Source organism: Cupressus sempervirens, chromosome 11 (assembly GCF_028749045.1).
Source record: "Cupressus sempervirens isolate cs-2001-9-10 chromosome 11, ASM2874904v1, whole genome shotgun sequence".
Lineage (NCBI taxonomy): Eukaryota > Viridiplantae > Streptophyta > Pinopsida > Cupressales > Cupressaceae > Cupressus > Cupressus sempervirens.
The window spans coordinates 59,620,614-59,764,792 of record NC_143128.1 but is presented as its reverse complement, the minus strand read 5'-3'; the positions used below and the strand labels follow the sequence as shown (position 1 = coordinate 59,764,792).

The 144,179-nt window shown below is 35.8% G+C and overlaps 2 protein-coding genes across 4 annotated transcripts; one reads left to right on the top strand and one right to left on the bottom strand.

The window, feature by feature from the left end:
• Positions 1 to 32,807: 32,807 nt before the first annotated feature.
• Positions 32,808 to 115,256, top strand: LOC149528236 (FAD/NAD(P)-binding oxidoreductase family protein). Of its 2 annotated transcripts, XM_089808687.1 has the most exons (10): positions 32,808 to 33,003; positions 33,038 to 33,067; positions 33,829 to 33,928; positions 36,474 to 36,651; positions 36,878 to 36,950; positions 37,034 to 37,213; positions 113,798 to 113,895; positions 114,088 to 114,179; positions 114,377 to 114,550; positions 114,748 to 115,256. In XM_089808687.1, exons 2-10 carry the CDS (start codon positions 33,040 to 33,042, stop codon positions 114,917 to 114,919), a joined length of 1,095 nt encoding a protein of 364 aa, XP_089664813.1. In that variant the 5' UTR covers positions 32,808 to 33,003; positions 33,038 to 33,039; the 3' UTR covers positions 114,920 to 115,256. The 2 variants fall into 2 exon arrangements, with proteins under 2 accessions (XP_089664813.1, XP_089664814.1); XM_089808688.1 differs by lacking the exons at positions 32,808 to 33,003; positions 33,038 to 33,067 and adding an exon at positions 33,252 to 33,718.
• On the bottom strand, positions 83,589 to 85,166 carry LOC149528237 (uncharacterized). 2 transcript variants are annotated; one of them, XM_089808690.1, is made up of 4 exons: positions 85,081 to 85,166; positions 84,760 to 84,983; positions 84,462 to 84,648; positions 83,589 to 84,366 (listed from the first exon to the last, which is right to left on the bottom strand). In XM_089808690.1, the coding sequence occupies exons 3-4, from the start codon at positions 84,610 to 84,612 to the stop codon at positions 83,753 to 83,755; spliced, it is 765 nt and encodes a 254-aa protein (XP_089664816.1). In that variant the 5' UTR covers positions 84,613 to 84,648; positions 84,760 to 84,983; positions 85,081 to 85,166; the 3' UTR covers positions 83,589 to 83,752. The 2 variants fall into 2 exon arrangements, with proteins under 2 accessions (XP_089664816.1, XP_089664815.1); XM_089808689.1 differs by having other exon boundaries at positions 84,462 to 84,983.
• Positions 115,257 to 144,179: the final 28,923 nt, after the last annotated feature.

Sequence of the window (144,179 nt, the reverse complement as noted above, 5' to 3'; positions counted from 1 at the left end):
GTGAATGGTTAAAATGCTAAATTACAGAAAAGTTTTATAAGTTACTGATTCACCCCTCCCCTCTCAGTAACCTATCTTATCCTGAATATTTCCAACAATTGGTATCAGAGCTTTGTGGTTCTCAGGATAAAGTTTGACAGCTTGAGCAAACATCAAGGACAATGGAGATATTCAGACTTGTCAAATCTATTGAAAATGAAAAGCTAGATCTGGAAATGGCCATGGCTCAACTCAAAGAAGCAAAGGAGCATCTTTCTCGATCTTTAAAAAGAAGGAAGGAACTTGCAAGACAAATGAATGATCATCAGTATGTTGAAGAAAAGATTGAAGACCTTTTACCATCAAGCAATTCAAATGAAGCTAATTAAGCAATCAAGGAACTCCTAGCAAAGAATGGTTCTTTGCAGGAAGAAGTAAGGAAGCTTAAAAGAGAACAAGAAATCCAATCAATCAGGCTATGTGAAGTTTTGAAACAGAGAAACAAGGCAAATGAAGACTTAGAGGTAAGTAATAATCAATTCCTTCAACATGAAAATCTTGTAGGTCAACTATCTAATGCAAATGAAGAAATTATGATTCTAAGATCTGAGAATGAAAGTTTGAGAAATGATTTAATCACTGAAAGACAAATCAATGCAAGCTTACAAAGTGATCTGAGATCTAAAAGACAAATCAATGAAAGTTTGGAAAATGACTTGATCACTGAAAGGAAAGTCAATGAGAGAATGATGAAATCTCAAGCAGACATGACTCAATTAAATCAACAAAGTGAGCAAAACTTTCATAGACAAAAAGGTAAAACCGGTCTTCGATACAAGGAAGAAGGTGAAACCTCCAAACAAGGTGCCCAAAGGAATCAAAGACCTACTTGCAATCACTATGGTAAGTTAGGTCATACATCAAACAAGTGTTGGAGCAATGGAAAAGGCAAATTCAATGGCAAATGTTACAACTGCAGTCAACATGGTCATAAAGCTAATGAATGCAAGGACAAGCCAAAGTTTGAAAGAAATTGTCACAAATGCAAGAAGCATGGTCACAAGGCATTCCAATGCAGCTCCAAAGCATTCAATCCAGCTGAATAACTTTTTTAAAGCAATCTTTGGATGGGACTAAAATACCGGGTGCAGATGTCATTATTGTGGAGAACATGGACATATTGGCAAAGACTGTTCAAGGCATCATTTGAGGAAAAGAGATACAACTGTAAGATGTTACACATGTACTGAACTTGGTCATATAGCCAAGAATTACATGAATATTGGAAGAGTTGAAGATGAAAATAAAGCTAAAGTTGATAACATTCAGAAGCAGATGAGACAACAATGGATTCCTAAATCTATTGAGCAAGATAGTTCAAATGATGGTCATGTCACTCAAGAAGTGAGTGACTCCAACATTTCCAATTAGATTTAAGAAGAATCAGGAATAGCATCTTGAAGCCATATCTTAAGCAGTTCCAGAATGAAAGAGTACATATGATCAAATCAGTATTTCAGATACAAGGATCAAAGAATAGTTATTATTCACCGTGTTGCATCTACCGAGCAAGGTTGACTGAAGACCTTACTGAGCTAGGTCGGGAGTATCAAAGATTTTGTTTGGCCACCGAGTTGCAAGGGTTTATCGAGAAAATCAATGACAGACTGGCAAGCACTATGACATCTCATCTACCTTCGTACCGAGCATTAATGATAGTATTTTCATAAAAAGGGCAGAATTCTATTTCATTCTTCACCACGACTTGAGAATACTTAAGAGCTAAGAAATTTCCAGTTGCACGCTAGTGATTCCAAGCGATTTGAAGCAAATTTCCTGCGAAGAATTTGTTTGAAGAATTTATCATTCATCGAGCAGCAATGGCATCTGCAAGCACCAGCAGCAGCAAGGCGAAGAAGGGTTCTAAAATGCTCATGAAAGGAGTCGAATGGATAGCCCCAAAATTCCAACTAGTGCCTGCAATTGCTGAATCACTTGATCCTCACGGAGCTCAAACGCAAATTCCACATAAGGTACTTCTTATTAATGATATTCACGCTCATTTCAAATGCACTGTTCAAGAAATTGGTACATTAGATATGGACAATGCCCTAGGACAACTATGTGTTGATGGAGCCCTAAAACCTGAGCATAAGCACTTAGAAGAAAAAGGCTTGACCCACATTTCGCACCTACCAAGGAATTTCCAAGTTAAATGGGTGATATATGTTCTGAGCCATGTACACAATGGTCAGCTATGGTTGGAGCAACCCGTATTGATAACCAAGAAGATGATTCATAAAATCACGGGTTTGCCTATGCTCAACAAAGCCAAAACAACAAAAACCCTAGGTCGGGATGAGTTGCAAAAGAAAACCCTAGCAAAATGGGATGGAAGAGGACTAAGGCTGAACAATGTATCTGACATGGAACTTAGGTTTGGCATTTAATTGCATATAAATTATACAGTTCCAGCAGATTGAATAGTGTACCATGTGAGGCTATGGATTTAGCATTTAAGGTAGTAAAGAAAAATATGGAATATGACTTGGTAGACTTACTGTTGAAACAATTGAACAAAAATATGGATAGTATAAGGACTTCCAAGAATAACCCTTGTAAATTTTGCTCATTATTAATCTGCTTGTTCTTTTATGTACAAAATTTTTTCCCATCAAAAGGATCAATAGTATGGAGAAAAGATGTTCCAATTCTATATCAGATTAATGAATTTATAGTAGAAATGGGTGAAAATTTTGACAAAGTCATGGACAACTATTTTGAAGACTTCAAGGAAAGGATGAAAAACAAGTTCAAAATTCCTTCGAAGCTTGTTGAGGCATATAAAGATGATATATGTTTCATGGTTGACTGTGATAAGGTGTACATCCAGGCAGTCAGACCCCGAGTTGCATGGGTAAAACCTCTTCCCTATGAGGTAAATATTGATGAAGTCAAAGACATAATAGAAGCACTGGTAAATGAGCCAGTAGACCCAAGGCAACCAATTTTTGGAACCTATGATGAAGCAAAGGCCAGAATTGAACTTGAGATCAAGCTTCCTCAGGCTATCACCAAGGGCAAGAGGAAGATAGCAAAATTGAAAATTGTATCTGGACCTCTTATGCTTACCGAGGGAAAAGGTGAAGATGAAGAAGGTGATGAAGAAGAAGGAGGAGAAGAAGAAAAAGAAGATCAAGAATCTGAAGAAGAACCATCAAAGAAGAAAGGTAAGGTAATCATTACTAAACCTAAGAAGAAGACCACTGCAGTATTCTCCAAAAGAACAAGAAAAGGTAAGCAGGAACCTATACTAGTCAGGCCTGCACCCACATTTGAGGAAAGACTCAAACAATTGGAAGAAGGAGCAGGCATCACAAATTTCAAGGCATTGAAATTTGAAACTAGAGCAGATGTTGAGAAAATGTAGATAGAGGAACTGGTACTCAGCAAAATGGGTAAATGTAAATACTCCCCAGACTAGCTTGCCTCCCAAATCTCAAAAGAACTATTGGAGAGATTGCAACCAAGATGGGAGTCAGCAACCCAAACGATAAAAGACATCTATGAGCAATCTCTAAAGAATCTTCGACCAAGTTTCACTGGAGCAGAAGTAAAGACTGAAATGAAAAACCATGAAAGTAAAATGATGATCAGATTTCACACATGTTTAATTTTGATCAAAGACATTGAGCATGTTGTAAATGATGCTACAAACATGTGGAAAAACATCTATCATCTGCATAAGCCCAGTGAAGACCCAGTGGAAATCATGATGACAGCAGTGACAGTGATAATATTGATGGCACTCCATCCATCACAGTCTCACTAGGAGAGCTTCATGCATTAATGGGAGAAGACAACAAGGAAGAAGGAATGGAGGAAGAAGCTGAAGAGGAAGATAAGGAGGAAGATGATCCAGTAAAAATTGCAGCAGCAGTTATTGCATCCCTTCCTCACTCTCCACCTAAAACTATCACATCATCTAGGTTGGAGTCAGCTTCAGCAGGTTTGATAGCTTCTACAAGTGAGATTGTGAGCACAATTTTTACATCAATTGCTCAATCTTCATCGGTCTCCTCCCAACTCCAGGTATCTAAAATAGATGTGCCAAGCACTTCATCTACCGAGCTAATTGTTACTTCTTCAGCTACTGAGCCAGCCTCCTCAACCCCATCATCTTCAGTCGGTATAACAGTAAGTTCTACAATTTTGATTCCAGCTTGTTCTACAATTTTTTCAGCATTATCTGCATCTACTTCAAATCCAGTTAGTTCAAATACTACATTACTGAGTGTATCATCATTTGTGGGAAGTATTCCAGTTTTTGATCTAGTAAATACTCCTATTGGCACTCAATCCTCAAGTCCTATCCCAGTTTTCACTGCTATTCCTTCCATCTCCACATTTGTGTCTATTCCTAAGGTCAAACCAGTTATCATAGAAGTCAAACAAAAGCAACCATTAAGACTTCTAATCACTGGAAAAAAAAATCCCTGAAGATATTGACTTAGACACAGAGATAGTGATTCCAAAGATTGACTATGAAAATGCTACCATTGAAGAAATGAGGTATGCTAGTCAACTAATAGAGATGAAGGCTACATAGAAGTAGTTAAGGTCAAAAAGGGATAAGTAGTATAGAATAATTGAGAATGCCAGGAAGATAATTATAGAAGCTATAGGTGTTGAAGTAGATTCTACTCAACACATTTTGATTCAGTTAGAAGAGGCTGTAAATAAATTCAATGAGGACACCTCTGGTCAAGAAAAATTGATTGAGAAGGCTGAAAGGAAATTTGATAATAAGGTGCTTGAGCACATTGCTCAGCATATTGCAATAAAACAGGTAGAATTGTCCACAATTTTGGTCAATCTTGAAAATTCTTATAATAATGTAACTTCACTTTTTGCCAAACTTTGTGATGTTACCGAGTATATCAAGGAGATCAAAGAAAAATTAAATAAAATTGATGAGGATATGAAGGTCAATGCCCAAATGCTGCAACTTGACCCCAATTCAAGTTCATCCCATCATCTCTAAATCATATTTTTGTCAGAAAAGCAGGTAGAATTGTTGAGAGAGGAAGCAAGGATCAGATCTACCTTGATTGACATTCATAATATGATCCTTCCTATCATGGACACAATGCAGAAACACATTGTATACTCCAAAACATTGATCCATGACAACAATTTTTCAGTTGCAGATCATATGATTGAACTTTCAGCTGAAGTTCAAATAGCACTCTCCACCTGCACAATTTTGCAAGAAAATTGGGATAAGACTTTGGCTCTTAATCTCAAGGTACATTCTGAGTTTATCTCTCATTTTGGCATTTCTATGTAAATACATACTGTTTACTTTGGCATTATTGTCAAAAAGGGGGAGAGAAAGTACCAAAGAAGAGATAGAGATAGAGATATATGTAAATAAGAAAGCCATGTGTAAAAATAAAAATATTTGTAAATACTAGGTGCATATTGTATGGGGGAGATATATGTAGATCAGTACGTCAAATTTTGCACATAAGTTTTGGCTCATAAGCGTTTTTGTCACTAATGCCAAAGGGGAAGATTGTTGGAATTATGATATTTTTTCATTAGTGCAAACACTTATTCAATTCTAAATGCTTACGGAGCTCATCACTTAGTCTACAGTGTATACCGAGCATTCAGTGGTTACCTTATAAGTTCAGCAAGTAAACAGTTCTCACCAAGCATTCCAGAGGATACCGAGTGAATGGGCAGTTCAGTAGTGTTTACCGAGTGAAGAAGGTAAACAAAGGACTCAGTGTTTACCGAGTGAAGAAGGTAAACAAAGGACTCAATGTTTATCGAGTGAAGAAGGTAATGAAGAACTCAGTGTTCACCGAGAAAAGCAAGGTAAACGAAGAAGTTAATGTTTACCGAATGATACTACATCTACCGAGTCACCTATAGTTACTGAGTGATGGAAGCGCAATGTTTACCGAGTGCAGTGTTTACCGAGTGATACTAAATCTACCAAGTCACTTATGGTTACCGAGTTCAGAACTACATCTAGTGATTAGTATGGACTGAGCCTTCACTTCTATTGAGTGCATGACAATGTCGAGTAATGTAGTGGATGTCGAGTATCAGAAGGTCACCGAGTTAGTTCAGTGAACCTAAGTTATTTACTATTGGGTCGATTCAGTAATGTTTTGTTCACTTGTGTTTTGGCCGACCTTGTAATTGTAAATATTGGAATGGCATATATGTAATGTATTATATCATTTACAATATATGTGAGATATGATTGAATATATAAAGAGAGACATGTAATGTTTTGCGAATCAGTAGAAGAGCAGAGTATTCAACAAGGTCTACAAGAAGCAGTAAAAGATTCATCAGTCACAAGAGGTGATCTATACTTCAAGGATCTAATCAGCAAATCAAGTTTGTAAGTAGATCCACTATTTCATCCTAATAGGTGAATCAATTTTGTAAATCCTTTAACAGGGTAGACTTAATAGTCTTTGTATAAATCTCCTAACAGAGTACATACTTCAGTGTATGTTTGTAAATCCTCTAACAAGGTGGACCTAGCAATCCTTTGTGCTCCTAACAGGGTAGATCATCAGAAGTGATCAATGTAAGCCTTAACCGGCCAACTTCATACTGCAGTAACAAAGTTTTGTGGGTATCATCCCCACCCTAGTTTTACTTTCTATTTGGAAGGTTTCTGGGTCACCAAATCTCTGTGTTCATGTGCAATAAATGTTTGATCTTTCATTTATGCAGTAGATTAGATGAATGAGTGGTGAATGGTTAAAATGTTGAATTACAAAAAAGTTTTATAAGTTACTGATTCACCCCTCCCCTCTCAGTAACCTATCTTATCCTGAATATTTTTATAACATGCTCTTAGTGTTTGTTTCAGTCCATACAATGCCTTGTTCAATTTTTCAAACCATATTCTTCTAATTAGGTTCAATGAATCCTTAAGGTTGTTTAATGTAGACTTCTTCTTCTTCAAGTATTCCATTTAGAAATATAGATTTTAAATTCATTTGATTGATGTGGTGCAAGGCAGGAGAATCCCCAAAGGAGATGTCCTAGCCCCAACAAATAACCACACAATAGAAACACAACACAAGATATAAGATCTGATACCAAATACAACTCTTTATTTATAAATAATTGATTACATGCAAAGTGTCAGGTTGTAAGGCCTTCCCGATTATGACCAAATACAAAGAAAGTAATAGTTTTGCAAGATCCCTCAAGATCCAAACCAAACCCCAGCTAGTCTAGATCTATAGCACTACAACACTTTGGTAGAAACCTCCAAGAAAGATCTAAAGTTGTGCTTGAAAGCCACCAAACAATCTCCTTGTTTCTCAAACAACAACTACTAGATCTTCTCAAACTTCTCTCCACTTCCACATCTTCTTCTCCAAGTTGGATGATTAGTACTTAACACTCCACAAGACCCCTTACTTATACCAAATTAAGCCATAAGTCATCCTAGCAAGTTGCAAATTAAATAAACCCTTATACTAAGTACATGTTGAGCCACAAGTTGGCCTACTACAAATATTGAATACCAAATCCCTTAAAAGACTTATAATATTCATTAAATACACCTAGAATAAATAACCAAGACCCAAATAGGTCCACATAAACTCCCACAATCACTCCACATCATGATCTCACACCACACACATTAAATTCTCCAAGTCGATTGATCAAATCTACAAGAGCTTTGTTTGACAAGCCTAAACTACCGAGCAACATATACAAGCTTAATAATATAGTGTTGATGTAGAGAAATCCTTTAGCAACCAAGTTTCTTCACTGACCAATCCCTTTCAGTGAGCAAGCACCTCAGCCAACACTACACCAAGTAATGAGTGAGCACCACTCCTTTGGTGACTGAGTCCTCAACTCCAAAGCCAAAATTCCTCCAACATGTAGGATTACAAACTACCCTAGGATTCTACTACATTAGACACCCTAGGTGCAAAAAGATGTTCTCAGTAGCTAGAAGAACATCCTCTGGGATTCAACACATAAATCTCAAACTGGTTATTCACATACATTTCCTCCAAGTCTTCAAATTGCACACTCTTTTCCTTGTTCCACTTTTGCCAATCCTTGCCAGCAACAAACAACTATTTGCTCTACTTCACATCCATCCTCAACATACCATACATTTTGTTTCCACACTGATATCTAACCCTCTCAGAATCCTTCAACTCAACTTAGCTGCCAACACTTAGGTTCCTCCTACTAAGTTCTTCATTATACAAAGGAATCAAGGAGTGCTTTTTGCCACCTTTCTTAATAGTAAGCACATTCTTGACTCAATCATGATGCCAAGGTCTACCGAGCAATATGTGACAACTACTCATGTCCACAATATCACACAACACTTGATCCTTATATTGGCCAATCTAAAAATTGATAATCCACTGCTCCCTCACTTCCAAAGCATGTTCATCTTGTAAAAACCAAATCCTATATGGACAAGGATGTCTCATTCTCTTCAAAGAAAGTTTTTGAACCATGTCCTCAACAATAAGGTTATTAGTACTACCACTACCCACAATCACATTGTAGATTTTACCACTAGACTTACAACAAGTCCTGAAAAAATTATTCCTTTACCAAGGTTTCAATGTCCTATTAGCAAATAATACCTAGTCGAGCCAACAAACTCTCCCTTCTCTAGTTCACTAATATGGTATTTAGCCTCATTCACAACAATAGTTCTCTTGTAACCAGCCTTAGGACATTCATAAGCTCGGTGTCCTTCTTCACCACATCTATAGCAAGTACCGTCAAATGCACATCTACCTATCATGTTCCTCAACTTAATAGGTTTTGTTTCATCTTTTTCAATCTATTTATCCTTTACCAAGTGATCTTGCTTCTCTTTTCCTCAAGAGCTACCTTGATTTCTCCTTTTCAACTTATCTTATGTATTTAGGGCATACTGATAAGTATCTTCAACCATATAAATCTTCAACATACTAACCTCATCATGAATATTGAATCTCAAACCATTAATGTACTAAGCTACCTTCTCCTTACATAATTCTCGATGTCCAACCGAATAATCTGCTTGTAGACTCCTTGGTATAATATTTCACAGACATATCCTTCTACTTTAGATTATGAAAGCTCTTAAACAACTCAATATCATAATAAGAAGGAATGAAATTAGCTTTCATTTTTGTCACCATCAATCTCCAACAAGTGATCTTCATTTCACCTTCCTCTTCTCTATCTCTTTGCAGTTCTTTCCACCAAAGAGCAGCATGCCCTTTTAGCTTAGTTTGTGCCAACCTCACTCTAAGTGGATCCTCAATATCCTCTAACTCAAAGTAGTCTTCCAATTCACCAATGCAATCAATCAAGTCTACAAGATTCAAACTGCCTGAAAAATTAGAAACTTCCATCTTATGCTTCATCTTCAGCTAAGATCCAAATCTATTAAACTAACTAGCCCTATTTCCCATAGTTCTTTGAACTCGATCGGTTCTACCTTCATCACTCAATTCAAAAACCTCAAAGTCTTCAACAACTTCCTCATAACCATATTTGGTACCCATATGATGAGGCACACCACCTATAATTCTTATGACCTTAGTGATCATATCACTCTTCATCAACGCCATCTCAAATATGAATTTTGCTTTAATCTTCTCTGAGATCTTTGCTTCCACATCACATAGATCTTCAATTGTCTTAGGGTCCAATTGTCTCAGAGGAATCTTCTAAAATTTTTGCAAACCCTCTATTAAAATCACCAATTAGATCTAGATCTTCTTAGATCAACTTCTCCCAACCCAAGGTCCTAGTTCAAACTACCTCAACTTCAATGATCTGTCGACATGCTTAGGAACAACTATGCTCTGATTCCACCTGATGTAGTGCAGGGTAAGAGAATCCCCATATGAGATGTATCATCCCCCAACAAGTAACCACACAATGAAAACACAATACAAGATATAAGATTTGATACCAAACACAACTCTTTATTCATAAACAAGTGATTACATGCAATGTGTCGAGCTCTAAGGCCTTTTGGTTATGACCAAATAGATAGCAAGTAATAGTTTTGCAAGATCCCTTGACATCCAAAACAAACCATAGATAGTCCAAATTTGTAGCACCATAACACTCTGGTAGAGACCTGCAAGCAAGATCTAAATTCGTGCTTGCAAGCCACCAAGTAATCTCCTTGTTTCCCAAGCTGCAACTACTAGCTCTTCTCAAACCTCACTCCTCTTCCACATCCTCTTCTCCAAGCTTGATGATTATTATTTAAGACTCCATAAGACCCCTTACTTATACCCAACAAAGCCACAAGTTAGCTTAACAAGTTACAAATTAAATAAACCGTTACATTAAATACATGTTGAGCCACAAGTCGACCGACAATAAATATTAAATACCAAATGCCTTAAAAGGCTTAGAACATTCATTTAATACACCTATAACAAATAAACAAGACCCAAATAGGTCTACACAAATTCTCACAATCACTCCACATCACGATCTCATGCCATAAGCATTAAATGCTCCATTTTGATTGATCAAATCTGCAAGAACTCTATTCTACTAGCCCAAACTGTCGAGCAACATAGTACAAGCCGAGAAACATAGTGTTGATGTTAAGAAATCCTTTAGCAATGAGATCCTTCAGTGACTAAGTTCCTTAAGTGATTGAGCACTTCGACCAACACTACACCCAATAGTGACCAAGCACAGCTCCTTTGGTGACCGAGTCCTCAACTACAAATCCCTCCAACATGTAGGATTACAAACTATCTTAGGATGCTCTTGCATCATTGATAAACCTTGAATTTCTTGTAGGTAGCATATTCCAACAATGTTCTTTCACCTTCTAATCTTTCCACAGGTGCAATAGTCTCACCATAATCTATAACTTCTTCTTGAGCATAACCTTTGCAAACTAGTCTTGCCTTATTTCTGACAACTTCTCCATTCTCATTCAACTTATTTCTTAAAATATACTTTGTTCCTATCACATTTTTATTAGCAAGTCTTGGTACTAATATCCATGTGTTGTTCTTCTCTATCTGATCAATTTCTTCATTCATAGCATTTGTCTAATTCTCATTTTCCAATGCAACCGTAACTGTTCCTAATTCAAAATTAGCTATCAAACATGTATTTTCTCTTAACTTACTTCTTGCCAACACTCCAATACTTCTATCTCCAAGGATTCCTTATCACATATTTGGTTAATACAAGTTCAACTCTCTGATTCTCTAAATTTTCTTCACTTGGTAGGGGCTCAGCTTCCTGCTTGAGTTGTACTATCTAGTGCCCAGGTAAGACAAAATGTGACTCAACTAATACTATTTAATTCTCAATAGCTCTTGGTTGTAATTAGAGTAGTGTATCTAGAATATCTTCATACACATACACAAACATGTTGTAATCTTCAGGTTCTTTCTTACTTTCCACATTATTTTTTCTACAAACTCATCAATCCTCACATTTGCACTTCAATTATTTTTTTAGTAGCTTTATTTAACTACTTATAAGCTTTGCTCTTAGATAAATAACCAAGGAATGTACCTTCATCTCCTTTTGAATAAAATTTACCATTCCTTGCATCATTATAACACCCACTTCCAAGGATTTTGAAATAACTTACATTAGGTGTATGACAATACTAGAGTTTACAGGGTGTTTTGTTTATTCCCTTCTTCAACTAAACTTGGTTGAGAGTATAAACAACAATACTAACAACTTCTCTCCAGAACATATGAGCAACATCATTTTCAATCATTAATAATCTTGCACAATCCATAATTGATCTATTTCTCCTCTCACAAATACAATTTTGTTGTGGTGTCCTTGGTGTAGACAATTGTCTCTTAAAACCATTCTCACTACAAAAGTTAGTGAATTCAACATACATAAACTCACCATCTCTATCTGATCTTAAACATTTCAATGTTTTACTAGTTTCTTTCTCAACTATAGCCTTATACCATTTGAACATATCAAAAATATGTGATTTCAATTTCATGAACATGGTTGTCATCATTCTAGAATAGTCATCAAAAAACAAGATGAAATATATGTCACCATAATAACATTTTGTACCAATAGGTCCATAGAAGTCAATATGCACAAGTCCAAAAATATCATTAGAAGTGTGTGTATTGCTTGAAAATTTTGACTTTGTCACCTTACTAAGCTGGCATTCTTTACACATAGCATTCTTAGGTTTTTGCATATTCGATAAGCCTCTAACTCTTTTCTTTCTATTAACCTTCCTCATGTTTTCAAAATTTACATGATGTGAAATTTGATGCAACAACCACACATCCTCAACTTTAGCAAATAAACATGTCTCAACAGTAGGATCAAGATAAAATAAGTTACAATTTGTTTGTATCCCAGTTTCAAACAATATTCCTTCATCATCATAGATCTTGATTTTTTTATTTTGAAATTTCAACTTATGGTTTGAATTATTGAACTGAGCAACACTCAAAAGATTATACTTTAGTCCTTGTACCTAATAAGCATCATCACATATGATCTTATCATTCAACATTAGTGATCCTTTACTTTTCACTGGACATGGAACCTCATTTCCTAGCTTAACAGTTCCACCGTCATCAATTTCATCAAATTTGTCAAACTTACTTAAGTCATCAATCATGTGATGTGAGCATCCACTATCTATAATCCATGAATCATTCTTGCTAATGTGTGAAATAAGGGCAATTTCATTCTCATACCTTTCTCCATTGGGATCTTCCTTGATAGCAACATATACCATCTCAACTACTTCCTTCTCATCATCAATACTAGACTTGGTGTGCTCTTCTTTAATAATGTAGCATTATTTCTTCCCTTTGTCTTTATAGTCTTTGTTCTTCTTGTACTTGTAATCTTACTTATCATTTCTGTCACTCTTACTTTTGTTAAGACACTTACTAGCACAATGACCAACTTCATTGCACTTGAAATAAATCAGGGGCAATTTACCTTTACCTCTTGATAACCTTCTTGCAAGTAATGTTTCAAGCTCATCCAGATCATCTTTTGATTTAGATTCTTTTTCTTATTTACTTGACTTCTTTTTCTTTGAATTTCTAATGGTTAGTGAATACTTAAAAGTGTTTCCAAGTGTAACCATACAATTATCTTAATTGCTCAATTCAAATGTAGTCAACCAACCAACTAAATTGTCAAATGTCAAAACATTACTAGGCATAGCTCTAACTTCTTGAATTGCAGAGACTTTTATAGGATAAACAAGAAAAAGAATTCTAAGAACTTTACTTAACAATTTTACTATCACTAATAATACCTCCAATAGCTACGATTGCACTCACTTCTTTAATTCGACCCACATACTGTACAAAATTCTCACCTTCTTTTATTCTCATGTCATCATACTTGCCTCTAAGACTTTCAATTTTAGCTCTTAGCACATTTGGATCTCCACTGTCTACAAGTGTCAATTTGTCCCACATCTATTTAGCATTTTTGTAGTTCTTGATATTGTCAAACTCAACATCATTAAGAGTGGATGCAATCTCAATCATCAAGCTATTGTGATTCTTTTTCCTAGACATTTATTCCCTAGTCATAGGAGCAACAGGTGTAGTGTATTCATTGACCAACTAGTAAGTAATATTATCTCCAATTCCTGATAGGTATAGTCTCATTCTATCTTTCCATGATGAGAAATTCTCCTTATTTAGAGTTGGTGCTTCTCTCTTATATAGTTTCGGATCTTTATCTCAAGCTCCTTTAAACTTCTTACTCCAAGCACTATGTTCTGATACCAATTTTTAGATAACTGGGGGGTGATGTGTGAATTAGTTATGTCTAGTTATCTTGCAGTCCCTTTAAACACTTCAGTACCAAAAAAACTTCATAAAAATCAAATGTAATCACTCAACGATCTCATTCAACTTCACAATTAACACTTATAATCAATTTCCATCAAACTATAAGCTTATTGTTTTTGTTACTACCCAATATCAAAATTATAACTTTACTATTTTCTAGTTATTACCTAGTTGCAGTAAAAACTAAATATCATGAAAACTAATTTGCAACTTAACAACAATCACACTTTGACACCAACGTGTTTAATGTAGAAACCTTGTAAACAAAAAAACCACCTGGGACTAGCAACCCAAAACTTTTCACTCTTCTGAAGTGAGTTATGCTAGGATCCAACCTTGTTAAAGGTTTACATAAACATTGTTAATGTGACCTAGTTAGATGATTTACACCAAAATATCATCTATACCTTATCACTCCTTGATCTTGAATAAAGAGTGGCTAGCTCTTAAAGACTTGCAAACATCATTAATCAATGTTACCATATAGGATTTCATAGACTTGTTAGGTCCACTCGTTAAGACATTTTTTTGCTAAAATAATTAGAAAGTAACAATATAAATGATCTATTAGGTGTAACACTACCTTGCTTATTCAAATCTCCTTTTCTACTTAATCTTTTTCTAATCTTCTTCCTTTGATATTTGTCTGGTTGATTCACTCCTTCACTCTTTCACTTTGCACTTAAATCTTCTTTGATCTCCTCTTCGCTCTACTCGATTATCCTTTGCTTCTTTGGACTTCATTTTCTTCACACTTTGATCTCCTCAATCAACAACTCCATCAACTACTAAAAACTTGTTCCAACATCTCCTTAAATAGTAGTCTCCCAACTTCTAGATTCTTCCAGACTTTGTCCCTTAAACACAATCATTGATCTTAAGTTTATTGCATTTAGTCACTTAGAAATTAGAACTTCTATAGAAATTTGTGGTGATCCTTATCCTTCTTCAATTTCCATCATCATATCTCCATTGTATTTCTGCAACTATAGATCTTGTAACAAACTTTAACTCACACCTTTGAACTTCTTAAACATTCTTTATTTTCACCAAAAGTCAGCCTCAGATTCTGTCTTTATAAACTTGTTCTTCTTGTTTTTACTTGGTGAACATAACATTTGACTCGAGTAAAACATCACTCGGTCAATACTAAACTTGCTTGGGTAACACTAAACTTTCACTTGCTTTGCCAAACACTCAGTTACAACTGTAGTTACTCAATGAACACTATCTTCATTCTTTGAATTTTTCACTTGGTGTTGCTTGTATAGCTCATTACATTACAATATTATATCATTGTAAAACAATCAAACAAACATTACATTATCACTATCCAACTCATCCAAGTGCACATTGAATACCATACTTATCAAATCTATCATCAACATACTTTCTTGAAATGCTCTTCATCAATCACATGATATGACACTCTATTGAATTAGCATAATGTATAATCAACAAAGATTTGACATCAATGAGTATATAACAACTAACATGCCTCTTTTACATACATTCATAGTATTCTCAATTTCATCATTAGTTGGGGCTAAGAATTAGATCCATGGAATTAGTAAAATACATGCCTAAACAAGAAATCCTGAAATAAGTTTGTCTCCATCAAATGATAGGAAATAGATTAGAGTGAAGCCATAAGAATAATCAAATCAAAAGATGAAAATTATGCCAAAATGTTAGGAACATTAACTATATAAAGTAACTCTCTACTCAAAGTTTCTAGTTCATGTCCCACTCCAATCTAAACAAACCCCAACTTATTATTTTTCTTACATTTCACATTATCATCTTAAAGCCCATGAATTCACTGAATTCACAATTCTTTCAGGGAAATGCTTCCTTCCATGGCGTAGTATTTTCTTAGCTTAGATGTTAACATACATTGCATTTCTTGACTATTCTAATTTCATAGACCTATGCCTACGACAACATCTTGACCAATATCCATATTGTGCTACTCCCAATCAAACTCTTTATCATTCATGTGACATTATTGAAGTCTAGTAAATGCACAACTACCATAGAAATGATGAGTGGGCAAAGGATGAGAAGAAGACATTTAAAAGTTCATAACAAAAAGAACTACAAAAATGCCTATCTTTCAAAATCACTTGACACGAGAAACATTTGGAGTCAATGGAAAATGTGGAAGAAGAAAATAAACTTTAGAACCTTTCTGAAATAAATAGTATATAGAACATCGGTAAATAGGGATATTTTCAACAAGAAGTCATTTTCTTTATTGATGGTCATTAGAGATTTCACTCTTTAAACAAACAACATAAATATCTACTCTTATATAATTTGCACAGACCATGAACAACAAACAATTTTAACATTTTTTTATAAATTGTCATAATTTGTTAAAATGAAAAGCATATAGACTAATAGTGGGGGGTCTAAAGTTGGATGTTCTCCATTAAACTTTCATGATGACAACTAGACATTTTATGTACAAGTGACATGTTAAATGATGTTGGGAATTTGCATGATAACTACCTATTATACTTGCAGTTAGAATTGTAATATTTAGGATTCAAATTTAGAGAAATACAATGTTATAAATTAGCTATCAAAAAATTTTAGTGTTAGTGGCGAAAAGTAAAAAGAAAAAAAACCATTTAGAATTTGAGACCATCAGGCCTATTGTATATATATGAACCAGTAAAAAAAAAAAAATCTCTAAACAAGCATGATGGAGAGTGATTTAGGGGAAATCATACAAATCTGGATACAATAATAGGGAAATAGACCATGTACTCACCATGAAATCAAAGTGGTACATTTATACTTGAACAAAGATCACCCAGTTGGGAAAACTTGTGGGTGTTTCAAGAAAGCATAAACAAGCAATATAAAGAGTTGGGTATCTATACCAGAAAGAATCTTGGGGACATTGCCTAGAACTTCTCAACCCAAAAGGGTTGGATGGACTTAAATCCAATAATAGGTCCATGGTTAGATAGAGGCTCAACTATTTTGAGAGAGTTTGAGGAAACTTTTCAGAGATGCAAATTCTATTGTGTCAGAGACAAAGTCTATTTGAACAAATTATAACTTTAATCTTTGAGTCTATAGTACCTGCTTATGAAATTTTTTTGGACTTGTTGGGATATGATAAGGAAACAACTTATTTATGATATGATGAATCTTCTATTGTTTCTCTTGGTTTAATGGAGAACATGTTGGGCAGACTTTTGTGGACAAAACAGGGAAATGTAATCAAATGTTTACTAAGTTTGATATTTTTTAACAACCCAACAAACCAATGCATAACAGAGCATCCCTAACTACACTCATAATGAAAAGTAGCTTCAAATAGAGAACCATGAATCAAATCTTCAACAAAAGTTAAGCAGACGAGACACGTGAAAATAACCAAATACCAGAACACCCAAACATCAAACAATAAAAAATGATGGAAAGACCATTTTTATAACATAATATGTTAACCCAAATCACAATTGAAGTGAATCGCCTAAATAAAGCATTAGCAACAAGAACACTAACCATACTTGACATAAAGTTGAAGAGTATAAATATCAAGGTCGTGCATATCAATATTTCTTATGAGTTCCAAGCTCCAATAAGGATCATTATCGATAGAAACAAGATAATAAACAATAGGAAACTTGTTGGTAATAACCCACAACCTTAAGACTGTAAAAAACACCAAAATTGCACCTGTGTTGGAATTTTGTTTCAAAACAATGGATCCCTACAAGTGTTCACACCTCAATATACATGTGATCATCATATTGAATAACACAATGTAATAGTTTGGAAGATCATGAAACCCATGCAAGAGATGACCACCAAAAAAGGAGTAATCCAAGAAAAACCCAAAACCCACCAAAAACACATAATAAAGAAAGCAAACCATCCAAAATACACAATAGAATAAGAAACATATACCTATTGTATTGACGAGAAAGAAGAGTAAGTTGAGTAGAAGAAAAAAAAATGCGAGTAGATCAATGATAAAGTTTTTGGTTAACAAAATGAAAGCCAAATAGTTTAGGCAGACCTCAAATGTTTTTTATTTCAATTATTATCTAATGCTCATTTTTGTCAAATTGGAATTAGAATGAGAATTTTTTCAATTCCACCTATTTAGATGGAAGATCAAATTCTAATTTTGGGGGTAAATGGGGATACCAAATTCTAATTTTTCTAAAATCTAATTCAAATTTAGCACACCCAAATGTTAGAATAGAATTTTTTTAGTGTAACACAGGGACTCACACCTTTCCAAACCTTGAAGTTCCCATCCCTGAGATGTCCTTGCACTAGGTACTTGAGTACCTAAGTACCCCTACCTCCGTCATTCTGCAACTATACTGTCATTGGGTATGACAATTTATTTTTTATTTTTTATTTTTGAATGTTAATTTTGGGTTGCAATAGGTTATTATGTTGAATATTCAATGGTTCTAGTTCATGTTACAATTTTTCTATGTTCAAATTTTTTAATTTGATATGTTCTACTGAAACATCATTTCATAACTAGCATTTCAAGTTCTATATGTATACTATATAACACCCCTCCTTGCCCAGTCCTACCCTTGCCACCATCCCTTAGTCATCCCCACACCATCTCGAAAATGAGCCCCATTTTTCTTGTGTCTCAGAAACTCATCTTAGCATCTCACTATCCTAACATACCCCAGTATTGGTGTTACATTGATTTTTTTTTGGAGTTAAAAATGCCAATTCTAAAAACCAAGTGAACCCTTATAGTGTGTAGGTTTTACAAGGAGTTTTAGAGTGGCTTTACTTCTTCTTTTTTGTGACTATTTTTTTAAATTTCTTTACCTTGGGATTATAGGAGTGGAGCGACAATACACCTATTTGGCAACATACCTTTGTTTTCTACCTATGTTTTTGTTACGGCATGATGTTTCTTCGGTGCCAATTTTTTTTTTTTTGGCATGATGGGATGGTGCTCGATTTTTAATAGACTCGATTATGATGAATTTTTGTAGACCAAAAATGGATATGATCAATTAATCAGAGTATGTCCGAATACATTGCTCTGTTCAGAATGTGATGTTCAACACACTAGGAGTGCCTATATATAAAGGCCTCTCAGGAAGCACCTAGAATGTCTCTAGAAACAACCAGAAGATAAGACAACTAAGCACCTTATCCAACATTCTAGATGAATGGATAAGAATGACTAAGTGTCATATGTGTGTAGAAGATTCTTGTGTTGTAGACACCATGTGCTTAAAAGAGGTGCGCACCCCTATGATGTCATCAAGACAACTCACAAGAGTGCACAAACTCCTAAGTGTCTCACAAATAAAATAATGCAAAATAATAAACTAATGCATTAACCTAAGTAAAATTAAGTAAGTGTAATAAGTAAATACTTATTTACACCAACAATCCCCCTTAAGTGCAACTTAGGGGAATGCCCTTAAGCTTACGAACTAGGATGAAGGTGCATAATGGGTCCTAGCTACTAGGCCATGTTAGGTACCCATGTACATAATGAAGATGCAAATCTCCCATAAAGCGGGGAAAGAGGGAAAACCTCATGGGAAAAACCCTCCCCCAAAAAGAGAGATGAATAAGGATGCATTGATGGATGGAGTAATCAAGACCCCCCCATTACGACATACATCCATGTATATACAAGAAAGAATGGAGAAGGACAAACCCTCCTATGAGGAAAAAGTCCCCCCCCAAAAAGGAGAAGAAGGAGATGAGGTAGTTCCCCCCCCCCCTTAAAAGTAGTGTGTCAATCAATGAGAAATGCTTTGATGTAGAAGCTAATCCATGACTGTAGGATGATGTTCCTCCCCTTTGGAAGAAACAAGAGCAAGGGTACCTGCGAGATACGTCCCCTGGATGGAGAAGGAATCTCAATGATGAGTGGTATCTCTAAAACCTGTTCAAAAGTCCCTGTGTTGATACTGATGATGGCTTCCTCCAAAATTGCTGAAGAGAAGAGAAGATCAAACAAGGAAGGAGGTAGAATCTATCTCAGGAAACCAACAGTCTTCTCAACTGATGAAGAGACCTCCTGCAGATGTTGTAAAGAAGAATCCACAATCACGCCAATCTGGAAGGATTGATCATGTAGAGCATGGAGTTGAGGGTCAGAGGGGGCCCTCACAAAAATTGTAGAAGACTCCTCAACAAAAAGAAGTGAGAAATCATCATAAAAGTCTCCCATATCTACTGTGTGTGACTCCAAGAACAGAACTAAAATGTCTGGCAAAAAATCATCACCTGGAAGACCATGAGTACCTTGCAGTGCTGAAGTACATGAATCTGTCACTGCAACAAATGATGAAGTATCTGCCTCAAATAGAAGATGAATGTCATCAATAATGTCTCCCACATCTTCAATGTGAGACTCTACAAACAACTATGCAATGTCTGAAAGGAAGTCTTCGTATGAAGGTAGGGTAGGAAGACATAAAGTATCCTGCTGCACTAAATCTGAAGCATCTGTGGCTGGAACAGGATTAGTAGGAGCAATAGGAGCTAGAGGTGTGATCTCATCTGAAGAGGAGTCAGTTGCAATTGGAGGAATGAGATCTTCTGGGAATGGAGGAATAGCTGGATCTCCATAATGCTCCCAAAGATACATCCAAAAAACATATGGATCATATGACTTAATGTCAGACATTATATCTAGAATGTCATCAACCATAAAGAGAAAGAGAGTACACCAAATGATGAGACTCTTGTCAGGATGATACTCAAGATCTAGCACATATGGCAGTGCATTGTGCTGAGATAGATATATGACCATAAGTTGACTCCATTCCTGATAGTTATCTGGTGTCAAGTAGATCAAATCTGACTCTTCCATGATGGACCAATCAAAGAAACCTCCAAAAAAATCAAAGAAACCCCCTTGAAAAAGATGTTGTTGGCACTTGAAAGCCACTTGCTAATTTAAGGCCTATTTTTGAAAGTAGTATTTTTGTCTACAAAACCTATAATGTGATTCTAGATTTGGAAAGTAGACAAAAAAAATGCACTTTAAAAAAAAATAGAACCTGATTTGGAGTCCAGATGAGCCCGTACCAAGCATTTTAAGTGGCAAAATTTGAGATTTTGGAGTTGCAGAAAAATTCAGAAATAGAGATCTCAAACCGCCTGCACCAATGTGTAGATCACGAAATCCTACCCCAAAACAAAAAAAAATTGCTCACAAAGAGGAGTTCGTATGAGGAAGATATCGTTGTTTGAAAATCGTTGCTGCTGTTATTTTTTCTGAATCGCCGTCGTGCCTCCAAAAAATAAATCACTCTAGATTTTGCCTCAGATGTCCGATTTGGATGAAACAAAATCTAATCTGGGGGTTTTTGGACCTTCTAAATGTGATGCAAATATCAGATTTGCACCAACAAGTTTCAATCTTCACCTGCAAAAAATATCTCCTATGGCCCTATGGCCAAAAAATTTTTGAAAAATAATGTAGATCCAAAAAAATAGCAGAGATGCAGATGAAAAAAAGTAGATCTGAGAATTAAATGTACATATTTGAAATGACCATACCAATGCTGCAAATCAGTCCTTCAAGTGTCGATTCGCAAAAAAATTTTGCCTCACAATCGACTTTGGCCTAGGGTAGGCAACTTTGTAGCCGATTTTCACCGATTCAGCATTTCAGATGCAATGGTGAGGTCAGATTTGGCACTAGACACTCCCAATTTTTGTAGTACTCTAGATTCAAGCTGAGGTGTTGAAGCAAGCGTGGTCTTGAATGGCTATATGATGAGAAAATCTCCAAGTTGCTTTGATACCATGTAAGAATTTGCCTAAGGGCAAAATTGACCCAGGAACTAAGAACTCAAACACAAGCACAACTGTAGACCAAAAATGGATATGATCAATTAATCATAGTATGTCCAAATACATTGCTCTATTTAGAATGTGATGTTCAACACACTAGGAGTGCCTGTATATAAAGGCCTCTCAGGAAGCACCTAGAATGTCTCTAGAAACAACCAAAAGATAAGACAACTAAGCACCTTATCCAACATTCTAGATGAATGGATAAGAATGACTAAGTGGCATATGTGTGTAGAAGATTCCTGTGTTGTAGATACCATGTGCTTAAAAGAGGTGTGCACCCCTATGATGTCATCAAGACAACTCACAAGAGTGCACAAACTCCTAAGTGTCTCACAAATAAAATGATGCAAAATAATAAACTAATGCATTAACCTAAGTAAACTTAAGTAAGTGTAATAAGTAAATACTTATTTACACCAACAATATTGTCGATGTAAATTCATGAGGCTAATAATTTTTGTCTTCTCATGCATGTTATATAAACATAAGCATTTCAATGGAGGTCCTTATTTCTTTAACAAGATTGGGTTATTTGTCAAACCCTAACATGAAGGGTTCAATTTTGTAAAGGAGCTTCCTTCAAGAGTTCTAGTTTGGGTTTGTCTTCCTAGTCTTTTGCTCAAATTTTAGAAGAGAGATATTCTATATTCTATTGCTCTCTTGTTTGAAAAAACAATTGGATAGGCTATGAAAACTTAGGATAATTCTTTTCTTTTGGTTGATTTCGTGTTGGAGTTTATTTGAATAACCTTTACCAAATTTTGTGAAAAAATTTCTCAGAAACCCCTCTTGGTCCAATAAGTGGGCTATGAGATCTCCCTTTTAGGTTTTGTATATGTCATGAATATGGACTCTTGCAAAGGGAATGATCCTAGTTTATTTCTACTGCCCTAGATTTTAAAACTCTCTCTAATTTTCTCACAAAAAGGATAAGGGGAATGCATCTATAGTCATAGAGACTACATATAAGGAATCATTTATTCCTATGGAGCCTCATAATAAGAGGGGAGGGAAGAGAAGTATTTGGAGGGATATAGAAAATGATCATGATACATTAAATTTGAGGCTCTAGAGGTTTTTTTTCTTTTTCAAAAAGGTGACATTCTGGTTGATCTTTCCTTGGGTGGTGGGACAAAGGAAGCAATAAATGTAGATGATGGAGGAAGTAAAAATTTGAGTATGTCTATGGAGGATGAATAAATAAGACAAATGAGCATGAAAACTTTTGTTGAGATTCCATATTTGGCTTAGGTGGTTCTTGTGTACAAATGGATAGTAATTTTGTGATAGAACCTATTTCTAATCTAGCAAAGGAGGCTTTCAACCATGCCAAGGGCACTAAGGATTCACAAACTTTGTGATTACCTAAACAATACTTTTAAAAAAAACTTTGAAGAGGAATCCTCAAGGGAATGATCAAAGACATATCTGGTGAAAGTGAAGTTAATTGTTGAGACATTGGCAAAATGTAGTTTTGTTAAGACCATTGATTCTTATTTATTCCAATCCTATAAATGATTGTCATCTCTTTGAATGTGATTGGCATGGATAACATCCATTGACAATTTTTTATTTGTTTGTAGATTAATTGAATCTCATTCTTGTGATATAGTTAGTATTCAAGAAATCAATATAATAGAGAATGGTTTTTTTAGTAATGCTCCTCATGTCTGGCATGGTTGCTTTTTTCTGTGCGGTCAAGTTTAGGAGTTTTTTTCAACTGGAACCCAAAGAAGATTTTCCCGTTGTGGTGGAATTCTAGTCGCTCTTCCATTTCTATGTTGACTTCTAGCTTTGCGACAAGAGTGTTGTTCATACTCTATAATATTTATGCCCCCACTCATATTTGGGTTAATTCTCAACTTTGGTCCTACTTCTATATTGTTCAATCCATGTTTCCTATTCTCCTGTGGATTTTGGATGGTGATTTTAACATTCTAATAAGGAGGAGGCTGCCCCTGTTTCCCCTCCATCTAACCCCAGGAAAAGAAAGGCCGACCAGGCCCTGATTCAGTAAGAAGCCCAGATTCTCTAAACCCATGGCCCTGACCCACCCATATCCTTGCTTGAGGAGATGAATGAAATTATGGTGGAAAGAAGTGGGGAGGTGGTAAGGAAGAATAGGAGGAGGGCTTGGATAAATTTTAACATGGACACAACTAGGCTGCGTATTGTTAGAGAACCGATGAACATCTAGGTGTTGGAGGACCTTGACGTAGAACTGACTATGATGAGTTGATTTACCCTGCCATGTTGGTCATCTCTGACAGCACGCAGGAAACTGGCTTCAATTTCTTGAATAATGCAAAGAATTGCTTGGTAGACAATTTCTGTTCTATCAAATGGTTGTTTCAGGAAATTGAGGCCCTTAAGGAAAAGAACAACCAGGACACCAGTTAGCATACTCGTAGGGTTTAGGAGACCATAGGAAATAATACTGCCCAGGTTGGTAACCAAAACATCCACGATGACCAAGACAATGGGGAAGGAGAAGAGGACAAACTCTCCTTGGTTGAACAGAAAGTCTAGAAGTTCGAATCCATCCACTAGGTGCTGACTAAACAAATTGTGGACACCCTGCACACTCTGAATGAGAACATTGTCAATTTGGGTGACTCTCTGATGAAAGTCGGCTTAGGTAGGGACACTATACAAAAGACTGGGATGGATTTTGGGAAGGTGGAGTTTGCTTAGATTGAAGCCAGGGACCAGGTGAACAAGGCAGACCAGGTGGAGACCCAGCATAGGAACTAGGAAGGAGTAGATAGTCAAAAGGACAATGAAGCTGCAAAAACTCTATAGGACATAGAGAAGGACAACCAATAGTCTGCTTCACTTTTGGTTTTGTTCTTTGTTTGTGTTTCTGGCCTTTGCCTACTAGCCTCGGGCCTTTTGTCAGTTTTTGGCTTTTAGCAATAGTCTCTTGTTAGCTAGACTTTTTAATTTTCTTTCTATTATACTGTAAACTTTTGGGTTTTAGGATCCCTTTAAAACCTGTTTTACTTAATAAAAAACATTTTGACAAAAAGGGAAAAAAAAGGCAAAGTAGTCAAGTTGGACCCTTCAAATTTGCTAAGAGATGACTAATATCTTGAACATAATTGATGTGAAATTGATTAATGAAATATTTACATGGAATAATAAAAATTGTGTAGAGTCTATTTCATGAAGGCTTGATATATTTCTAGAGTCTTGCTATTGGGTAAGTGATAGGTGGTAAAATTCTCGATAAGACAAAATTCGATAATTTACCTATTTAGTCCTCAACCATTTTGTATAGAATTTCAAAAACCCTTATTTCAAATGTCAATTGATGTGGTTGTGATATCCATCTCTTGAGGATCTTGTGATTGGCTTGTGTATGAATGGAAGTGTGCTCATTATTAGGTTGTATATACATTTGGGAAGAGGCTTGAAAATGTGAAAGACAAACTGAAGAGGTGGAATAATTTTTTTTGATAGTCTACACTATCAGTGGATGGCATCACAGTCTATTTTGGATAATGTTACATGTCAGATTCAAGATCAAGGAATCACTTCTAATCTTAGTAGGAGCAAAGTCCCTAGCCCGTAAGTATTTGGAAAAGAGGGAGTTGCACGAGGATATTTTTTAGAACCAAGTAGGATCACAACATTTTTTATGAAAATTGTATTAGTTCTATCATCATTTTAGAATGATTTCAATGCTCTTAAGAGGAAAATTTTCTAGGGAAGCAATTAGTCATTTCTTGAATTTGTTAACTGAGGATGCTCCCACCACAACTGTAGAGGCGGAAAGGGCCATTTTGAAGTACATTCACATTAATAATGTCCTCTTGTCCCTCATCATTTTTCCATAAATTGGGTGAAGTTGTGTTTCATATGAAAAACGTAAGGCTCTTGGCCTAGATTGGTTTTTGATCTAGTTATCTTAGGAATTCTGTGAAGATCATAAAATTTGATCTTCTAGAAGTGGTTCACGAATCTCATAGGAATAAATAAATGCTAAAGTATATGAGCTTTAGACTTTTGGGTCTTATTTCCTGTAAAATATGGAGCTAATAGTCTAGATCAGTTTAGGCCTATTGCCTTGTCCAATGTGATCTACAAGATAATTACTAAATTGATTGCTAAAAGACTCAAGCCATTTCTTAAGGCTTTGATGTGGGAAGAGAAAGGTGGTTTTGTTGAAGGGAGATAGATTTTGGATGGAGTTACAATTGTGATAGAGGCTATTCATTATATGTAAACCTTTAAGGAGAAGGATAGATTGAACATGGCTAAAGCTTATGATTAGGTGAATGAGGAACTCTCATAAAAATTCTTTTGGCCTTTGGTTTTAGAGAGGAGTAGGTTAATTAGGTTCTTAATTGTATGACTTCTACTTTTCAATTCTTATAAACAAGATTTTTTTTGAGTTGTCTAATGGCTCTCACTGCCTTTAGGATCATATACTCCCCTACTTATTCATTATCATGGTTGAGGGACTTATTAAATTTCAGGTAAGGCATGCTCTTATTCAAGTTTAGAGTTGGAATAATACTTTGTCTCCCTATTCTCATATTTAGTGTGTGGACAACATTTCTTTAATAGACATATCTAGAATTAGTGAGGGAATGAAATTTAGAAAAGCCTTGGACATCTACTCAAAAGTCTTGGATCAGAGAATTAATGGAGCCAAATCTTCTAACTATTTCTTTAATACTCCTTGACTTATTTAGAGTAGGATTGTTAGGATCTTTAGATTTCACATTGGTTTTCTTCCTCTGATGTACCTTGGGATTCCTTTTGCTTTGGAATCACAACATAGAGAAATTTGATAGAGTATTCTTGACAATTTTTAATAGTAACATTAGTCATTTGTCTTATAGATGTCTTTCTTTTGTTGGGAGAGTGATTTCTCTAAAGACTTCAAGATCTCCCTATATATGGGTGTTTTGTGTAGGTTCCCACCTCCAACTTTTTGAGGGAGTTTGATGTTTTTTTGCCAATATTTATGATACATTAGTCTTCTCTCCTCTTAGCAGAGCTTAATAAAATGGAGAGTGTGTTTGTAGACCAAAGCATGTTGGGTGCATTGGTCTTCGTCTTGTTGGTCTTGTTGTCAAGTTCTTGGTAACCAACTTGCATTAGAGGTGTTGCACCTATTAGGATCAAGAATGGGTCAATAGCATAAAGCACAATACTTCCAACTACAAAAAGCCATGATGTGCCTTATATTGGTTTAATGTGCAAGGGACCTTGTATTTGGGTACCTCTTAAAAAAGGATCACAAATTATTAAGGAGGGTTTATTTTGGAATTGTAATAAAGGCTTTGAAGCTCTTTTTCGTAGAAATCTTGGGTGGATACTCTCCTATTCTTTCCAGAGTCCCTCAATTTTAATCCCTTTGAAATAATGTTACTAATTCTAGGTGGGTCAAGGAAGAGAGTTAAAAAGGTTTGAGGATGGTATTCAGTTTCAAAAAGTTTGATAATCCATAGGAGTGGCCCATGGGTGTCTTGATTGAGGAGTGTATTTAACTAGCTAGAATATTTGAGGGAAGGTTATGCAATACCCTTAGAGAGATAGATAGTTTGGCTTAGGGTCATTTGGAGGTAACGTTATGCAATTCCCTTAGAGTGATAAACATTCTAGCTTAGGGTCCTAACCCAAAATGAAGACTTACACTAGAAGTTGGTTATGATATGATAGACAAATAATTACATGATCTAACATATGTACTTTAGTGGTATAAGGTACAAGTTTTCTCTTCTTTACCTAGGTGTAATTTTTTTAATGGTTGGGTTTTCAAAGGAAATGCCTTATATGGGAGAACCTTGCTAGGGGAGGGCTTCATGGACCCTTCATTATGTTCTTTGTTTGAGTAGTGAAGAATGCAGTTCTCACATATTTTATCAATGCTTTTTCTCTATTGAGATCTAGCATAGGTGGTGGGAGGCATGCCAACATGCTAGTATTCACACTACCTCACTAATTGAATTTTGGGAAAGTATGGATAAACCTCCAGCGGAGACACCTTTTATTTGGTGGTTTGGGCCTTTGGGCCTTCATTTATTATTTAGAATCTTTGGTTAGAAGGAAACTATAGGGTTTTCTATGACTCCAATTTAGGGAGTTTTTAGTTGTAGTAGAATATAGAGAGCTTTAAGAGACTATCTCTACAATGGTTATGTTGTTGTGAGGAATTTGAACTTGGAGAATATATTGGGTTGCACTTCAGGCAAAAGATTCTGAGATGTTAAGCATGGGATTTGTAGAGATGGGAGGTGGATACCTTCTCATGTTGGTGTCTTGAAGATTAATACAAATGAATCCTCCTGTGGGAGTGTAGGACATGTTTCTATTGATAGTATTGGTAGAGATGATGGAGTTGTTTTTTTCATTTTTTTTCATTTATGAAGGGAAACACTAATAATTTGATGGAGACTCTTGCTATTAATATTGCAGTTGAGAGGATGTCCTCTGGGATGGAGGAGGATTATCTATGAGTCCTATTCTTAGATTGCGGTGGATATGTTGAACAAACAAAAACTTGATGATATTTGTTGGAAATAACCTCTGTGTTTAGCCAAATTTTAAGCTTGTATAGTTCCTTTGATTTTTTTGCCTTTTGTTATATCCCCTATGAATGGAATAGAGTAGTTGATTATATATTTTTTTGGGATATTGGAGGGAGGGATTATTTTCCTTCTGATTATCTTGAGATCTTAGAGAGACTAATGTTGGAGGACATGGATATATAGTGTTGTTGTTGTTGGTTTCTATTGGGAACCCTTTTATGTGGGGTTCCTCTTGGTGGGTATGAGGCCTTTGCTTTGTTTCTTTGTTTTTTATTGATTAAACCTTTACCCCATTTTTTTTCTATATACATGCATACATACTTACACATATATCTACATACGTACATACATATATACAATTCAACACCAAACCAAACTTCATAAACTTTCATAGCAATGTGGTAACCATATTTAATATCTTAGCTTTCACTTACGAACATTTAACTTTAAATTATTATCTCACTGTTTATGACTATACCAAGTATCAAAATAACAATTTAGCTTATATTGAGTTGCAACATAAAACATGAAGCATGAAATAAACTTTGCAACACATAAGAAATCACATAAATCAACACAAAATTTTAACCTGGAAATCTTGTAAAGGGAAAAACCATGTGGGACTGACAACCCAAATAATTCACTCTTTTGAAGTGAGCTTTGCCAAGAGCCAACCTTGTAAAAGGTTTACATGCACATTTTTTAGTGTGACCTAGTTAGAGGATTTTAACCAAAGGTCATCTAGACCTTATGACTCCTTGGCATTTCTAAAGAGTGGTGTACTTTAAAGGACATACAAACATCACTAATCGATGTACCATATAGAATTTCATAGACTTGTTAGGTCCATCGGTTAAGAGATTTTTTGCTATAATGGTAAGAAAGTAATAGTTAAATTATCTGTTAAAGTTTAGCACTACCTTTTCTTTATTAGATCTTTGTTATGCTCGGTCTTCTTCCTTCTGATCTCTATTTGGCTGGTTCACATACTTTCTCTTTCACCTTGCGCTTCCTTTGCTTGACCTTCCTTCCTCTATTTCATTTGGTTCACCTTGCTCTCCTTTCTTCTTCAACTTCAACTGTAATTCATGCTTAATCTACATTAAACCATCAACTAATCAACAACCAAAAATGGTCTCAATCATCTCCTTGAATACTTAACTTTAGCCCTCCAAATCCTTCCAAATTTTGCTGCTTAAACAAATGTGTAGATCCTAAATTTCCTAAATTCAATGAATTTAGTCACTCAGAAAATAGAACTTTATTGAACTTTGTGCTCATCCTTATCTTGCTTGAATCTCTTTCATTAGATCTTCATTATATTTTTCCAGTTGTTGACCTTGTAAAAAACTTTGACTTTAGCCTTCAAACTTCTCGAACATTCTTTATTTTCATCATAAGTTAGCATCAAATCTCATCTTTCTTAACTTGTTCTTTCAGTTCTTACTCAACGAATCTTACAACTTGACTCGGGTAATACTATGCTCGATTAACACTAGAATCACTCGGTTGCCACTAAACTCCATCATTACTTTACCAGGTGCTCAGTTAATACTTTAGTAGCTTGGGCAATACTATACTCCATCTTTCACTGACCAAACAATTATGAACTTAATCAGAATATTACATAATTGCAAAATAATCAAACCAACATTACACTGTCAGGGTCCAATTCATTCAAGTGTCCATTGAATACCAATACTTATCAACTTTGTCATCAACATACTTTCTTGAAATCCTCTTTATCAATCAAATGACATGACACTCTACTGAATTAGCATAATGTCTAACCAACTAAGGCTTGACATCAATGACACCATAACAACTAATATGACTCTTTTACATACAATAATAACATTCTTAGTTACATTATAAGTTGGGGTTAACAATCTTCGCATTTGGTATTGATGGCAACACATAACATAAGATTTTACATTACAAAACATTACACATAAGATAATCAAATGTATGCATTGATAATAATACAACTTTTCAGCTCTCTAACACCATTTAGGTTCTCTACAATAAATTTAGCATTAGGTGTAGTCGGTCTATATCTCCATCAGCTTCAACTTCAACATTTCTCCCCCTTTAGGTATACTTCACTTTTATGATTCTTTCATTTTGTCATTCTATCATTTCCCCCCCCTTTGAGTCATCATTTCATTAACTCCATATTCTCTCTCCCTTTTAAAATTTGAATACATGATTAAAAGAGTTGTGAACTAAATTAGTAACTATATTTGAACATAAGAAACAAGGCCACAAAGAAATAGAGTTCCTACCCAAAATTTGGAAGAGTTGTTTGAACTTTGAAATTGAAAGTTCAAATGAAACTTTGTAATTGTTCTTTGTTGGTGTAGATTAAAGGATATAAATTGTAGTGTTTTCGCATAGGATTGTTTGTTTTAATATAGTATAGGATACTTAATCATTATAGGGTTGTGTAGAATATTGACATGGATGGGGGAAATTTAAAATATTTAGTTACAAAGGTTGCATGTATTAGTAGTGCATTATATCAATAGTTTGATCAAATTAGGGCTAGACCCCTCTTATACTATCTTATTTTGTATTTTCATGATGTATTTGGCCTTTAGTTTTTTTGCCATTATACATAATAAGAACAAAGCACTTGCAATTTAGACATCTTGACTTAAATAAAAATGAATAGGTACCTACTTGTGTTATCAATTTTAGATTATGTTTAATATGTTATTTTTTGCAAAGAAAAAGGAAAATAAAAAAGAAATACAAGAGTCCATAAGGTTGTGGCAATAGAAAATTGTGTGAAATTTGTTTAACCTCTTTTGGTTTAGGCTTAAGCATAAATACAAATACAATTGAATCCCAACAAGGTTTTAGAAATTGTGTTGCAAACTAAGTCAGATTCTTAGAGAGAATTCTATGGTTAACTGCACTTAACCTAGAGTTGTAGTAGGATGAGTGACATCTCAGGAAGTCTCAATACTTTTTACCCCATTATCAACTAGACAATTTTTTTTTTTTGATGGAGGTCCTCCATGAAATATTTTTACCATTCAATTCAATCTCATGAGTGATGCATTCCTACTAATCATTAAAGATGGATCAATAAGTTTTACTCAAATAAATATTATATTAAAATAAAAAATAAACATTTAATTCAAAAATATAAATCTCATACTAAAATATAAATAAATAATCAATACAAACTATAAAAAGACCAAAAATATAATTATGCGATTCATAAAAATACAAAATAAACAATATAAATCATTTAAAATAATCTTAAATGAATAAAAATTATAACTGACTCAAATCATATAACAAAATAAATTGTAAAATATTAAAATTAAATAACAAGAGTGGTGATACTCCCACCTAATGCAAAAAGAGCAAGGAAATGTGCTTATAACTTTGAGAAAATTAAAATTTCTGGTATAATTTTGAGAAAATGTGTGGTATATACAAGTTTTTGCATCAATAATAAAATAATTTTGCCAATTTTATAAATGATAATTTAATATGCATCCAATATTCATACAACTTGTTTATCAATCTTTATTTTTTATAAAAAATACTAACAAAAATAGGAGAAACCAATTAGAAAAAAGAAGTATATCTTAAAATATAAAAATAGAAATAAAAATAAGATAATGAAACATTACAAATGCAATTAATATTTATAGAATGAAGCAAATTAATAGTAGAAAATGAGTAGCACAAGAAATGTTTTGAATTTTTGAAAAAATAAATAAAAAACCACAAGAAAAATATGAGAAACCAATGAGAAAAAAGAAATAATCTTTTAAAAAAAATGAAAAAATAAGAGACATGTGAAATATTACAAATGTAATTCAATGGAAGCAAAATAGTCTTCCCCTATATAAGACTAATAATAATTTAATTTTTAGTGTATATACTATTGATAATAATGATAGTAAATACATAAATGAACAAGTAATTATTATAGTGTAAATTAATGAATAATAGATTTATATACTATTTATAATAATATTAGAATATAGAAAAAAAACATAAAATTAAAATAATATTTAAAAAAATAATTAGATAATCCTTATATTACATATTAATATAACTAATATGCAAAAAAAAATGCTACATAAATAATTAAAAAAAACTATATAATAATAATAATAAATTTTAAATATTATTATGTCATAGATTAAAATGTAATACTTGTATTTTAATATTCTTGTAGTCCCTCGTATCTACCATACCAATATCACTATAAATATATTATATTAAATATTTCTGAGAAGTATGCATATTATATTAACAATATTTATACATAAATATTGATAAAAACCATTATGAGAGATATATTTACATATCAATTGTAAAGATTTAAAACCTTTATATTAATATATAAAATTAAAAGAATTGTACAACACGAAGTATTATAAAAACATTTATTAAAAAGAATACATTATTAGATTAATTATATTTTTTTACACAAATATTGATAAAAATCATTATCAGATAAATAAATATTTATCAGATGAAGTCAACAAATTGAAAACATTTATTCATTTTCTGCTTTCGCTCACTAACCGAGAAAAGCACTCCCAACGGCTATCTAAGCTGAATGCTAATAAATCTAATACAATCTAGTAGAGAATTAATTGTGATTTGAAGCACAATGAAGCCGCACAACTTTCCTCCCTCAGAAATAAAACGCCAAGCACAATTATATGGGAACTGAAATGTAGTTTTCTTCAGGTAAGAAGGTAACTTATTTCTGGAGGAGAAGAGAGCAAGCATTACAGCTGCGATTGGCCAAAATAATCCGCTGCAAAATGCGGACTGCAGTGATAGGAGCTGGAGGTAGCGCTTATCATAATCCTTTTTGGATTTTTAAATTTTGGGATAATTTCCCAATTAAATTTCTGGCAGTAGGTCATCTTTTCTGTCAGAGGCATCCAATTGTTGTGCTTCTGCTATGCAACACCCTGAGAAGTAGAGAAACTGAATGTTGTCTTTTATTGTGCTTCTCCGTCGAGTAGGTCACAACGAGGGCTTTGGAATGTCGTATATCGCCTAATTTGAAACACCTTTGGAAATTTGAATGAAAGCGTCGAAGTCCAGATGCTTTTACCACTTTAGATCATACCTTGTGACAAATCTTCTTAACCTTTGTTGCGTTGAATTTTGATGTTTTGTTTTATTGGATAAGTTCCTAATCTTTGGGGCAACCTTCTGTTGAGATGCCACTGCCTAGGATTGTTGGTTCGGTCATGTTCTCGTGGAGTATTTCACCCAATTTCAAACACTTTATCATGTTGCCTAGAGGTTTGAAGGGGAAGATTAAGCATTTGGAAACCTAGATTCTTTTTCTAATGTAGATTTTCCTTGCGGTTTTTGGGTGACTTGGTAAAATTCCTCAGTTCTCGGGCAACCTTTTTGGTAGATGGTACTTGCTTTCGTCGCCTGGGGAATGCCACGCCTAGCTTGTTCAATATTCCCATGTCATTTGGGGTTTGAACACAATTCTTCCTTTTATGAGCCTATTTGCTCTTAGCACTTGAGTTTCCCATTTTATGAGATTTCGTGCATATAGATTTTTACCCTTCTTTTTCTCTCAACAGTGTCTGGGCTAGTGTGTGCATCGTCATTGGCAGAAAAAGGAGTTGCAGTGACGGTCTTCGAAAGTGCAAGAGGCCCTGGAGGGCGCATGTCTCAGCGCAGGTACATATATGAAACACATATTAATTAAAGCGAAGAGATTTCCACAGTCCATGTAATATAGATAATGCAGTTTCTGGATTCAATTGTGTGAGAGTTTTTTGCATCAACATCTTGAATCACAATCCGTGATCCACCATCAGAATGAGAAGAGAGCTGAAAGAACAAACATCTTAATTATTCTCTTAGGGATAAATGAATTGTTAAAGGAGATTTATGCATATAGACTGGAGTACTGGCCTGTTGTATTGTTTGAAGAAGGAATTTGGCTTGTCACACACTTCTTTGAACATTTGAAAAGGATGTTTTTATTTAAATTCTACTAACAGCTTTGAGACTTAGTTTCACTTTCCTTTATTATTGGGTCAGATTGGTTGGGTCAAGCATCCAATATAGCGCACACAAGTGCTCTATAGTCACAGTCTTATGTATAGTGAAACCCTGTTTCAACCACCTGGAAGAATTTGGGCAGTGAAACAAAATTTTCAACATTGGGCAAATTTTCTTTGTAATTTGAATTCCTCTTAAGGGAGAGCTGCGAAACCTCACTTTTCTCTTTTCTGAAAGATTCCTCAGATCAAAGTCCTGAATTGAACTTGCTCTTACACATAATTTACAGCCGATGAGAAAAAAAGCCTAAACTTTAATAGATAGACTGTGCATAAACAGACCATGCATGAAGGACATACCTGTGCTTTTTAAACATGCTAAAACTGCTGGGTTTTATCAACAAACGACAAGAAAGTAACTCTATTTATGAGATGGTTTTGTGATTTAGTTCCATGTTGCTGCTAATTTTAAGACAAGGAAAGCTACCTGCACCAAAGTCGCTGTCAAATGAGAAGTAGGCTTTGCGGTGCAAGTTAGCATTGGGTACAAACATTGCAGTGCTTGTATGCTTTATGAGTCCTGTCTTCTGATAATTTCCAATGATAACATTCTTCTAAATATTGCAATAGTCATTACCATAGAGTGACATCTTGATTTGTTGAGGTGCAAGTCCATGTACTAAAAAGTTTGTTAATTCAGAGGCAGGCTTTGAGGTGCAAGTTCCAAGGAATGTTTGCATTATGCGCTTTGTGACTCAACCTGCCTTTTGATTATTTGAATTTCCAATGCTAATGCTCTTTTGAACATTGCAAAGTTCATAAAAATAGAGTAGCCTATTGATTGTTAGTGAATTTATTTCATATTAATGCATACTTATCTCATTTTGCATTGCAACTTTGTTAGCAACTGATTTTATGAGTGACCTCATTTTCCACAGTGACCATCACCACTCTGTTTAAAATCCTCAGACTTTGCTATGTCTCGTCTACCAGGATGAGTTTGTTTTCAAATGAGCCATGGTGGTGGCAATATTTATAATTTAATTGCATATACTTCCATAGCTGAGGTCTTAACTAAAGCATCTGGAATAAACCTGGAACTAGTTGGATCTGAAACTGGAAAGTAATGTACATATTGGCCTCAGTGCTAGGCTTTCCTAGTCCTTTTATCTCATATTTTATCCTGACTAATTCTGACAGTATACTCTGACCTCAATCTAGTAGGTGCAGATGTTGGGCGCAATGATTTTTTCATGACCAATTCATCTCATGTCCAATCTTGACTGGATCTGATAATCCCTTCCAGTGATCTTTTGCCAGTTCCTTAGTTTTCTTTAAGATTTCTGTCTTTAGACCTACTTGCAAGTTTGATCTCCTGCCATTTCCTTTTGCTTTTTTTTTTAATGTCAATTTCTTCATTCTATTGAAGATTGACAAGACAACAGCTGGATATTTCCTCCCACCCTCAACCAGAATACCCCTTACTCCTCTTTAAGCTGTCCTACCCGTCTTCTACAAACATATTTGCCAGTGCTCTTAATTGGGGTCATTTTATCTGCCTCTTACCAGTATGTGCTTGCCCAACTTTTTTTTGTCATCTGTCGGTACATTTCTGTTTGCAGTAGCCCTAGAACGAGTGAGATTCCATTGATGACTTTGATAATCAGCTGGGATTTTCCTTTAATTTCAATCTTAATTTTCTTCGCTATTCATAGATCATAGAGGAGTGCTTCAGCTTCTGACCTATTGCTGAGTTTCCTACAAAGTAATCTCAACTCTGCTCTGATAAGTGATACCGTCAGATATTTCCTGCACCCCTAGCTAGCCCCAGATGTTCTTTTACCATCTCATTGAAATTGAGTTTTAGCTTACATTTAATGGATGATCTTTTTGATTCCATTAATGCGTTTTAAATTTTAATCCTTATTGTGACCATCCCATAGAGCCAAGGGGAGACCATAGCTGGAATTATTAGTTGTGTTTAATTATGAATATCCAATATCAAGGGGTTTCAATTATATTAATGGATGCTTGTTACGTTTTCTTATTATCCTGAGTAGATATAGAATATAGCTGATCTATATCTTGTTTTCATTTTGTAGCAGCTGTTTACGATGGCATAGTTATTATGTGCGCTAGTCAATTTTTATATTTTATTGTATTCCCTTACACTTCTAAACATTATCCTGAAATATATGAACATTGTTATTGCCTGTTAGAGAGCGAACTGAAGATGGGAAGGAATTATGTTTTGACCATGGGGCTCCCTATTTTACTGTGAAGGATCCAACTGTCTGTGATATAGTAGATAAGTGGGAATCTGCTGGTCTGGTTGCTGAATGGAAGGGACCATTTGGAACCTTTGATGTAAACTCTCGAAAATTGTTGCCACAGTTGGTTAGTAACTACAGAACCCAACTATTGAATGCTTCAGAGGGTGGCCATATAAAACTTTATATTTCTAAGGGTTTTGCATAGCTGGATGTGTTTTCAATTAGATTCAAGCTGTATATAGCTGCTTTCTAGGTGTCCATGAAGGTGTCAGTGCATTTGTTGCAGTTTATTCTCTGGATGGTCATGGTTGAAACTTAATGATATTAAAAATCATAATATTGTCTTGTAGGAGAATGCAATGAAGAGATATGTGGGTGTTCCGGGAATGAATTCTATTTGTAAAGCTATTTGCCATCAACCTGGTAGTGCATTGTATTTAATAGTGCATGCTGTATGTATAGTTGAAACCCTTTATTGTGTATCTTATGATGGCCATCTTGAACAGGGGTAGAAGTTAAGTTTGGAGTAACAGTTGCAAAATTGCAGTGGCGGGAGGAAGATGGATTTTGGGATTTAAAGGGGTTGCAAGGTGAAGAGTTTGGGCAGTTTGAAGCAGTGGTTGCATCGGACAAAAATCTGGCTTCTCCTAGATTCACGATTCAGACTGGTCTTCCACCTCCTTTAGGTATAGATTTTGCTCTCTACATTCTGCATTTAAAGGAACAAATCTTGAAAACATTCTCATCCATCTTAATTAAGCAGGGTCCTTGCAAATGTGAATGCCTTTCAAAAAGGCTATTTATTCTTGAAAAAAAGAGACTGGTTGTTTTCCATAAAATGAAAAGCAATTACTTTTTTCTGCAACAGGATACTAATCATAATAAAAATTATCAATCTCATAATTGCTTCCTGCAATGTCCCCATAGGGTTTTGATTTCTCTTGGAAATGACAATTTACTTAGTTTTGATTTCTATTACAATTTACCTCTTGGATGTTGAAGAAACCTATCCCTACTACCCAAACAGATTGGTTTATACATAATAAAACAACCTGATCTTTAATCACACTCATCATAGGTAACCAATTATTCTTCTTGTAAGGTCCTGCTAGGTTGGCAGTTCGGGTTTGGATTCAAAGAACTAGTTTGGGGGTATGACAAAATTTTGAAATGGGGTTTGCGTTCGTTAGTAGAAAAACATGTAAAATTTGTATATATCTATATTTGTGCAGCCTATAGGCATGAATTAAGATTAGAATGTCACCAAATATCATATAAACAACAAAAATGAACTTGTAATCATAGCATCGTATCCTTTAACATCAAAATATTAAAATATCAACTAATAAATCATAACATCGAGCTTAAGTATCATTGTTTCAAGTTTAACTAATGGATTAATAAGCATAACCAGTTGTGTTTCAAGAAAGCAGAGGACTTGGTATATATTCACAGCAACTGACGCTCCTTGCATCCAAGAAAGTAGAGGACTCGGTATATGTTCACAACGATTGGTGCCTCCTTGCATGACAGGAGGTGCCATATGTGAATATATATACTAAACCTCTTCTCTCTTGGAACCCAATTGGTTATGCTTCATTGAGTGGATAAAGGAGTGTATACTCCAATTCCGCTCAACAATAGCAGATCTGGTAAGCTAGAGAGATACAACCAACACAATGTAAAAAAAAATAAAAAATTGTAATACAATAGAAATTTAAGAGCGCTGTCATAAAAAAATGAAAACAAAACTTAAAACTTACTTGTGATAGGATCTTAATGGCAAGAGGTTGGAGGTACATATAATCTTGCCCATGTAGGTACCACCATCTAATGCATCAGGGTCTGCATTGTTTACTTGAGACAAACTCTGCAAACTCTCTCCTAATATTTGATGCCACCTCAAGATCACTAAAGAGCCTGGTGAATGCCTTCTAATTATATCCGCAAGCAACCTTAGGATCTCTGTATGGTGGCACTCTACCAGGAATAGCAAGTATCTTAGTGGTATAATACTTGGGAGATAATGCATATGCCAGAAGGTGTAAAGGGTGTAGTCGTCTTGTTCCAACGATGAAGAACAATTGAATCCACCTTTTTGGACAAGGTGTCCTCAGGATCATGCTCTCTCCTAAGAATGACCTGGGATGTAAAATGATGTTCATGTAAGTTATCTTGATATTGTGTTAATTAAAATTCAAAATTCAAATCTCTCAATAAACAAGGATAGAGGATTATATTAAACTAATCGATTTCACTCTCTCTAGCATAGAGTCCATGATATTATAGATGCCCCCTAAACAAGGCTCATCAGTGTTGGCGAACTATAGAATGACATGATGGGCTCGGTGAATTCTAATACAAAATCCACCGAAGCCCACCAATCATCATTCAAGATCATTGCCTTTACCTTTTGGGCCCTTTTTGTATTCGATTGCTTCCATTCACTCCATTGGTTGCTAATATCCATTTGAGACAATGCATCTTTCACCCCACAAGTCGTCTAAGGACAATTTTGTTTGAAGCAAATAGAGTTTCAACCACCTAATAACATGTTAATTGTAAGTTAATAACATATTTTAAATATGTAAACAACACAAAAGAACATTTTATTCAATTATGTAAAGTATGACACAAAATGATAAATGAAACTATATAAAGTTTAAATTAAATTTTAAATATCTTCAATAACTCCAAGTTGGAGAAAGTTATGAGAATTTCCTGTGACATATAGTGGTTCGTCACAAACATTTCGATCTCCTCACCCTTATATACTTTTTTCACCCATTCAATTTGGGTGCCAATTGCTTTCATCACCAAATTCAAGGAGTGGACGTTGCATGGTGTCCAAAGATACAATCATATCGTGCTTCTACCAAGGCATCTGTAACCCTACAAACTTTGGCATTGCCCGTCACTACTTGGACAACATTATCCACACCCACGGAGTCTATGGATTCAACGAGAACTTGGATAATAAATTCAGTATCCTTCACCTCCCCTTCACAATCAAGCGTCTTCAAAAAACATTGCCCCCTTGGGGGAGGCAACAATCATAGTTATTAATAGACGGTGCAATCTTTCCATCCATCAAAGACAATAGTCACCTCCGTTTAGACCCTAGAATCTCTTATTGGTTTAAGGAGGTTGTCTGCATTTTTTCTTTCACTATGCAATAAGGTGGTTTTCACCTTTTCATACCCAGGACCTTGGTAATCACTAGGTGCTTGATTTATTGCTTGCACCATCTCTCTCCAATAAGGTGAATCTTACTAGATTGAATGAAAGACCATTCACAAAGAGGCAATACCCAACCTTTACATCAACAATTTCTTTTAATTCATTTTGAAATGCCCTATTTAACATGCCTCTCTTGCGGGTGCTTTGGGGTGTTTCTACATCTTCTTCATCCATAGAAGGGATAGGTAAGAAGGGATGATGTCTAGTGGTTTGAGAGGGTGGTGTTGGTGGTTTGTGCTTTGACTTTTCTTGTTTCTTCCTTGATACTAACCTATTACCATCTTGTTGTTCCTTTAACATGGCTATTATTTGAACAACTGACAACCCATGCTTCTCTCTCTGATCCCTTGCACATATTAGTCCTTTTACCCCTAGGGCCTAGAATATGATATTTAACTCGCTAATAGGAGCTTCTACATTGGGTTTTGCGAAAATTGCATTTCCATATAACACCCCTCTCTAGGACATTGTTCAATTCTTTTTGTACACTTCCACAATAGAGAACTTTTATCAATTTTAATTTTTTGGGATCCCTCCCACCCATTGAGCTCTAACTACACTAATTCTTGCAATCTATAACAAAAATAAAAATAAAAAGCATATTTCAAGACATACATAAACTTGGTAAAATTTGGAATTAAAAAAGAAAAACTTAAAAGGAACTCTCAAAGAAGCAAAAGGAAGGATCAAATATATACCTGGAATACTCAACATTGATTATTGGAAGGATTTGAGACTCCACAAGCAAGGTTTTTAAAAAAAAACTCATTTAAAAGTGTTTTTAAACCATTTTTTCTCATGCCGTGTCTTGGGTCTACATGGGTTCGTCAGGGGTCTGCTCGGGTCCGCAATGGATTCCCATAGGATTTGCACCACAGGCTTTGGGTTCGCACAAGTTTGCGTTGGGTCCCCATGGGATCCGCGCCACTGCCTGTGGGTTCGACTGGGTCCATGCTAGAGCGAACCAAGCCGAACTCAAAGTCCGTGGCACGGACCTTGTGGGGACCTGCCATGGACCCCAGGGGAATTTGACCCACCATGGACCTGGACTCGTATATATATATATACTTATAAACCCCCCACGAACCCAAATGTGGTTTTTTTTTGTCTAAGTGCACAAACTCGAAATCGAATTTGAATTTGTTCCTGAACCCAATCCAACAACTTAGCTTTTATCTTTCATTTGGTGTGCAAATAGGTTATTTTCTCTTGAGGTGGAGCAAATAGTTTGGTTATTCAAACTGGTTTGTGGTCTAGTGAGGCTCCATTGTGGGTTTGGACAGGGTCCAACCCAAGTGCTAGTGGTTCAAACTTGTCGAAACACAATTCTGACGTGGGTGAACTTGGGCGGACCATGGTTGAATCAAGGTGGGCCTGTAGTGATTTTCAACACTAGTCTACTTTTTTTTGCAACTTTAATAATTTGTTTACATCCACAACCCTAAAAAGTGGATTCGAAAGGACTTATGTTGGTTTTTATCTTTCATTTGGTGTGCAAATAGGTCATTCTCTCGAGGTGGAGCAAATTGTTTGGTTGTGGAAGGAGGTTGATTTGTGGATCTTCTTCAAATGTTTTTGCTTCAAGTGGAAGCGGTAAGTTTTTTTTTCATTTGATTTTGTTTTTGTTTGAATTTTCATTTCTTTCTCATTGTCCAAAAGATCTACCTATTTTTTTTTTTTGAATTTTCCATTCTCTTGTTTTATTTTTTATATGTATAAAATTTCTTGCCATAGGATCTATAATGGCATCTTCCTCTTCCTTTGTAGGCAATATTGAACAAAGAATAGATTGAAATTTTGATTCTCCTCTGTGCAAGTATGTTGATAGTATAAGACCCCTTCCATGAGCTGGTGCATTTTTTAATTTTTTATATGTATAAAATTTCCTGCCATAGGAATTACAATGGCATCTTCCTCTTCCTCTGTAGGCAATATTGAACAAAGAACAGATTGAAATTTTGATTCTCCTTTGTGGAAGCATGTTGATAGTATAAGACCCCTTCCATGAGGTGGTGCATTTCATTTGGAAACGTGACAATTGTGATAAAGAAGGGAATAGTTCATATTATCGGGTGGTAGGCCATTTTTGTGGATTCCTTGGAAGAGGAGTCGTGATATGCCCTAAAAAAAACCTATACCAAATGAAATAGTATTAAGATCTATTGCCAAGCATGAAGCAATAGAAGAAAGAAGCATGTAGACAAAATACAACCAGTGACACTAAAAAATTGAAGGGAATGCAACCCCCTTTTACAAATGTTATGATAGAAGACCACCTCTTTTATACTGCCACAGATTAGCTTGAAATTGAAACTCAAGCAATCAATACACACAAAGGAAAGGGGCTATTAGAAATTGCATATTAAAATGAGAGTTGGGACATTGCCGACATTGATGTAGCAAAATGCTTATACACAAATGGGATGCCTTTTAGTATTGTTCGCTCCCCATACTAGAAGATGTTGAAAAGTGTCAATGAAGCTCCAAGAGGGTATAAGGGCCTCGATAATGAGGAAATACATACCACCTTGTTGCATAGAGAGGTCAAGAGGGTTGAGGATGCATTGAAGCATGTAAGGGATTTGAGAATTGAGATACAATTGTTGATTATTTTAGATGGGTGGAAAGATGCAAGAAATCGTCCCTTGATCAATGTCATAGCAGTGTCCCTTGAAGGGGCAATGTTTTTGAAATCTGTAGATTGTGAGGGGCAAGTAAAAGATGGGCCATTTCTAACATGCTATTTTCCCTAGCTTTAAATAACAATTATCAAATTATTGAATACATTACTTTCCATATACATGCATGAAAGATAGTTATAACAACTATTTTACATATTCATATGAAAGGGATTAACAGTTGTAACAGATTAATTGAATTCTGGATAGTTGCTTTTACCAACAGAATGAAGGAAAGTTTTATTTAATTACTTAACGAACTGCTTGAAATTATTGAAAAAGATTTTAACATTAACAACTAACTAAACATAATTTTCAACTGAACTTGAAGAATGTACACAAGTAAAATACCCATTAAAATGAAGGAGACATGGTTGTAGATCCGTTCTATGTTGAGCAAGTCTTGGCATCAAGTGGAGAGGAGAAGCATTGTTAGAGGTTTAACCTCCCAACCACAGACCCTAAATATCCCCACACAATCTCAACTGAGAAAGCCCCTCCCTGTATGGGATCTAGCATGGCCCTGTCTTTGCTAGTGAGCATCCTGGTGTCGAGTGTCGACTTCACAACCAACTAGGTTGTGAACTCCTTTCATCAACCTATCCGTTCGACTGCAAGCTATCCGAACCTCTAGTGATCATAGCAACATCATAAGCCACTAAACCTACCCTGGCCAAGAATTTACATGGACACTATGTGCCTGATCACATATCGCTCAACTTGACAACAAGACCTATACCATTTTGATCACCATGAGTTGACTCGGTTTAATATATTTGCTTATGTTCATTTACTGTTTAGTTTGTACTGATTTTCCACCTCTTGCTTGTAGGTATATCCCACAATCAATTGTTATTAGCCTACTCCTTTCATCTCAACCATGCTGGTCATCCTTGATGAAACATGGGATGGCTGTCCACGAATCTTGAATAAACTCTGTTTAATACAGACAAGATTTCTCCACCCAACCCGGGCCTATGCTAGATATTGGAAAAGGCCTTATGACAATTGAAAACAATATTGTTAACTCTCTGATGGCGCCTCTTCTTATCTCAGAGGCATATTATTTATACCCTTGTATAAGAATGCACAAATTTGGTTTTCTTCCCAATTATTTAAGTTCTGAAATGAAAAACAAGATATTATACATCAGGTAGTCAATCTTGGAATTTGATCAATTGTATGTACATAAGAAGTCATACTGGAAAACTTATCATTTGTAAACATTTATTTAGTCACGGATCCTAGTCTGTCTGGCACTAGGCATATAATTTTAAATTCATTTCATGCGTCAAGTTTGATCTCTGGGGGCTTTCAATCACAATAAATAAGAAAGATAAGGTGTAGAAGGATGCCCAACTTGGCTTGTAATAATGGAGGTACATCACCCTCGATTGCTGGTATAAGCTTGCGAATGGCCTGTCACTACTCCTTGATTGTATAAATCCAATCTCCCATTGTGACTATGATCGCCAGTTATGAATGCGGTAAAATAATTGCTTGAAATGGTGTGATATTGCTAGAAGAAATAGATTGCAGGTATGGTAGAGAATAATAGAGAGCTTGGGATGAAAGATTGTTGGTAACAGAAATGAATTGTAGGAATGGAAGCTATCACATGTATGAAAGCTTATTGCAGAGCGTAGAAATGGCTTCCCTCCTCAAGCACGCTCGGTTTACAAGTTATATCTCCCAAAAGGGAGTTACGTGCAAGATGACTAGAAAGGTGACGATCATGAGTTACGTTCTTGATTTGAAAATCCAAGAGCCACAAATAAAAGGCTGATGGAAATAATAGCAAAAGGCCAATAAAAATAATATTAAAATATTGACATAAGATGGAAATAATAATAATTTCACTCATATTTTATTTATAATGATACTTATTGCATTTATATACATTTGCATGTGTATCATACACATATACATACATATACGTAATATTCCAAATATACGTATTTTTGTGTATACATTGTATGTTTAAGTATACATGTTACGTATACATACATGCACATCATATTTGAATATACACATACATACATGTACATGTAGGTACATGTACGAATGTTATGCAAGTACCATGGGTACCATTAGACTATAACATGTTTTCAATTCCATTTCTTAAAGGTAACAAATTGTTCTTAGTGCAATTCATGCTCAAGTGGACACTTGTATTATTTTATTAAATGTGTTGAACCGATTAGCTCATGGTGATCACTTGGTATTCTCTTGCTTGCCTAGTCCGTTTTCCCTTGGCCATGGTGGTTTAGGACTCATACCTCTTAGCTCAATGGCAGCTTGGTGCCCTCGTGCCCAATTCCCTTTCTGGCAATGCTTCTCCCTTTCATTGCGTTCCTAAAAGAAAAGAATTTACCATGGTAATAACATATTTTCAAATTATTTAGTGAAATCAAAATATATCATAACAATAACCTTGTTGATAACCATTTCCAATTATAACGATTAACCAATATGTCTAATTCCCATGAAATCATTACAAATAACTAACAATTCATTTTCACATGAAACCATAATGAAAAAAAAAACAACCAACTCAAATTTGCTTGAAGTTTTAATGACTGTACTAAATATTTATAACTAAGCAAAATAGGGGATGTAACACCATTTATTGCTGATTCTCATCTCCCGATATTTGACAAGTAAAACCGAGAAACATTGTCTAAGTCATATCAGACAACATAGAGAATTGTAGAGTTGTTTTGTTGGTTGGAGAGCAATATCAACATATCTTTTGGGCATCTTGCGCAGTCTAGACACTCAATATCAATTATTTCAGATGGGTGGAAAGATGTAAGAAATCATTCCTTGATCAATGTTATAGCGGTGTCCCCAAAAGGGGCAATGTTTTTGCAATCCATAGATTGTGAAGGGCAAGTAAAAGATGGGCCATTTATTGCTGATATTCTCATCTTTGATATTGAATAAGTGAGACCTAGAAACATTGTCCAAGTCTAACAGACAACACAAAGTGTTGTAAAGTAGGTTTGTTGGTTGAAGAGCAATGCCAACATTTCTTTTGGACACCTTGTGTGGTCCACTCACTCTATCTTATGCTACAAAAGATTGGGAATAAAATTGGGTGGATCGAAGAGCTATATGCAGAGGTTAAGGACATCTAGATGTTTGTTACAAACCACTACATGACTCAAGAAATCTTCAGATTATTCTTTCATTGGAGCTATTGGAGGTAAGTGAACTTGAACTTGAAGTAGAAATTTAATTTTAAAAAATAAAATTAGTATTTTACATTTTCTGATTTTTATAATTTGGTTGTGTACTACGTGGTTCCTAATTTGGCAGGGTTCACACATGTAAAATGTTACCAAGCTACCCACCTAAGAGCCTAAGTTGCTAACTCCTATGACTAGCCTTCAAATGGACTTGGACCAACTTGCACGGTGTTCTCTGTAAATCCTCCTTCACTTTTGGCTCTGCAAAACCAAGGCTATATCTATGACCCTTCTTCAAATTTTCTGCAAATGGTTAGTACTTATAAAGGTATTTACAGTATAGGTCTCACCAAATTCTCTACACAAACTGAGAGATACTAGGCAGCGGCTAACTACCTATTGAACATCAATCAAAAGTGGAGTATGAGACTATTTAATCAATTTCCTCAACACTAAAACATAAAACAGTGGAGATTATGTTATTTTAAAAGATCTTATGTGAAAGTTGACAAGATTGATGACAAAGAAACCTAGTTGGACCAGTGCTTTATCCACAGGGTCATAGAGTCATTTAAATCCTCCATATCATACCACAATCACAAGAAAATAGCTCGGGGCCTAATACTTTATTGCTTTGCAATAAGTAAACCATTGACTTTCCATCTCACCCTACTTATCAGATCCTACAACAATATTTTATGCATTCGTACTCTGAATTTCAAGCATTCTAATTAATTCCTTGAATTAAAGCATGAAACAGGTACATAACAATGCAATGAAAATAATTGTAAACTTGTTCCAATCATATCAAAACACATAAATTATGCAACAAGAGAGGAATAGAATCATAAAGTCCTGCAATTTCCATTAATAGAAGCTACTGGTAGTACAAAATATTTCAGACAAAAAGGACTCAAAAAACCTGCAAGAAGAAACTCTTTGTATTTCATCAGAATATTCATCAACTTTCACATTGGACCAACAAACCTCAAGAAAAAAAAACCTTGATACATCAAAATTTGGACCCTCATCTTTGGTCTTGATTACCCTTTTATAGGAACTAGGGTAGCAACAAGCTACAGACCAAGAGATGGACACGTGTCAGCTACAGACCAAGAGATGGACACGTGTCAAAATCTTACAAGAAATTTCAAAAACAATACAATGACATGGATGGAATTTGCAACTGCTTGGTAGAAGATCCCTTGTACTTGCATGATTACATTCCTTTTTGATGTAGACTTGGTGGTGGACCCGTGACTGCCTGCCTAAGTTGCGAGGGAGAGTGGTACCCTTTTCAAAACTATGCAATGCTGGCAAAACTTGACTCTGACAAAGTGCACTATTCCTCAGCATACATTTGTACGCACTCGTATTCATCCTTTGTAGGCCAATCAAAGTTCATCACTTAATCATACTTTCTTCTGTATAGATTGTACTTGATAACACACCAATTTACTTCCTTTTCAAAACTATCAAAGAACAGTCCAATGGTAATAATTTTATCCCTACATTCTTCCAACAGTCTCTTGTCCATGTCATCACTTAACTCTTCTATCATAGCCTCCAATTTTTTTTAGCTTCATCTTTCCATGTTTGCAATGACTTTATGTTACCATTATTGTCCAAAATAGAAGGTAGAAGCATTTCTTGCATCTCATTAAAGTTTCTTTATAACTCTCTGATTCTACCTTCAATATAATCAGGTGACATTTGAAAATCCAACAAAGTTTTTACAAATTGGAAAGTGGGATGGATTTTTAAAGGCCTCTCTTCATGGTGCTTTGATCCCAAATTGATTAATCTCATCTTCTCTACTTTTTGGATCCACCTGTCATATAGTGGCCTTGCCACTTCATTGTCCTTGGCAAAATTATGAATAGCCTCAAAAAAAAAATGTAGCAGGCATGAAAGCTTATCGACTTTTCATCAACCTTCTCATTCAAATGGGACATACTTGACTGTACCATGCCTTTCTTGCTTTTCTCAAAATTTTCACGGTCTCTGACTACATACCTCTCCAACTCATCAATTGTATGATACAGTTGAGCTCTAGAAGCCTCAACTGAGCATTCTGATTCCTTTAGTAAATCTAAAGCAAATTGTGGTGGCAAAGTGGCCCTATCAACCATATGTGGCTTGATTGCAAGTTGTTCTGATCCCCTTATTGATGTAGATGTTACCATGGTACCTGGTGGCAAAACCCTTTCCAAATCATTAATTTTTTGTTGTAACAATGGAACTTTTCTCTAATTCTGTACATAATTTGGATTTCTTGTTATAATCTCGGAAAAGGTGTTCATTTCTCAATGCAAGCTCTTCGTTTTCCCTCTCCTTTCTTAGCAACATCAAAATAGAACCTAGAAAACTCTAAGTTCTGTGCAGCTGCCTGCACACCTCCAATATTTGCAACCCTCTACAAGATCATACTACCTCTTTGAAGAGCACACGATTTTACTCAGAGGGGATGGTGTGGGGGTGAATCAGTTTAATAATAACTTCTGCCATTTAAACCTTTTATCCACACAATAATTTCAAATACTGAAATAAACAATTATGCACATGAACACAATGGCTCAGTATTTACACAGAAACCCAATGTGAGAGAAAACCACAGCAAAATAATTGCTTTTTATATAAACTTGTTCTTTACAATGATTCATAGGCACCAACCTACTAGAGGCTGCAACCTCTATGTTTATGAGCACCAACTTACTGGAAGCACCAAGTTCCACATTTTGCAGGCACTGACCTTTGGAAGCACCAACCCCCACTGTTATTTTGGTGAGCACCAAGCTGCTGGACACAAACTTCTTTTCTGCCTTGGCGATGTTGCTTACTCAACTGGCGATGGATATCTTTAGCACCCAATTCCTCTTCCTGAAGACAGCCTCTACCAAAGAAATATATTTACCTTCATTCACCCTACATAATCTGATTATATATTTTAATTCTTACTGACTTTCTTCCTTCTTCCATACACAACTCTGTTTTATTCACCCATCTCTTTCACCTTCTAGACATTAAATATTCTGATTGTATATGTTTTCCTTCCAAGCGCACTTACTTCTGTTTCTTTCTTTTTATCTATTCATTTTCACTTCACTCTTATTCTTTTCCTTACAATTCTACTCCATACTCTTTTCTTACATTTATCTGCTCTTTATTCATACTCCTTATCCATTCCTCTACATTGAAACGTCTTTCTAATTCAATCACTGTTTATATCCTACAAGTCATACCTTTAAAATAGATGTGTCTTTTCTAAGGAATGGACACATCCACAGCAAACTCTTACTTTTATAAAAATATTATAATAATATCTTTATCTTCTGTAGTCAAAAGTCATACCTTTGACAAATAATGCAAATCACACCTTTTCTTTATATAATAGTCCCCATTTTACTTCAACAAAAATAGTTTACTGAGTCATCACTATTATTTGATTTAATAGATGCTTGTTTTCTAATGACTGCTGCCATAATACTGTTCCAGTTTTCTTTCTTTATCTGCTTCATGGCGTCTTTATAGATTATACCCATCTTTTATCGGGCTCCATTCTTTTCTGTTCTAATATATTGTCATCATATGTATCCTCACGTCCTTGTGATGCATGCATTGGACTGTTCTTCAAAGCTGATGGCGCTTTGACCTGCTTTGTTGTATCTTCTATTTTATCAGCCTTCTCCAATTTATCGGACTCTGTCTTCTTATATGCTGCCTTTGAAATTTGTTTTGTATCTTTATTGAATCAATTGTCTATGAGGCATTTTCAAACTCTTGTTCCTTGGACCATGGACCATGGTATCACTCCTGTAACATATTTTTTGTCCGGTTCTTCCATGATAGTCATTATAAATCCTTGCAATATGAGAGGCTATGATTCCATCGTTTCTTGTTAATATATTTTTCCTTATTTTGTCGGACCTTCTATAAAGTATATCGGGCTGCATATATATGATTGCTGCTTGTACTTTATATGAATTGGTATAATCATTTGTGCTCAACTCTCGACACTTCTTTCTTGCATCACATGTTGTTGTTATATGATATGGTCATTCTTTGTCCATGCATTTGATTCATTTATCCATTGACATTATCATTATTGGCTTTACTTCATATTTTGTCACAATAGTTATTTTGTTGGCTTGCTGACATACACTGTCTATTTAATATTGCTTGTTTAGTAAATATATTAATCATATCCTTCTCTTGGCATGTTGAGCATTTTCTATAAGTTAGTCTCCATCTATTTATCTTTGTGCTTTCATCACGATCAACTTTTAATCATTGGTATTCCACTTCTAAGCTGCTCATTGTAGTTCCTTCATTGATTCATGACTTCGAAACATGGCTTTTTGTTCGTTTGGCATTGATGATGCTTATAGTTTTGTTCATGCTTATGAAATCCTTTGACATCAATGATATATCAACTCTCCTTTCTATAGGTGTGAGGGACCAAATGGCAAAATCTTTACCATGGTATGCACCTTTCAATGCCATATTGTTACATCCCAATTTTTGACCTAATTTTAAATTTGCTCATAGCTTTTAGATTGAATGGATTTTTTTTTCATGATCATGTGAAGTAGGTAGTTGTTTATATTCATTGTATTAACTGTTAATGAAGATGGTTGTTATCCATTATTGTTATATGATGTTTAGCAGTTGCTTGATTTTGAGATTATGGTTAATAATCAAATTCTTTAAATATTTATATGAAAATTATTATGGAATTTGTTATAATGGTGGAAGTGTTTCAGGGTTGATTGCAGGAAAAGATGAAGGGGGGAAGCATTGTTAAACAAGATCAACGGAATGAGATACTAGCTTAGTCCAGTCAATAGGATTGACAGGTATGACCTTAAAATTCTTTGGTGAGGACCTAGCGACTTGAACTTCAGGGTACATCTGTAGGACTCACATGAGCTATTAAATAAATAATTTAAGAAACATAAAATAATTTAATTAAAATATAATACGTACCTCAAAGTATTTTAAATGATTTTTCACCATATTATTATAATATATACTTATGTACGTACACAGACATAAAAATGAAGTGACACCATAATATCATTTTCTTATAATAAAATGATGCCACTTCACCAATATATCTACGTGTACGTAAATAAATATAAACCATAATATTTTTCAAATTATAACCTTCAAATTTTCTTCCACCCTTTTAATTCTTCTTTTGTTTAAAAACTGATTGAACACTTGGCATTTGATTGGCATTCAAAGAGCCAAGATAATTCTTTAAGTTATGGAAGCCAAAGATTCCTTTATCAGTCCTTTTTATATCATGGGTTGGGAGAGATGAAATATTCAAGAGAACACATTACCGATTTCCTTATTTATTATCGCATTTTCCTTGCTCATTCTGGGTTCCTTTATCATCTTCGACTTCTTCATTGTTTCCGTCTTCCTTTACTCATATTTCCGGCTGCCATTTACCATTCGAATCCCTACAAACTCCAAGCAAGATCTTTGCAGATTATAGTGCTGCCATTCTTGTTACAGGCTGCCATATATTATTCTACCTTACTGAAGTTGAGGTTGCCTTTACATACTGCGGTTACACCAAATAATCAATTTGAAGAACATATATACAAGTGTCTAGCAAGGCTCAGGCATTTCCAAAATTTATACCAGGTCATGTGGTTGAATCATTCTCCAAATATTGCTATATTTCCTTTAATAACTATTAATGCATTTCAATTTCCATAGCAGTAAATTACAGATTATACTCATTCATACTTGAATAACCTTAGGAAGTTGTTACTTTAAATCATAGCAAAGTATTCAAGACATGGAATCATAAATTATTTTTGCCATTGGAAGTTAGAATACAGTGATTTTATTTCTGCAAGCCTTAAAGAGTATAATCTCTCAAATCATAGAATGTGAAATGTTGGAAGCATCTAATTGTCATGAATTAACAAAACAAAGCCGATTGCTCTGAGAACCCGAACACCTAGGACTCACCAGCTATATAGCTATGGAAAGGTGAAGAGGTGAGATAAAATCTGCAAGAACACGGAAGTGGAATCAGATATGATTAAATAAATAAAATAATCTTACTTAATAGCTCATGCTCGTCCTTATTAATGTTTCCTGTTGTCAAGTCGAGTGGTGGTGATCGGGTTGTTGAACCCATTAGAAAACTTTGGCCAAGGTAGTTTAAAGACATGTTTGCCATCTATTGATCACTTGATGTTAGTGGAGCCAGTTATGCAGACATGCGTGTCCATAACTGTGCAGACATTTTAAACACCAGAATGCTTAGGTGGTTGGACTAAGAATATCCCAAGCCCGATCCTGGGGTAGGGAGGGCCTTTCTAATTCAATAGATTGTGTGGGGATAAGTATGGTCTGAGGTTGGAAGGTTAAGCCTAAGTTAATGCTTCTCCTCTTACCGAAAGCCGGGACTTGTACAACCAACTAAAGACCCATCGGTTGATACTTGTATGTTTCTTTTCTTCTTTCCATGATAAGCATTTACTGACTTGTATGTAGAAAAGATAGTTAATCGTTACTCTAGTTATTTCAGTTGATTATGGATACAGTTATTTTTAGTTAATCATTAATCTAGTTATTTTAGTTGATCATGGATATAGTTATTTTGGGTTAATCGTTAATCTAGGTTCTTCAGTTGATCAGTGATATGGTTATCTCAGTTGAACATGGTTATTTCAGTTAATCGTTAAAACAGTTAATGTCATATGAAAAGGAATTCAGTTATCTATTCAATGAATGTTGGGAAAAACTCTTTATAAACTATCTTTGTTTTTGTTATGAAAAATCGTTTGTTACATATGGTATCAAAGCGCTGGGTTCGACACTAAACCTAGGGCACACTACTTACTAGTAAACCTGAAAGTTCTTAGAATAAATGTACAGGATGCAAGTATGTAAAACACCTCACAAGAAGGCTCGACTTCTCATCTTCTCATACTTAATTAAAAACATGCCAAACTTGGATTACACCTGCTGCTCCATGCCCCAAGACAATGAAACTCTAAACCAGGCCTTGCAATGAATGAAGAAAGAAAGAGTCAAGTGGACTCCTGCTAGTAAAGCAGCATATAGGAACAAACTAATTCAAAATTGGAACCTTTGTCAGGGCAACTCTCTTCTGCATTTCCACATATCCTGGATGATGCAAGATATGTACAAATCTGAATCAGAATTGAAAGTTGAAAAGCAAAATTTAGATTCCATATTGTCAACATCCTCAGTAGAGGAAATTTTTTAAAATAAGGCTGCCATGAATGCAGCAGCAAAAGTATTAAAGTTAATTAAATAAATTGGTTTATTCGTGTGTTATATGCACTCGTAAAACTCTTTTAATTTGTTGTTGGCACACTTAAAAATATGTATTGACACAAATTTTGTAAATTCACAGGTTAATTAATAAACAAACAAAATGAATAACAATCAGAATGTTGCAGATCATGACATGGTTCGTGAAAACACACAATCATCCACTGATTTGTTACTTCAGATTTTGTAAGAAACGCAACTTAAGCTGGATAATATGGAAAGGAGAATGATTGAAATGGCAGCCCAGATAGGGCATAACCAAAGAGGAAACACAATCATCACCTCCTCTTAGAATAGAGACAGAAGTGTTCGAATACAAGGAAACCTCTTCACCCACTCAAACAGAAAAATAAAAGAAACAAGAAATAGTCATTGATTTGTCAGCAGATATTAAGAAAATCAAACCGCCCAAATTTGCCAGTTTTGAATCCGAAGAGGATGCAGAGGCTTGGTTAACTAAAATGCAACAGTGTTTTGAAATTAGGAACTTTTCAGAAACCTCAAAAGCGGTTTGGGGAATATACCACTTTACTGGAGAAACTGCTAAATGGTGGAGAAACACTAAAGTTGAGCATAACATTAAAACCACTAAAATTACCTAGGAAAAATTTGTAACCATTTTTAGGAATTATTGGTTACCCCAAACCTTTTATGACCAAAAATTACTGGATTTCCAAAACCTAAAGCAAGGAAACATGACTGTACACAAGTACTGGGAGAAATTTACCTGACTACTGAAGTATGTACCACCATATCAGCAAGATAGAAATCTTAAGGTGAGGAAATTCATTATGGGTCTGAATAATAGAATAGGAGTAGTTGATGTTCTCACTCCTCGAACCATGGAAGAAGCTTTAGAGAAGGCTGTCCAACAGGAATACAAAATCAAGAGAGATGACTCCATTTGAGATAATAAAAGGAAAACAAATTGGAATACAGAAGGTGCAGATACTGGATCTCAGAAGAAACAATTTAAAGATTACAAGTATAGTCGCCAAAATAAAAAAGAAATGGAATCAAGGATTTCAAAAGTAATTTCACTACAAGTAAAAATGATAAGAGCAATGAAAAGGGGGCCACCTTCGGGATGCTACAATTGTGGGGGAGATCGTTATGCTAGTAAATGCCTTGTCAAACCCAACACCAATCAGCCGCACCGACCACCTCTTCCACAATAGCAACATGCTTATCAGAAAAGAATCCACAAAGCCCTAGACAATAGACAAACAGAACAATAGATAGGCCCGATTGAAACTCTAGGTAAGATCTATGGGAACCCTGTCTCTATTTTAATTGATACTGGAGCTTCTGAATGTTTTATATCTCCTAAACTATTAAGTAGATTTTCAAAGAGCTCTAGTTTTATGGCAAAACCATGGACAGTCGAGTATGCAAACCAGTCAAGGTCTAAGGTAGAGCAGTGTCTGTTTGAGGCTCAGGTTGATTTTCCAAATTTCTCCATTGAACTATATTTGTATGTAGCACCTCTTAGGTCTTACGACATTATTATAGGCATTAATTGGCTTAATGAGCATAAGGCCAAGGTGGATTGTATTGCCAAAACTGTAGATTGTTTGGATGACCAAGGCAAACCTACAAGCATTATAGGGATTAAACATGAAATTAAATCAAAACAGATATTTGCCATGCAATTTAAGAAATATGGAAGAAAGAGCTGTGAGATTTTTGCAGTAAAAGTTGAAGACATGAGAGATCCTATAAACACCACTTATGGAGATGACTGCATTTTTGAAGATTGGGAAATCAGAGAAAAGTTAAAGCAATCTTTCGAAGAAAAATATCCCTATTTAAAGAATTATCAGGATGAGTTTCCTGAAGAACTCTCCAGTCTACCACTGTCCCAAATCTTTGATTTGACCATAGATTTGATACCAGGAGCAGAACCCATTTCTCGGGCACCATATCGAATGACCACCATAGAATTAATGGAGTTGCAAATACAATTACAGGATATCTTAAACAAGAAATTGATTCGGCCCAGTGTTTCACCATGGGGAGCCCCGGTATTGTTTCTTAGGAAGAAGAACGAAACTATGAGATTATGCATAGATTATAGAATGCTCAATAAGGTTACCATCAAGAATCGGTATCCACTTCCTAGAATTGACAACCTCTTTGATCAAATGAAATGCGCAACAGTATTTTAAAAAATTGATTTGAGGATCACTAGCTTGGTATTAAGGATGAAGATATTCAAAAAACTGCATTCAGAACTAGGTATGGGCAATTTTGAATTCAAAGTGTTACCTTTCGGGTTAACCAATGCTCTACAGTTTTTATGAACTTGATGAATAGCATATTCCAAGATTGCCTAGATAAGTTTGTACTAGTCTTTATAGATGATATTCTAATCTATTCAAAAAACGAAGAAGAACATCAAGAACATCTGGAAAAAGTCTTACAAAGGTTAAGAGAACATAAATTATATGGAAAATTGTCTAAATACGCTTTCTATCAAAAGAAAATTCAGTATTTAGGACACATTATATCAGCTCAGGGAATAGCAGTAGATCTATCAAAATTCAAAGCAATTAAGGAATGGTCTAAACCTAAAAATGTGACAGAAGTTAGAAGTTTTATGATATTGGCAGGGTTCTATAGGAAGTTTGTAAGGAATTTCTCTAAGATAGCTTACCTGATTACATCACTTAAGAGAAAGGGAAAGAAATTTGTATAGATGGAATACTTGAAGGAAAAGTTAACAACAACACCCATATTAAGAGTACTTGACCCACAAAAGAAATTCGTTGTTATAACTGATGCATCAGAAGTAGGAGAGGTGCTAATGCAGGATGAGCAGGTAATTGCATATGAATTTAGGAAATTGAAGAATTATGAGCAAAATTACGCCCCTCATGATCTGGAATTAGCAGCTATTGTTCATGCCCTTCAAATGTGGAGACATTATTTGATTGGAAAACCTTTTGATTTACGATCCAACTATCACGGCCTAAAATATATGTTTACTCAATCAAATCTAAATGCTAGGCAAAGAAGATGGCTAGACTTTTTAGCAGACTATGAATTTGACATAAGTTACATCAAAGGCAAGGAAAACAAAGTGATAGATGCCTTAAGTAGGAGGAGACACATTTCTGCAATGACTACTAGAAATTTCAGATTAAAGGACCAGATTTTACATCTAGAGCATGATGAATTTTATGTAGAGATCAACGTAGCTCTCATTAGAGACCCACAGGATCCCAAGTATTTAGAATTTAGGAAAGAGGAGGATGGATTGTTAAGATATCATAACAGGATTTATGTACCCAACAAAACTGAACTTCGAAGAATGATTCTGGAAGAATCTCATTCAGCTTCATATTCAGGACACCCTGGAGTAACTAAAATGTTGCTAGATATAAAACCTCAATATTTCTAGTAAGGAATGAAAATGGAGATAATAGAATTTGTGGTAAGATGCTTAGAATGCCAAAGAGTAAAAGCAGAACATCGATACCCAACTGGTCTTTTGCACCCAAATGAAGTACCAGAATGGAAATGGCAGATAATTTCTATGGATTTTGTGCAAGGATTACCTATTACACAAAATAAACACAATACCATTCTGGTAGTAGTAGATACATTGACAAAACTTGCGCATTTTATACCAGGAAATCTAACTGATGGAGCACCAGAAATTGCTCATAAATTCATAAAAGAAATTTTCAGATTGCATGGAGTCCCACAACAAATTATTTTAGATAGGGATGCTAGGATAACTTTAAGATTTTGGCAAACATTATTTTCACCACTAGGTACCAAACTAGACATTAGTTCAGCTTATCATCCTAAGACAGATGGTCAAATAGAAAGAGTAAACTAGATATTAGAAGATATTTTGAGAGTTTACTGTATGGATCAGCAATATCAGTGGGAAACATATTTACCTTTGGTAGAATTTGCTTATAACAATTCCTACAAATCTACTATTAAAATGGCCCCCTTTGAGGCTCTATATGGCTGCAAATGGAGAACTCTTGTGAGTTGGAATCGATTGAAAGATAGAATTATTGTTGGGCCTGAAATGCTTAAGGAAATGAAAAAACAGATAATCCAAATTCGTTAGAGATTGAAAGGAACTAATGACAGACAAAATGTAACAAATGGTTTTTCATAACAAAAACAAAGACAGTTTATAAAGAGATTCATTGAATTGATAACTGAGTTCCTTTTCATATGACATTAATTGTGTTAACTATCAACAATTAACTGAATTATCCATGTTCAAATGAGATAACCATATCAATGATTAACAGAAATAACTAGATTAACATTTAACAGAAAATAACTAGATTAACGATTGACTGAAAATAATTGTATCTATGATCAATTGAAAATAACTAGATTAATGATTGATTGAGAATAATTGTATCTATGATCAACTGAAAATAACTAGATTAACGATTAACTATATTTTCTAAGTAAGTAAATGTTTATCATGGAAAAAAGAATAGAACATACAAGTATTATCGGGTGGTTCTTTAGTTGGTTGTGCAAGCCTCGACTTATAGTAAGAGGAGAAGCATTGACTTAGGCTTAACCTCCCAACTTCGGACCATACTTATCCCCACACAATCTATTGAATTAGAAAGACCCTCCCTACCTCGAGATTGGGCTTGGGATGTTCTTAGTCCAGCCACCTGAGCATCCTGGTGTTTAGAATGTCTGCACAATTATGAAACGGACATGTCTGCATAATTGACACCACTAACATCAAGTGATCATTAGATGACAAACATGCCTTTAAACTACTTTGGCCAAAGATTTCTGATGGGTTCAATGACCTGATCACCACCACTCGACTTGACAATAGGTTACATTTATAGGGACGAGCATGAGCTATTATATATGGTTATATAATTTGATTTAATCACATCTGATTTCATCTTTCGTGTTCTTGCAGTTATCATTCTCACCTCTTCACCTTTTCATGGCTATACAGTCAGTGAGTCCTAGGTGTTCGGATTCTCAGAGCAATCGGCTCTGCTCTGTTAATTTATGGCAAATGGTTGCTTCTAGCATTTCACATTCTGTGATTAAAGACTTGCAGAAATAATTTCACTGTATTCTAACTTCCATTAGTTAAACAATTTATGATTCCATGTGTTGGGTACTTTACTATGAATTATAGTAACAATTTCCTATGATTATTCAAGTAAGAAATGAGTATAACATGCAATTTATTGATATGGAATTGGAAATGCATTAATGGTTATGAAGGGAATATAGTAACATTGGAAGAATGATCATTCACATGACTTGGTATAATTTCTGGAAATCCCTGAGTTTTGCTAGACGCTGGATATTTGCTCTTCTGCAAATGATTTCTTAGTGCATAAAGGTGACCTCAACTTAAGCAAGGTGAAAAATGTACGACATGTACAAGGACGACAACACTTATATTCTGCAGAAAATTTGAGTTCGGCAGAGGTTTGAAAGTTGTATGAAGCCGGAACTATGAGCATGGAAAAATGGTGGAATAAGGGAGAAATCGGGGTTGAAAAGGAGGAGCCGTTCTTGAGTATGGCAGTCGGGTGTTTGGAAGAGGATGTTCGCCTCTCTCTCTCTCTCTCTCTCACGACTTCAATATAAAGGAAATGTCGTGACCCCTTGGCTTCCGTAACATAAGAATATTTTGTCAATTTAAAACGCTAAGTGTTTAATCGGTTACAACCAAGGAAAAAAAAAGATGGAAAAAGAGTTGGAAGGTTAAAAATTGAATATTTATATACGTATATGTAAATATATTAGTGAGGTGACATCATTTTATTATAAGAAAATAATATAATGGTGCCACTTCATTGTTATATCTATGTGTACGTACATATATATATTATAATAATATGGTGAAAGATCATTTAAAATCTTTTGAGGTATGTATTATATTTTAATTAAATTATTTTATGTTTCATAAATTATTTATTTAATAGTTCATGCGGGTCCTACAGATGTATTTTGAGTTCAAGTCGTTAGGTCCTTACCAAAGAAGTTTAAGGTCATACCTGTCAATCCTGTGACTGGGCTAAGCAAGTATCTCATTTCGATGATCTCGTTTAGCAATGCTTCCCCCCTTCATCTTCTTCTGCAATCACTCGTGAAAACACTTTTACCCCATAATAACAATTCCATAGTAATTTTCATATAAACATTTAAAAGACTTTAGATTATTAATCGTAATTCCAAAATCAAGCAACTGCTAAACATCATATAACAATTAATGGTTAACGACCATCTTCATTGACAGTTAATACAACGGATATAAATAACTACCTACTTCACATGATCATGAAAGAAAAATTTGTTAAATCCAACGGCTATGAGCAATTTTAAAACTTCGTCAAAATTTGGGATGTAACATACCCTCCCCCTTAAATTTTTCATTGTCCTTGATGAATATCACAACAAAACTTTAAACAATATCCATTCAGATTATTTCAAGAAAAGAAATGTTCAGGTTCTAGCCCTAGAGAAAAGATGAGGGTATTTTTGAAGGGGGCCATTTTAATGGTGGATTGGTAGGAATTGTTATAAGAAAATTCTATCAAAAGTAAATATGTTTCCCACTGATATTGTCGATCCATATAGTAAATTCTCAAAAGATCTTCTAATACCTGGTTTACTTTTTTTGTTTAACCATCTGTCTTAGGATGATAAGTTGAACTGATGTTTAGTTTAGTACCTAGTGGTGAAAATAATGTTTGCCAAAATCTGGAAGTTATCCTAACATCCCTGTCTGAAATAATTTTCTCTGGAACTTCATGCAATTTGAAATTTTTTTTAATGAATTTATGAGCAATCTCTGGTGCTCCATCAATTAGATTTCCTGGTATAAAATGAGCAACTTTTGTCAGTCTATCTACTACTACTAGAATGGTATTGTGTCGATTTTGTGTCATAGGTAATTCTTGTACAAAATTCATGGAAATTATCTGCCATTTCCATTCTGGTACTTCATTTGGGTGCAAAAGACCGGCTGGGTATCGATGTTCTGCTCTTACTCTTTGGCAGTCTAAGCATCCTACCACAAATTTTGTTATCTCTCTTTTCATTCCTTTCCAAAAATATAGAGGTTTTATATCTGACAACATCGTAGTTACCCCAGGGTGCCTTGAATATGGAGTTGAATGAGATTCTTCCAGAATCATTCTTCGAAGTTCAGTTTTGTTGGGTACATAAATCCTGTTATGATATCTTAACAATCCATTCTCTTCTAGCCTAAATTCCGAATACTTGGGATCCTGTGGGTCCCTGATAAGAGCTAGGTTGATCTTTGCATAAAATTCATCATACTCTACATGCTGCAAAATCTGGTCCTTTAATCTGAAATTTATTGTAGCCATTGCGGAAATGTGTCTCCTCCTACTTAAGGCATCTGCCACTTTGTTTTCCTTTCCCTTAATATAACTTATGGCAAATTCATAGTCTGCTAAAAATACCAGCCATCTTCTTTGTCTAGTATTTAGATTTGGTTGAGTGAAAATATATTTTAGGCCGTGATGGTCGGATCATAGATTAAAAGGTTTTCCAATCAAGTAATGTCTCCACATTTGAAGAGCATGAACAATAACTGCTAATTCTAGATCATGAGGGGCGTAATTCTGCTCGTAATTCTTCAATTTCTTAGATTTGTATGCAATTACTTGCTCATCCTGCAGTAGGACACCTCCTACTCCTTTTCTTGATGCATCAGTTATAATAATAGATTTCTTTTTGTGGGTCAGGTACTCTTAGTATGGGTGCTATGGTTAACCTTTACTAGAAGTATTCAAAAGTTGATTGACATTTTTCTGTCCATACAAATTTCCTTCCCTTTTTCTGAAGTGATGTTATTGGGTACGCTATTTTGGAGAAATTTCTTGATAAACTTCCTATAAAACCCTGCCAATCCCATGAAACTTCTATCTTCTGTCACGTTTTTAGGTATAGGCAATTCTTTAATTGCTCTGATTTTTGACTGATCTACAACTATTCCCTGAGCTGATATAATGTGTCCTAAATACTGAATTTCCTTTTGATAGAAAGCGCATTTAGATAATTTTTCACATAATTTATGTTCTCTTAACCTTTGTAAAACTTTTTCCTGATGTTCTTGATGTTCTTCCTCATTTTTTGAATAGATTAGAATATCATCTATAAAGACCAACACAAACTTATCTAGACAATCTTGGAATATGTTATTCATTAAGTTAATAAAAGCTGCTGGAGCATTGGTTAACCCAAAAGGTAACACTGTAAATTCATAATGCCCATACCTGGTTCTAAGTGCAATTTTGTGAATAACTTTGTTTTTAATACGAAGCTGATGATATCCTGACCTGAAATCAATTTTTGAAAATAGTGTTGTGCCTTTCAATTGATCAAAAAGGTCATCAATTCTAGGAAGTGGATACTAGTTCTTGATGGTAACTGTATTGAGCATTTTGTAATCTATGCATAATCTCATGGTTTCGTCCTTCTTAACAAACAATACTGGGGCTCCCCATGGTGAAACAGTGGTTTGAATCAGTTTCTTGTTTAACATATCCTGTAATTGTATTTGCAACTCCATTAATTCTGTGGTAGTCATTCGATATGGTGCTCGAGAAATAGGTTCTGCTCTTGGTATCAAATCTATGGTAAAACCAAAGACTCGAGATGGTGGTAAACCAGGGAGTTCTTTAGGAAAGACATCGTGATAATTCTTTAGATAGGGATATTTTTCTTCGAAAGATTCTTTTAACTTTTCTTTGATTTCCCCATCTTAAAAAATGTAGTCATCTCCATATGTGGTGTTTATAGGATCTCTCATGTCTTCAACTCTTACTGCAAAAATCTCACAACCTTTTCTTCCATATTTCTTAAGTTGCATGGTAGATATTTGTTTTGATTTAATTTTATGTTTAATCCCTATAATGCTTGTAGGTTTGCCTTGGTCATTCAAACAATCTACAGTGTTGGCAAGACAATCCACCTTGGCGTTATGCTCATTGAGCCAATTAATGCCTATAATAACATCGTAAGACTCAAGAGGTGCTACATACAAATTCAGTTCAGTGAAGAAATTTGGAAAATCAACCTGAGTCTCAAACAAACACTGTTTTACCTTAGCCCTTGACTGGTTTTGCCTACTCAACTGTCCATGGTTTTGCCATAAAACTAGATTTCTTTGGAAATCTACTTAATAGTTTAGGCAATATAAAACATTCAAAAGCTCCAATATTAATTAAAATAGAGATAGGGCTCCCATAGATCTTACCTGGAGTTTCAATCGGACCTATCTGTTGTTCCACTTGTCTATTATCCAAGGTTGCGTGGATTCTTTGCTGATAAACATGTTGTTGTGGAAGAGGTTGTCGGTGCGGCTGATTGGTGTTGGGTTTGACGGGGCATTTACTAGCATAATGATCTCCCCCACAATTGTATTATCCCGAAGGTGGCCCCTTCTTTTCATTACTCTTATTATTTTTACTTGTACTGAAATTACTTTTAAAATCCTTGATTTTATTTCCTTTTGACTCTGGCTTGCTATACTTGTAATCCTTAAACTGTTTTTTCTGAGATCTAGTAGCTGCATCTTCCGTATTCTAGTTTGTTGTCCTTTTATTATTCCGAATGGAGTAATCCCTCTTGATTTTGTATTCTTGTCGGACAACCTTCTCTAAAGCTTCTTCTATAGTTCGAGGAGTGAGAACATCAACTGCTCCTCCAACTCTGTTATTCAGACCCATAATAAATTTCTTCACCTTCAAATTTTTATCTTGCTGATATAGTGGTACATAATTTAGTAGTCGGGTAACGTTCTCCCAGTACTTGTGTACAGTCATGTCTCCTTGCTTCAGGTTTTGAAAATCAAGTAGTTTTTGGTCATAAAAGATTTGAGGTAGCTAGCATTTCTTAAAAATGGTTACAAATTTCTCCCAAATAATCTCAGTGGTTTTAATGTTTTGCTCAACTGTGGTGTTTCCCCACTAGGTAGCAGCTTCTCCAGGTAAAGTGATATATTCGCCAAACCGCCTTTGAGGTTTGTGAAAAGTTCTTAATTTTAAAATACTGTTCCATTTCAGTTAACCAAGCCTCTGCATCCTCTCTGGATTCAGAGTCGACAAATTTGGGTGGTTTGATTTTCTTATTATATCCGAAGACTTCTTTCTATGTGCTAAGAGGATGTGATGATTGTGTTTTCTCATGGTTATGCCCCATTTGGGTTGACATCTCATTCATTCTCTTTTCCATATTATCCAACTTCAGTTGCATTTCTTGCAAAATCTGAAGTAACAAATTAGTGGATGATTGTGTATTATCATGGAGCATGTCATGATCTGCAACGTTCTCGTTGCTGCTCATTTTGTTTGTTTACTGGTTTAACCTGTGAATTTACAAAATTTGTGTCAATTTATTGTATATATATATATATATATATATATATTTTTATATTTTTAAGTGTATCTACAACAATTAAAAGAGTTTTGCGAGTGCATATATCACATGAATAAACCAATTTATTTGATTAACTTAAATACTTTGCTGCTGCATTCATGGCAACCTTATTTACAAAATTTCCTCTATTGAGGATATTTATATTATGGAATCTAATTTTGCTTCTTAGCATTTAGTTCTGACTCAGATTTGTACATATCCCGCACCATCCAGGATCTGTGGAAATGCAGAAGAGAGTTGTCCTAACGAGTGTTCCAGTTTTGAATTAGTTTGTTCTTATATGCTGCTTTACTAGCAAGAGTCCACTTGACTCTTTCCTTCTTCATTCATTGCAAGGCCTGGTTTAGAGTTTCATTGTCTTGGTGCATGGAGCAACAGGTGTAATCAAAGTTTGACATGTTTTTAATTAAGTATGAGAAGATGGGATGTCGAGCCTTCTTGCGTGGTGTTTTACGTACTTGCATCCTATACATTTATTCTAAGAATTTTTCAGGTTTACATGGAAGGTAGTCTGCCCTAGGTTGAGTATTGAACCCAACGTTCTGATACCATATGTAACAAACAGTTCTTCATAACAAAAACAAAGAGAGTTTATAAAGAGATTCATTGAATAGATAACTGAATTCCTTTTCATATGACATTAACTATTTTAACTATCAACAAGTAACTGAATTATCCATGTTCAACTGAGATAACCATATCAATGATCAACATAAATAACTAGATTAACGTTTAACTGAAAATAACTAGATTAATGATTGACTGAAAATAACTGTATCTATGATCAACTGAAAATAACTAGATTAACGATTGATTGAAAATAACTATATCTATGACCAACTGAAAATAACTAGATTAATGATTAACTACCTTTTCTAAGTAAGTAAATGCTTATCATGGAAAGAAGAATAGAACATACAAGTATCATCGGGTGGTTCTTTAGCTAGTTGTGCAAGCCTCGGCTTTCGGTAAGAGGATAAGCATTGACTTAGGCTTAACCTCCCAACCTTGGACCATACTTATCCCTACACAATTTATTGAATTAGAAAGACCCTCCCTACTTCAAGATCGGGCTTGGGATGTTCTTAGTTCAGCCACTTGAGCATCCTGGTGTTTAGAATGTTTGCACAGTTATGAAACAGACATGTCTGCATAACTGACACCATTGACATCAAGTGATCATTAGATGACAAACATGCCTTTAAACTACCTTGGCCAAGGATTTTTGATGGGTTCAATGACCCGATCACCGCTGCTCGACTTGACAACAGGTTACATTTATAGGGATGAGCATGAGTTATTATAGATAGTTATATAATTTGATTTAATCATATCTGATTTCATCTTTCACGTTCTTGCAAATATTATTCTGACCCCTTCACCTTTTCATGGCTATACAGCCGGTGAGTCCTAGGTCTTCGAACTCTCAGAGCAATTGACTCTGTTCTGTTAATTTATGACAAATGGTTGTTTCTAGCATTTCACATTCTGTAATTAAAGACTTACAAAAATAATTTCATTGTATTCTAACTTCTATTGGTTAAACAATTTATGATTCTATGTCTTGGGTACTTTACTATGATTATAATAACAATTTCCTATGATTATTCAAATAAGAAATGAGTATAACCTGCAATTTATTGATATGGAATTGGTAATGTATTAATGGTTATGAAGGGAATATAGCAACATTGGAAGAATGATCATTCACATAACTTGGTATAATTTCTGGAAATGCCTAAGTTTTGCTAGACGCTAGATATTTGCTCTTCTGCAAATGCTTTCTTAGTGCATAGAGGCGACCTCAACTTCAGCGACGTGAAAAACGTACGACAACATGTACAAGGATGACAACACTTATATTTTGCAGAAAATCTGAGTTTGGCAGAGGTTCGAAGGTTGTATGAAGTCGGAACTGTGAAAAATCAAACTATTGCAGTCACTGATTATTAATCTCCTATCACAAATGATTATTAAACTGCTGAAAATAAATTCCCAGCTAATATCGAAAAATAACACAACTGCAACTTCACTTAAAATACGGAAAGAAATGCGCAACAAAATCAACACAATATTTTGGACAAATTGTCCCTGGAAAAACCCCTAAGGGAAAACCAATTCTACAGATGAGAAATTATATTAAACTTCAGCAAATCAAGAGATACAAAATTCCTTGCCTCACACTGGCAGAACTCCGACAACCTCCTAATTTCTCCCGCTGATATTTCTCACTGCTATCCCTGCGCTAACACTGCGCCCTTGCTAACACTGCAAGACTGTTTGCTAACACTGCAAACTCCTTCTCCAAAACGCTTCTTCCTGTGCCCTTGCTAACACTGCAAGACTGTTTGCTAACACTGCAAACAGCTTCACCAAAGCATCACCGCCTTGCTCTCCAAATGCCCCCTAGATCCCTTTTTATACTACTCTCGTTGGTAAATCAACGACCGAGATTAAATCAAACCAACGACTGAGATTAAGACAACTCAACAGCCAATAATAGAATTGGTTGCAAGGTGTCCAAAAGGGAATCTCTAAAATTAGTAAATAATAACCATTTACTAATTTTTGGCAAGTGGACAAACAGCTGTCCAAACCACCCATAAATACAACCGCTATTCTTAGATAAGGACGAACAGCTGTCCAAGCTACCCATAAATAGTGCTGCTATTTCCGGGTCAGAAATAACAGCTGTCCAACTAACAATAATTAACACTCCCTCTTAGCGAGGAAGCTGTTCTGCATGACACCCATCTTATCTCTGAAGAAGATAAATTTGGCCTTTCCCAAAGCCTTCGTCAGAATGTCTGCTACCTGCTCATCTGTAGGTATGTATTGTAGTCGAACAACTCCCCTTTGTACACAATCTCTGATGAAGTGATATCTGATATCTATATGTTTAGACCTATCATGAAACACTGGATTTTTAGACAACTTGATGCAACTCTGATTGTCACAATGTATCATAGTAGTCTCAACCTTCTGACCAAACAAGGCTACTAACAACTTCTGAAGCCATATAGCTTCACATGTCGCCATGCTAGCTGCTATGTATTCTGCTTCTGCTGAACTTAGAGCCACAGACTTCTGCTTCCTGCTGAACCAATTTACAACTCCTGATCCCAAGCTGAAACAACACCCTGAAGTGCTCCTTTTGTCTGTTGTACTTCCTGCCCAATCTGCGTCAGTATAGCCTATCAACCTGATACCTTCACCTCGAACATATCTGATCCCATACTCGACTGTACCACACAAGTAACGTAGCACATGCTTAGCCGCTATCCAATGCATTCTCTTTGGTTCAACCATGAACTGACTAAGAGAGTTTACTGCAAATGCTATATCTGGTCTAGTATTGACCAAATACATAAGCGTACCAATCAACTGTCTATATAAAGTGGGATCTACATCTTTCTCCTTAGATGTATCGTCATGCTCTGTGCTCACCTCTGGAACACCTGTCACGGTCTCACGAAGCAATCTAAGTGCTCCATGATGAATATGGCCCAACCTCCTATGCCATAGCTCTCCAAGATCTCTAGGATTATTGTTGCTCATAAGTGCCTTAGGAGTATCAAACTGCAATCTATAAAGGCGACCACTCCTAACTCCAATAGTTATGGGTGATTTCCAATCCTTGTGCTTAATCAACACGTGTCCCTCTAAAGAGTACATTATACCCCCTATCCTGAAGAACAGATACAGAAATCAAATTCATACCTAAACCCGGCACATATAACACATCATGAAGAGGAATTATCTTTCCATTCTCCCTCTGAAACTGAACAGTCCCTTTCCCAACAGGGTTGAGTTTGGACAAGTTTCCCATAGAAATCTGGATGTTGGTGTCCTCCTCCTTGTAACTGGAGAAGTACTCTCTAACTCCTGTCATATGAAATGACGCCCCACTATCTATATACCAAACACACTGTGAGGTTGAGCTAACCATACAAGCTATGAGTGCAAACTCATCTTCCATTCTGCTGGAGAGTTCTTCTGCACTTGCTGAAGCTGCCACCTGCTTCTTACCCTTTTTCCTCTCTGGGCAATCACTGACATAGTGGCCAAACTCGTGACATCCAAAGCACTTAACCTTAGAAAGGTCCTTCTTCTTCTTTTCACTTTGTGAATTTGATCCTTTGCTAGATCCCTTCTTTGCTTTCCCTTTACCCGCTAGGGCAACGTTCTCTTGTTCCACCTCATTTTTCTGACTCTTGTTGGCCCCATTGACAAGACTTAGTCTAAACTCCTCCTGAGTGAAATCAGTCCATAGTCGATCCCAACTCGGTAAAGTATCTCGTCCACTGACAACTTGAACAAAGACACTCCATTGTTTAGTAAACCCATTTAGGGCTATTCTCACTAGCTCATCATCACTAGGGCTATCTCCAACAGCTGCTAACTCATCCTTGACAAGTCTGAGCCTGGTGAGGTAACTTGTGACGTCTTCTCCCTGATTCATCCGGGTATTCTTTAGCTTCTCTCTGAGAATCAACTTCCTGTTAGTGGTAGCATTCTGGTACAGATTTAGAATGGCGTCCCACATCTTCTTTGCTGTATCTAGCTCCGAGATATGTGGAACAATATGATCCTTGACACCATCAAGGATAATCCTCCTCGCTTTGGCATCGTCCTTCCTATATGCTGCAAGCTGTGTTGCATCCGTTGGTACAGGTACACCACTGGTAGCATAATCCTTGATACCATTCTCTTCCAACAATAAAGAAATTCTGGCCTTCCAAACACCAAAATTTGAGGCACCATCCAATCTATCCTGATCTCTCAAACCAGCTGAAGCCATCTCAAGGGTTTAAAGCAATAATAAATCTAAAGAGATCAAAATTTCTTTCCTAGGGCAAAACTCTTCTACCCTTAACAATGCTCTGATACCATGTGAAAAATCAAACTATTGCAGTCACTGATTATTAATCTTCTATCACAAATGATTATTAAACTGCTGAAAATAAATTCCCAGCTAATATCGAAAAATAACACAACTGCAACTTCACTTAAAATACGGAAAGAAATGCGCAACAGAATCAACACAATATTTTGGACAAATTGTCGCTGGAAAAACCCCTAAGGGAAAACCAATTCTACAGATGAGAAATTATATTAAACTTCAGCAAATCAAGAGATACAAAATTCCTTGCCTCACACTGGCAGAACTCCGACAACCTCCTAATTTCTCCCGCTGATATTTCTCACTGCTATCCCTGCGCTAACACTGCGCCCTTGCTAACACTGCAAGACTGTTTGCTAACACTGCAAACTCCTTCTCCAAAACGCTTCTTCCTGTGCCCTTGCTAACACTGCAAGACTGTTTGCTAACACTGCAAACAGCTTCACCAAAGCATCACCGCCTTGCTCTCCAAATGCCCCCTAGACCCCTTTTTATACTACTCTCGTTGGTAAATCACCGCCTTGCTCTCCAAATGCCCCCTAGACCCCTTTTTATACTACTCTCGTTGGTAAATCAACGACCGAGATTAAATCAAACCAACGACTGAGATTAAGACAACTCAACAGCCAATAATAGAATTGGTTGCAAGGTGTCCAAAAGGGAATCTCTAAAATTAGTAAATAATAACCATTTACTAATTTTTGGCAAGTGGACAAACAGCTGTCCAAACCACCCATAAATACAACCGCTATTCTTAGATAAGGACGAACAGCTGTCCAAGCTACCCATAAATAGTGCTGCTATTTCCGGGTCAGAAATAATAGCTGTCCAACTAACAATAATTAACAGGAACTATGAGCATCGAAAAATGGCAAAATAAGGAGAAATTGGGATTGAAAAGGAGGAGCCGATCTTGAGTATGGCAGTTGGGTGTTTGGAAGAGGATATTTGCCTCTCCCTCACGACTTTAATATAAAGGAAATGTTGTGACTCTTTGGCTTTCGTAACATAAGAATATTTTGTTAATTTAAAACGCCATGTGTTTAATCGGTTACAAAAAAGAAAAGGAAAAAGATGGAAAAAGAGTTAGAAGGTTAATATTCGAATATTATTATAATTTATTTTTATATATGTATATGTAAATATATTAATGAGGTGATATCATTTTATTATAAGAAAACAATATAATGGTGCCACTTCATTGTTATATCTATGTGTATGTATATATATATAATAATAATATAGTGAAAGATCGTCTAAAATCCTTTGAGGTACGTATTATATTTTAATTAAATTATTTTATGTTTCTTAAATTATTTATTTAATAGCACATGTTGGTCCTACAGATGTTTCCTGAGTTCAAGTCATTAGGTCCTTACCAAAGAAGTTTAAGGTTCATACTTGTCAATCCTGTGACTGGGCTAAGCAAGTATTCCATTTCGATGATCCTGTTTAGCAATGTTTCCTCCCTTCATCTTTTCCTACAATCACCCGTGAAAACTCTTCCACCACAATAACAATTCCATAATAATTTTCATATAAACATTCAAAAGACTTTTAATTAATTCCAAACTCAAGCAACTGCTAAACATCATATAACAATTAATGGTTAACGACCATCTTTATTAATAATTAATACAACGAATATAAATAACTACCTACTTAACATGATCATGAAAGAAAAATTTGTTAAATCCAATAGCTATGAGCAATTTTAAAACTAGGTCAAAATTTGGGATGTAACACAAAAAAGTTATGCAGATGCAAAAAAAACACCTACGGAATTCTTAGTGGGAGAAAAGCTACTATTAAAACCCTCAGAAGAGTACTATCAAGTTTGGTAAGAATGCCAAGTTAGCCCCAAGGTACGTGGAACCAATTGGAAGTTGTGAACCCAGTAGCTTACAGAATTGCTTTACCACTAGCCCTTGCAAGGATGCATGATGTCCTCCATGTGTCATACCTTAAGAAATACATTACTCATCATGATCATATAATTGATTGGAACCTATTACAGGTGCGAGAACCAGGGGTGGTGGAAATAGAACCACTTAGAATACTCGAGGTGCGTAAGCTACGCTTATGAAATCGAGAGGTGACTCAATGCAAGGTCTAGTGGGATCAGTATGCAGAGGATAATGCCATCTGGGAAGATTATCACAAAATCTTTCAAAAATACCCTCATCTTTTCTCTAGGGCTAGAACTTGAACATTTCTTTTCTTGAAATAATCTGAATAGATATTGATTAAAGTTTTGTTGTGATATTCATCGGGGATGATGAAAAATTTAAGAGGGAGGGTATGTTACATCCCAAATTTTGACCTAATTTTAAATTTGCTCATAGCCGTTAGATTGAACGGATTTTTTTTTCATGATCATGTGAAGTAGGTAGTTATTTAAATTCATTGTATTAACTGTTAATAAAGATGGTTGTTATCCATTATTGTTATATGATGTTTAGCAGTTGTTTGATTTTGGGATTATGGTTAATAATCAAATTCTTTAAATGTTTATATGAAAATTATTATGGAATTTGTTATTATGGTGGAAGTGTTTCACAGGTGGTTGCAAGAGAAGATGAAAGGGGGAACCATTGCTAAACGAGATCAATGAAATGGGATACTAGCTTAGTCTAGTGAACAGGATTGATAGGTATGACCTTAAACTTCTTTGGTGAGGATCTAGTGACTTGAACTTCAGTATACATCTGTCGGACCCACATGAGCTAATAAATAAATAATTTAAGAAATATAAAATAATTTAATTAAAATATAAGTACGTACCTCAAAGTATTTTAAATGATTTTTCATCATATTATTATTATATATACTTATGTACGTATGTATAGACATAAAAATGAAGTGACATCATAATATTATTTTCATATAATAAAATGATGCCACCTCACCAATATATCTACGTGTATGTAGATAAATATAAACCATAATATATTTTGAATTATAACCTTCAAATCTTCTTCCACCCTTTTAATTCTTCTTTTGTTTAAAAACCGATTGAACACTTGGCATTTGATTGGCGTTCAAAGAGCCAAGATAATTCTTTAAGTTACGGAAGCCAAAGAGTCCTTTTTAATCCTTCTTATATCATGGGTCGAGAGAGACGAAATACTGAAGAGAACACATTCCTGATTTCCTTATTTATTATCGCATTTTCCTTGCTCATTCCAGCTCCCTTTATCATCTTCAACTTCTTCATTATTTCCATCTTCCTTTACTCATATTTCCAGCTACCATTTACCATTCAAATCCTTGCAAACTCCAAGCAAGAATTTTGCAGATTATAGTGTTGCCATTTTTGTTACGGGCTACCGTATATTATTCTACCTTGCTAAAGTTGAGGTTGCCTTTACATATTGCGGTTACACCAAGTAATCAATTTGAAGAAGAACAGATATACAAGCATCTAGTAAGGCTCAGGCATTTCCAAAATTTATACCAGGTCATGTGGTTGAATCATTCTCCAAATATTGCTATATTTCCTTTAATAACCATTAATGCATTTCAATTTCCATAGCAGTAAACTGCAATTATACTCATTCGTACTTGAATAACCTTAGGAAGTTGTTACTATAAATCATAGTAAAGTATCCAAGACATGAAATCATAAATTATTTTTGCCATTGGAAGTCAAAATACAGTGATTTTATTTCTGCAAATCTTAAAGAGTATAATCTCTCAAATCATAGAATGTGAAATGTTGGAAGCATCTAATTGTCATGAATTAACAAAATAGAGCCGATTGCTCTAAGAATCCAAACACCTAGGACTCACTAGTTGTATAGCCATGGAAAGGTGAGATGAAATCTGCAAGAACACGGAAGTGGAATCAGATATGATTAAATAAATTAAATAATCTTACTTAATAGCTCACGCTTGTCCTTATTAATGTTTCTTGTTGTCAAGTCGAGTGATGGTGATCGGGTCGTTGAACCCATCAGAAAATTTTGGCCAACGTAGTTTAAAGGCATGTTTGCCATCTATTGATCATTTGATGTTAGTGGTGCCAATTATGCAAACATGTCCATCCATAATTGTGCGGACATTCTAAACACTAGAATGCTTAGGTGGCTGGACTAAGAGTATCTCAAGCCCGATCCCGAGGTAGGGAGGGCCTTTCTAATTCAATAGATTGTGTGAGGATAAGTATGGTCCGAAGTTAGGAGGTTAAGCCTAAATCCTCTTAGGGCTTCTCCTCTTATCGAAAGCCGAGGCTTGTACGACCAGCTAAAGACCCACCGGTTGATACTTGTATGTTTCTTTTCTTCTTTCCATGATAAGCATTTACTTGTATATAAAAAAGATAGTTAATCGTTAATCTAGTTATTTCAGTTGATCATGGATATAGTTATTTTTAGTTAATTGTTAATCTAGTTATTTTAGTTGATCATGGATACAATTATTTTGGGTTAATCGTTAATCTATGTTCTTGAGTTGATCATTGATATGGTTATCTCAGTTGAACATGGTTATTTCAGTTAATCGTTGATAGTTAAAATAGTTAATGTCATATGAAAAGGAATTCAGTTATCTATTCAATGAATGTTGGGAAAAACTCTTTATAAACTTTCTTTGTTTTTGTTATGAAAAATCGTTTGTTACACATATCCACTTGGTCTACGTCGGTGCCATGTAGCCTCGTACTTCTAATCACAACATCAAATGCCACTTCATCAACAATATCCCATTCAGGTAGAATTAAGATACTGTCCTCACACACAATTTTTCTTCCTTGTTTTGGAGTTATGGCCTAGAATTCTTGATGCATCTCCAATTGAACCTCATCGACAATTTTCTGTTCAAACAAAGTTGGCTTTTGAGCCTTTCTTTCCTCCAATCTCCTTTGATATTCTTCAATGTTCCCTTGGCACATAAATTGCTGAAAAGAATGAGATTTCACAAATCCCTCGTCATTCAAGAACGTTGTGCACACTTCCATCCTCAAGTCCGTATGGACCCGACCCTATATTTCCAAGGTTGTAAAATTTGGGAGGAGCGCAATAGGAAGGGGAGGAATACCAACCTATAGATATGCTTCTGGAGTAACTATGATATCCTCATCATCAATGTCACTATCACTGACAATTATATAATTGGGATAGATTCGTCATCCTTACCCTTTCCTTTTTACCTTTCCCAGATTCAATTTCAACTTCTTGCTCCTGCATTACCTCTGGAGGGAAAAGTTGTGGTGGCCTGGGAGATGGTGGAGATGCCTCCCTCCTAAGAGGGTCACATGGCTCTAATATACTTATTCCTTTAAATGGCCTAGGAGGAGGGGGGAATCTGGCCTAATGCTAGTAGTCATGATTTCCTTTCCTTTCGTTATTCGCATCTCCTCATCTGAATCAGAATCACTACCTTGTTCACCTCTTACTCTCTTGAATGATCTCTCTAACATTGGAGAAACTCTTGTAGATGGTGTTGTGGAGCCTTTGCAATAGAAGATGCTACCTTGAATGCTACTCTTCTTCCCCCTTTTTTGCCTTAACGTGGTATAGATGTCATTAAAGGAATTAAGCAAAGTGGACATTTTAACTACAAATGGGGTCTAAGACTAGAGATACCAGAACAAGCTTATGAGAACCCAGATAGCTTACAACTTATTTGTGCACCTCTTCACTCAATTTTGGCCGCAAAAGCTCCTTTAGATCACTCACTAGTCGTAGAGCACCTTGACAATTTTTTGAGAGTAGAAGAATGAAGAAAATATTAGCTTGATGCCCTTTGAACCTCATTAATTGTAGTCTTTTCCGCCATTAATTTCATACAAGCGAGAAACAGTCTAAAAAGAACAAATTTTGCAACTTCAAATTACGACCATCGATCTCCATCTACCTTGCTTCATTGGATGACGATAAAAGGGTCCAACTTCATTTGACTAGTTACATGTAATAGAGGTCTACAATCCATCCAATAGAAAAGCTCCATCTCAGTGAGAAGTCCACAAAATCAATCCAACACATAGCTCCTTGTTTCCTGGCGGCCAGAGATATTGTGACCATCTCGCTATCCCGTTGTCAATAACTATTGAGCACTTTGGTTTGCGAGATCACAAAAATCGTTGATCTTGGTAGCAAGTTAATTGTTAGCATGATTGCTGATGGTATTTTTGTGGGGGAGTATTATAAAATTGCTGGAGACATGATTCAAAGCTTATGTGTTGCATTCTTGACAGTGTTTGTCAATGATGTCAATATATACCTTATTCTGTGAAGATTTCTCGAGTTGCAGAGGCAGATGCGTTTAGCGCAGTCAGAGGATTAAGAGTTGTGTTTTGTGCACTTAACTAGATGTTTAGAGATGCTTGTAGATGCTACAACTAATTGAGCATAAAAAAAAATGAAGATATGACAGAGTTATGCGATGCTTTCTGAAGGTAGCTTTCAAAGGGAGTTTTTGGAGAGTGGTTACAGGTAAATTGATTATATCTTTTAACAGAGATGTAATCTGGTTAAACAAGCTTAGAGGAAGGTCAGAGACATGTTGAAGATTCTATGTTCCAGATGGCAAAGGCAAATGTTCATTATGTGACATTTGGGGAAGACTGTTCGGAAGATGTTTCTTGTGAGTCAACTATTGCAAATATCTTTGAAGAAAGAGTATAATTGTAATGTAATGTGTATTATAACATCTTAATGTTGTCCTATATTATTGTTGTAAATTGGGAAAGCCTCAAGACTGACTCAATACTTGTTTTAGGACTTGGTATAAGGAAAGGTCATTTTCTTGTGGTAAAGCGTGAATTATATGGTATTGATCAGTGAGATCGTTGTGCAAACTTGAATGCGAATTTGGCTATGAGCAGAGTAGCGATTGATGTTGAGGATGTATTGTGAGCTTCAAAGAACTATATTAGCAAAGGAGGAGTTGTTTAATCAGTACAAAGATCTTGGATATGCTTATCCGGAAGATTGTCTAGTGAAGATTGCTTTTGAGGTTGGATAGTGGGTTCAATTGTCCTCTTTTCAACCCCTAACATGGTTGGCACAACTCCTAAAAGGGTTGGAATCTCCTAACAGGGACTCATATGTACTGATTGTATTTTATTGGCTCCTAATAGAGTCCATTCTTTCACAAGGAACTTTTATATTAGTACATCATCTTGTGGGCATCATTCTCACTGAGGTTTTCGCTCGGAGAAAGGGTTTCTCTAGTTAATATATTTGGTGTTATTGTGCATGGTTATCTTTGTTAGAATAATAAAGTATTTACTTATTAATTAGATCATATTGATTTAATTATTAAGTCACTTAAGTAACTCTATTTCACTTAAGCTAATCTTTAGGCATATAAGAATTAATTCTTTTATTGATTACTATCATGCAACCTAGGTTAGTTGCCTCTTAGGGTTTTGATCTTCTTTTATAAGAATTGATCTTTTTGTAATTTATTCATTCAGTTTTGATAATAGCAATTTAACTTTTGCTCATCAAGAATGTCTCATCTATGGATCTGAGAATTCCAACCTCCATAACTTTTGCTTCTCTCTTTTTGTGACAGGTGTTTGCATGCAGGTGATTCTTGAGAGTTGTGGGGTGATCCGGGAGATAAAAATCAGTGAATATTGAAATGTCTTCAATGTTTCAAGGATCAACATCATTAAAAGTGTTCACAATTTTGACTCCAATGCAACTTGAACAAGAAAAATTGGAGTTTAGATGCCAAAGTTATGACCGATCAAAGTTTGGTCAAACTAGAAATAGAGGCCGTAAAAAGGTGAAAAAATAATCATCTCAAAAGTGGTCAACAATGGATTTCAAATAAAAGAGCTCGTCGAAAGTTTTCCAATGGCGTTCATTTCCTCGAAAAATAGAGATCGGATGTGAAATTTATGGCAGTTTGAAGTTAGGTAAAAGTGTGGATTCTGATGATGTCAGCATGACATCATAAAATCTTAGAGAGGGAAAAAATTTCAAATAGCTATTTAATTCGAATTAAAGAAATTAGATAAGGAGAGTTGAACTCCCAACCATTGCCCCCCTAAAAGTAAGGCCGGCCAATGGGCTATTTATGGTATATTTGATATTAGAGGAAGAATTGTTACGTATCCATAACAAATCCGCCCAACCTTATTTAAATAAGGCTATTTTGTTAAAACAATGAAATGTCTCTTTTCTGATTTTGTATGATATTTCCAACCTTTAATCGGATCTTTAAGATCAAACAACTAATATCACAAAGATCCTCCAAATTTTTCAAGAAACCCCAAATCGGGTATGCCAGAAATGGTGCCAGAAGCTTCACAGCTTCACCTATTATTAATAAATCTGAAAATGGCCATTTTTACAGAAATTTCAGCAGCATAACAGCCTACAAAATGACATTTCCAGATCTATATAGCCTTTACACAACAGCTCACAAATGTAGGACAAAAACTATGCTCATCGAGCTCCCGAAATTAACACAAAAATGCCCGGAAACACCACAAAAACACTAATAAACTATCTCAGAAGTTTAATCACGTCCCAATACATATATTCAGCTCTATTTTAACAGCTTAAAGTCTGAAATACAACAGCAACCAAAACTGATATGAAATGCTCAACTGAAAACACCAAACTCATGCAAAAAACACACCCAAAAACTCACAAATCTACACTGTTCAGCACAAAGGCAAACTCTGTATGAGCATGCACATGGAATGGCTTCAAACTCCCGTCCTTAGCCTTCCTGGAAACCTGCAAACTCCCGTTCTTGGGTCTCCCTGGAAACCTGCAAACTCCCGTTCTTGGGTCTCCTTCTCCACAGGTTTGGCAGCCTCTGAAGAATAACAAAGAATGAGCAAAAATCAAGTTTTGGAATTAGCCCAAAATGCCTCCAAACCCCTTAAAAGAGGGCATAACTGTAACTCACGTCCAAGAGAGGTTAATGAGACATATTTTAATAATAATTTTCATTTATTAGTCCAACGGTTTCCAAAGATTAACCCCCTTTTTCTGAAACTTCACTTTCTTGGGCCTGCCTGCCTTAGCAAAGATTATTATTTTTTAATTATTTGAAAAGGGGACATGACAAACAAACACCTCATAATAGAATAAAATCCAAAACAAAAGAATGGTAAAAGAAAAAGGTTGAAGATACATATTTAAAATTAGTGTATTATATTGGTTATTTGTTTTAGCCCATTTTTGGCTAAATTTGATGTATAAAATCGGGGTAGTAGGCTTTGAAAAGGCATCCAGGTGATGAGAAGGAGACTATGATCTTGAAGGCTTGATGATTATTCTTGCACATTGGAGAAGAATGTTGCCATTGTGCTTGAAGGGAAGATCTTGAACACTTGTAATTGATTTGTTTGGAGCTAATTGAATCGGTCCCTCTATTGGAGCAAGACCCAGAGACGTAGTCCGACTCGTAGACAAACTCCGTTATCAATTGTGTTTTGTCTTCTATCTCTCTTCTCTCTTTCTTTCAGTCATTACCTTATTATGCTTTGTTCATTTAAGCATTTAATTTATGTTAATTTGCTAAATAATGCTTTGAATTAACTTTATGTTATTATGTAAAGCATTCCTCTGTAATAGTCCTAGATCCTAAGCAAATCGAATTTGGTATTAGAGCTCTTGTGTGACTAGTATTGCAGATTTGAATGCTAACAAGATTTAGGATCGAGAAAGGTGAAGGAAAGCTCGAGGAATACAATCATGAGATCAGAAAACAAAGAACTAAACCATCATCACAAATGGCAAACGAAGGTGGGCGACAAGTTTTTCAAGATAAGAGTATCCAGAAGACTCTTCAGAATTTGCAAACAACAGTAGAAGTTTTGGTACAGGAAAGAGAAGAAAAGATGCGAAGATGTGTAGCTTGGAAGGACAAATGGAAAAAGAAAGGAGATGATCGTGATCCTCCAAACACACCTCCTTCTTCTCCTCCTTCTCCCTCTTCTCCTTCTTCCCCCTCTTCTCCTTCTTCTACCCATTCTGAGTCTTTTAACATTTTTAAGGGTAGACATAAGCCTCGAATCAAGTTGGATGTAAAATTTGACTTACCAAAGTATTGTGGGGAGTTAAATGCCAAGAAATTAGATGACTGAATTCAGCAAGTAGAAGTCTACTGTAGAGTTCAAAACCTTGTAGATGATGTTGATAGCATTTAGTTAGCCACTCTTCGGTTAGGTGGTGTAGCTCTAACTTGGTGGGAGAGTAGGACTCGAGATGAAACTTCACACCATGGTAAGTTCAAATTGTCTTGGTCAGAATTTGTTAGTGCTTTAAAGAAGCCTAGGCCATATGCAATAGTTAATGATGAATTGACAACATTTTAGGCAAGGGAAAGGTCAAACTGTCCAAGAGTACACCCATGAATTTCGTAAAAAGGCTATTTCATTAAATGTTCCATTGTACACCTAGGATATTTTACTCAAGTACATAGGTGGTCTTCATTCTTAACTAAGACATTCTATTTTGGTTTTTAATCCATGTAACTTGGATGAAGTAAGTGTACAAGCAACACACTTAGAGTCACAGGGTAAGGGTACTTTCATTGATAGGGTTGAAAAGAAGCCATCTAAGTTTGAAGGTAAATCTAAAGACAAAGGGAAGGGGAAAAAGACAGCTATAGTAAAGAAAGAGGGTGAAAAACCCACATGCTCACATTGAAAGAAAGAAGGGCATGATGATTCTAAATGCTGGAAGCTACATCCGAAAAAGAGGCCAAAGCGATATGGTGGAGACAAAGGCAAACAAAAGATTGCTGCTGTAATTCAACAAGATCTTGGATCTGACTCCGGAGATGAGACAAAGATTGTTGCTACTGGGATCCAAGGTAAAGGAAAAGGTATATCTCTTTCATTGGCTCCAAGTTCTTCAAATATAAGTGCAAGTACAAGTAAAGAATCTTCTCGTAAGAATGATAAGCAAAGGAATGAATTATTTCATTTTCTGGTTGTTATCAAACATACTAAGGTTGATACTTTGTTTGATATGGGTTTTCAAGTTAATTTGATATCTGAAGAAGTTGTTAAAAAGCTTAACTTCACTACAACACCTCATTCAAAACCATATCCTCTTGGATGGGTTTGCAATGATGCACAGTTACAAGTAACTAAGCAATGTAAATTGAGATTTGCTATCATTGCGAACTTTGTAAATGAGGTAGAAGCTGATGTAGTCCTTTTAGATATCTATGGTCTTGTGCTTGGGAGTCCGTACCTGTATGATTGACAAACTATCTTTTATAGGGGGGAGAGCAAATATCATCTTTTCAAAGATAAGGTTGAATACATTGTATGAGCACATAAGATAAAGAGTAATCTTGCACTAGTTAATGCTGGTTAGATGAAAAAGTTAGTCAATTCCAGTAAGAACTTTGTATTAATGCTTGTAAAAGCCAAAGATGATGAAACATCTGAGGCATTCAAGGGATGTGATCCTAAACATAAGTCTGAAATGGTCAAGATTGTTTCGACTTATGATGACTTGTTTCAGGAACCGAAAGGGTTACCTCCTAAGAGAGAGATTCAACATGAAATTTAGTTACAACAGGATGTTCCACTTCCTAATATCAGCATCTATCGTTTATCGGTTTTGTAGAATGAAGAAATTAAAAAGCAGGTTTAGGAGCCTGGTTGAGAAAGGAGTTATTCGTCCAAGTACTTCTCCTTGTGGTTCTCCTATTGTGTTGGTTCCAAAGAAAGATGGGACTTGGAGAATGTACATTGACTACAGGGCTCTGAACAAGATAACGATAACGAATAGGTATCCTCTTCCTAGAGTAGATGATTTATTTGATCAGTTGAAACATGCAATTTATTTCACTAAGTTAGATTTGCATAGTGGATATCATCAAATTCAAATTGCAAATAATGATATTTTGAAAACTGCTTTCAAGACAAAACAAGGGCTATTTGAGTGGTTGGTCACGCCTTTTGGGCTTTGTAATGCACCAGCTACATTTATGAGAGTCATGAATGATGTCTTTCATCCCTTTATTGATGATTTCGTCATAGTCTATTTAAATGATATCCTTGTATTTAGTAAGTCTTGGGATGATCATGTAACTCATGTAAAAAGAGTCTTGGATGTATTGAGAAAAGAAAAACTCCATAAAGAGTCTAAATGCGAATTTGCTAAGACATCATTAGTGTACTTAGGCTATGTCGTAGGGGATGGTCAATTGAAAGTAGACCTTGCAAAGGCTGAATGCATTGTAAAATGGCCTAAGCCAAGTATAGTTACAAAAGTCAGGAGCTTCTTAGGTGCAGTTCAACACCGGAAGAAGTTCATTGCAAACTTCTCTTACATCGCATCACCATTGCATGCATTAACTAGTACGAAGGCAACTTTTCAATGGAGAGGTCTGCAATAGAAGGCTTTCGACACTTCGAAGGAAAAGTTGAGCATTGCACCAGTTTTGGCTCTACTTGATTGATTTACATTAACCATTCGAAATCGAGACAGATGCAAGTGGGTTTGCCATGTGCAGGGAGGTAAACCAATCTGCTACCACTTTGAAACTTTTTTAGGAGCACTAACTATCCCACTTATGATAAGATACTTTATGCTTTGGTTCAGAGTGTTAAAAAATGGAAGCACTACTTAATGGGTTGTAATGGGCACCCTTGAATGTCCCAAAAAACTAAACCAAATTGCTGAAAGGAATTATGTCAAACAGTTTGCATTCAACCTCTTATTTCTCCGTTTAATGTTTTAAACCCTTTATAACTTCGGAAATCAAACGTTTATTTGTTTGTTGTGTTTTGTGCATGGAATTGGTATCATACAACATAAACAAGAAAGAAACTACAATAATATGCAAAGTGGAAATGAACTGTTGCCAATAAAATGTTATTTTCAGAATTCATAAAACCAAATACATGGCAGGTTTATCAACTCACTAATTACTTCAGCATTATTGACATAATACTCCAGCCCATGCTTTCAAACTTGCTGCTACAGTACTTTGTCCTTCAATCAGTCCACTACCTTCGTAATAGCATTCCCTCAAAGCGGCATAAGCGTCGGACAAGTAGTGAAGAAGATATGAACAAAATACCAAATCTGCCTGTAGCTGGAAATGCAACTAAACTGCTTGATAATGAAGCCGATAATAAAGAATTCCAAAGGCCAAACCCCAAGGGAATTACGTCTAGAATGTTACAAGAGAGGATAAACGTCCTCAAATGCCAAGAATGGAGTTGCAACTCACACACCAATTTCTTCTCATATTCAATTTGTCTAATGAAGCCACAAATGCTTCCTTTTATTCTATTTCCAAGGGTCCGCTCAACTCATATGGGCAATGTGGGATAAAAGATGTGTAATATATAAAACATATATTAAAATACCCCTTATGTCTCCCTTGGGTACACATCCCCATAAAATAAATATTAAAGTAACACTTTAATATTTTACAATTAAATTAGACGTTACTTTAATAAAACTTCAAGCATTAAAATGTATTACCAATCGGACTCCGAATAATGCGAGTGATAGCTCATCGGAAAGCTCTCATCGAGGAATATCAAATCCAATCACCAAAATTGACTTGCACTGTGTCCTGCCGACTTGCTAAAAATAGTAAGTATGCCTAAAACAGAGTAAATCAACTTCGTTTTGGCCCAAACTGGAAATGACTAGGCCAAAACACTCCAGGATCCCATTAAACCCTTCGTTAGCCCTCGGGACCATGTAGAACAAGGCTAACGCACACACACTTGGTCAACTGCTAAAATGGGGACATTACAGTCCGCCCCCCTTGAAATTGCTTGTCCTCAAGCAATCTCAGTCCAGCTTGCTAAATAACTTGCTCACTCTCCCATGTAGAATCTTCCTTCGGCAGGTCTTTCCATCTGACCAAATACTCCTTCACTATCCTGTTTCTAAGCTTTCTCTCTCTGGTGTCCAGAATAGCCTCGGGTACTAACACAAGCTTCCCCTCCTCATCCAAAGGGGGTAAATCTGCAGAAGGCACTACACTCTGACCAATGGCTTTCTTAAGCCTAGACACATAAAACACATTGTGCACTCGATTGCCCTCTGGAAGCTCAAGCTCATAGGCGACTTTGCCCACTTTGCGAATCACCCTGTAGGGACCATAAAATTTAGGTTTCAACTTTTCAGCTTCGCTCTTCTTGAGCGATGACTATTTATATGGTTGTAGCCTCAAGTAAACCATATCCCCTACCTCGAAGCTACGCTCTATTCGGTGCTGATCAGCATACAATTTCTGTTGATTCTGGGCCTGTTGTATATTCTCTTTGAGCACTTTCAGGATGTCTTGAGTATCCTGCAATAAGTTTTTGGCTTTGGGCACTCTACTGTCCCCCAAAACTAAATCCATGAAGCTAGGTGCTTCATAACCATAGAGTGCCATGAAAGGAGTCATCTTGATGGACATATGATAAGTGGTGTTATAACAATACTCTCCCATATGCAACCATCTGATCCAAGCCTTTTGTTGTGCAGTTACATAGTTCTTCAAATATCCTTCCACCCATTTATTCACAATCTCTGTTTGCCCATCTGTTTGCGGATGATAACTAGTGCTAGGTGTAAGATCTGTACCACACAACCTAAACAATTCTTGCCAAAAAACACTCATAAACTTACTATCCCAGTCGCTGACAATGAATTTGGGCAGCCCATGTAACTTGAATATCTCTCTAAAGAAAAGATCTGCCACTTGTGCTGCTGTGTAAGTGGACGGAATAGCAAACAAGTGAGCAAACTTCGTCAAGCGGTCCACCACCACATAGATGCAATCCCTTCCTTGCACTCATGGTAAACTAGTGATGAAGTCCATCGAAATACTTTCCCATTTCCTATCAGGAATGGGCAAGGGCTGTAATAAACCTGCAGGAAATGTGTGCTCTCCCTTATTCTGTTGACAAACCACACACTCCCTGACATACCTCTGAACATCATCCTTGAGCCCCTTCCATGAAAACCGCTCTCGGATCTGCCTGTAGGTCTTGAAGACCCCCAGATGTCCAGGTGTGGGTGCATCATGAAATGCCTTCAGTATCGCCTCTCTCAAATGTGATGACGGAATCAAATAAACCCTGTCCTGAACTCTGATCAATCCATCTATCATCTCATAGCGATCATCCTGTATGGTACCTGAAATCATAGTTGGAAAACTTGCCAAATGCAAAAACTCGCCAAGCCCCCCAAAAGTTTAATCGGGAAAAACTCGGCGATTTAAAAAAAAAAACTCGGGAACCTAAAAAACCGCTGAAATTTAATTAAAAATACATTTATTTTGCAAAATTTAATGAGAAGATGAATCTAATAAGTTAATTAAAGACAATACAAAAGAAAGAAACAAAGTTTAGATATATATAAATGCATAATGCGTACAAAATTGCATTCTCATGCAGAATGCTCATGGTAGGAAGCAAAATAGTAAATTACTAAATAGTTTCAATCTGTCAAACTAGAAGTAAATACTAAAAGTCTAAATACATCAATACAATGTCAATCACATCTTCCTCTTTCCACTTGCACTAGTAGGAAAGCGAGGGGGTCTAGTCTTAGAAGAAGTGCCCCGCACTGGGATAGGGCGTGAGCTGCGTGACTGTGAACTCTGTGGCTGTGCCCCCTCGCTCGACGTCCCTACTGACTGACTCGACATCCTAGGAGAGGATGCATCTCCTCCTAATGGTAATGCCTGATCCTCGCCTGAATCATCATCATCCTCGTCCTCATCCTCAATGTCATCCATAGTGAACTGAAAATCAGTGTTAGCCTCCCCCTCCATGGCCTGCCTCTCCAAATCAGCGATCTCATCTGGTGTAAACAATGGACTTGGCTCCTGTGCTGTCCAATCAGAATAAGGATCTATCTCATCTAGATCAAGCGGACCAGGTAGTTCTAAGAGCTGTGCCTTTTTTATGCGCAACTTAAGATTATAGTGCACATAAACAAGATCATTAAGCCGTTTTTGAGTCATTCTGTTTCTTTTCTTTGTATGGATGGACTCAAATAAGCTCCAATTGCGCTCACAATGTGATGAGCTACAAGGTTGGGATATGACTCTGAGAGCAAATTTCCTTAAATTGGGGGTATTGCCACCCCAACTTGCCCACCAAGCATCTGCAAAACAAAATTAAAAAAGTTATAAAGCAATAAAAAAAAAATCAGAAGCACAACTTATCAATTAGCAAAAGTTTTAAAGTTTGATGCTTTACCTGGTGCTTGAGTAGATCTTGCTCTCTTTGCTAGCATAGAAGAGAACAAAGGACCCCTTGATTCCACATAGATTTGTTGTTCGGTCACAATAAGGTCTCTCTCCTCTTCACTTGATATCATTCTCTCAATGCATTTAGAGAGACCTTCCATGACCTCTCCATTAGAATCTGAGTAGGAATCATCAGCCTTAAAACAAATAGAAAATGATATCAAGTCTTACTACACAACCTTAAAAAGTAAAGTAAAATAAAGACTTATTAAAATTCCAACTTCAAGGACAATCAATTAACATAGTACTTGAATTTGGGATTGAGGAAGTAGCCTGCTGCATGAATAGGTTGGTGGAGCATATTGTTCCACCTTCTATCAATTATTTCCCAAATGGGGTCAAATCTGAGACTGTCCTCGTGATAGTAACTTCTAACAGCCTCTTTCGCCCTATCCATGGCCTCATAAAGACTTCCCATTGGGGATTGCTGCCCATCACATGTGCGCAAGACTAGAACCAGGGGCAGAGACATCTACATTTGAAATTTGAAAAATACAAATTAGTTAATAATATAGTAAGTTATGAATTGATAATTAAACTTGAATAAACTAAAAATATAATGAAGTTACCTCCACAATCTCCTTAGCCTTTGCAAAAAAGCTATCATCAAAGACTATTCGTGCCACAGCCTCTCCTTCGGGCTTCTTTGAGTAAGGTGACAACCCAATCAGCACACACAAACATTTGCTTCAAAGCCAATATGTGGTCAAGAATACTTTGCAACGTCAAGAAGACCGTTGCAAACCTTTTCATAGCAGGTCTCATCAAATCTTTGCCTTTAGTGGCTTTTCTCATCAAACTAAGAACCCATGGGTGATTATAGATATATTTCGTGACTCGCCTAGCATCTTCCACAACTGGACTCACCCAATCAAGTTTTCCTATGTCCTCCAAAAGAAGGTCAAGGACATGTGCTGCACAAGGTGACCAAAAAAGTGTGGGTTGCCTCTCTTGGAGGATTCTACCTAAAAGATTAGCAAAAAATCAATAATCAGTAACAAACTTTCCATATTTAGTATTTACAAATTACATCAAATCTAAATTGAATAATACCATAGCATTACATTTATGATTCATATTGATTCAAATATAAAAAATTAAATCTACCTGCTGCCACATATGCTGCTTCATTATCTGTGATTATTTGCACCACATTCTCTATTCCCACCTCCATGACAACATTCTCCAACATTAAAGCCAATGTGGCTGCATTTTTCACTTTGTTGGAGGCATCGACAGATTTCCAAAACACCACATCATTTTTGCAAGCAATCAAGAAGTTAATAATGGTTCTACTTCTTCCATTTGTCCACCCATCAGATAAAATGGTGCAGCCATACTTCTTCCACTCTTTCTTTTGGTCTTCTATCAACAATGTTGCCCTACCAACCGCTTTGTCAAGCAACCTACAAAATTTAGGTGTAATATTAAATAAAGTGTAAGTGTTAGTAAAAAATTAGGAAATAAGTTATAACAATTAAGATTTAAAATATAACAATGAACTAAAGTGAATCACAATTCCTTACAATTACTAAATAGTAAAATACTAATCTTCCACTCATATCCTTGCGATTAGGCGGCTTGTACCCTTTGCCTGATATTGTCATTGCATTCACGATATTGACCCAATAGGGACTATCAGCGGCATTCATTGAGATATTGTTGAAAAACCAAAAATCAGCTGCTGCAATATCAGTTTGCTCATGCACCTCCTTAAACCATGTAGTGCCCTCTAATGATGGCTGTGCTCCAGGTGTGTTCCTGGGCACAAAATAACCACCTATCCCTGATGGGGATCCGGATGGTGATGATGAAGAAGTAGGAGATGTAGAAAAAGTGGAACCGGTAAAAGAGAAATTTTGTTTGCGGATCCGTGGGCCACGAAGAGATCCTGGTATGTTCTCAAGTGCTTCTTCTTCCTCTTGCATATCAAAAGGAGCTCCTTCAGATTCAGCTATGGCTGCCCTCATAGCTAATTTTGCCCTCTCCCTATTCAATTTTTTCTCTTCAGCAGCTGCAAGTAGGGCATGGATGAATCTTTTTTCTTCATCAGTTACCTTGAGACAAGGATTTGAGTCATGTTTCTTTATGCCTGCAAGGTGGTATTTGAGGCGGTTTATGCCTCCAGAAATAATTCTCACAGGGAATGCATATCACCTTCCCAATATCATTTGGACTTGGAGCTTCATAGGCATACCGCCATGCCTTATCTCTTGCATTTTTAGGCCGAGTGCCTATATATCCAAATGGGCATGGTGTTTGTGGCCACTCTTCTTGCAGGTTTGCCATGTTTTCTTAATGCTTGTCCGCTGCCCTACACATAAATGATTAAATTTATAGAAAAACGAATAAACAAAGTTAGAACTTAGAGTTAGAACTTAGAAGCTAGAAGTTTAGAACAACTCGGGTTTCAACTTTCAAATGATTTGAAATCATTTACAAACAACAACAAAAACAATAAAAGCTTTGCTTAAAACTATAGAAAGTTTTCAAACAATGATAAGATGAACATACCTGGAAAGAAATTTCTCTTCTAAATTCGGTTAGAATCCTCCAAAATCCACTCCAATCTGCCTTTAATCACTTACAATCAGCTAAAACTTTCTTTGCTCCACACAAATGAAAGAAACAATGCAAAAAACAATGCATTTTGACCTATTTAGGCGTCATTGGCCGTGGGTTCCCTGAACCGCGAGTTTTTTACATGAACTTGCCGATTACTCGGTGAGTTTTTGGACTCACGCTGAGTTTTTTGACAGGCGAGTTTTTGGGCGATTTACTCGCCGTCCCAAAATACTCGGTGAGTGTTTAAAACTCGCCGAGTAACTGGCGAGTCTTCCATCTATGCCTGAAATCAATCCAGAAGCCCAAGCATCTCCGACATACTCTGCTATAATCCGATCTCTCCAATCTCCTGAAATCTCTGCCAGAGCACATAAGTGAGGTCTCCAAGATAAGGCATCAGCCACCACATTTTCTTATCTTTGACAAACTCTATGTCAAAGTCATAAGCCTGCAATTTAGTCACCCATTTTTGTTGCCGGTCATTAAGATCACGCTGGCTCATGAAGTATTTAATACTGTTGTGATCAGTCTTGATCACAAAATGTTCACCTACCAAATATGATTGAAATTTGGCCAATGCATGCATTATGGCCAACATCTCCCGATCATAGACAGAATAACTCTTCTCAACTCCCTGGAGCTTCCTACTCTCAAATGCAATGGGATGCTTCTCCTGCATCAATACTGCTCCAATCCCATCACCTGATGCATCACAATGAAGCTCAAAAGGCTTCGTGAAATTTGGTAGAGCTAGAACTGGACATGAAGACATTACTTACTTGAAATGCTCAAAACACCTCTGTGCTGCCCCTGTCCACACGAAGGCTCCTTTCTTGATAAGATCTGTCAAGGGTGTAGCAATCTGTGAGAATCCCTTAACAAACCTCCTATAAAAACTACATAAACCAAAGAATCCCTTAAGCTGTGTAAGGTTTGTGGGAGTAGGCCACTCTACAATAGCTCTAATCTTTTCGGGATCAACCCGAACGCCATCTGCACTAATGATATGCCCAAGGTAAAGGAGCTCAGTCATGCCAAACTCACATTTAGATTCCTTGGCATACAATGACTCTCTCTCCATAATAGATAACACCTCCTTCAGATGATGTAAGTGCTCCTCAGACCAAGATGTCATCAAAGAAGATCAAGACAAATCTCCTCAGCTGCTTTCCGAATACCTGGTTCATACAACTCTGAAATGTAGCGGGTGCATTGGTTAGACCAAATGGCATAACCATGAACTCAAAGTGGCCATAGTGACATCGGAAGGCTGTTTTGTCAATGTCCTTTGCTCTCATCCTAATCTGATGGTATCCGGATCGCAAATCAATTTTGGTGAAGAAGCATGCCCCATGCAACTCATCAATCAGCTCATCAATCCTAGGAATGGGATACCTGTTTTTAATTGTTTTCTTATTTAGTGCCCTGTAATCGATGCACAGGCACATTGTCCCATCCTTCTTCTTTACCAATACTACTGCTGAAGCAAAGGGGCTCTTACTGGTCTTGATATGCCCCATCTCCAACAAATCCTTAATTGCCTTCTCTATCTCATCCTTGTGTTTCTTAGGATGACGATAGGGAGTAATCATAACTGGTTTGGCTCCCTTCTCGAGCTCAATAACATGTTTCATCCCTCTGTCAGGAGGAACCCCATGAGGAATATCGCTAAATACTTTATCGTGTCTATCAAGTATCTTCTGGATATTTGGTGGATGACTCTTTTCTTGTGGCTTTGGTGAAGTTGGCATAATGTAGCACTCTGCCGCCCACTCTATGTCATCATGACGAAAAAGTCTCTGCATTCTCCTGAAGGACACTACTCTGCAACCTCCATCTGAAAGTCCTCTAAGTACCACAGTTCTGCCCTCATGCTGGAATCTCATCTCCAATTTCGCTAGGTTGAGTGTGAACTCAACTAGTGAAGCCATCCATGTCATGCCGAGGATGACATCATAATCTGCCATGTCCACAACATAAAACTCATCCTCCAACTCGTAGCCATCTCCAAACCTGATGCGAAGATTAGATATCTTCCGAGTGCATAATAATTTATCACCGTTAGCCACCATGAATCTAAACCCATCATGCTCCTCTGTCTGTAACCCTCTCCTGGCTACCAACTGTGCATTTATGAAGTTATGTGTAGCCCCAGTGTCAATAAGAGATATCACTTTCTGCCCCTAGATAGTACCCCTGACCTTAAATGTGATTGCCTTTTGGGCCCCTGTCAAGCGTGCCAACGATCTATCATCCTTAGGAATGCTGCTCTCCTCTATAATGTTACCCTCATCTGAATCGGAGTGCTGATCCTCCCCCTCTGACTCTAACTCTTCTGCTGAAAAATACTCCATTTGATTTGCCTTAGCCTTGAGAGAACATTTATGAGATAAGTCCCAAGGCTCTCTACAATAGAAGCACAACTTCTTCTTTCAAAGTTCATTCAAGGTTTCATTGTCTAGTCCTTTTGATCCTTCTTTGGGTTTGCTATACTCTTTCTGAAACGGTTTTTTGTCTTTATCCTTGCGGTAGGAAGAATTTGTTGAATGGTTTTTTCCTTTGTATACTGAAGGGCCTAAATCTCGTGCCTTTTTAGTTGCTTCAACTAAGGTGAGTGGATCATGTCCCTTCACCCAACCTCGTAATGGATCAGCAAGACCATCACAAAATAACACCACCAATCTCTTAGGAGAGATATCAGTAACAAGTACAGACAAGCGTTGAAACTCGACAATGTAAGCATCCACAGAACCTAACTGTTTTAACTGTGCTAGCTCCTTGAAATGTAACTCGGAATCCCTAATGTCAAATCTCTCAATCAATGTTTCGGTGAATTCCTTATAGGATGTAATCTGATATGCCCCAAAGTCACCATGCCATGATGCCACCATTCATGTGCAACGCCATCCAAGTGCATAGCCGCATACTTGATAGCCTCCTCCTCAGGCATAGGATTTAGCTGCAAGTATGTATCTACCTTCTGCACCCAAGCTCGTGTAGTCATCTTCCCTGAAGCATCATAATAAGGTAAAGAAAGTTTTCCAACTTTCTTTCTCAGCTCAAAGTTTTGATTCCTCCCTCCTGCTCTAGGCATGTGTCTCATCCTCAAGTCCATATAATCTCTAAGGGAAATATCCGCCTGAAACTCCGGTCCACTAGCCTCCCAGTCCCTCCTGAACTGATCCTGTAACTCGGTAATCTGCGGTTCGTTTACTAGTTGAACCAGATCTCTGGGTGGGAAAGTGGGTAGAAGAGGTCTCGAGCTCGCAGTCCGCGTTGGGCGTGCAACGTGTCTAAAGTTATCAGCCTCATTCCCATTGGTGCCGTGTCCATTATTACCATTAATGTTATTCTCAGGACCATTGTTGTTGCCTTGGCCTCCATGGTTATTGTTTCCCCCATTGTTATTGTTTCCCTCATTGTTATTGTTTCTGTTGTTGGCATCACCTGGATTAATATTGACACCCATCTATCTAGCCATGAGCTGCAACATCATGTCCATACGCTGCCCTTGCTCTAATGTATCCAGTAACTGTCTGAACATTACCTCCCCCTGATCTGGACCGACATTCCTGCCTCCGCCTAATCTTGTATTCCTATCATCTCGATCACCCATATTGTTGTCTTGATCAAAGAATATTTCCTCTGTGTCCATATGGCTGGATTCAATGTCCACCTGCACGGATGTACTAGATTGTTTGCTTTGCAAGTCCGAAATTCTATTTTGTCTTGCTCTGGTATCGCGGAATTTATAAGGCCCCTGTCGCATGCTCAAACATAAATGCTTAGCCTGTGTTTTTATTTATTTATTTCTGATTTTAGTGTTTTGACATTTCGTCAAACACTTTTCCCTCTATCCGACTGTTCCAAATTCCCTATAAGACCTCCACAGGATGGCAGGACTTATAGCTCTGATACCACTGTAATGGGCACCCCTAAATGTCCCAAAAAACTAAACCAAATTGCTGAAAGGAATTATGTCAAACAGTTTGCATTCAACCTCGTACTTCTCCGTTTAATGTTTTAAACCCCTTATAACTCTGGAAATCAAACGTTTATTTGTTTATTGTGTTTTGTGTAGGGAATTGGTATCATACAACATAAACAAGAAAGAAACTACAATAATATGCAAAGTGGAAATGAACTGCTGCCAATAAAATGTTATTTTCAGAATTCATAAAACCAAATACATGGTAGATTTATCAACTCACTAATTACTTCAGCATTATTGACATAATACTCCAGCCCATGCTTTCGAACTTGCTGCTACAGTACTTTGTCCTTCAATCAGTCCACTACCTGCGTAATATCATTCCCTCAAAGTGGCATAAGTGTCGGACAAGTAGTGAAGAAGATATGAGCAAAATACCAAATCTGCCTGTAGCTGGAAATGCAACTAAACTGCCTGATAATGAAGCCGATAATAAAGAATTTCAAAGGCCAAACCCCAAGGGAATGACGTCTAGAATGTTACAAGAGAGGATAAACGTCCTCAAATGCCAAGAACGGAGCTGCAACTCACACACCAATTTCTTTTCATATTCAACCTGTCTAATGAAGCCACAAATACTTCCTTTTATTCTATTTCCAAGGGTCCGCTCAACTCATGTCGGCAATGTGGGATAAAAGATGTGTAATATATAAAACATATATTAAAATACCCCTTATGTCTCCCTTGGGTACACATCCCCATAAAATAAATATTAAAGTAACACTTTAATATTTTACAATTAAATTAGACGTTACTTTAATAAAACTTCAGGCATTAAAATGTATTACCAATGGGACTCTGAATAATGCGAGTGATAGCTCATCGGAAAGCTCTCACCGAGGAATATCAAATCCAATCACCAAAATTGACCTGCACTGTGTCCTACCGACTTACTAAAAATAATAAGTATGCCTAAAACTAAGTAAATCAACTTCGTTTTGGCCCAAACTGGAAATGACTAGGCCAAAACACTCCAAGATCCCATTAAACCCTTCGTTAGCCTTCGGGACCATGTAGAACAAGGCTAACGCACACACACTTGGTCAACTGCTAAAATGGGGACATTACATGGGGAAAGAAATTGTAATCCACACTGATCACCAACCACTTCAATATTTGCACTCACAATCTAAGTTGCAACAAAGTAGGCACTTTAGGTGGATGTGTTTTCTACAATAGTTTCATTTGGATATTAAGTATAAGAAGGGTGCCCATAACAAAGTAGTAGATATGCTCTCTAGGCCTCTTATTAAGAATGCTTTGATAATCCTTCAGAATAGTTCTATGGTTCATGAAAGTTTTCAGGAACAATATGCTAATGATGAGAACTTTAAGAATATCTATGCAGCTTTAATCCAGGATAAACATGTAGAAGAGAAAGATTACTATGTGCAGGATAATTTGTTGTACCACTTGGGAAAATCATGCATTCCTAAAGATGAACAAGCACATGTAATCTGTGAAGCACATATCTCTTTGATTGCAGGTCATTTCGAGGTAAGTAAAACACTGGCTTAGTTATAGAAGTATTGTTACTGGCCTCGTATGCAAGAAACTGTCACTAAGTATATAAAAGGATGTGTAATGTGTGCAACTAGCAAACCAAGTAATAGGAAATTGGGTTTGTATACACCATTACCTGTACCATCTCGTCCATGGGAAAGTGTGTCTATGGACTTTGTGGGGGGTTTACCGATGTCTAGGAAGGGTCATGATTATTTGTATGTAGTAGTTGATCGGTTTAGCAAAATGTGTATTTTAATGCCTTATAAAAAGCAGGTCACTGCTGAATTGACAGTGCATTTCTACTTTCAATTTGTATGGGTTCATTTTGGGTTACCTACTTATATTGTATCAGATCGAGATTATCGATTCTTGGGGGAATTTCGGTCATCTTTGTAGGGACTCATGGAAACCAAGTTGAAGAAGAGTACAACCTTCCATCCGCAAACTGATGCACAAACAGAGGTAGTCAACAGGGCAGTTGTTCATCTGGTTAGAGGTTATTGTAGTAATCATCCTAAGTTGTGGGATGAAAGTCTTCATTATGTGCAACATGCTTACAACCATGCAGCACACTCTTCTACAAAGAGGTCTTCTTTTGAGACTTGCTTCAGTTACTTGGGTAAGACACCAATGGATTTTGCTTTTGGGAAGGACGATGTTGTAGATGGATGCCATGATGTAGAAAAGGCTTTAAAGTTCATCCAGAAGATCCAAGCAATCCACCAAGCAGTAGAAGCACAATTGGAGCAGAGCCAAGCAAAATACAAGGCTTGCCATGATAAGCATCGCATCGATCACCATTTCCAGGTTGGTGATAGAGTTTGATTACATATCAGCAAGGAAAGAATGTAGGGTGAAGGAAGGAAGCTCAAGCCTATCCGGTATGGTCCTTTTGAGATCTTAGAAAAGATCGGTACCAATGCCTTCGGCTTTAATCTTCCTCCATACATGCAAATTTACTCAGTTGTCAATATTGAGAATCTGAAGTTGTGTGAGCCTCCAATGATCTTGGATGAAGACACAGACCTTCAGGTTCCATCCATTGATGATCTTTCACTAGAGTACATGTCAAAATTGCCAGAAGATGTTATCCTTGACAGGAATGTCAAAACTTCACGAATAGAATCAATTGAATATGTCCGAGTGGGATTGAAGGGGATGCATCCAAGCAAGGCAAGATGGATGGAGATTGGTATAGTGAGGGAGCTATACCCTCACCTACTTTCTGAGTCATCAAACTTTCGGAGGTCCGAAAGCTCTTCAGTGGGGAGGCTTGATTCGGGGATAAAAATCAGTGAAAATTGAAATGTTCTCAATGCTCCAAGAATCAACATCATTACAAAGTGTTCACAATTTTGACTCCAACGCAACTTGAACAAGCAAAATTGGAGTTCAGATGCCAAGGTTATGACCGATCAAAGTTTGGTCAAACCAAAACAGAGGCCGTAAAAAGGTGAAAAAAAATCATCTCAAAAGTGGTAAACAATGGATTTCAAATAAAAGAGCTTGTCGAAAGCTTTCCAACGATGTTCATTTCGTCGAAAACAGAGATTGGATGTGAAAGTTATGACAATTCGAAGTACAGGTAAAAGTGTGGATTCTGATGATGTCAACATGATGTCATAACATCTTAAAGAGGGGATAAATTCAAATTCAAATTCAAATAGCTATTTAATTCAAATTAAAGAAATTAGATTAGGGGAGTTGAACTCCCAACCATTGCCTTCTTAAAAGTAAGGCTGGCCAATGGGCTATTTATGGTATATTTGATATTAGGGGAAGAATTGTTACGTATCCATAACAAATCCGCCCAACCTTATTTAAATAAGGTTATTTTGTTAAAACAAACACCTCATAATAGAACAAAATCCAAAACAAAAGAATGGTAAAAGAAAAAGGTCGAAGATACATATTTAAAATTAGGGTATTATGTTGGTTATTTGTTTTAGCCCATTTTTGGCTAAATTTGATGTATAAAATAGGGGTAGTAGGCTTTGAAAAGGCATCCAGGTGATGAGAAGGAGACTATGATCTTTGAAGGCTTGATGATTATTCCTGCACATTGGAGAAGAATGTTGCCATTGTCCTTGAAGGGAAGATCTTGAACACTTGTAATTGATTTGTTTGGAGCTAATCGGATCGGTCCCTCTATTGGAGCAAAACCCGGAGACGTAGTCTGACTTGTGGACGAATTTCGTCATCAATTGTGTTTTGTCTTCTATCTCTCTTCTCTCTTTCTTTCAGTCATTACCTTATTATGCTTTGTTTATTTAAGCATTTAATTTATGTTAATTCGCTAAATAATGCTTTGAATTAACTTTATGTTATTATGTAAAGAATTCCTCTGTAATAGTCCTAGATCCTAATAAGATCATGGGGTTGATTTTTTATCAACTTCAACATGGTATTAGAGCTCCAGATCTTCATGCCCCAGTTCTATTTATGAGAAGTTTGGCTTGGCTTTCAGATATGTGCCTTCTTTCAAAGGGTTTCATTTTTTAGAGGATTTTTGTATTGGATCTGGGGGTCATTGATTTTTGGTGCACTTTGTGTCCAAATAGATCTTACCGTTGAGCTCAAGGTGCCCAAAAACCCCTATTTTCATATAAATTTTGTTCAATTTGGACATAGTTGGAATCTAAGGCAAAAAAATATTGTTGCCAAATTATGAGATTTTTAACATGAAAATCAAGATTTTTTTTTTTTTTTTTAGACTGCAGGAATCGGTGCAACATGGCCCCCCTATAAACTGCAGTGCGCTTGGTAAACTTTTTAACGTGACTGGTAGCGCTGGCGCGACACGCCCACCGGTACCACGAGGACAGGGGAGACTAGAACCCGTGACCAACCCCCTGCAACAGGGAAGATTTAGCCAACCGAGCTAGGGCCCCCGCCCCCTCAAAAATCAAGATTTTTGGCACATAGAGATTTTTGATTTGCACATCGAGATTTTTGCACACAAATCGAGGCACTTTGACACAAAAAGCTGAGACATTTTGATACGGATTCCAAGGCGGTAAATATGTCAATCTTGCCCTTCTAGCTCTATTTTGACCCACATGTGGTTTTTTGGCCTACATTGATAGGTACTGGTATAAGGACAAGAGGTAATGTATTTCAGTTGAATCCTACTGAAATGACATGTTTAGTTGTTAAAGTGGATGACAGTTGGTTATGGCATAAAAGATTATTTCATATTAACTTTGATAAGATTGTGAAGGTCATTATTACAGTTGCAGTTAGAGATTTGCCTAAAATTGTGAAACCTTCTAACATAATTTGCAAAGATTGTGTAATGGCAAAACAAAACAAAAGTTCATTTTCAAGCAAGACATTTACCACTTCAGTGAACTTGGAGATTGTGCATATAGATCTTAGTGGGCCTTCAAGAACACGAGCTTTTTATGGTGAAATGTATTTTATGCTTCTTATTGATGATTTCACTAGAATGGTGTGGGTTGCATTTCTTAGAGATAAATTTGAAGCTTTTGAGAAATTCAAGATATTTAAGAATAGAATTGAGAATGAATCTTGTTTGAAGATTAAATGCCTGAGATTTGGTAGAGGAGGAGAATTTATTTCAAATGAGTTTAACATTTTTTGCGAAGATAATGGTATAAAGAGACAACTTTCAACCCCTAAAACTCTGTAGTAGAATTGGATAGTAGAAAGAAGAAATAGATCAGTGATAGAAGCAACTAGAGCAATGATGTTTGAGAACAATTTATCACATATTTTTTGGAGGGAAGCAACGAACAACAATATACAATATGAACAGAGTATAGATTAGACACCTTGTGAACTTTGGTTTGGACATGCACCTACTGTGAAATACTTTAAACTTATGAACTTTGGTTTGGAAAGACGCCTTGTGAACTTTGGTTAGGACATGCACCTACTGTGAAATACTTTAAAATCTTTGGAAGTGAATGCTACATTAAGAGAGACGATATCAGAAAATTTGATTTTAGAAGTACTGAAGGAATATTTGGACATGCACCTGCTGATCTTTGGTTTGGACATACACCTATTGTGAAATACTATAAAGTTTGATTCTAGAAGAGATGCCTTATGAACTTTGGTTTGGACATGCACCTATTGTGAAATATTAGAAAGTTTGATTCTAGAAGAGACACCTTATGAACTTTGGTTTGGACATGCACCTACTGTGAAATACTTTAAAATCTTTGGAAGTGAATGCTACATTAAGAGAGATGATGATATCAGAAAGTTCGATTCTAGAAGTATTGAAGGAATATTTGGACATGCACCTATTGAACTTTGGTTTGCACATGCACCTATTGTGAAATACTAGAGCATTTGATTCTAGAAGAGACACCTTATGAACTTTGGTTTGGACATGCACCTATTATGAAATACTTTAAAATCTTTGAACATTAAGAGAGATGATGATATCAGAAAATTTGATTCTATAAGTACCGAAGGAATGCTTCTTGGATATTCATTGAAAAGTAAAGGATACAGATGTTTTAATCAAAGATTGAAGACTAGTGTTGAAAGTACCAATGTGAAAGTTGATGAAAAGTTCATAATACAAGAAAGAATACTTGATTATGATTTTGATGGAGAGACTAATCAAAGAACTAACGAGAATGTTGAGTAGGAATTGTTTTATGAAACCGACACTGATTTGCAGACTGAACTACAAAGAGATGAACAAGAACCAAGATCTGAATCTAGAGCAGAAATCAGGAAATGTTTCAAAGAATCACCTTGCTGAACAGATCTTTGAAAGTGTGAACAAAGGAGTTATGACAAGGAACAAGGTTAGTGAAGAATTGTGTTTAATTTCTCAAATTGAGCCTAAGAATGCTAATGAAGCTTTTAAAGATGACTACCAGATTAAAGCTATGAAAGAAGAAATAGATTGAAAAGAACAAGATTTGAGAATTGGTTTCTAGACCTAAAGATAAGAATGTTATTGGAACTAAATGGGTATTTAGAAACAAGATGAATGAACGAGGTGAAGTTTTGAGAAACAAAGCAAGATTGGTTTGTAAGGGATATGCACAATAAGAAGGGATTGATTTTGAAGAAATTTTGCACTTGTTGCTAGATAAAAAAGAAGTGAATGTTTTTGACATATGTAGCTAACAAGAACTTCAAAGTTTATCAAATGGATGTCAAATCAGCTTTTCTGAATGATGAACTTGAAGAAGTATACATTGAACAACTTGATAGTTTTCCTTTGACATATGAAAAGGATATGGTTTGCAGATTAATAAGGTGTTATATGCACTGAAACAAACACCTAGAGCGTGATATGCAAGATTGGATAAATATTTGACAAATTTGAGATTTATGATGAGAGAAAGAGCACTAGTGATGGAGCATTCTTCTTAAGAGAAAGATTGGTTTTTTGGTTGAGAAAGAAACACTATTGTATTTCACAGAGTACTGTAGAAGTAGAGCATATAGCAACAACAAACAAATGTAATTAGATTATTTGGATGAAGCAGATGTTGAAAGATATTGGAATAGAGTTTACTGACCTTGTTATCATACACTGTGATAACACAAGTATAATAAGTATGTCAAAGAATCTAGTTTTACATTCAAAGACAAAGCATATATCAATTAAGTATCCCTTTTTGAGGAAAAGGTAGCAGAAAATGAGATCAGATTGGAATATGTTAGTACAAAGGAGCAATAGCAGATATAGTCACAAAACCTTTGGCTAAGGACACATTTGAGTACTTGAGAGGTATGCTCGGGGTTATGCCCCAACCTACTTCAGAGTAGTTGATGCAGTGATTGCATTAGTCTAGTTTGTAGCAGAGCACTATATCTTTTTGTCTAGATTGGATGCTTGATGCTTCTCTAATGGGGGAGTATCTATGTTTAAGTTTAAGTCATTGAGGACTTTTGGTACTGGTAATTAAATAGTCTCTTTGGACACTTGAGCTTGAACATATTTTTTTGGAAATGATTCAACTTAGAGAATTCACATAATCATACCTTTATCATTGATTTCAATGGGGGAGAGATTAATACATGAAAAACATTATTTTGATACATTCCTAATGGGAGAGAGAGAGAGATTATTCCTTATGGGGGAGAGTATAGATGTTTATGTATGGGGATTTTAACACCTTCCTTATGCATGATGGTTACTATATGGTTGTGATTTGAACATGAAAAAATCTTTACAACCTACTTGAATTGAGTTATATATTTACATTCATGGGCAATGTGAATGGGAGAGTAAAGGCAGATGAGGAAGAAATATATTTGGTATTCATGGTACTTAGATGTTTTTCATATATGTTGCCATCCATGCCAAAGGGGGAGATTGTTAGTTAGCATGAATGCTAATGGTATTTTAGTGGGAGAGTATCATAACATTGTTGGAGACGTGATTTAAAGCTTGTGTTGCATTCATGATAGTGTTTGTCATTGATGTCAACGTATACCTTATTCTATGAAGATTTCTAGAGTTGTAGAGGCAGATGCATTCAATGCAGTTAGAGGATTATGAGTTGTGTTTTGCGCACTTAACTAGATATTCAGAGATGCCTGTAGATACTACAACTAGTTGCGTGTAAAGAAATTTGAAGATATGACGGAGTTATGCGATGCTTTCTGAAGGTGGCAAATAGAGAAAGTTTTTGGAAAGCAATTATTGGTAAATTGATTATATCTTTTAATAGAGATGTAATCTGGTTAAGTGAGCTTAGAGGAAGGTCAGAGACATGTTGAAAATTCTATTCTCCAGATGGAAAAAACAGATGTTCATTTTGTGAGGTTTGGTGAAGACTATTCGGAAGACGTTTCCTGTGAGATGACTATTGCAAATATCTTTGAAGAAAGAGCATAATTGTAATGTAACTTGTATTATAACATCTTAATGTTGTCCTATATTATTATTGTAAATCGGGAAAGCCTCAAGGCCGACTCAATACTTGTTTTAGGACTTGGTATAAAGGAAAGGTCATTTCCTTGTGGTAAAGTGTGAACTATATGGTATTGATTAGTGAGATCGTTGTGTGACTTGAATGCAAATTTGGCTATGAGAAGAGTAGAGCTTGATGTTGAGGATGTAATGTGAGCTTCAAAAGAACTGTATTAGCAAAGGAGTTGCTATTTAGTCAGTTCAAAGATCTTGGATATGCTTATCCAGAAGATTGTCTAGTCAAGACTGCTTTTGAGGTTTTGAGGCTATTTGGATAGTGGGTTCAGTTGTTTTTTTTCAACTCCTAACAGGGTTGGAATCTTCGAACAGGGATTCAAAGTCTCCTAAAAGGGACTCAGATGTACTGATTGTATTTCATTGGCTCCTAATAGAGTCCATCCTTTCACAAGGAACTTTTATATTAGTACATCATCTTGTTGACTTCATTCCTACTGTGGTTTTCCCTTTGATCAATGGTTTCCCTGGTTAACATACCTGGTGTTATTGTGCACTGTTGTCTTTCTATGGTTGTTGCATCTATTGTTGACATGTTTTAGAATTAATAAAGTTATTGAGAGTTGTTGTAATTACATAACGGATTCAACCCCCCTCCCCCTCCCCCTCTCAGATATTTTGGTGGACGTTAATTTCTAACATTAATCAATGCATAGGATCACAGAACATTAACAACCGTGCAACTTTAACCCATAGTTAAAAGATCTTCGTCGAAATGTGGTATGTGCTTAAAGATTGACCCAATAGTTGCACGCTATTTAATCACTATACCATCTAGCTTTAAACACATTGGTGCCAAGTCATTTGCCTCGATCAATCATAAAGTTGGCATGTTTTCACTGGGTTGGTCCTGCCTACAGACATTTGCTGACCAAAGACATGTGGCAAGATCTCGTGTATCTGGGGTAAATAAACTCCATGCATCTTTAATTGCAGGAAAACGAAAACCATCAATCTTACGTGACTTTATTCCATCAACAACGCAAAAGACAAGTAAATGATGTGCAATGTTTTGTCACTTTGAAGGATCTCCATCCGAGGTAGACGTGTAACAATATTACCACTAGTAACATGAAATTTATTACTCACAACACCTGGCATCAGGCACATCAGCATCCAATCAATGTCTTCGTCCAATCAGGAAACTCATAACCATTACAAAGATGGATGCAAAGATGAACCCACCCTTTATTGTCTGCTAGCCCTAGAGACGTGGCTGTATCGCATGATCCTATGGTGAATAACTATTGAACACTTTTGAGTGCTGTAACACGACAATTATCAATTTTGATCTATCTTTAACTCATCAATAGCACCAATGGGTCAATAAAGAACATGCAACATCTCTAATACACTGTAGGCTCATTGTTCAAATGAGCACGTGCTTAAAGATGGCGCCTTTAGTAGTGTAACATACGAATATTTCCCAAAGTTAAAATTAGATGATTTTGCCCTATGGTTAGGTCTCAAAGTTTTTGCCCTATACTATATATAGAAACATTTGTGCCCTAGATTTTATAACCATTAAATGATCACACAGAGGAAATGAGCATATATCTACATCAAGAAAATATTATCATGATAATGGGTACAACTAAAGATAACATATTCCAACCCATGTATAATCATTTGAAAAGAACTAACAATCATATTCGCAATCATTTATAATCATTTGAAAGAAACTGCAATTCTAATGTAAGCCATTTATATTTATTTGAAAGGAAACTAGAAATAAAATCTGTACTAATAAAATAAGCAAGGAGATAGATAAGAATTCAGAATTCATACATGTAATTGAAATAACTATCATTGTGTTGATCAAGTCTTGGCTTTTAGAGAAGAGGAGAAGCATTGACATAGGCTTAACCTCCCAACCATGGACCTTATATCATCCCTGCGCAATCTTTAAACACGAAAGACCCTCCCTACCCCGGGTTAGGCTTGGGGCACTATAGTCCAACCATCCAAGCTTACCGATGTAGAGTGTTTTCTCAACAATAGGCAAGCAGGTCTGTGTAGCTGGCACCATTGACATCTTTGTGATCAAAATAGGCAAGCATGCCTCTAATCAACCTTGGCCAAGGATGTAGATGGGCAATAAATACCCGATCACCACTAGCGACTTGACAACAGAGTATAATTTGGACAATCATGAGTTGACTTGATTTTTAACAACCTCTTTAAAATTAAATGTTCATGTATGGAAGTTCTGATCATATTGTTTTCTTTTCCTTTGTAGGGATCCCCTCCTCTCCATCCACTAATCTTCGCTTCACTAGCCTTGGGTGAGTCCTCAGAGACTATCACATAATACTGAGATCTTTATCACATGGTTTCTTTGAATATAATCCATAGCTGTTATACAATGAATACTAGCATGTATATCAGTATGTCATACTTCGCAATCAGATTCTGTATCAGAATCCTCATAAAGAAAATAATGGAGTACAGGAAAAATAAATGCATGAGGTCCCTATGGTTATTGGATTGTATATCAAGCCTGGGATTTAGAAACATTTATAATACCATGCTCATAGATGTGCTTCTAATGCAACCAAAATAGACTATACTAGCAATGATGCCAAACAAAAAATTCAGAGTGGAGTGAATTCCATAACTTGTAGTGAAATATTTCAGTGGTCAATAGTAGTTGGCCCAGCAAGATATGACCACTATGAGGTAGGAGCTGACGGCTCGAGATGTTGTGGAACGGGAAAAGAAGAAATAGAAAAGAAGGAAAAATAGCAATGTCAAACTGCTCTGAAGTCATAGGCAATAGTAATACCATCTTTGTTCATCCACAACCGTGGAGTCTTAAAGCTTCCCGACTCGGTACAATGATATCGGTTTTAAAAGGTCATCAATTTTGAAAGATCATCGGTTTAAAAAGATCATCGGTTTTAAAAGATGGACGCCAACTTGAGATGGTTGCCTCTTAACGAGAGGAATTATAAAGTTTATAAAAAATATTTATATATATATGTGTATATATATATAAGTATATAATTTAAATATATTGTATCATCATGCTATTTTGTTATATCTATAATCACACGTCTATGTATATGTACTTCTATATACATGTGTGATTTAGAGAATATATATGATTTATTTCTAACATCATATTCCCTCTGTATCTGCACGTGTATATACACACACACACACACACACATATATACACATATACACACACGCACACATACACACACATATACTAATAAGTATGACTATAGATATCATCAGAGTATCATGGTGATATCATATATATATATATATAATAACTATAATGATAACATTGCCGGTGTCTCAGAACAACATAGTGAATTGCTTTAAACAAGAAATTTAGATGTTCACTAATTTTAAATGTTTGATCAAGTAGCTCATCATTGCCCAATGGTGTACTCTATTGTGAAGTCGCTAAATCCTCTAAGTGATCAGAAAAGGTAGCAAAGGATTAAAAGATTTGAGGGCTTAACTAGGGTTATGCAAAATTCAGAGGGCTATGGATGTAGCCTTTGTAGAATTCATTGACAACTTCCTTGTAGTGTATTAGGACAATCTGACTGCTTTCTCCAAGAAGGAAGAACAACATTGCGAACATTTGGAGAAGTTTTTTGTTAGAGCACTAGAATATAGAGTGTCATTGAACCCAAAGAAGTGTGCTTTTGGATTCACTAAGCGAAAGTTGTTGGGACATTTAGTTTCAAAAGAAGGGGTAAGGATAGTCCCTGAAAGAGTGGCAACAATAGATAGGATACCACAACAAAAAAATGTTAAGGGCATTTAGTCATTGTTTGGGCAAGTGAATTTCCTAAGAAGATTTGTAACCAACTTTGCAGAGACCAGCAGACCAATATCCAAGATGTTGAAGAAGGGGCTCAGATTAATTGGGATGGAGGGCCCACTAATGCATATCATACTATCAAAAAGGCCATTAAGGATTGCTCAATTTTAAAGGCTCCTGACTATACCAAACCAATGCACATCTTTTTTTTTGCATCCTTTCGCACAGTTGCTGCAACACTCTTACAAAAGAACCATGAGGGATTTGAATCCTTGATTGGTACAGCTGGCTGGAGATGTATGAGTAGTATGGAGAATTCAGATCTGACTTTTGAAACCCTTGAAGACTGTCAAGTATGATGCTAAAAATTACTTTTAAATTGGAAGCATCTACATACAGAAATCAGAAAGCATCTACATGCTGGTTTTTACTGGAGGGTGCTCTAAATATTTGAATTTCACTTCCTCAATGTGTCCCTCAAGGTTGACTTAGTGATGCAAGGCTAGGAGGCCAAAAGAAGACACTCCCAAGCTACCCTTGCTAGAGTTACACATTGAAGCCAACAAGATTGGACAAACCACAAGAAATTATATTGATTCCAAAATGCAGATATGATGAGACAATCCTCATTCGACATGCCAGGCATAAGGCCTACCTAGTTGCAGCCATAAACATTCAAATTACAATCAACAAGCTTAGAAACTTGGGCTCACAGAGCCAAATCCTTATTATCTTCTTTTTATCTCACTTCATTCTACCATCCTAATCCTAGATCATAAATTATATAGCCAACAAGACCACAAGTCGGCCTATCAAGCAATTCATTACAAAATATAGGTCCTGCCCCAAAGGAGAAATCAACGACATTACAATTGAGCAAAATCATGTCCATGGGGACAAAGATAGGTCCATGCGGGATCTAAGAAGAGACTCCCAAGGCTGCGGAAAGCCTTGATATCACACGTAACCTCGCTGAAGCCAAACCCGCATGTTACTTGAGTTTTCAGGTAAGAACACACCACAAGCAAAGAGAAAGGATAACTCTTGCATATGATCAAATTAAGTTTCGCGAACGTAGGACAAGGATCCACAATAGGTCCACATTAAGAAACCAACTACACGGAAAGAAAGAACATGAATAGCAAGCGCCATTCCACAAACAATAGATGGGGACAAATAAACAGGAAATATTTTTGGCGATGCAAGATTGCCAAAGATCCCAAGATGCTCCTGCATCACTTAGGTCCAGCACTAGGTGTTGTTGAAATTCCACTAAAAACTTGATAGGACAATGTGGACGACATCACATGACTCTCCAGTACACTGTGAGTTAGCTTCCAAGTAGGCCTAAATGAGGCTTCTTAAATTTGAGTTCGGTAATGTTGCTCCTTATTTTAACTTTTAAGAAGTTGTTACTAGAAACCATTTTGTGGAAATGAGTTGTGTTTTTAGTATGATGCTTGATTATATTTGGCTGAGTTTGAGTCTTAGTCAAATTTCCGATCACTGAGCCCCTGCCCAGCCCAAAACTTCGATTCTTATTGTGGTGTCCTTGTGATCATCGATGAACAGGATATCATCAACATAAATAACAATAGTGAGAAGGTGACCTTACATGTGTAGCAGCTGCAATAATATGAGTTGTTTTTTACAAAGGCACTGTAAAATATATTAAAGCACCGATGATGGTTTCCTTAACCCATACAAAGATTTTGATGTTCTACACATAGTATTTGCTTTGCCTTTCTGCCAGTACCCTTCTAACTATTCCGTATAAATCTCTTTATCAATATATTTTTTTTCTTTTTGACTAATAGATAGTGCTGGAGTACCAGAACTAGTACAAAAGATGCAAACAATGTCCTGTTGGAAATATAGATGGAGTGACTGAGAGGGGGGGTGAATTAGTTACTACAAAAACAAATCCACAAATCCCTTAGATGTCTTAAAACTTAATTACTGCTGTCACTCGGTAGCCACACAGAAAAGTGTTGTAACTCGGTAGATGAACTATATATTAACTCATTACTGATCTTTAAGCATTCACAATTATAAAGATGCATGCAAAAGAAAATAACATGAGCACAAGAGACACCAGATTTAATATGGAAACCCAATATGGGAAAAACCACCAAGTAAGTAGCTACCAATTTTCACTCTTTTGAAGTGAGCCCTGTTAGGAGCCAACCCTGTGAAAGGTTACAAAACACACTGTTAGGTGTGACCTGGTTAGAGGGTTTAATCACCTTGTTAGAAGTGGCCTTGCTAGAGGACTTTAGAACAATTCAGTAGAATTGTCCACCTTGTTAGAGGATTTACAAAATGGCTGTTAGACCAACTTTGTTAAGAGATTTAGGAATTATTGTTACAATGGTGAGAAAGTAATAGTGAGTGACTTGAATGAGATGCACCTGAACTTTGCTGATATAGATCTCTGCTTTGCTTCACTAGATCCTCTCTGATCGAACACAACTTCGCTGCTCTTCAAGGATACCTGATCCTTCTTCAAAATTCGCTTACACCTTCCTCTTCACACAATTAACTCATTTGCATACTCGCTCATTCATTCATCCATCCATACATTTGAAATCACAACTTGACCTTTTATTTATACATTACAAATTGTCAAGTCGGCTCATTTACACGTTACATTTACCAATAAACAATACATCAGTCGGCTACAAACATTACATGAAACAAATAAACTTTATTTCCCAAAACAATGAAATCCTTCATTGGCCAACTCTGCTCGGTAAATACTGCTCCAGAAAATGATTTCCATTGTTAACCTAGTGAAGCTCGGTAAATATTGCGAATTCTACAAAATCCTTTGGAGACAGAGTGAACTCGGTAAGAACTTTCCTTTGCTGACCTTGTGAGCTCGGTAGAAACTGTCTTCATAGTGTAACCTCCAGAAACGCTTGGTAGACTCTGTAATTCACTTTGTTGACCTTCTGAGCTCGGTAGACTCTGTCTTTTGCCTTGCTGACCAACTGAGCTTGGTAGACTCTGACTGATAACTGATATGACATTTGTGTAACATCAAAGACAACACACAATTGAATAATTGTATCCAACAATCTTCCTCTTTGGCATTGATGGCAACACAACATCTCATAGCAGAATGAAATTTGAAAAAAAGTCTTTTCTTGACAGAATATTTCTCCTTACATTTTATTCCGCAAACTTCTCAAATACAGTAATCTCCCACTGTGAAAGAATTACATAATCAACAAACTTTTCACAAACAAACTCAAATTTCAGAAAGCTTATGATACTCTCCCTCTTTGATAACACATGCCAAAGACAACACAAGCCAAATGAGTAGCAATGTACCTTAAGTATTAATTCATATGCAATGTTGTCATGATTATGCTGCATCAACTAAAAGATCTTCAACTTGATGCCTGTTGATGCATCCCTAAAACTTCATTTTAGTGAGCTTCAGATAGGGGAATGACCTCTAATTTACCTCTTAGATACAAGAATGCATCTTTAGGTAAAGGCTTGGTGAATATGTCGGCAATTTGTTCTTTTGTATGAACATATTCCAATCTGATCTCCTTATCCTGCACCAATTCTCTGACAAAGTGATACTTTATTGCAATGTGCTTGGTTTTTGAATGCATCACTGGATTTTTGGATATGTTAATTGCACTTGTATTGTCACAAAACATAACAGGTTCTTTGATTTCCTCCTTCATGCCTTCCAATAATTGTTGAACCAAATAATAATAGAACAGTTTACTGTTGTTGCAACATACTTTGCTTCAGCTATGGATTGGGATGTACAATTTTGCTTTTCACTAGTCTAAGAAACCAACCTCTTTCCAAGAAAGAAAGCTCCTCCATTTGTACTTTCTGTCATCAATGCTTCCTGCCCAATCTGCATCAGTAAACACTTTCAAATCCAGATTACCTCCAAATTTGTATCATAACCCATAATCTTCAGTGCCTTTCAAATATCTCGTGATCCTTTTGATTGCCATCATGTGATTTTCTCTTGGTTTTGCTGAAATTCTTGCTACAATACCAACTGCAAGGTCAATATTTGGCCTTGTATGCACTACATATTGCAACTTTCCAATAATAGATCTATACAATGTCTGATCTACCTAATTTGATTCATCATCTTTGGTAAGTTTCAATCCAGTATACGTAGGAGTCTCAACTGGTTTACAGTCTTCCATGCCAAACTTTTTCAGTATCTCCTTGATATATTTAGATTGAGTGATGTAGATGCCATTCTTACTCTACTGAATTTGAAGACCAACAAAAAATTTGATTTCTCCAAATATTGACATCTCAAATTCCTTGTTCATTTGTTCTGAAAATTCTTTGCAAAGATCATCATTCCCTGTGAACAAAGTATCATCCACAAATATTTCTGCCAAAACAATCTTATTATTTGGTCCTTCCTTGATATACAAGCTACTGTTATCATTAGTTCTTTGAAAACCAATCTGAATAAGATAGTTATGCAATCTTTCATACCATGCTTTAGGGGCTTGTTTCAGACCATACAATGCTTTGTGTAATTTGCAGACCATGTCTTTCTTGTCTGGATCAACAAAACCTTCAGGCTGCTCAATGTAGACTTCTTCATCAAGTATACCATTGAGAAATGTTGACTTGACATCCATCCGATAAACCTTAAATCCTTTGTATGCAGTATATGCAAGTAGGGTCCTGACACCTTCCAATTTTGCAACAGGAGCAAAAGTCTCTCCATAGTCTATTCCTTCTTCTTGAGAGTATCCTTTGCATACCAGTCTAGCTTTGTTCCTTGATACCTTACCATCTTCATTCAACTTATTTCTGAATACCCACTTAGTATCAATCACATTTTTATCTTTAGGCTTGGGTACAAGAGTCCATGTTTTATTTTTCTCTATCTTCTCTATCTCTTCATTCATAGTCTCAATCCAACTTTCATTTTCTAATGCATCTTTGACATTTCTAGGTTCAAAATCAGCAAGTAAACAATTACCTTTCAACTTACTTCTTGTCATAGTTCCTTCAGATTTGTCTCCAATGATCTGATCTGGTGTATGATGTCTCCTGATATACTTGGCTAATACAGGTTTCTTGCCTTTTGAACGCTTTGCATTTTTATCCTCTTGCACTTCAGCTTCAGGTTCTGGCTGTTCTATTTGCTGCTCGGGTCCTTCAGACTTGGTAGGCATTGGCTGAGTAGCATCAGAATGTGACTCGGTTTCCTTCAGCTCGGTTTGAACTTCCTGCAACTTGGTTACTGAAGACTCGGGAGTAGAAGATTCCTGATTGACAGGTGTATCTAGCACCGTATCAAGTTCAATGAAAACAAATTTCTTGTAGTCTTCTGGTTCCCTTTTGCTTTCTTCTTCAGTTCTTTTTGCAAACTAGTCAACTTTTACATGTGCACTTTCTATGACTTTGTGAGTAGACAAGTTCAAACATCTATATGTTTTATTTTTGCAAGAATAACCCAAAAATATTCCTTCATCACCCTTCACATCAAATTTACCTTTTCTAGATTCATTCAAAATGGAACATTTGCTTCCAAATACTTTTAAGTAACTTACATTGGGTTTATAGCCATACCATAACTCATAGGGGGTTTTGAATGAGTCATTCTTCAGCTGTACTCGGTTCAAGGTATGAACTGCAGTGCTGATAGCTTCCTTCTAGTATTTGATAGCAATGCTCTTTTCAATCATTAAGGTTCTTGCACAGTCCATGATAGATCTGTTCTTCCTTTCAGCTATTCCATTTTGCTCGGGAGTTCTAGGGGCTGATACTTGTCTTTTGATTCCCCTTTCAATGCAAAAGTTATTGAACTCATGGGAGATGAAGTCACCACCTCGGTTTGACCTCAAACATTTCAGTCTTTTCCCTATTTCTTTCTCAACTCTAGCCAAATACCATTTGAACTTCTCAAAAGTTTCTGATTTCTCTCTTAGGTACATGACAATCATCATTCTTGAGTAATCATCAACAAAAAGAATGAAGAACTTTTCTCTAGTATAGCTTTCAATTCCAATAGGTCCACACAAATCAGTATGCACAATTTCTAAAACTTCCTTAGACTGATAGTTCTTACTTTTAAAGCTAGCCTTTCCCATCTTGCCAATCTGACAATTCTTGCATAGACCAACCTCAGGTTTTTTTTATATTAGGAATGCCTCTTACTTTCCTGAATTTACTTATTTTCACCAGGTTATCAAAGTTCACATGACACAACTTCCTATGCCATAACCAACTTTCTTCAACTTGAGCAATAAAACATGAACATTCACCAAGTTCAAGGGAGAACAAGTTACCTTTTGTCCGTGTGCCTGATCCAATCAACTTTCCTTTGTCATCCAACAGTCTTTCTTTTCCATGCATGAATTCCATTTTGAATCCATTATTGAGTAGCTGTGCCACACTCAACAGATTGTGTTTTAGTCCTTCTATCCAATATGCATTATCACATACAAGCTCTTTGGTTAGTGAGATTCTTTCTTTTCCTTTTATGCAACAAGGTTCATTCTTACCCAACCTCACACTACCACCATCATAGTCTTCAAAATGTTTAAACTTAGTTTTATCACCAGTCATATGATGAGCAACCACTATCTATGATCTATGTATCATTTTTGCTCACATGAGAAATAAGTGCCATTTCCTCATCATTGTTAGACTCATCTTTCACAGCGATGTACACAATTTCATCTTCTTCTTCATCATCATAATCATTAGAATCCTTAGCCATAAAACATGTTTTCTTACCTTTGTCCTTGAATGATTTGAAATCTTTTTTGCACTTGTGACCTTTCTTCTCATCCTTGTTTTGCTTATTTGGGCACCTAGCAACAATATGTCCAATTTCCTCACATGAAAAACAGATTAGAGGAATCTTACCTTTGTATTTCCCTCTGCCTCTTAAGTATTTCCTTGCTAGTAGAGCTTCAACCACCTCAAGATCATTGTCAGAACTTTGTTATGATTCTTCTTCACTTTCTGACTGAGAATCTTTTATCTTCTTGCCTTTCTCCTTAAGTGAAATGTAATGTCCCCATTTTAGCAGTTGACCAAGTGTGTGTGCGTTAGCCTTGTTCTACATGGTCCCGAGGGCTAACGAAGGGTTTAATGGGATCTTGGAGTGTTTTGGCCTAGTCATTTTCAGTTTGAGCCAAAACGAAGTTGATTTACTCAGTTTCAGGCATACTTACTATTTTTAGTAAGTCGGCAGGACACAGTGCAGGTCAATTTTGGTGATTGGATTCGATACTCCTCGGTGAGAGCTTTCCGATGAGCTATCACTCGCATTATTCGGAGTTCGATTGCTAATACATTTTAATGCCTGGAGTTTTATTAAAGTAACGTCTAATTTAATTGTAAAATATTAAAGTGTTACTTTAATATTTATTTTATGGTGATGTGTACCCAAGGGAGACATAAGGGGTATTTTAATATATGTTTTATATTACACATCTTTTATCCCACATTGCCCATATGAGTTGAGCGGACCCGTGGGAATAGAATAAAAGGAAGCATCTGTGGCTTCATTAGGCAGGTTGAATATGAGAAGAAATTGGTGTGTGAGTTGCAGCTTTGTTCTTGGCATTTGAGGACGTCTATCCTCTTTTGTAACATTCTAGACGTCATTCCCTTGGGGTTTGACCTTTGGAATTCTTTCTTATTGGCTTCATTATCAGGCAGTTTAGTTGCATTTCCGGCTACAGGCAGATTTGATATTTTGCTCATATCTTCTTCACTACTTGTCCGACACTTATGCCGCTTGGAGGGAATGGTATTATGAAGGTAGTGGACTGATTGGAGAACAAAGTATTGTAGCAGCAAGTTCGTAAGCATGGGCTGGAGTATTATGACAATATTGCTGAAGTAATTAGTGAGTTGATAAATCTGCCATGTATTTGGTTTTATGAATTCTGAAAATAACATTTTATTAGCAGCAGTTCATTTCCACTTTGCATATTATTGTAGTTTCTTTCTTGTTTATGTTGTATGATACCAATTCCATGCATGAAACACAACAAACAAATAAACGTTTGATTTCCGGAGTTATAAGGGGTTTTAAGAAGTTGAATGCAAACTGTGTGACATAATTCCTTTCAGCAATTTGGTTTAGTTTTTTGGGACATCCAGGGGTGCCCATTACATGAAAGCTTGACTTTAAATGCTAATTCAATATTCTTGGTAGTTGGAACATAGTTATCATAGTTATCTAGCTCAAATGCAGTCAATCTTCCAACTATGGCTTCTAAATTTATCTCATTATTTGATTCACATCTTCTTTCTTGAATTGTAGAAACTCTAATTGCATAAATGAGAATTAATGTTCTAAGAACTTTACTTATAACTGTTTCCTCCTTGATATTTGCTGCAAAAGCTTTGATTGCACTAACACTTGCTTTGACTCTTTCAACATATTTTGCAATATTTTTATCTTCTCTCATCCTCATCTGATCAAATTGTCCTCTTAGACTTTCTGCTTTGGCTTTTCTCACATTATCATCTCCTCCATAGATATCTTTCAGCTTGTTCCACATTTCAAAGGTAGCTTTGCAGTCTTTGACATCATCAAATTTTTCATAGCTTAGGGCAGATGCAATGTCTATCATCATGGTGTTATGAGTCTTCTTCTCGGCAATGTCATTAGCAGATAATGTACTAGAAGGAGTTACATATGCTTCATCAAGATATTTCAATCCTGTGTCTCCAATGGAAGCCAGATGGAGTCTCATGAGACCTTGCCATGCTGAAAAGTTATCCTTGTTAAGCCTTGGAATTTCCCTCTTGTGAGACATCCTGATCTTTAGCCTAGATCCTTGAAATCTTTCCTGTGAGCACCAAAAGCTCTAATACCAATTGTTGGAAATATAGATGGAGTAACTGAGAGGAGGAGGGGCGGGGGTGAGGGGGTGAATCAATTACTACAAAAACAAATTCACAAATCCCTTAGATATCTTAAAACTTAATTACTGTTGTCACTCGGTAGCCACACAGAAAAGTGTTGTAACTTGGTAGATGAACTGTATATTAACTCATTACTGATTTTTAAGCATTCACAATTATAAACATGCATGCAAAAGAAAATAACATGAACACAAGAGACACCGGATTTAACGTGGAAACCCAATATGGGAAAAACCACCAAGTAACTAGCTACCAATTTTCACTCTTTTGAAGTGAGCTTTGTTAGGAGCCAACCCTGTTAAAGGTTACAAAATACACTGTTAGGTGTGACCTGGTTAGAGGATTTAATCACCTTGTTAGGAGTGGCCTTGCTAGAGGACTTTAGAATAATTTAGTAGAACTGTCCACCTTGTTAGAGGATTTACAAAATGGTTGTTAGACCAACTCTGTTAAGAGATTTAAGAATTACTGTTACAATGGTGAGAAAGTAACAATGAGTGATTTGAATGAGATGCAACTGAATTTTGTTGATACAGATCTCTGCTTTGCTTCACTAGATCCTCTCTGATTGAATACAACTTTGCTGCTCCTCAAGGATACCTGATCCTTCTTCAAAATTCGATCACACCTTCCTTTTCACACAATTAACTCACTTGCATACTCGCTCATTCATTCATCCGTCCATACATTTGAAATCACAACTTGACCTTTTATTTATACATTACAAATTGTCAAGTCGGCTCATTTACACGTTACATTTACTAATAAACAATACATCAGTCAGCTACAAACATTACATGAAACAAATAAACTTTATTTCGCAAAACAATGAAATCCTTCATTGGCTGACCTTTCTCGGTAAATACTGATCTAGAAAATGATTTCCAGTGTTAACCAAGTGAAGCTCGGTAAATACTGCGAATTTTGCAAAATCCTTTGGAGACGGAGTGAACTCGGTAAGAACTAACTTTCCTTTGTTGACCTTGTGAGCTCGGTAGAAACTGACTTCTGCCACAGAAACCTTAAGCGCCTGAGTGAGCTCGGTAGAAACTGTCTTCACAGTGTAACCTCTAGAAATGCTCGGTAGACTCTGTAATTCACTTTGCTGACCTTCTGAGCTCGATAGACTCTGTCTTTTGCCTTGCTGATCAATTGAGCTCGGTAGACTCTGACTAATAACTGATATGACATTTGTATAACATCAAAGACAACAGACAATTGAATAATTGTATCCAACATGTCCGTGATTCCCTGTTTTGTAGTCATGTTGGCACTTTCTCAGCCTCTCACATCGGTGAGAATTTGTTGCACCTCTGTTTTAACAATTGCAGAGTAATCTGGAAAATAATATTCAGTTTAACACTTGAAGAAGACCAATATGGAAAACAATATTCAGTTTGTGCCAGAAACAGTTTATTTAAGTTTCCCATTGACATGATATTTACTCCATTTAACTTTTCAACATTTAGCACCTGACCTTTTTGCAGATTTCTTTACATGGATATGCTGTTGTAGGCTCTAAGTTGTTAAGTTCGGCATCTTGTGATCCCTTCTAACTATTCCGTGTAAATATCTTTATCAATATTCTTTTTTCTTTTTGACTTATAGATAGTGCTGGAGTACCAGAACTAGTACAAAAGATGCAAACGATGTCCACGATTCCCTGTTTTGCAGTGATGTTGGCATTTTCTCAGCCTCTCACATCGGTGAGAATTTGGTGCACCTCTGTTTTAACAATTGCAGAGTAATATGGAAAATAATATTCAGTATTTAACACTTGAAGGCCAATAAGGAAAACAATATTCAGTTCGTGCCAGAAACAGTTTATTTAAGTTTCCCATTGACATGATATTTACTACATTTGACTTTTCAACATTTAGCACCTGACCTTTTTGCAGATTTCTTTACATGGTTATGCTGTTGTAGGCTCTAAGTTGTTAAGTTCGGCATCTTGTGATAGTAGAAAGCCAGGACGATCTAAAAGTGGCAGGTGTGGAAGAATACAACTTCTTTATTTATTTGCTCTTGATTATCCAACTTAAGAACATGTGTCTCATTCTAGCAGTGGATTCAGTCTTTTAATTATGAATTTCAATAATTAATAAATAAACTTGCGGAATTTGAAGCTTAGAATAATAATTTTTCACGTACCAAAATGAAACAATTTGAGTTTCTTTTATTTTTCAGCGAGTGCTGGGTTTTGCATTCAACAGCTGAGTATGCTAATCAGATCATTAGCAAGACTGGCCTAAACAAACCTTCAGATGATATACTGAACAATGTGAAAAGTGACTTGTTTGGGGAATTTCAGAAGACAGTCCCAGTTATAACTTATCCATTTTTCATGAAAGCTCATCGATGGTGAGAATTTGATTTTGTGACTGCAATTTTATATCCTTTATTCATAATTAGTTTTTAATTTAAGCATCAAGATGTGCTCACCCATAAACGCTTTGTATATTGAGGACTCCAGATAGAGACTCAATTTCAAATAACAGAAGCCAAAAACGCCATCCAACTTCACACTTATGCTTCTTTGCTCAACTGAATTTTGGCAGGGGCAGTGCCTTTCCAGCAACTAACCTTGCAAAGGATGAGAAATGTCTATGGGTGGAGAATAGGAGACTGGTTATTTGTGGTGACTTCTGTGTTTCTCCAGATGTTGAAGGTGCCATATTGAGTGGACTAGCAGCAGCTTCAAAACTATCAAAAGTCCACAGTACTCTATAGCTGCTGCATAATTGAAGCAAACTTTTCAAGGAAAAAATAAATTCTTTTGATAAAGTCTATGATAGGTCTAATTCTATTTTATTATTATAAATCTATAATTCAAATGAAGCAGACACTTGAAATTTTGGAAGTCTTGACAGTTTTTTTTCCATTACGAATCATCAGATTTTTTGTGTTACAAAATAAAATATAAACAATTTCGGGGAAACTTCTTAATATTTGCCAAGAGATTTCTCCCAGAAAAGCAAGGAATTGTTGTAGTGTGACTTTAACAATTTTTCCAAGCAATCAAATATAAAAGAAGGATTGGATTCTGTTGACAAACAAATTTTAAAAATTTCAGGGCATAGACTTTCCAGCCACTCTTCTAGATTTTATATTCGTATTACCTTGTAAGATTTCTTTAAATGGTGAGCTACTACTCTCATGGTAAGCAATATTCTTATTACAGTGAATTTGATAAAGGTACCATGGGTTCCCCAAATGGATGTGGTAGATGCATGTACCACATTACAAGGCTTAGAGGTGTCAAAGGATTATGGGTAAGACACTTGCATAGGCTTAAGGATAGGATTAGGGCTAGGCATAATAGTACATAAATTGATGGATGCAGATGATTAAGGGGCTAAGAGGCCCCAAAAGGCAAGTGTCACGGTGCATAGGCTTAAGGATAGGATTAGGGCTAGGCATGATAGTACACAAATTGATGGATGCAGATGATTGAGGGGCTAAGAGGCCCCAAAAGGCAAGTGTCATGATGCATAGGTAGAGGCTGCCTATGTGAGGGTAGACAACCTTACATAAGCAGGAAATGGGGAGATACTAGGAGAGAAGAGACCAGAAGTTTGGTTCTCAACATCATTAGTTTAATTTGGTGAAGTGTAATTAATTTTTCCAGTTGACATGTGCAAGTAGTTCTAAAGTGAGTTTGACTGATGTTGGATGAGGTGGTTTTATTAGTAGCTGGTTTATTTAACTTTCCAGTTAACAATTCTTTGACATGGGCATAAGTTCAATTAGGCGATGATGGCAATTGATTGAGTTCTTCGAAAAAAAAAGTTTGGTGTAGGATGATTGAGGTTGATTTGTAATTTAGTTTGGATTAGGAAAATTTGGTTTAGGAAGAGATGGTTTTGGGATGAGGCAATAATGAAGGTTGAATGGTGATCTTGTTTAGGTTGTGGATTTCAATTATGGTTTAAAAAAATAAGGTTGGATTATGTTGTTTTCTTGAAGATAATGGATTAGGATTTGGTGCGGATGATAACACATTTTTTTAAGATTGTGTTTATAATTTTTTATTTTTTTATTTTGATAAATTCGAAAGTTAAATAACACATTTTAAACATGAAGATTTCTCAAACACATAAAACATCTTAGATTTCTTTAGTGGGTGGGTGTGGAGTGTTGAGCGCATAATGAGGAACCAACCAATCTTTAATCATTGAGGATCACCTTATGGATTGAGATAAGAGCATATATGACCTACAATCCCATTTTTAGTGGCACAAGATGATTAACTTCTTATGACTAAACACTTCCTATGCATTAAACTAAACACAACCAATAACAAATTGATTAAATATTTTGAAAGATACATCACGACTTTGTGCATAAACATTAATTGTTGAGTGTATATAAATGATTGAAGTAATAATGTGATTGTTATTAAATTTCTTTATGCTTTAATGATTACAATTTATGGGTGGACTAAACTAATAGCTTAATACTAATTGACTCTAATATTATCTTGGAAGTTATGTATACTCTAGAGTATGCTAGAAAAAATATACAAATTCTAATAATACTATATTATGTCATTGATTATACTTTTATACTACCTGACCCATTTGGTAAATTTTAATAGCTATTTAAATACAGATTAATTATAACTTACTATAAAGGATCATTTTAAAAAGTATTTAGTTACTCTTAAATTATAAGAATGTTATACTAAAAATGAGGCTTGGAAGGGCTCATCTTTTCTTGTGAAACAAAAACTACCATATAATAGACAAATCCTTACTATATTAAGATTTCAATTTTATAAATAAAACTACTATCTCAAAAAACAATCTAGTTCATATCTTTAAGTCCTAAATTATAATAATTAACATTTTCAAAATATATTCTTTATAGATTTCTAAAAGATAGATGTCAAACTAGAGTTAATAAAAATAAGGAAAATGATAAATAAAAATTGTTGCATGATCAAAGTATTTACAAGTTACTCGTAAGTAACATTTAAAACATAATTCTTTGCTGGTGATGAAAAATTGACTTAGAAATAATGGATATGTCATATAAGAAATTTGACCCATGGGGTTAGAACTCTTCAAATGAGTATAGAAGATATGTTTGCAAGTCAATTCATTTAAGAGGATAGAAGATATGTTTGCAAGTCAATTCATTTAAGAGGATATTTATTTGTAAGATTTATCTTGAAACAAGACAATAAATTACTAATCAACTTTATAAGCTTTGAGTGGATCATACAACCCTTGGGTATCCAATCTAACACATGCTTTGAATGGATCATACAACCCTTGTGTATCCAATTTAACACATGATATCCAATTTAACACATGCTTTGAATGGATAATACAACCTTTAGGTATTCAATTTAACACATGGTATCTAATTTAACCCTTGGGTATCAACTTTAACTCATCCATGGAAAAGGATGACATTAATAACATCAAATTTCTACAATCTATTTCTATTGATTTTTTGTTTCTAGATTTTATTGTGTATATTTTTTTGGCATCAATGTTTTAGATCACACTCTGTGATTCATCATCAAGATGAGAGAAGGATGTAAGATAAATATGATGGACCACAAGATGTGATCGGAAATATTGATGCCAAAACAACATACACAATCTAATCCATAAACAAAAAATCAAAGGATGACATCTCAATGTGATCCATCAATATAAGTAATTTGATTTTCTACCCCATCCAAAACATGAGTATTTGATAGATTTGAAATCAACACCTATGTACAAGGGTCTAGGTAATCATTCAAGATGTTAAATGACTTAGATGATATGTGGAATGTGCGATGTGAAATATAATAGTAATCCAACTCGATAAAGATTCTATGGTGGGTCCCAAATTTAGTGAGGTATTTCCATACCTTGCATGTTTTGATAATCTTATTATAACTACTTTGGGTTGTTATCCACAAAAAATGGAGTTTGATTTTTGTTTATTTTTATAATAAAAAAACATCTAACATTAGGTGGAAGTCTTGGAAAAGAGTGTGGTTCTCAAAGAAATTCAATTAAATTAGTTCTTGAGAATTATGAATACCAATTGAATATATTAGAAATCATCTCACAATTAAGATAAAGACATGTTGTTGAAGTATGATAGCTATGGTCAAATATTCAGATAATAATCTATATCATTCACATATTCGATCATGATATCATGATTAAGTCCCAACTATATTGTTGAATATGTTTTGGTAGATTATTAGTGACTTATGGTAATCATTTCATGTTCTTCGTGTTGATGGGATGCATGTATCAAATCATATTAAGTAGGATTATATCCTCCTTGATATACAATCTCATGTGCAGAATTATTGTTAAGAACAAGTGATAACTAAACCTTGATTAGTGATCGGGTTTGATTACTAGGACTAAATTGGTGCGTATTAAGAGATATATCTTGAATAGACATTTCTCCACCATGTGGAGACTTGTCCATTCATGAACATGTCTATTCAAAGAAATATATACTTAACCGATTTGCCTAGAAGATATAGAAATCAATTGATGTTCTATCTAGAGTAGATCAAATATTACTAGTAATAATTTAGACTTACAAATATTTAGTGTTTATTAACATAATATTTACATCACATTTATAGTTATATAAGAACAAAAACTATATTTTTTTATCATAATTCCGCAAATAAGAAATTAGAGATTTGTTATCAAACAATTTTGAAAGCACAACGACATTCATTACTATAACCTGATAAAAAATTTAACATACATTTAAATGGTATCAGAGCCTTGTTAAGGAGTATACAAATTAAATTTGAGATATCAGATTACTCACCCTTGATATTGCAATCATATCTCATTCTTCACAATGTCAAGTATGATGAGCTTTGAGGATTGTCTTAAAGGTGCAAACAACTTCACATCATGCAAACTTAGATTTATGATGATATTAAAGGAGAACAAATTAGACTCATTTGTCAAAGAAAATGAGTTAGTACCTAAGAATGACCCGAAGAAAACTCAATGGATTGAGAATAATGAAAATGCCATGAAACTTATAGTAGATGCAATTAGGGATCATATAGTACATATATTGGCAAAACAAGGGACCACATACCTTATGTTCAAATCCCTTGAAAGAACATTTGAAATAAATAACATTGACAAAACCCTTGCACTAAAGTGGAAAATTAATCATATAAGCATGAACAAATGAGAATTCATTAATGTATAGTTCATGAGAATCATTGACCTAAGGGATTAATTGGGTATGAAAATGATAGCAAAGAGTTGACATTGATAGCTTTAGGTGGCCTACCAAATTAATGGAAGTCATTTTTTCAAGGAATAAATGCAAGATCAAAACTCTCAAAATTTGATCAATTAAGATATGACTGTCTACAAGAAGAAACAAGATAGATGACAAAAGGAAACAAACAAAAACCTATAGATGAGGATATTCATGTTTTAAACGCAAGTTCTCATAAGAAAAATAAGAAGAATTTCAAAGAAAGGCGAATTTTCATTGAGAGGGTTCATCCAAGTAGAGGAAAGATTTTTCCCAAGTTCAATAATTTAGATGTGATCAATATGGACACTATGTAGTCAAGTGTCCCGACTTAACAAAGAAACAACCATCTTACTTAACAAAGAAACATGCATCTTTTGTTGAAGTTGGGAAAACAAATATAGAATGTGATTATGAGAAATTTGTTTTCTATTCAGTATTATCAAATCAAGTGTCAATTAAACTTAACACTTGGGTGATAGATAGTGGCTCATCTAGGCACATCACAAGATTTAGAGAACACCTAGATATTATGGTAGAAGAAACTAATGAAGAAGTAACAATTGGGGATGATTCTACACATCTAATAAAAGGGTTTGGAACTTGCACCATCAAATTGAAATCAAGCATCTCAATCCAACTCATTGGCGTACTATATGTACCTAGAATTAAGAGATTTTTAGTATCCATATCTGCCCTTGAAGGCTACAACCATAGGGTTACCTATAAGGATGAAAAAATTCTGGCATGCTCAAAGAACTCCACCATAAAGAAATCTCAAACCATAGGTACAAGACAAGGATACCTATACAAACTTTTCATTGAGACAAATCAAGCTCTCATTCATGAGACTTCTAACTAAAATGAGATTTGACATCGAAGATTAGGACATATTCACTTTCATTCACTAAATTCAATGTAAAAATTGGTAACACGACTACCCAAACTAATTCAAACTCATATTGGGGCATGCAAAGGGTGTGCCTTGGGAAAAACACAAAGGGAACCTTTCATAATAGTTTGACTAGAACCAAATATATATTATAATTAGTCCACTCTGACTTAAGTGGACCCATGTATGTACCCTCAATGCGAGGATTTCTATATTATGTAATTTTTGTGGATGACTTCTCTAGAAAGACCTTGATATATTTCCTTAAGAGTAAAGAATCAAATGAAATCCTTAAAAGGTTCGAGGAGTTTACATTTAAAACATATTTCCCTCATTTTGGGTAGAAGCATCTAGAACAATTGTTTACATTTAAAACATATAATCTCATTCACACCTTGATAACTAAACTCTTGAAGAGGCCTTTATTAGTGTAAAAGCTGACATAAGTCACTTAAGAATATTTGGTTCCCATGTTTACATTCATGTGCCTAAAGAGAAGAAGTCAAAACTAAAGCATTTAGGAAGGAAATAAATTTTTATGGGCTATAGTGAAACCTCAAAAGGCTATAGAATACACATACCTAGATAGAGAGAAATATAATTGAGTAGAGATGTCATCTTTGAGGAGGAAATTGCCTTGAAGAGGGCAAAGAGCTCTAATGAGCTAGAAACTCAAGATTCACCCAATGATATAGAGGAGGATCCTTCTCTTGGGTTTCAGAGAGAGTATTTGGAAGAAACCACAAATGAAAATCAAATTGCTCTTGAGATTCAAAGGGACCATCAAGAGGAAAATCAAATTAATAATAACAAAAAGAGACTACTTTGGGATATACAAATGATTGAGGAAGCTATAAGTTATGCAACACCCAAAGGAACTTTCAGAGAAAGTAAGATACCCAACACATTCTCAAGTTGTGTTGCCTTAATGAGCGAAATCATTAATTTAGAATCTACTAGTGTGTGATGAACCTCCTTATAGCAATATCGTGAGAATGCTCGAAATAACAGAATACAAAGTGATAGCAGAACTCAGAATGAATCTACTGATCGCAGGCCACTTCGAGGGGGTAACCTCCTTTGAGCAAGCTCAATACAATAAATTCGTCCGTGCCCATCAAGGGCCTCAACCTATTCTTATATACTGAGTACGATCTAGAAAAGTAATACTACCTATGCATGTGGGATAATAAAATATACTCACGGGACGACTTACAAAGCATATGCGTCCAACAACACTACTCTAACAAAATAAACAGAAGGAACACACAGGTTCCTAACATCCCCTCTCCCTTAGAAAAAAGCTTTGTCCTCAAAGCTTAAGGTGTGGAAATTGTTGTTGAATCTGAAGAAGGGGTTCCCAGGTAGCATCCTCTGGTTGCATGCCATGCCACTGAATCAAGACCTCAGAGATGGAGCGAGAGCGAAGCTAGCGAGTGCGCTGGTCAATGATTGCCACCGGCTCCAGGATAATGGATCCTTCCGTATCCATTTCAGGGAGAGTAGTTTGTGCTCTGACAGTGGTACCCAGAACTTTCTTTAGACAAGAAACATGAAAGACTGGATGAATGCGGGAAGAAGGAGGAAGTTCCAGTTTATAAGCAACTGAACCAATCTTCTGCAGAACCTTATAAAGCCCATAAAATTTTGGGGCCAGCTTATGACGCCCTTTCAGCTTTAGGGAGGATTGTTTGTATGGCTGTAGACGAAGAAAAACCATATCCCCAACTTGAAATGAGCGCTCAGAACGGTGTTGATCTGCTTGCTGTTTCATCCGATTAAGGGCCATGTGAAGATTATCCTGTAAGGTACAAAGAATCTGATCCCTGCTGCGGAGAACTATGTCAACTGCCTGGACTGGTGAGCTGTTGGGAGTGTAGGGAAGGAGCACTGGAGGTGCCTGACCATAGACTGCTTCATATGGAGTCATTTTAGAGGCAGTGTGGTAAGAGGTATTGTACCACCATTCAGCTAAAGGGAGCCACTTGGCCCACTGATGTTGCTGTTCGGAAGTGAAGCAACGAAGATAAGTTTCCAAGCATTGATTGACAATTTTAGTTTGACCATCAGTTTGTGGGTGATAGCCCGAACTCATCTTCAGTTTGGTGCCAGTTTTCTGAAACAGTTCAGTCCAAAAATGACTGGTAAAAGTTGCATCATGATCAGAGACAATGGAAGAAGGGAGTCCATGAAGACGAAATATCTGGTCCATGAAGATTTGTGCAACAGAGGAGGCAGTATAGGGGTGGCTGAGGGCACAAAAATGACTATATTTCGAGAGACGATCAACCACAACCAAGATCACTGTCTTGCCACCGGATTTAGGAAGCCCTTCAATGAAATCCATAGAAATATCAGTCCAAATCCGTGTAGGGATGGGCAATGGTTCGAGCAAGCCAGGAAGGAGGGTCGTTTCACCCTTGTGGCGTTGGCAAGTATCACATTCAGCCACCATCTGTTGAATCGTCTGTTTCATCCCTTTCCAAAAGAAGTTTCTCCTTGCTCGCTCATAAGTTTTGAGGAAGCCTGAGTGCCCTGCAGAAGGAGAAGCATGGAGTTCATAAAAAATAGCCTGATGTAGAGCTGGGTTCTGAGGAAGCACTAGCCGACCCTTGTATCGAAGAGAAGCACCATCCCAAGAGTAATGTGGTATAGCAGAAGGATTATTGGCTAGCTGGTGAATGATTTGAGATAAAGAAGAGTCACTGTCATAGCCCTGCTGAACAGACGCTAACCAATTGGGAATGGGCATAGAAATAGCGGAAAGGGAAGCTTGATTATCAAATGTGCGAGAAAGAGCATCTGCCACAATATTCTCCTTACCCTTCTTGTAGGTGATCTCATAATCATACCCCATGAGTTTGCTGACCCATTTCTGTTGTGTAGGAGAGGAGACCCGTTGTTCCAGGAAGTATTTCAGACTTTGGTGATCGATTCTGATGCAAAAATGACTCCCTAAGAGGTATGGCCGCCACTTCTGTACAGCATGCAAAATAGCCATCATTTCTTTTTCATAAGTAGAGAGGGCTAGATTCTTACCAGAGAGGGCTTTGCTAGTGAATGCAATAGGATGGTCATCTTGCAGGAGAACATCACCCAATCCATTGCCGCAAGCATCACTCTCAATAGTGAAGGGTTTGGAAAAATCTGGCATTGCGAGAACAGGTGTACTGCACATAGCCTGTTTCAGTTGTTCAAATGCAGTTTCAGCAACAGGGGTCCAGGAGAAGGCATCTTTTTTTAACAGAGCTGTCAATGGTGCTGCAATTTTCCCGTAATCTTTGACAAACTTGCGGTAGTAGCCAGTCAACCCCAAAAAACCCCGAAGGCTCTTGAGAGTTTTAGGATGCGACCAAGTTTTCATGGCATCTATTTTTGTAGGATCCACCCGCACTCCATGGTGTGCAACAATATGCCCGAGATACTCCACTTCCTCCTGGCCAAACACACATTTAGATAGTTTTGCACAGAGTTGATGATCAGAGAGAAGTTGCAAGACAAGCTCCAGATGATGGAGATGCTCAGCCCAAGTTTTGCTATATATGAGGATATCATCAAAGAAGACCAGAATGAATTTTCGGAGGTATGGTCGAAATATGTTATTCATCACTGCCTGAAATGTTGAAGGAGCATTCGTGAGGCCAAAGGGCATGACTAAAAATTCATAGTGACCATCATGTGTGCGGAAGGCAGTTTTAGGTATATCCTCCTCATTAACCCGAATTTGATGATACCCAGAACGAAGATCTAACTTGGAGAAAAAATGAGCCCCATGAAGTTCATCAAGAAGTTCATCAACAACTGGAATGGGAAACTTGTCCTTTATAGTGAGATGATTAAGTGCGCGGAAATCAATGCAGAGTCGCCATGACCCATCTTTTTTGCGAACAAGCAGAACTGGAGAAGAAAAGGAACTGGTACTAGGGCGAATAATACCTTGCTTCAGTAAGTCACGGACAAGTATCTCGATTTCGGTCTTCTGATGAAATGGGTAGCGGTAGGGCCTGATGTTGGGCGGAACACTGCCAGGAAGGAGCTGAATACGGTGGTCCTCTGGACGAGAAGGAGGTAATCCCACAGGTTCAGCAAATACACCAGAATACTTGTCCAAAATGTGGTGGAGATCGGCAGGAGTGCTAGAGACTGCTGATGGCTGCATCTGAATGGAATGGAGCTGAGCGATGACACCATGTGAATTCTTCTTAAGAAGTTTTTCCATACGGTGTGAACTGATGATGCTGAGAGACCCTGGTTGTAAGCCTTTCAAAGTGTGTTGGTGCCCCTCGGCTGAAAACTGCATCCAAAGTTCAGCAAAATCCCAGAGAATGGGGCCAAGAGTGCGTAACCATTGGGCACCCAAAACCACATCACAGCCACCTAAGGGTAAGGCAAACATGTCAGAGCGCATGTTATAATCGCCAATAGAGAGACGCACATTGCGACATTTCCCTTTACAAGGTAAAGTGCCCCCATTGGCAATCATGACTTCAAAGCTAGAGCAGGGATGGATAAAGCAATCAGCCTGTTTGGCTATTCATGGATCAATGAAGTTATGAGTGCTACCAGAATCAATGAGTATAGTAAGAGGGATCTTCTTGAAGAAACCCTGGACCCGCATGGTTTGTGGAGTAGTGACTCCTGCCAAAGCATGGACAGATATCTCTGGTGGAGCTTCTGGTGAAGGAGGTTCAGGCTGGTGAGGCTCAACCTCATCATCCACTGTTTCCTGAGCATCTACATATTCTTCCAGTTCCAGTGGAGAATCCACATCCAAGAGATAAAGCTTTTGCTGAACACATCTATGGCCCCGAGACCATTTCTCATCACAATTATAACAAAGCCCTTTGTCTCGCCTGACTCGCATCTCTGTTTCAGACAAGTGCTTGATCGGAGTAGTTCTGGGAGCTGGTATGACTGGAGGGTTGTGAGAACCTGTATTTCTGAATGGAACAAAATTAGATCTGGAGCGTTGTAGAGCACTAATCTTGTCTTCCGCTAACTTAGCCAACCCAAGGGCTTCCATCATTGTAGTAGGTCGAAACATTTTGACTTCTGAGCGAAGTGCATCCTTCAGACCACTGACAAAACAACTACGGAAGAATTCATCAGACAAGCCCTCTGTGTGATTAGCTAATTTTTCAAACTCTGTCTGGTATTCTCTTACAGTGCCTGTTTGACGCAGTTTAGTGAGTGCTCCTGTGAAATCATCAAAGGAACTAGGGCCAAAGCGCTCCAAAATGAGGGTGCACAATTCTCTCCACGTTGGGCCTACATTAGCCTTGATGTACCAACGGAACCATTGAAGAGCTTCATGTTCCAAATGAAAAGATGCAAGGGGGACTTTGTGGGTATCCAAAGTATTATGCAAGCTGAAATACTGCTCTGCCCTATAGATCCATCCAGTCGGATCAGAACCATCGAAGCGTGGAAAATCAAGCTTTGGTCCACGGAAATTGCCAGAAGAGGACCCAGTATCTCCTGAATGGTTTCGGCTCATGGCTGACTGCTGAAAGTTAAGACCCAGAATTTTGTCATCCAGATCTTGAAGTTTGGTTTTGAGGGATGCCATTTCTTCTTCCATGATTTTTGCTCCTGTACGCGTAACAACCATAAAGCAAGGTTTTTTTTTTTTTTTTTTTTTGGAATGGGTAGAAGATGAGAAACAAAAACTTTTTTAGTTACGGCAAACTTGGATTTGGGTAAAACTCAGATAGGAAATGGGTGTTCGACGGGTGGTGGGAGACTATCTGGGGACAAGGGAAACAGAAAAATGAGGGTTTCAAGGGTAGGGAGGCGAAATGAGGCAAACAGTCCAAGAGGGATAAGGGAGCAAAATGAGGAATTGAATCTTGTGGCTCAGTTTGGTGGCGATTGGATGAGAGGTGAAAAAGATAGGGCAAACCCTAAAATTAGATAAATGAGGGATTTAGGGCTTTGATATGTAAAATTTGGGGTTGGGTCGCCAAGGAAGGAAGTATGCGAAATGATATTGCAGACGTTCTGCGGAAGTATGAGCAGAAATAGAAAGCAAACAAAAAAGCTACGACTAAAAAACAAAAATTTTTTTTTTTTTTTTTTTTTTTTTTGAACAGTCGACTTAGAAAAATTCACTCACAGACAGAACAACTGAAAAGAGTTATTGCAATAACAAGAGATATTAGAAGTGAGAGGAACCTGAAGGCCACGACAGAAAAAAAATTTGATGTAATTTCCACCCAGCGAGCCCAAGAGAGTGCTCTGATACCAGATGTGATGAACCTCCTTATAGCAATATCGTGAGAATGCTCGAAATAACAGAATACAAAGTGATAGCAGAACTCAGAATGAATCTACTGATCGCAGGCCACTTCGAGGGGGTAACCTCCTTTGAGCAAGCTCAATACAATAAATTCGTCCGTGCCCATCAAGGGCCTCAACCTATTCTTATATACTGAGTACGATCTAGAAAAGTAATACTACCTATGCATGTGGGATAATAAAATATACTCACGGGACGACTTACAAAGCATATGCGTCCAACAACACTACTCTAACAAAATAAACAGAAGGAACACACAGGTTCCTAACATAGTGTGGCAAAAGATATCAAGCATCTAGTATGGAAATATGCCATGACAGAGGAGTATTAATTCATTTTCAAAAATGTTGTATGAGATTTAGGAACTAGACCTGAAGAAAAATATGTTGCCTCTTCCAAATGGCTCTTCAAAATCAAACATGTTGTAGATGGTAGTACACATAAACACAAAGACCATTTTGTTGCCAGAGGGTTCTTACAAAAGGAAGCTATTGATTACAAAGAGACATTTGCACCTGTTGTCTGATATACTTCTCGTAGAGCAGTCCTGGCTATTGTAGCAACTAAAGGCTGTAAGATCCATAAAATGGATGTGAAAATTGCATTCTTGAATGAGACTTTTAAAGAAGTCTATCTAGAACAACATGAAGATTTTGTGATTCATAATGCAACTTCAAATGTACACAAATTGAAGAAATCCCTACAGACTTAAACATGCTCCCAAGCATGGTATGAAAGGGTTGAAAGATATCTTATGGGAGCAAGGTTTACAAAGAATGATGTAGACCCAAATCTCTATTTTAAAGTTATTAAAGATGATATGCTAATACTAGTTCTATATGTTGATGACCTGCTGATTACAGGGGAAGTTCACCTTATTGTCCAATGTAAGAAGGAATTGGCCTCAGAATTTGACATGAAGGACTTGAGCATTTTACACTACTTCCTTAAACTGGAAGTTTGACATAAATATGATGGCATTCTTTTGAATCAAGGAAAATATACTATTGATATTTTGAAGAGATTTGGTATGTTTATTTATAGACCAATGTCTACACCCATAAAAACCAACTTACATAAGTTGAAGGAAGCCGTAGCAAAATCTAGATTTTCTGATCTTGCTCTTTATAGACATATAATTGGATCACTAATGTACCTCGTTAACACTAGACCAAATATTTGTTATCCAATGAACGCCTTAAGCTAGTTTATGTGCAAACCACAAGAGATGCACCTTGTTGTTGCAAAGCATTTATTGAGGTACCTTCAAGGTACTTTGGATATGGTCTTAAATATGAACATGTTGACCTATAACTACATGGATACTTTGATTCAGATTGGGTTGGAAGTGTGACTGATCAGAAAAAGCACATATGATGTTGCTTCAATAAGGTATCAACTATGATCTCTTGGATAATTCGGAAACAATTTTTAGTGGTTCAAAGTTTGACACAAGTCGGATACATTGTAGTCTCTATGGGAGAAAGAGAAGCAATATGGCTTCAAAAACTTCTTGTGGGATTATTTGGTGAGCCCGTAAAACCTACTACTATCCACTATGACAATTAGAGTTGTATTAAGCTTTCAGTGAATCTGATATTCCATGATCGACCGAAGCACATAGAGTTTCCTTACTGCTATGTGAGAGATATTGTAGAAATGAATGTGATCCAATTGGAGTATATTAGTACAAGCAATCAAACAACAAACATTCTCACCAAGCCTCTTTCCAAAGTTAAAGTTGAACACAGAAAGAAGCTTGGTATGGTTGAATTGTAAGTTATTGAGATTAAATCTCAAAACTATTTATTTCTACTAATATATATATATATAAAAGATGTTTAATGTGTAAAATCTTTTTTCATATGTGTAACTCAATGACTTTATGGCCCCCTAGTGCACATTATTGAAAGGCAAAAATCTTTTAGATAATATACACGTGTATCTAACATTATAAGGTGACAATTTTACAATGATTAGTTCCCTATCATGATGAATATTATTTGACATGTCATGGTAGTTAGTATCTCTTAAACATTTTGATAGATAACATGAGACTTGATATCAATTGCAAATCTTTATATGTTCTTTGTGAGATACCATGATTTGTTGTGATAGACATCATGAGATGTGATGTTAGTGCACATACCATAACATGGATATATATAAGAAGATTTTCATCTGTCGATGTTCTTGAGCATATTATATCCTCAGTTATAATGAGTTTGTGATATCTCTTTTCACAATAGATGAGCCTCTTGTGATATACATATACTTAGTTAGATACTTATTTTCCCTAGCTAAGAAGGAGCATTGAAGTAAGATAGCGATGGTCACATATTCACATGATAATCTATATCATTCACATACTTGATCATGTTATCATAATTAAGTCCCAAATCTATTATTGAATCTATTCTAGCAGATTATTAATGACTAACAGTAATCATTTCATGTTCTTCATGTTAACGAGATATGGGCATCTTAATAGAATTAATTGTATCTTGGCTCTGTGTTCTCCCGCTCAGTGCTGTGTTCCTGCTCTACATTTCACACTCTAGACATGGTCCCTCCCTACATTTCCTTGGTGGACCTTGTGGCATTTGGGGTTACGTCTGCTCGATTGACTTCTTCCAGTGTTTATTCGAGGTTTAGGGCTGCCAAAGCTGCCTCTTATGTGGATGTGGCAGCTTTCAAAGCAGATGCCCATGGATTGGGGATTTTGCATGTGGATTATTCGGTCTTTTCCTCGGTTGTGTATCCTGTCTTAGTTAGCAATCCTATCCATTTGGTTTTGGATGATGATATCGCTGATGAAATTGCTCTTATGGTTGAGGATTTCTCTAGGAGGGCTGCTATTTTTAGATTTCGTGGCTTCTAGCCTTCCTTATAGGCTCTTCATGCTTGGATATCTAAGCACTGGGACTCGATAATTTTTGAATCTGTCCAAATTTACCCTTTGGCTGGGGTTTTTTCATAGTAAAATATGATGCTGCTGATGACAAGAGGGCTATTTTGTGTACTTCAGTTGGGAGGATTGTTACCCTCTGTTGGCCAAATGTTGGCACGAGGGTTTCAATCTTACTAAAAAATCTTTTTCTCATATGCCTCTTTGGGTTAGGCTCCCTAATCTTTCCCTTCATCTGTGGTTGGATTTAGTCCTTGAAGCTGTGGGAGATGCCATTGGTGACTTCCAAATGGTGGACTCTAAATCATTTGATATCTTGCATACTACTTATGCTCACATCCTTGTGGTGGTTGATATGTCAAAGGGACTACCCAAGGAGATCAAACTTGAGGTCTCTAATGGTTCTTGGTTTGAGACTCTAGACTATGAAGGAATTCCTTTCCATTGTAGGGTCTACTCTAGGACTAGTCATATTGCTGTGTGTTGTCCTGCAGAAGTTAGGAAATCAAAGAAAAGATCTTCTTGGTGGTCTAGGGCTTTGGTTCAACATTACTTTGTCCTTAAAGATGCTTCTCTTACGGATGCCTCCCCATCTGTGCTGATGGTGCCAGTAGCCCTATACCAGTTGTACCAAATTTTGATCCGTTGTTGGATATGGCTGTCGTGGTTGCCCCTTCCTCTATGGGTTGGGTTTTGATGGATAAAGTTTCAGATGTGATCTTGTCTGGTTCTCTGATTGGGTTAGATGGCGAAGCTTTGGTTTAGGAGAAGGAGGATTCTCGGGTGGAGGAAGGTTGGACAAAGGTTAAAGGTAAAAAATACAAACGTTCCAAACAATCCTCTGACTGTCTTCTTAGATCTCACTCTTTTGGGAGTCAGAGGTCTTAATTGTTTTTTGTTTTAATTGGTGGTAGAAGTGTACTATGTTATCTATGAGGTTGCCCTGGTCACCTTTTGTTGGTTGGTGACCTGTTTCTCCTTTAGTCTATGGTATCTTTTGTTCGGGCTCCATTGAATAGTTTTTGTTATGTAAAGGGTTTGAGGCACCCTTCAAAACCTATTTTCCTTAATAAAAAATGAGATGTGGGTATAAAATCAAATTAAGTTTGATTATATCCTCCCCATTGGTGATCTCATGTGCATAATTATTGTTAAGAACAAGGGATAACTAAACCTTGATCAGTGATAGAGTTTGATTATAAAACTGAATTGGTGCATATTAAGAGATATGTCCTAAATGAACACGTCTGTTATATATATATATATATATATATATGATTTTCCTAGAAAACATCGAAATCAATTGATATTCTTTCTAGAGTAGATCATACATTATTAGTAATAATTTAGACTTACAAATATTCAGTGTTTAATAACATAATAATTGTATCACATTCATAGTTGATATAAGAGCAAAATCTATATTTTTTGATTGTAATTCTACAACTAAGAAATCATAGATTTGTTATCAAACAATTCTAAAATCACAAAGACATTCATTATGAGTTATAATTTGATATAAATTTAACATATATTTACACATGTCAAATAATTTTTATGTTTGTTACAAATACAATTCATATAATTTTAAATTTTTTTTTTTATCATAATTAATTATCTATATAAATAGAAACAATTTTCCCATAACCAATTTTAATTTAACTAGAACCACTTAATAAACGCTTCCAATCAATAATTTAATATTTTAAATAACTTATTAATACTTAGGAATTCCTCATTTTCCCTTATATATAACCTTTACTATTATAATTTTTCTTTGTGCTATAGAAGACCTCTATTTTGGCTTTATAGCCATTATTCATCTTATAGTTTTTCAAGATAATTCAATAAAAAATTCTAACCCCTTTGAACAAATACTCTATCCCTAAGAAAATAATTTACTTGGATGCACTTAGAAAGTCTTTTAAAAAAAAAATGAACAAAACTGAATTACATAAAATGGTAGCAATCCAAGAACAATCTTGTTAATCTTGTTAAGAACAAAACTGAATGCTTGTTCCACCAAATGGAAGAAAAAGAAAAGCTAAAGCCATGCAGAGAGACTCTTTCCAAGTTAATAAATTATAAACTTGTTGCCAAGCCTTCCAAATTGATTGCAAAGGAAATGAAGCCTTCAATTGAAAGAAATGGACCATCAAAACCTTATCAGTCTAGCCAACATATTGCCATTTTTTTTTAGTAGTAGGACAAGAAATGCAATGATGAAATAATATTTTTCAAGGCTCCTCCCCGTCACAACTCTCATGATCCATTTAGTAGATAAACAAACACCTTGAGTTTTAGGATCCAACAGTTCCATCCCAATTAGACCATAATAATCGCCAAATTATATTAGTTAACATATCTCTTTTTAGAAAGCATCCAACAAGAAGAATTTATGTATACATGATAAGTCACAAATATGTGTTTGATCACTTGGATTTTTCTAGCCAAAGATGGAAATTTGTTTCTCCAATTAAAAATCTTCTTGTTCAATTTCAGTAAAAAACAATTCCACATTTCAGTAAGAGGCTCCCAGGCCAAAAGGGATACCCAAGTATCTAGTAACCCAACCATGTTTAATTTATTTCTAATCCTTAGGAATCTAATGGGGTGGTAGACCTAAATTAAATTATCAGAAATTCTATCTTTTGATATGCTAATTTGGATCTTGAAACTAAACAATATAGATCAAGGACTTCCAACACAATACTAATTTCAATTATAGAATTTTGAATAGAAAGAAGGCTATCTTCAGAAAAAAGATAATTAAGAACAACTTCATTTTTTGTTATTTGAAAACCCTTGATTAGATTCATTTTCTGATATTTCGACAGCAAATACACCAACATCAACAGTAAGGACATAGAGAAATGGGATAAAGGACATCACAGGCTGATTGAGCATTATAGAAGAAATAAGTTTGTTAGAGAACTATTAATTACAAGATGGGCATTACCATCTTGGAATAAAACATGGACATGTTTACAAATTTAAGGCCTAAACCCCAAACATTGTAGCATTTTAATTATAACCCTCTACCTCATTCTGTCATAAGCCTTGTGAAAATCAAGCTTTACAAGTAAGACATTTTATCGTATTTGTTGAGCCCACTCGCATGCTTCCCATGCATAAATTAAATTATCAAGAATGAATTGTCCACCAAGAAAATTAGTTTGTTTTCTTTTACCATTGATTTAATTCTTGAGCCAAAGCTTTAGGAATGATTTTATAAGAAGTATTTAATAGGGTGACCAGGCAACCATCCAAAGATAGAATCTTCATTCTTTCCTTTTGAAATAAGCTTGATCAATCCTTTACTAATACCCCTAATGATCCTTGTTACAAATCTTCAAGGTATACAAGGTAATAAAAGTCTTTCTTGATATGATGCTACATAGTATGTTTAAATTCAACATAAAACCCATCTATCCCAAAGCTCTTATTAGAACCATTGAAAAAGAAGCATGTTCCGACTCTTCTATAGAAAAATCATTGTCAAGATACTTACTATAATCAATATCCATTTAGAAGAGCTTTCAAAGTTCAAGAAGTTGAGAGAAGACAATGGATGTATAACTATCCTCAAATTCAATCAATCTAAGGCCTCATGGATTCCACCATCGATACTCTTTTCCACCTACCTTCAAATGTTGCTTAAATGTAAAAGTACTCCCTTTCATTATCTTTTTATTGGTTAGGACCACATAATCAAAAGCTTCCGTGAAAGATAATCTAATTAAAATCCACAAATTGAATAATAAAATAATGATGTTCTCATATTTAAGATTTGAATCTAGAAGAATCATTGTGATTAGATGATTGAATTATTTTTATCATTAGTGTTCGTTAGATTAAAAAATTATTATTTGTGGTACTTTGTTGGAGTTTAGTCAAACACTTTTATCTGTTGTAGCAATGAGTTCTCCCAATTTTTTTAGTCTATTTGTTGAATAACTTTTATTGAAAAACTATTCTCTCACAATTTTTATCTGAGCCCATGTTAAAAATAATTTATGGGACAATCAGTAATGTCATTTAAATTTTTTTTTTTTTTTTTGCATTTGAATTCCTTCATATTTAATATGACTACAAGCTCTCCTAATTCTTATCAATCTCCTTCCTAAATAAACTGTACCAAAAAAAACTGTCAAGTTTTGATAGGTTTGTTCAAGTCATCATAGTTCTTAAGAAAGATTTTCTTTGATTTAGCATTAAAAATAGTTATGAAACAATCAATGATGTCACTTTATTTTTTTGTGATAAATTCTTTTCTATTCAATGTGATGATGACTCCCTTAATTCTTAATGATATTCTTGTTGGAGACTTACAATTGGAACATATGTTGTTTTGTCATTAATGTCAAATCTATTGATGAGACATATTACTACCTAATCTAAATGTCATATCTATTTGATCGATGAAGAGGATTTGAGAAATTGTTCATAACAATAGCACATAGAGGAAAGGTAAAGTTATGAAAAGGAAGCTACAATGGACATTTGATTAGATAGACTTTGATAAAGAAAAATAATTGTTTATGTCAAGAAAGTTAAGCCAAGACAAGAAATAGAGTAAATGGAAAAGGAATGTTGAGTGATGCTAGTGTCAATCGAGCCATAGTTAGTGCCGAGAAAATTTAATGTTGACCAAGCATCAATATTGATTGAGCAAGCCAGTTGATGCCGAGCCAAAAAAATTTTACAACGCCCGAGTGTTTAGTGATGACTGAGTGTCAGAACTTAGTGATTGCCAAGTAACATTGTTGAAGATGAATTCAAGGAAATCATGATTCCTAGTTGACTCAGTTGATTTCTTAGGAGATATAAACTGTGTTGAAGATAAGATTGATGAGTTGGATCATTAAATTCAAGGCAAGGATTAGGTAAAGACCTAATAGATAGATTCTAGAGAAGTTTCTAGAAGAAGGTCAGATATAGGAATCGTGTTGAACCTGATTGTAAACCCTAAGATCTATGGTGATTGTGAAAAAAAGAAACGAAGGAAATGCTTATTTAAAGAGGTGCAGAGCCAAATAATGTATGTGTACAAGTGTATATGTGAAGAGAGGCATATAGAACAAGGTGGGTCAGAGACACACAAGTGTGAGAGTGAATGCGAAGCTAAAATAGATCACTTATGTTGCTAATAGTGATAAGTGAAATCTGAGAAAGAAGGCTTAAGTGTTGTTGAAGGTGGAAGACTGATTGCTTGAAGGGTTTCCAAACAAATCAAGAACATAGCTAACCATGGAGAACTTATCAGTGAATCAACGCCTTAACTGAACAAAGATTTGAACTTGCAAAGTGAGTTATAATCACATAGATCAACACTTATTATTTTCTTTCTAATCATCATAAATAATTTGTATTGAAATCCTTTTAACAAAGGTTGACCTAATAGTCATTTGAAAGACTTAATAGTTTGTGTAAATCCTTTCACAATGTGACATTCTAAATGGAATGATCAAAGTCCATTGACAAGACTACTTCTAACCGGGTGACTAAATCCTCTAACTAGGTCACATTTAATTGTGTGTATTGTAACCTTCAATAGGGTTGGCTCCTAATAGAGCTCACTTCGAAAGAGTGAAAATTGGTGACATGTTGTTGGTGGTTTTTCTGAAATTGGGTTTCCACATAAAAATCGTAGTGTCAAATTTGTGTTGAATTCTTTATATGTTTTACATTTTATATTCAGAAAAGTAGAAAAGTAAATTTTTTTTACAGTAGAGACTGATTAACAATAGAGACCAAACAACAACAGGATAAGAAGAACAATAAGAGTTTTATGTTTAAAAGTTCAAATGGTACTTAAGGACCTTGAGGAATTGATTCACCAGCTATCTCAGTTATTCTAAACATTTATAAAAATTGGTATCAGAGCTCAGTGCTTACAGAGAGAAGTTTGAAGGTACTTAAAGCTAAAGATCATGACTCACAAGAGAGATGTACCCAAGCTGAACAAGGAGAAATTTCCTGCATGGAAAACCTTGATGAGGTTGCACATATACAATATTAGTGATACTACTATCAAATTTAAGGAAAATGAGTATGTAAAGGTGAACACTACTCCTCTAACAACTGATCAATTGAAGCAGAAGTGAGAAAATAATCAAGCAATGTTGGAGATTGCCTTAGCCCTAAGCTATGCCAAGTTTTATGACCTAAAAGACCATGACAATGCAAAGAAAATATGAGAAAAACTGAAGACCATATATGGAGGTGATGACAATGTCTTGAGAGCCAAATAAAAATTCCTAAGAGATAAATTTGATGACATGAGAATGATGGAAGGTGAGAATATAATACAATACTACACAAGAGTTAAAGAAGTTTTTGTTATAATCTGAAAAGATTAATAACCCAGAAAACTAGTGCAAAGAGTAAATATCTAAACTATGAATGCAAATGATACAAAATCAAAATAGCATCATAGAGTTAGTCTCCAAGAGAGTAATGCAAATGCTGGAAGCAAAATAGCATTAAGAGGATGCAAAAACAAGAGATGCAAATACAAGCTAGGTAGCATGCTTATATAGGCCAGGAAGAGGGAGGAGGTGGCAACACCAACCAATGAGGAGCAACCATCTATCGGACTAAAGATAGCAAAGTATCTTCCCAAGATAGCTAATGGATGCTCACATGTAGGAAGGTGACACCTCACAACCATTCACCTAATAAGACATGCTTTATTAACTTAAGCGAGATTATTAAAAGTGTAGGAAAAACCTAGCAAAATAGGAAAAACAAAAAACTACACTAACACCCCCCCCATAAGCAAAGCTTAGGTGGATGTAGAAATGGGTCCTGGCAAGTCAAGCCTGATGAGGTACCCATGTACATAAAATTCCCCCAAAAGAGAGAGAAAAGAGACTCCCCAAAGAAAATTAGGACTCCAAGTGAGAGGAAGAGGCCCCCCCAAAAGATGAAGCATCCCGCACCTCCAGCAAAGCTTGTAAATTTTGTCCGGTTGATCCACTTACATCGAACAAGTTTTCTTCCCTTAGGAAAAGGGACAAGATCCCAAGTGTGGTTCCTCATCAAGGAACTATACTCTTCCTACATAGTTGTATCCCACTCAGAAATAACAGAGCCTCATGAAAGGACTGTGGATTTGAGGCAGTAGCAATGAAGATATGTAGAGCATCCTGGAATTGTGAATGAGTCTGCTTGGTGTCTGATGGATCCTATACCCAATCACCTGCAAACTGCAAGGTCTGTCTAGCCCAAATTGGACCAAAAGATGGAGAATCTAGAGGAGAATCATCAACCTGTGAATGATGACTAGGAGAGGAAGGAGGTGAGTCCTCTGAATCACTCTCTACATCAAAAGTGGAGGTAGAAGACTGCTCAAGTGAATCTGACCCATCAGAAGATCTATCATGTATTCCAAGTGACTCCAATGTCAAAGTAGAAGGCAACCTTGTGACAATGCTCTGCTGGTTAAGCCAATGCAAGTAGTGAAAGTTAAGATGGCCAAACCGCTCATGCCATAATCTGCTCACATCATTAAAGTGAGTGAGCAAAATAGTCAAAGGAGGATCAAAAACAAAGTGAGAAAACATATAGAGTCGTGATTGATGATCTGCTCTCCCAACTGCAACTGTAGAATCATTGTGCAACTCACGTATCTCCACTGAATCAGGAGTGAACTCAACCTGCTTGCCTAAACCTGTGTGAGTGATCTGGTATACCGATAGGAGATTAGTTGACAATGAGGGTACACAAGGAACATCATGGAATGTGCCAACCCCCACATCAACAGACCCTCTCCCACACACCTCAACAGGAGTGTTATCACCCATCAAAATAGAAGGCATAGTACACGGCTCCAAGGATGCAAGTTCTTCCTTAGATGAAGCCATGTGGTGTGAAGCACCCGAATCAAGAACCCAAGTGGATGGTGAGGAAGCAACTACAAAAAGGGCCTTGCCCTTTCCTTTCCCCTTGCTGTTTTCTTTTTCTTTGTTAGACCCTTCATTAGAACTTTGTTTGATAGACTCAAGAACACTGATATTATTCTTCTCAAGAATGTATGTCAAGTGATCAAGTTGTTTCTGCAAACATTTATGTTCATCATGACCAGGTCTTTTACAATAGGCACATTTGACCTTTTCTTTCTTAGGCTTATTGCCCTTGGAAGATGGTATATCAATAGTTGCTTTTGAAGAAATCGATATCTGATCCTTCTTCTCCTCGCTATTCTTTTGTTTCTTATCCTTACTATTGTTGTTACTACTTTGTCCTTGTTGTTCTTTTGTGCCTTGGTTGGCAGCCAAGGCATGTGACTTAGAGGACTTAAGAGTGCCCATCTGGATTAGCTTGTCCTATTCTCGAGTGAGATTGACAGCAAAATCATCTAAAGATGGCATGGTGAATTGAGTACCAAGTGCACCCTTAGTAGCATAGAAGGTAGAGACAAACACAGAATATTCTGAACTTAGCTTAGAGAGAATACTAAGAATCAGTTGTTCATCTTTCTTTTCAATTCCACATTGTTTTAACTGCAGTCTTAGTGATTTCAATTTGGTGAAGAAATCTTGGATTGTGTTGAAATTGCCTGGACTCAAACTAATTAATTCATTTTCCAACATATGACCCCTCATTGAATCTTGTGTGCTAAATAGTGTTTCTAGCTTTGTCCATACTTCATTTGGTGTATCCAAAGACTCAATGTGAAATAGCAAGTTAGGAGAAATAGACAAACACAATGTTCCAAATGCCTCATCACATTTGTTAAACCACTTAGGCTTATCTTCATCTTTAGCAGGTTCAATTTCAAGTCCCATAGTTATCCTATTTAATCCAGCTTTCCTTAAGTGAATTGTCATGCGTGATTTCCACTCAAAGTAATTGTATGGAGTTAGGATGGGCATATTTGTTTGATCCATGATGAAGAAATGCAGAGAAGAAATGCTAGAAAGAAGAGAACCCGACCATGACAATGCCCGCCCCCCCTCTTTACTCAATCAAAGAACCCCCCCAAAGAAATATGATTTGGCACTTTATTTTAGTGCATTTACAACTACCACTAGAAAGAAATACTTAGTGGTCTTAATTTCAATGCATTACAAACCCTCATGAAGAGCATATGCTAAAAGTGAAACTTGGGCATAATAATCAAGAAAACAAATAGAACCACTGCGATCTACTCAAAAAATCATGCACTTTCAAAAAAAGAATCTCCTCGATACGAGGTCGTATGAGAAAGTTATGATCCTCTGAAGTTTTCAAAACGAGAACTGTGCACAGTCACGGCTGAGAATCTGCAATTTTTGAAGAATTCATGCATGAAAATAAAAAAACAACTCCACTAGTGGATAGAGCACAAAAAAATAGCCAAGTTCATAACAAGAATCATCAAAATCGGAGTCCATATGAGCAAGAACGAGACATTTGAAAACTGCATTCAAATCTGCAACTGCCAATGGAGAGGGGTATGGCTGTAGCTTTGCATGCTCGATTTTGCAAAATATACAGCTTGCATGCAAAATCTAAAAGATACCCAGATGGTTTTTCGAGGCTGCAAATAAAACCCAGAAATCGTTTTTTTTTTGTTGATGTATAGAAGATGTTGCTGTAGTGTAAATCAGATGCCTTTAATAGTAAAAAAAGGCTCCAAAAATTAAAAAATGACCCCAACAACCAGAATATGACATGCAAATGTTGGATCAGCTTCTTAAGTCCATCAATGGCATGCTGAAACCTGCAAAACTGATTGAAAACTCCAAATATGCAAGTTGGTTGTCAGATTTGAGATTGAAACCCCAGAGAAAAATCGTTTTTGTCAAAACTTTTCTAATTCTCAGGATCATCCAAAGATGCAAGAGAAGAGCATACTTCATTTTTCAAAAAACTACAATAAAGTTTATTTGCTCCCCCCGAATCTTTCGAAAAAGGAAACTAAAATCTACTCTTGCACATAGAAAAGCTCCAATACCATGTTAGAATCTGAAAAGATTAATAACCCAAAAAACTAGTGCAAAGAGTAAATATCTAAACTATGAATGCAAATGATACAAAATCAAAATAACATCATAGAGTTAGTCTCCAAGAGAGTAATGCAAATGCTGGAAGCAAAATAGCATTAAGAGGATGCAAAAATAAGAGATGCAAATACAAGCTAGGTAGCATGCTTATATAGGCTAGGAAGAGGGAGGAGGTGGCAACACCAACCAATGAGGAGAAACCATCTATCGGACTAAAGATAGCAAAGTATCTTCCCAAGATAGCTAATGGATGCTCACATGTAGGAAGGTGACACCTCACAACCATTCACCTAATAAGACATGCTTTATTAACCTAAGCGAGATTATTAAAAGTGTAGGAAAAACTTAGCAAAATAGGAAAAACAAAAAACTACACTAACAATTTTTAATGCTATTCGTGGTGTAAATAGAGAAATAAAAGATGAAACTATGATAAGCAAGCTATTGAGGATTCTACTCCCTATTAATGCCATTAGAGTGTTTGTAATCCAAGAGCTGAGGTGCACACTAGGTAACAATTTGACCTTAGAAGGTGTAATTGGTAGACTTATCACTTTTGAAATATCTAACTTTGATAACTACACACCTGCTACTATTGAATCTTCATTTAAGTCACAATTGGTCCTTAGCAAAAAGAAAGGAAAACATGTGAAGAGTGATAATGATAGTTTTGATGATGAACTTGAAGCCCTTATTGCAAAATGATTTGGAAGAGGAAGAGGTAAATACAACAGTAAACTACCTATCATCTATTTTTCGTCCAACAAAGTAGGTCATATTACTACTAGGTTTTCTGACAGAGAGGATAAGGATGAAACGAAGGAAATCAAGTACAAATGAAGAAGAGATGACCAAGACTTCAAGAGAAACATAGATGACAAAGGTAAGAAATATTGTTATATCCCTAAAGAAGAAACTAATAATGCATCTAAAAGTAATGATGATGAAGTAGTGTATGTTGCTATGAAAGAAGACTCTAATGAAGATGAGAAAGCTACATTGATTTCATATGTAAAAACATAAGTGAAAGATGGATAATTGACACTGGATGTTCAAATCATATGACTGGAGATAAAGAAAAAATTGAGAATATTGGTCCATACAAAGGTGGATGTGTAAAATTTAGTAATGATGTTCCATGTGTAGTAAAAGGTAAAGGGACTATTCAACTGACTGATAAGATAAAATGTGACAATATTTACTGGGTTGAAGGACTTAACTATAATTTGTTGAGTGTTTCACAGCTGAACAAATCAGGTTATAGAGTTGAATTTAATAATAGGAAGGCCAAGATACATGATGTTGATGTTATGCTAGTTGGAATTGGTGAATGAACAAGAGGTAACTTGTTCTATCTAGATTTATCAAATGAGACATGTTTGTTTGAACAACAAGATGTTTGGTTATGACACAAAAGATTATGTCATGTAAACTTTAACAATTTGGTGAATATCAGTAAGGTAAAGAAAGTAAGAGGATTACCTAAAATAAAGAAGCCTAACAATGCCATGTGTAAACAATGTCAACTGGGAAAATGGCCAAGTCTAGTTTTAAGAGAAAAACATACACTACTAATTATATTTTGGAATTGGTTCATATTGACCTATGTGGACCCATTGATGTTCAAAGTTATTGTGATAATTTGGTGCAGGAGCACCTAGCCATCAAATAATTAAAAGAGAAGATAATTTATTTTTTAATGATTTATGTTCATTCATATATGTTTCAATGTTATTCTGTGTAATAGAATCCAATTGAAAAGAAAAGTTGTAACAAAAATGTAATATTGTCCACATTGCCATAGTTAAGGTCTTAATTGGTTTAATATGTAAAAAGTTGTAAAATGACCCTTGAAAGGATAATGACCATGTCAAATTTTATTAAATGGTCATTTCAATATGTCTTTAATATTTGTGCAGAGTCATAGCATCACATTTGTCAAAAGTCTCAAAAGCTTTCAAGAAGGTGAAGAGTTGCAAAAAATGCAACAATGTAAAATTGCATTAAAGTTGTAAAAGGAAGCCCAAAGGTCATGGGTGGTATTTGTAAGGTCTAAAATGGCCAAGAAACTATAAAATTTATTATAAGGTTGAACCAAATCAGAATGGAAGGAAATAATAACATTTAAGTAAAACTTAGAGTGATTCTAACCTATTATTTTGATTGACTTTTAGTTCTCTTGTTTTTTTGGGCTTTGTACATCCATGCACAATCTGAAAATGATGTATTATTAATATGGTAGAGTAAGAAAATGAATAATCCTTCCATGTCTCTTGGTTTGAGTTTATTTCGTGCAGATTTGAGAAAGTTATGAGCATTCTATGGATGATAGTTTTTTATTTTTATTTATTTTTTATTTTTCAAATTTTCAAATTATAATCATATTGAAGAAACGTGTAAGAATATTTAATTGTTGTTTGAAGGGATGAAACTTATATTTCTGGAAATATGAATGAATCAACATTCTAATGAAATTGATTTGGTACATTGTTGTTAATTTTTGTATAAGTTATGACTGTTTTAGTGAAAACTGGTTTTTAACCATCTTCAATGGAGTCACAAAAAAGGGTCTTAGTGTAGAGACCATAACTTTTGATTCTACCGTTAGATGTTTCTGACTTTTGGATATGTTGTCATAAACCTAATTGCACCTAATATGGACAGTTAGATTGAAGAAATAACTTTTGGTTAAAATGTTATGAATCTCTATATGCAGGCCTTTCTCGAATGGCAGAATTGAAATCTATGTTTCAAGTTTGATTTTTTATTTGATAATGATGATTTTATTGGGAAATATGTATTGATGCCTCTATAATGTTAAATACATTATATTTAAGATGGAAATTCATGAGTGATTTGAGGGTTCTTGAAAGGTTTTAATATGCTACTTGCATCAAATTGGTATCAGAACTAGAAGCTCTTGAGAGTGTGAAAGATTCACACCAGGACCTTGTTGGAAAGAAGATGGATATTTGATTCTCGTTGTTGAGTTTTGGTTGTAGGTGCATGTTCACTCATTGCAAAGAGGTAGACATGGAGGTATACCTAAGGGCCCATAGGAGATGATCCAAGGGCCTTAGAAGAAGGTCCATTTGGTTGCTAAAAGACCAAGGGAGAGAGGCAAGAGAGGACTCATGGGTGAGGCAAGTTATTTTTGTGTGATGCAGCATGGAGGAGTGAACTTTTGATAGTTATAGCACCTTGGAGGTAACCATTTAAATTTCATTTATGAGAATCATAGTTCTTGGATAGAAAGAATAGAAAAGGCATCAACGCTAGATGGAGGCAAAGAGGCAAAGTTTCTTTTGCAGGTTATCACGACCACATTTCCATGGGACATGAAATTTTTTCAAGCTCAAGAGTATGATGCAAGAGTACCTATCCATCAGATAATTAAAAGAGATCATGATTGATTATTTAATGATTTATGTTCATTCATATATGTTTCAATGTCATTCTATGTAATAGAATCCAATTGAAAAGAAAAGTTGTAACAAAAATGTACTGTTGTCCACATTGTCATAGTTAAGGTCCTAATTGGTTTAATATGTAAAAAGTTGTAAAATAACCCTTGCAAGGATAAAAACCATGTAAAAGTTTATTAAATGCTCATTTAAATATGTCTTTAATGTTCATGCAAAGTCATGGCATCACATTTGTCAAAAGTCTCAAAAGCTTTCCAGAAGGTGAAGAGTTGCAAAAAATGCAATAATGTAAAATTGTATTAAAGTTGTAAAAGGAAGTGCAAAGGTCATGGGTGGTATTTGTAAGGTCTAAATAACCAAGAAACTATAAAATTCATTTTAAGGTTAAAAAAAATCAGAATGGAAGAAAATAGTAACACTTGAAGTAAAATTTAGAGTGATTCTAACTTGTTATTTTGATTGGCTTTTAGTTCTCTTATTGTTTTTGAGCTTTGTACAGCCATGCACAACCTAAAAATGATGTATTATTGATATGGTAGAGTAGGAAAATGAATAATCCTTACATTTATTTTGGTTTAAGTTTATTTCATGTAGATTTGAGAAAATTATGAGCATTATATGGATGACCCTCCCTTTTTTTTTCAAACTTTCAAATTATAGTCATATTGAAGTAACATGTATGAATATTTGATTTCTATTTCAAGAGACAAAACTTATAATTCTAGAAATAGGAATGAATTAGATTTCTAATGAAATTGATTTGGTACATTGTTGTTAAGTTTTGTATAAGTTATGACCATTTTAGTGAAAACCAAATTTTAACCATCTTCAACAAAGTCATAGAAAATGGGTCTCGGTGTAGAGACCATAACTTTGGATTGTACTGTTGGATGTTTTTGAGTTTTGGATATGTTGTTGTAAACTAAATTGTGCTTAATGTGGATAGTTAGATTGAGGAAATAAGATTTTATTAAAAATTTATGAATCTCTGTATGCAGGCCTATCTCAAATGGTAGAATTGAAGTGTATGTTTCAAGTTTGATCTATTATTTGATAATGGTGATTTGATGGATGATTGTATTGGGAAATATGTATTGATGCCTCTATAATGTCGAATAAATTATATTTAAGATGGAAATTTATGAGTGATTTGAGGGTTCTTGAAGGGTTTTAATATGCTACTTGCATCATGATTACTTTGGGATGATGACTGTGATG

Coding starts and splice junctions, on each gene's coding strand:
- LOC149528236 (XM_089808687.1), top strand. CDS start 33,040: ATGCGGACTGCAGTGATAGGAGCTGGAG. Junction 33,929..36,473: donor GGGCGCATGTCTCAGCGCAG/GTACATATATGA, acceptor ATTGCCTGTTAG/AGAGCGAACTGAAGATGGGA. Junction 37,214..113,797: donor TGGTCTTCCACCTCCTTTAG/GTATAGATTTTG, acceptor TTTGACTTATAG/ATAGTGCTGGAGTACCAGAA.
- LOC149528237 (XM_089808689.1), bottom strand. CDS start 84,612: ATGGAAGGTCTCTCTAAATGCATTGAGAGAATGATATCAAGTGAAGAG. Junction 84,367..84,461: donor AAGATCTACTCAAGCACCAG/GTAAAGCATCAA, acceptor TTTGTTTTGCAG/ATGCTTGGTGGGCAAGTTGG.